The following is a 144179-nucleotide window of genomic DNA, read 5'->3' as shown; positions in this document are numbered from 1 at the left end:
ACAAGAATACTGCCCCCCCTTGGGAAAAGCCCTTCAACCATTATATCAGGTTATGACCACAACCACTTATGTTTATGTAGGGAATTATGCTGTCTGATTTCATTTTCAAGGGATGCATGTGTGATAATGAAGAGAAGAAGGAGTGAAAGAAAGCAAGCTAGAGGTGGTGCATGGAATTCAAATTAATGTCACTAGTTATGGTAAAAGCTTTTAAGTGGTTTCATGATGCCAAACTATGGGCAATGATATGGAGGTTGCTATCTATGAATGGTTTATGAACTTCCTGTTTTCATACAGCCTGTTGTGCAGCTCACTTTTCTTGCTTTGCTTCCTGAAATACTATTTCTTCAATATTTTTTTTTTATGTTCACTGGGACTAAGACCACCATTATGAGTGGCACAGAGGAGGGTACAATATGTATTGCACCTGATAATATTTTACTGCACAGGGCTCAGAATTTATTGGGTATGATAAGTAGCACCTATTAAATGTTTTTTCCTATGATGGAGAATTACATGCCAATTTGGTCTTTAACACACCCAAATCTGAATTTCCCCCTGTAAAAATCAAGCAAGATTTCCCTGCTAACAGGTTGAAGAGTTGGTGGACTTTATGGCACCAAAACAAGGATGGATATGATAAAATTTGCATAACATATAGTACTGACCCTAGTTCAAAAAGGGTTTGGTCAAGGGTCAGAAAATAGCAGGCAACCTTTCATGAGGGTCTAAGAAGAAAAGCTCAGACTCTTGTTTCTGTAAATATACCCTTTGTAAAAATGGGGTAGTCACGTATAGTGGTGCCCAGCCTGAGGCTATGGTATTTGTCATTGACTATGGTTTGTATTTGATCATCACTGCTGGGTTATGGTATATGACAGCAGGTCTGGGTAGACCAAAGTTAAATGGGATCACCAAGCTGTAGTTTCCTGCATCAAGAATTCTGATCTCACATATGTTTCGGGCCCGTCTGAATTATGCACCATGTAAGGTCCAAATTAGGCCGCATGGTTTACTAAATTATGCAGCAACAAAAGACAAATTATGTGGCTTAATGAGGCACATTTTTTTATAACATTACTTTATTATTTTGTCATTTGTACACTGGTCTTGGTAAACGTTTCACCTCATTAGTACAGGTTTAAAACCAAATATAGCAATGAGCAACTGAAAGATGATCAGTGAACCTTTGTGAAGGGCTTCCCAATGTGCAGCAACATGTGTCACTATGGGGGTGATTCTCACCCTGGCGGGCGGCGGAGGCCGCCCGCCAGAGTTCCCCCCTCCAAAATACCGCTCCGCGGTCGAAAGACCGCTGAGGGTATTTTGGGATTTGCACTGGGCTGGCGGGCGACTGCCAAAAGGCCGCCCGCCAGCCCAGTGCAAATCATCCTTCCCACGTGGACGCCGGCTCAGAATTGAGCCGGCGGAGTGGGAAGGTGCGACGGGTGCAGTGGCACCCGTCGCGTATTTCAGTGTCTGCAAGGCAGACACTGAAATACAAAGTGGGGCCCTCTTACGGGGGCCCCTGCAGTGCCCATGCCATTGGCATGGGCACTGCAGGGGCCCCCAGGGGCCCCACGACACCCCATACCGCCATCCTGTTCCTGGCGGGCGAACCGCCAGGAACAGGATGGCGGTATGGGGTGTCAGAATCCCCCATGGCGGCGCAGCAAGCTGCGCCGCCATGGGGGATTCCCAGGGCAGCGGAAAACCGGCGGGAGACCGCCGGTTTTCCCTTTCTGGCCGTGGCTGAACCGCCGCGGTCAGAATACCCTGTGGAGCACCGCCAGCCTGTTGGCGGTGCTCCCTCCAACCCTGGCCCCGGCGGTCCATGACTGCCGGGGTCAGAATGACCCCCTATGTTCTTAGTTACTTTTGATTTGTTTGAGCTATAAACAATATTTTTCTACTAAAATCTGCAGATTATGTAGCACATGATAGATTGTGTAGTAAATGCAGCAAATTCATAACTATAACTATGCGGTAAACACCACAGCTTCATAACTGCATAATTCCAGTGTCCCTGATTATATGCTCTTTGATGGCAATAATAAAATCATGCAAAAACATGTAGGCTTCTGTTCTTGAGAAGCAGATTCAGTTTGGCACAGCTGCAATATGTAGCCAAAGGCTTTCACTCAGTACAAGTAGAAAACGTGGTTGTAAGATTTGAAATTAGTGCCTCATTACAAGTACCCTAACAATTCTAATACGACTAATATTGGAAGTTGACAGTGGTTTGTCAGGGAACATAGTACCAAAATAGGCATGATGAATCCGATTTCTGCAAGTTATTCCCCAAAATATATAGGTGGGCATTACAACCCTGGCGGACGGTGTTAAAGCGGCGGTAAAACCTCCAACAGGCCAGCGGTAAAAAAATTGCAATAACGACCGTGGCGGAAACTGCCAACAAAGACAGCCACTTTAACACTCCGACCGCCACGGCGGTACAAACAAACAGCTCGGCGGTCACCGCCAACAGACAGGCGGGAGACAATGTACCGCCCACACTATTATGACAGTCCAATCCACCATCTTTTCCAGGGCGGATTCACCGCGGATAAAAACACGGCGGAAACAGGAATTTCAAAGGGAAACGCTCACCTCTACACACCCCACGAGGAACAAGGACACCATGGACCCGGAACTCCAAATTCTTCCTGCGATAGTCTTCCTGCTCCTCTACCAGGAGCACGAATGCCGGCGGCGAAGACCACGGTGAGTACTGCACCTATGACACAGGAGAGGGGGGAGGGAAAAAACAGGGACACACACACACAACACCCCACCCTCACCCACTACAACACACACAAATGCATATCAATACATCACAGTAACACCCCCTAAACCCCCCGGAAGAATGCAAAGACAATAGAAAATTAGTGTAACCATTGTAATATATTAAAAACAAGTAGGCAGAAATATATCTATACACCATGTACAAAATAAATACCAAGCATAGTAGTCCAGGTAGTGCACTAAGATAGTCCGTGGAACACTGAGACCACAAGGTATGGGCGAGTCCCACACAAGATCGCCCATCATGATGGAGAGAACACTGCAGGGGCATCAGATACCAAGAAAACAGGCACCTCAGGGGGAGGGAAAGGGGGGGGCGACTCAGCCGCTTGAGTGCACGACGCCAAATCCACGAGGGGGCCACATGCCCACTGTTCCATCCTGGGGAGTGCAAAGCCACAGTCTCTCAAGTCTCTACAGTGGGTGGTCTGCCCACTGTTCAATCCTGGGGAGTGCAAAGCCACAGTCTCTCAAGTGGATGTCAGTCTCCACTGGTTCTGGAGGGGGCATGGTGCCCAGAGTGCTTCATCCTGTTAAGGACAGAGGTAGTGGATGTCAGTCTCCACTGGTTCTGGAGGGGGCATGGTGCCCAGAGTGCTTCATCCTGTTAAGGACAGAGGTAGGGGATGACAGTCTCCACTGGTTCTGGAGGGGGCATGGTGCCCAGAGTGCATCATTCACCCCGTGACGGACTCAGTTGCGTCAGTGCCCCTGCCGCTCATGGGCTAGCGGTGCTTCAGATGGCGGTGCCCTGTTCAGCGGTGCTTCAGATGGCGGTGCCCTGTTCAGCGATGCTTGAGATGGCGGTGCCCTGTTCAACGGTGCTTTCAACGGTGCTTGAGATGGCGGTGCCCTGTTCAGCGGTGCTTCAGATGGCGGTCTCCATTGCAGGGTCTCAGCTGCTGGCGGTCCTTCATGGTCCAACGGGCCTTTTGCTGGTGGTCCTTCATGGCCCAGCGGGCCTTTTGCTGGCGGTCCTTCATGGCCTAGCTGGCCTTGTGCTAGCGGTGGCCTCCTGGGCAGCTGGGCTTGTGCTGGCCGTGGCCTCCTGGGCAGCTGGGCTTGTGCTTGCGGTGGCCTCCTGGGAAGCTGGGCTGGTGCTGGCGGTGGCCTCCTGGGCAGCTGGGCTTGTGCTGGCGGTGGCCTCCTGGGCAGCTGGGCTGGTGCTGGCGGTGGCCTCCTGGGCAGCTGGGCTGGTGCTGGCGGTGGCCTCCTGGGCAGCTGGGCTGGTGCTGGCGGTGGCCTCCTGGGCAGCTGGGCTGGTGCTGGCCTCCTGGGCAGCAGGGATGATGGCGGTCATCTCCGCCGTGCAGCTCTGCCCAGACTTTCCGGGTTTCTTGTGGCCCTTCCCCACCTTGGAAGGTGTCACAGCTGACTCCACACTCCCAACGGGACCCCTGGGAGCGGCTTTGGTAGCTGCCGTCTTCACCCTCTCCCGCCGGGCACTGGCCAACTTCTGATGCTTCACAGGTGGGGGACTGTCTGTACTGTGGCTCCGTGCCACACTGGCTGCCCTGGTGTTGTGGCTGAGGTGTTAGTTCGGGACCTATGAGACGGACGGGGTGGGGGAGGTGTGGAAAAGAGGTCAAGGTTGGACAGGAAAAGTTTTTGGGACACACTGGGACAGGTAGCTGGAGGGGGTTTGGGAGTGGAGGAAGAGGTGGTGGTTGTAGGAGGTGTACGTTTGGTGACTTTGGGTGAAGGTGCATGCGCTGGAGGCTGTCGTGAGGTGGATGACTGTTGGGTGGGTGTGTGCCTGCGTTTGTGTATCTTGGGAGGGGGTGTCACAGACACACTGGGAGAGGACACAGGGGACGTGTGAATGGTAGTGGGGGTGGTGACTGCACGTGAGCGGGGTGTGGTGGTTGGTGTGCTGGAGAGGGACGTAGTGGCTGTAGAGGTAGTGCATGCAGGTGTGAGTGTAGATGAGACTGGGAGGGAGGAGTGAGACGAGGAGGAGGGGGACACAGTGGAGGCAGTGGATGTTGGTGTGTTTTGCTGTGTGTGATGCTTTTGTGAGTGCCTGTGGGATGTGTGGTGCTTATGTTTGCCTGAGCTTCCCTTGGGTGTTGACGTGTGTGCATGTTGGTCTGTAGGTGTGCTTGGGATAGGCTGAGGTACAGGGGATTGGGTCGGGTTGAGGAAGTTGGAGGGGGGAGGCTAGAGACGGGGACAATGGCTGCCATCAGTGCTGAGGCCAGAGTCTGAAAAGCTCGCTGAAGGGCCGCCTGACCAGAATGAATGCCCTCCAGGAATGCATTGGTTTGTTGCAACTGCCTCTCTACACCCTGGATGGCATTCAAAATGGTAGACTGCCCAACAGTGAAGGACCTGAGGAGGTCAATGGCCTCCTCATTGAGGGCAGCAGGGGTGACTGGGGTAGGGGCTGAGGTGCCTGGGGCGAAGGTGATGCCCACCCTCCTGGGTGAGCGGGCAAGGAGCAAAGGCTGAGGGGCTGCTGGGAGGGCGGTGCTGGTAGGGGTTTGGCAGCTGTACCTGTAGATGCGGGGGGCACAGATGTTGCCGCCACCACAAGGGAGCTCCCATCAGAGGACGAGTCTGTGTCGCTGGTGTCTGCTCCTGTCCCCGCCGTGGAGCTCCCCTCGCCCTCCGTCCCACTGGTGAATTCAGACTCCATAGTGTCACCTTCCAGGGCCATGTGGGATGCAGCTCCCTCGTGCTCCGTTGCCACTGCTCCTCCGCCTGATGATTCTAATGCACACAAGAACAGGGAGACCACAAAAAGGGGGGGTGGGAACGACAGAAGAACGACATGTTGAGTGCATGCATTACCGCTACCGTTGGCGGACACGACAGACACAGAAGCCCCCTGCACTACGCCGCGCTCTTGGGCTCCACTGTTCAATTTATGGGAAATGGCCTACAAGGCTATGGACGACATCTGCACCCATAGATGACACAGGGGCATGACTAGCTGTACTTGGCACTCTACAGAGGTGGGCTGGGGTGCCACATGGCCTGACACACAGAGGGGCCTTGCCTACGGAACTCGCCCTGGCCTAGGGAAACCCACAGCCCTCCTCCCCCACCCAGACACCTCCACTGTACGCAAAGTCAGCAGAATGATGGTGTACTCACCCCCTTGTGGCTGCTGTGATGCCCTCATGCGCCCATCCAACTCCGGATAGGCCACCGCCAGGATCCTGAACATCAGGGGGGTCATGGTGCGACGGGCACCCCTCCCACATTGGGAGGCCATCCCCAGCTGAGCCTCCGCCGTCTTCTTGCTCCAGCGGCAAATGTCCTCCCATCTTTTCCGGCAGTGGGTGCTCTGCCTGTGGTAGACCCCCAGGGTCCGGACGTCCTTGGCGATGGCATGCCAAATATTTTTCTTCTGGTGGGCGCTGACCTACATGAAATGTACAGGGGAGAAAGAGAAGTTATTACCAACTGCACTGTCGAAGTGATTGGCCCCCATCCCTACCTTTGCCATGTGGCATATGCATTCACTGTCTTTCATGCACGCAGCACTCTCCCCCCTTCCTTCTTACATCCAGCCCTCTCCACACAGGCATAGCCCATACAGCATGCTCCCAGCGTATTTACCTGTTTGTCTGGAGGACCGTAGAGTAGCGTGTACTGGGGGAGGACCCCATCCACGAGTTTCTCCAACTCCTCCGATGTGAAGGCAGGGGCCCTTTCCCCAGACACTCAAGCCATTGTCTCTTCCAGACCGAGGTCACAGCAGCACTTGCAGTGTAGGTCCTCTCATGTCGAAGATCAGGTATCGAGTGATTGAAGTGATAGAAAATGACGGTCACGTCCACCGCGGTGCGTACCATCACCACCGGCGTACATCGCCATTGGCTCCTGGGACCCATAGGGTCCAATGTTAACCAATGCAGCATTGTGCTGCGGTCTGCGACCGCCTACCGCGACGGTGTACAATGCCAGCGCAGTTACCTCACGTCCCATTGTCCCACTTTACAGGTCAGGCAGCTGCCATTTCAGGGGCCCAAATGGCTTCATTTCCAACTGCGTCACTCATACCTAGGCCTAGACTCAACACACATACAGGCCACCTTTTGTGTATGATAGGTGTTCTGTGTAAACTGTGGGTACGTATCTCTGAGTTGTTTGACTCTGTGCTCGCTGTTGTCCTTCATAGGCACCGTCCACTGGGACACGTGAGGAGATGGCGGCATCCTCCGGTGTACCGACCGTTGGTGGACCTGTCGACAATGGAGGAGCGACATTTGATTATCACATACAGGCTTGACTGTGCCACAATCCAGGAACTGTGTACCCAGTTGGAGCCAGACCTGATGTCAGCAATCCGCCATCCCACAGGAATCCCCCCTCAAGTGCAGGTGCTGTCAGTGCTCCATTTCCTTGCAAGTGGTTCCTTTCAGACAACAGTGGCCATGGCATCAGGGATGTCCCAGCCTATGTTTTCCAACGTATTGTCCAGAGTGTTGTCTGCCCTTCTGAAACACATGCGGAGCTACATTGTTTTCCCTCAGGTGGAGGATTTGCCTACAGTGAAAGGGGATTTCTATGCCCTGGGACACATCCCCAACATCATAGGTGCCCTTGATGGGACACATGTGGCTTCGGTACCCCCCCACAGGAGTGAACAGGTGTACAGAAACCAGAAGAGTTATCATTCTATGAATGTACAGATGGTATGTTTGGCAGACCAGTACATGTCCCATGTGAATGCCAAGTTCCCTGGCTCAGTGCATGACGCCTACATCCTGCGGAATAGCAGCATCCCTTATGTGATGGGTCAACTCCAGAGGCACTGTGTGTGGCTATTAGGTGAGCACCTGGAATGCGTGTCTAACAGTTGTCCCTCACCATTTGCAGGTGACTCTGGTTACCCCAACCAGTCATGGCTACTGACCCCAGTGAGGAATCACAGTACAAGGGCAGAGGAATGCTACAATGAGGCCCATGGACGAACTAGGAGGGTGATCGAGCGGACCTTCGGCCTCCTGAAGGCCAGGTTCAGGTGCCTCCATATGACAGGTGGATCCCTATTCTACTCACCAAAGAAGGTGTGCCAGATCATCCTGGCCTGCTGTATGCTTCATAACTTGGCTTTGCGACGACAGGTGCCTTTTCTGCAGGAGGATGGTCCAGATGGCGGTGTTGTTGCAGCTGTGGAGCCTGTGGACAGTGAAGACGAGGAAACAGGGGAAGAAGACATGCACAACAGGGACTCACTGAGCCAGCAATATTTCCAGTGAGACACAGGTAGGAGTACAAACCTGCCTACTACATTACTTTAACACTAATACCTCTCTACTGTGTGTCGTTTTCACCCAGTGTTTGTTCACTGAGTTGTCACTTTCCCTTACGATTTCACAGATGTGGGTCCCACTGTGTGACATCTGCTTAGATTCCTCATGAACTAGAGCTGTGAGACATAGGTATGTTGACATTAAACTTGAAAGAGCATTTTGTCACTGTAATTGCTAATACACTATTTCGAAATCACAGACAGACTCCAGATTGTTTTGTGCTTTAAGTGTGTTTATTTAAGTGCTCAATATTGGAGGGGGTAGTGAAATGGTGAGGGGTGATGGCGGAGGAATGTCCATGGCAGAGTCCAGTCTATTAGTCTCACAGGTGCATTGCCCATATGGGCATAGGAAGTGGAGCTGGAGCAGTTTCAGTATGGACAGGGTGACAAAGTGGGACAGTAGGATGACAATCAGGGTGGTCTAATTTGTTGGTGGGGGTCTTGGCATCGTGCTCTGTCTTTGTCCTGGAACTCAGGGACCGTTTGCGGGGTGGTTCTCCCTCTGCAGGGGGTGGGGTGCTGGTGTGGTGGTCCTGTGGCGGGGCGTCCTGTCCACTAGCGCCAGCAGAGGAGGTGGGCAGTTCATCGCCCATGCTAGTGTCAGGGGCCCTTGTAGTGCCACAGTGTCCCTCCTGGTGTTCACAAGTTCCTTTAGCACCCCTACGATGGTGCCCAGGGTGGAGCTGATGGTTCTGAGTTCCTCCCTGAAGCCCATATACTGTTCCTCCTGCAGGCGCTGAGTCTCCTGAAACTTGGCCTGTACCATTGCCATCGTCTCCTGGGAGTGGTGGTATGCTCCCATGATGGAGGAGAGGGCCTCGTGGAGAGTGGGTTCCCTTGGCCTGTCCGCCCCCTGTCGCACAGCAGCCCTCCCAGTTCCCCTGTGTATCTGGGCCTCCGTCCCCTTGACCGTGTGCCCACTTCCACCGCCCCCAGGTCCCTGTTGTTGTTGGTGTGGTGGGTTATCCTGGGTTCCCTGTAGTGGTGGACACACAGCTGATTGACGTGTCCTGGGGACGGAGGTATGGGCCCGCTGGGTGGTGTTTCCAGAGGGTGGAAGGTCTGTAGTGGCCTGTGACTTGGTTATGGGAACCGACTGTCCCGAGGTCCCCGATGGGCCAGGCTGGTCATCTAGATCCAGTTGGACAGAGGTGCTGTCATCACTGTGGGCCTCTTCTGTTGGTGGTGTGGACATGTGTGGACCCTCCTGTCCGGTGACGTTGGGTAGGGGTCCTGCAGGGGTATAAAAGGATGGTTAATACATCTGTGTGTGTCATGGTGTGCAATGGGTGGGTGACCGTGTACCCCAGTGCTTGCATTCCTGTGTGAGACCTTGTGTGAGGATGGTTTAGGGGGTTGTATGGGTATGTGCAGTGGCCATTCTTTAGTGATGGGTGTCCATGCTTTGTTGTTGCATGCAGGGCTTAGTGTTGGGATGGGTGGTTTGTGATATTGGGACATATGTGAGGAGTTGGGGTGCTGGGGGTGAGAGTGAGGGTGGAGGTATGTGATAGCATGCAGGTAGGGTGGGGGTTGTAATAGTTAAGATTTGACTTACCAGAGTTCATTCCTCCACCTACTTCTGCGAGGCCCTCAGGATGCAGAATCTCCAAGACCTGCTCCTCCCATGTTGTTAGTTGTGGGGGAGGAGGGGGGTCTGCCGCCAGTCCGCTGAACCGCCAGGTGGTGTCTTGAGACCACGGAACGCACCTTCCCCCGTAGGTTGTTCCACCTCTTCCTGATGTCCTCCTGATTTCTTGGGTGCTGTCCCACTGCGTTGACCCTGTCCACTATTCTTCGCCCTAGCTCCATCTTCCTTGCAATGGAGGTATGCTGCACCTGTGATCTGAATAGCTGTGGCTCTACCCGGACGATTACCTCCACCATGACCCTGAGCTCCTCCTCCGAGAACCTGGGGTGTCTTTGACGTGCCATGGGGTGGTGTAGGTGATATGTGGGGTGGAGTGTGTGGTGATATGTGTGCTGATATGTAGTGGTGTGTTGTGTGAGGTGCGTGTAAGTTCTGTGGGTGATGGTGTTGTGTGCCTGTGGTTGCTTTTGTTCTTGCTGGTGCTCTCTCTCTGGCCTTCTTTCGGAATTTTTTGTCGTGGGGGTTTGTGGGTGTGTCTTTTATATTGTATTGGGTGTGTGGGAGTGGTGTGTGTATCAGGTGTGTGTATTTGGAATTGTCCAATGTGGTAGTGTTTTGTAAATGTGTGTGTATTTTGAGCGCAGCGGTGTGTACCGCCAATGGAATAACGCGGTTGAAAGACCACCGCGTGGATTCGTGTGTCGTGATAGTGTGGGCATATTTCTGTTGGCGTGTCAGTGGAGGTTTTGTTTTCGTCAGTTTATCACTGACCTTTGGTGTGGCGGAGTTGTGTGGGTGTCTGAATTTTGGCGGATTCCGAACTGTGGGTCATAATAGCTGTGGCGGAATTCCGCGGCCTCGGCGGTGTGTTGGCGGACTTCTGCGCGGCGGTAAGCGGCTTTTACCGCCAATGTTGTAATGACCGCCATAATCCCTTTAACTTCCAGCTCTTAGAATTACTAGAACCCTCTTTAAATGTGGATCTGTGGCAGGGAATCAAATGGGAGCAGTTATGACTCTTCAAAAGGAGTGCAAAGGCGTAAACTGTGCACCTAAGTATGACATATTGCAGACTGAGGTACAACAATGGTATGCGTTTTGGATTAATGAGCACAAATCACATTTATATGAGACCTGAGTGGAATTCCAATTATGCTGCAGTACTCAAAGTCATTTTAGTAATTCCACATTACTCTCTGGTAGCAAGAGCACATTGAAAGTGAGTGGTCACTCACACTCCCTATTTGTATTCTGCTGCTTTTACAGCATTTTTTTTCATTTTGGATGCAAAGGTCTTTTCGTGCTAAGAAAATAGTGCTAAATGCAGTGAGTAAATTGTGGGCTCATCCTACCCCAAGAGTAGATTTACTCCGTGTGAGCGGCTGCTTGTGCTCGTTATCCGTCTTCTGTTTCATTGAGTGCTATTTCTTAGAGCACATTCATTCTTGCATCCAGTTTAGCTTTAAAATGAAGAATTACTCTTCTTGCATAATTCTGCATAATCTTGCTGAATTGTTTGGCAATTTTGCGTAGTTAGGACAATTGGAAATACGCGTTACCCCTAATATAAATGCAAAATCACATTCAGATGTTAAACCTCCTTGAGGTGCAAATTAATAATTAATACAAAGTAGGCAGGATGTGGTTTAATGTTTAAGAACATTATTAAATTTGTATACAAAGTTGTTCTTGATATGATATCAGGAGAAGTATAACAAAACACTTTGAGGAGCACTAATCACAAACAAGGGAAAAATACTGATTAACCTCCTCCGCCCCAGAATAAAGGAAATGTTCCATCACACTACTTTTTTAAAGAAATTCTAACATTGACAAAAATATCATATTTTATAGTCAAAATCTCATTTTCTGTAAAATGTGATTATTGCTAACACAGCCTGAAGTCCAGGAACACAGGGATGGGGCAGGAGGATGCAAATATATAAACAGACAAAAGGCTAGAGGAACATTGACTGGGATGGAATCAGAGTGAAAGCAACAGAGCATGAGAGAGACAGAGGGACTGAGAGAGAAATACAGGGACAGAAACAGAGGGAATTGGATAAAAGGTCATTCACAGAGGAACAGAAACAGACAAAAAGTGTGAAGGAATTAGGAACAGGACCCGAAAGGCAAAGACAGAGGTGTAGGGACTGTGAAAGAGTGAATTGAATAGAGAAAGAGGGACAAATGACAGAGGACAACAGGAACAGAAAGGGACAGGCTCAGAGAGCGGGACAGAGGTAGGGGAACAGGCAGAGGGAAAGGTGGTGCAGGAGCAGAGATTTTACAGATGACATTTATGATTAATAATGTATTGATCTTGATGAACTAACAAAATGGGTGACTTTTGTAAATGACCACCATAATCCATTTGACCTTCTACTTAGGCTAACTCTAGCTAACTTTGCAGTTGCTTTTCATCGCTCATTGCTTAATCAAAGAGAGTGTGTTTAATAGTTTATAGAATTGTGAATAGCTTCCCCTAGTAGAGTTTTGTGTTATACCTTAGAAGGTCAGATTTATTAGTTCATTGCCAGAGTTTGACTGTCCTATTGTTCAGAAAATGTCACTAACATGGGGTTTCTTCCTCGAGGATGGAAGTAGATGCAACATTGTTAGACGTTTCCGCCTGAACGTGAGATTCTGAGTTGGAACAATGGAGCAACAGACGAGACGGAAGAGAAGAAGAAATTGTTCTAATTGTGTTTAGTTACTGATGTTGTTAATGATCGTTTAGTTATCTAGCAGTAGTTTTATTGGCTGAATGTGCAGCACCCCATGTCCTGACCAATCATGACCTTTGTAAAGATTAATGTAACGTTCTGTCACTTATTCTTTGGGCAGACTTTACGAGATTTTCCAGGGACTCTTCAGTGATATTTCCAGAGTTAGAATTAATGGGAAGTTTTCCAGAAATGTAGACTTTGGGGATTTATAGATTGTTCCTACTGATGGTGTCCCCTTACTGAAGTGAATCCTGTTGTTATTCATAGATCTTATAGGTAATGTATAGATTGTGAATTGTTTTATGTGTCTTTTGTTTTACAGGTACCAGCTGCAACTCGTTAATTAATTGCTGCATAATAATAATTTTATTTTGTTATAACCTGAGTTAATATGTTTTTCTAAATTTGTGTTTCTAAAATGTTTACCTGAAGCCCAACATGTTAATGCTAATTAGTGGTTAGTCACAGAGTTTATTAATACATGCTCATGATTCATATTGAAGTTCCTTGGTATATTGCTTCAATGTATATTATCTCGCTGGCACAGATTCTTGTGATATTAAGTTGTGTTATAACTCTCAAATTATTTGTTTACTTGCTTTGAATAAACTCAGATATATAAGGCGTTCTAACCAACCATTAATGATTCTTTATATGTATCATTTGTGTTTGAGAATTATTTTCGTGACCTTAGCATTGCTAATATAGGGAAATTCGTTTGAAAAATATTCTTCATAAACTGGTGTGGACATTGCAATGAAATCAGATTGCCAATTTCTTGTTTACTGATGTTTATTGTTACGATTATGACATCCTCTATAATCAATGTCGGGTCAGTCCATTGGCCTAAGGCGCGATATCCGCTATTTTGGTCTGAGATAATAGCTAGGATTTCTTGGCGCTGCAGCAGTTTTTGGTAGCAGAGTTATGGTTACATCATTATGACATGATGTCATGGTGATGTCATCGTTTTGTGAAAGAATTTTCTGGAAATAGTTTTTACTAATTTTTCTGAAATGTTTTACAGATCTGAGAAAATGAGTTGCTAGTTGCCTTAAGTGACTTTGCCCAGACCCTGGAGATGCTCTAGGTTGAAGGGTATGTTCTTAGTGGTGTTTGATTGAATCGAGTGAGGTGAGATTATTTTGCGCTTGCACGTCCTGCGCTAATTTGCAGATGATTGAGGTGCTCATGAGTCCAGAAGGAGTGGGCGTACTCCAATAGAGTTAGAAGGAGTGGGCGTACTCTAACAGGGATGTGCCGCGCTTGGATAAGTTGGTTAGTGAGAAGGGTCACGTACTGATTTATCTATCAGTCCGACACTTGTGTAGTGAGATTGGAAGGCAAGAGTGTCGAAGAGGATTTTGGGATTGTAGTCACTTTTCTGATTGGTTATTTTTGATCAGATTTTGTTGTTTTGTTTTGTTTGAAATACATTTTGTGAATCACTTGTTGATTAAATCTATTTTGAACAGATATTGTTGAAAATGAAGTTTCTCAAAGCTTTAAGGAGTGTCTTTAGAGGTGATGAGTATATTCCGGCAAGAGAAGGAGAAATTTGTCCACCAGAAAATGCTCCAGCATATACCGTTATTGAGGAGAGGGATATGGGAGCGTGCTTCTGGTTGAAACACTGGGTTAAGATCACAAAGAAACAAGGTTGTTTGGCTTTTCCAGATAATGGTACTCTTAATTTGAGAATTTTTGAGAATCTATGGCAGAAAAAGTACAGTTTAAAACCTCCTCCGAGACCAGTTCAGGATGAGGAGAGTAGAAAAGACACTAGCAGAAGCTAGATGGGATGAGGAGCAGAAAGAGTGGAGACTAGCTACCCTACAGGGAATTAGATTATTTCCTACAAGAACAAAAGATGATGAGGACGAGTCAAAGGTTGAGAAGAAAAAGAAAAAAGAGTTCTTTAGCAAATAAAGAACGAAAATTGAAAGATTTAAAAAGAGTTATGTTTAATGATGATGACGAGTTGGATGAGGATGAATTAGTTTCTGAGATTTTGCTAACTCCATCACCATGTACAGCTCAAGGAGGTCAAGGAACCAGTGAGAGTAGAACTAGTCAGAGTAGGACTAGTGGAAGTGGGATTGGTAATATGAGACATCAGGGTTGTCACAGGATATCCTGAACAGAGAACATGTTCAGATGCTGAGTAGTTTTAATGATGCATTGAACAATGGAAAGCAGTTGGAAATAAACATTCCTGAGACTTATCCAGAAGTTCTGATCGTGAGGACGATGTTAGTGTTGTCTCCAGGTCAACAAAGGCTGAGTTTAATTCAGAAAGAGCCTGTTTAAATACAGATTCCCCAAATGCAGAGCATGAAAACAATGCAGACACAGAATACTGGATCTCTTGCTATTCCAGATGCAATCTCAGTACCTATTATAATGGGTCCGCTTATGCCACTATATGTCCACAGTAATAACAGTGGAGAGAGTTCTTTGGTCCAGTTTCAGAATAGAGTTTTGGAAAAATTGACTCCAAGGTAAGAACAAAACCTGAATGAGACTAGGTCTTTAATTGATTTGTCTCCTGTTGGGAATTCTGAGATCAGATCCTGCAGCAATCAGAAAGGGAGATTGTTGTCTCCACAACAATGTGTGAGTACAGTACAGCAAGGCCCGAGTGCATATTCAATGAAATTTCTCTAAAAGGTCTATCCACACAAGAAATAACAAAATGGTTAGAAGACCTAAGTAGTCCAAAGACCATAGAGAGGCAGAATAAGGAAGAAGACTCAATAGAGAGAGTAAGATTGTCGATGGAAGGAAACAGGCGTCTTGAAGGGACAATGGGTGTGAACAGTTTTGAGTCATATACTGAAGCACAATTGATATACTTGTGTAAGATCATTACAAAAGGAGCATGAAAGGTACACCAGCAGTTACAAAAAGTAGCAGATGGGTATTACATTGATCTCACAAAATTGAAAAGCCTGAAGAGAAGGTGTAGGTTAAATCTTGAAAAAGATTTTGCACACATGAGGTCTGCAGGAATGAAAACACATCTTAGGGAATTACTTGAAAGAGTACAAGTTTGGAGAGCCTTAGACAAATGGGAAGGCAGATGGGTCAAGAAAAGAGAAAAGCCAAATAAAGGAGATGTGGCACACGAATCAGTGAAGATGTTACCAATGAGAGAAACACCGGGAGGGGATTTTGTTCATGTACCCTGGAGTAAGAGTGATATCTCACGTTTTACAAATGATTACCCAAGATTGACAGAGAAGCCAGTAGAATGGTATCAGCAGACAGATAGGTTTGTGAAGTTGCGAAATGTCTGTGGGAGGACCTGAATACACTCTTTGATATTGTTGTTCCAGCAGATTTGTGGATTGAGTGCAAAAGGAGTGTAGAATGACCGACAAGTGCGCTGCAAAGAGATTTGAGAACAGGTGCACCATCACCAGAAGTAATGAAATATTACTATAAAGTTGTTGAGTTCCTGAAAACAAATCTTTCGCCGAAAAATATTGATTTGCAACGCATAGATAGAACAGCACAGGAAGTGAAAGAATCAACTCATGCATATTATGAAAGGTTGTTGAAGGCATTTAAACATTTCAGTGGTCCAGAGAAAATCGAGAAACAGGACATATATAATTTTGTGTTTAGGTTTGTTGAAGGATTGAGACCAGAGATTAGCCAGATGATTAAGAATCATTTGATCTGTTGGCAACCCAAACCGATTAATGAGGTGTTGCAGTCTGCGAAATACTGTAGTGACAAGATTGAAATGAAGCAGAAAAAGCGAATGGAAAAAGCAATGGTGATGCAGATCAAAGCTGCACAGACAGGAATGCAGGGAAATTCTCAGCCTCAGTTACAAGGAAATGGCTTGTTTCAGAGTCAAGGCAGAGGAAGAGGCCGAGGTGGAATGATATTTCCAGTTGTCAATAGAAATTGTGATTTGAATTCAGTGGTGATGCAGGACGAGCAGCAAAGAAGAAGAGTGTTACCTTGTCATAATTGCAGGATAATTGGACATTGGAAGAGACAGTGGGGGTCATTCTGACCCTGGCGGTCTTGGACCTCCAGGGCGCAGAATGACGGAAGCACCGCCAACAGGCTGGCGGTGCTTCCAAGCCCATTCCGACCGCGGCGGTAAAGCCGCGGTCGGAAAACCGGGGCCGGCAGTTTCCCGCCGTTATTGCCCCGGCTGGGCGAATCCGCCAGGGCAGCGCTGCAAGCAGCGCTGCCCTGGGAATTCTGACCCCCTTACCGCCAGCCTGTTTCTGTCGGTTTTCACCGCCAGGAAGAGGCTGGCAGTAAGGGGTGTCCTGGGGCCCCTGGGGGCCCCTGCACTGCCTATGCCAATGGCATGGGCAGTGCAGGGGTCCCCTAACAGGGCCCCGGCCAGCTTTTCACTGTCTGCATAGCAGACAGTGAAAAGCGCGACGGGTGCAACTGCACCCGTCGCACGGCCGCAACACCGCTGGCTCCATTCGGAGCCGGCTTCTGTATTGGGGCCTCATTCCCGCTGGGCCGGCGGGCGCTAACTTGGTTAGCGCCCGCCGGCCCAGCGGGAATGTTGGAATGCCGGCAGCGGTCTTTTGGCCGCATGGCGGCCGATTGGCGGTTCCTGCCTGGCGGGCGGAGTTGGAATGAGGGCCAGTGTCTGCTGTTAAATCAAGGAGGTGTCGTGCAACAGACCACTTGTGTCAATTCTTATCAGAGCATGAAGGGACCTAGAATGAGAAGTCAAAATAAGAATTTCCAGAATAATGTAACTACTATGGAGGGTTTTCAACCTTTGCAGCCGATGCAGCAGATGCAAAATGTACAACCCCAGGTACAACAAGTACAAATGCCACAGGTGCAGATGCAGATTGTTGGACCTGGCCCTTTTTGCCGGGTCATCCCCAAACTTTTTGCCTCCTTCCTCCTATTTTTCCTGACCTGTTTTTGTTGGCTTTAGGACTCTGGGAACTTTACCACTGCTAACCAGAGCTGAAGTGCATATGCTCTCTGTGTAAATTGCACTGCTGATTGGTTTATCCATGATTTGGCATATTTATTTTACTAGTAGGTCCTTAGTAAAGTGCACTAGAGGTGCCCAGGACCTGTAAGTCAAATGCTACTTGTGGGCCTGCAGCACTGGTTGTGCCACCCACATAAGTAGCCGTGTAATCATGTCTCAGACCTGCCACTGCAGTTTCGGTGTGTGCTGTTTTAAACTGTAAATTCGACTTGGCAAGTGTACCCACTTGTCAGGCCTAACCCTTCCCTTTTCCTACATGTAAGACACCCCTAAGGTAGGCCTTAAGTAGCCCCATGGGCAGGGTGCAGTGTATGGTTAAGATAGGACATATACTAATGTGTTTTATTTGTCCTGACAGTGAAATACTGCCAAATTCTGTTTTTACTGTTGCAAGGCCTATCTCTCTCATAGGTTAACATGGGGGCTGCCTTGAATTCCCTTTGGGAGCAGATAGACATGTGGCGTTTGGGATCTCTGAACTCAGTTTAAAAATACATCTTTTAGTAAAGTTGGTTTTAAGATTGTGTGTTTGCAAATGCCACTTTTAGAAAGTGGGCTGTGACTCTGCCTGTGTATGCATTCCCTCTCTGGGTTAGTTTGACAGTTGGGCTGTTTGCACCTCTCTCTAGACAGTGACACAAAGGGGGGCTGGGGTGTAGCCTGCATATCCTGATGAGCCATCTGTGCTATGAGGGAGGGAAGGAGTGATCACTCACACCTGAAAGGGCTGTACCTGCCCTCACACAACGCAATCTCCAATCCCTTGTGTGTGTCTGAGGCCTTGCCTGGGCAAGGCAGGATTTCACAAACAAGTGAGACTTTCCTTTGAAGTAAGCCTACTTCAAAGGCCAAAATGGGTATAAGAAGAGCACCCAAAACCACAGACTTTAGACACTTCCTGGAGAAGACAACCTGAACCAGAACCTGCATCCTGCCAAGAATAACTGACTGGATGCCCAAAGGACTCACCTGACTGCTTTCTGTGAAGGACTGCTACCTTGCTGTTGCCCTGCTGCCTTGCTGCTTTCTGGCTGTGGTGAGAAGTGCTCTCCAAGGGCTTGGATAGAGCTTGCCTCCTGTTTGCTGAAGTCTCAGGACCAAAAAGACTTCATCTCTACAAGAAGGACTCCTTGTCCAGCAAGCATCAACGCACAGCCTGCCAGAAACGACACAGAGCCTGCACTGCAGTAAAAAATTCACCTCGTGGTGAACCAGAACGAAGCAGCATGACTTCCCTACGAGAAGATCGAAGCAGCACCAGTGTAGCGACCGGAAATTCGATGCACGGCCCACTGGATTGACACACAGCCAAGCCAGAACAACACAGTCCGACTTCCAGAGAGGAATCGACGCAGCACCTGCCGTGAGGTAGAAATTTCCACGCAATGCCCACCAGATCGACGCAGCCCCTGTGACTTTGTCCAGTCAGTGCAGGAAATTCACGCATCATCCCCAGGGCGTCCGAAAACCGCGCAACCCGAAGAGGATCCACGACCGAGTGCCAGAAATCAACGCATAGCCGCCTCTGTGTGAAAACTAAACGACGCATCGCCGTGTGCTGCCCGAGAAATCGACGCACACCCCTTGTTTTTCCACACATCTCCTCCTCTGCGGTTCTTTGTGGAGATTTTGAACGTGAACCAGGTACTCTGTCCTTAAAAGAGACATTTATTGCTTTTAAAAGACTAAAGACACTTTATATCACTTTTACAGTGATATCTCAACATATACTTATTGCATTTTGATTGTTTTGACCTGCATCTTATCAGATACATATTATTTATTTTTCTTAACACTGTGTGGTGTATTTTTGTGGTGCTATACTGTGTTATTGCATGATTTATTGCACAAATACTTAACACATTGCCCTCTAAGTTAAGCACGACTGCTCAGAGCCAAGCTACCAGATGGTGGGCACAGGATAATTTGGACTGTGTGTGACTTACCCTGACTAGAGTGTGGGTCCTTGCTTGGACAGGGGGTAACATGACTGCCAACCAAAAATCCCATTTCTAACACAGATAGTGCCTGCACAACAAATTCACATGCAGAGACAAATTCAAATGACACAGGGTCCAATGGCTCAACAACAGATGCTTTCGCAGGTGGTCACGAATCAGAAATCAAAGTGAAAAAACAGTTGATCAATTTCCTTTACACAGTGAGAAGAAATAAACAATGAAGGGCTGTTGGATAGTTCAGATGAGGAGGAGTGTATGATGGTAGCATCATTAGAGGTGGATCAGAAAGGTCCTTATGTAAAGGGTAAAGTACATGGTCATGAAGTTAGTTTTCTGGTTAACACAGGAGCTACTTGTTCAACAGTAAGATCTGTAGAGGTTCCAGACTTACCTTTATGAGAAAAGACAGTTGAAATCGTAGGAGTTGCGAACAAGCATTTGACTAATGCTCTTACAGAACCAGTTATTGTTAAAGTTGTTCATTTTAAAGGTTTGCACAGATTTGTTGTTTGTGCTTCCAGTCCAGTGCCACTTCTGTGAAGAGATTTGCTGTGTAAAATAAATAGTTCAATTAATTGTTCAATTCAGGGATTTGAGATTGAGACAAACAGTGACGGAGAAGATTCAGGCAGTCATTATGAACACGGCGGTAAACACCGCTGACCGCCGTGGCGACAGTGAACAGAAGACCGCCATTGGTGGTGAACAGAAACCCGCCATATAATGAACCAAAATTCTGATTCCAACAAAAATCACCAGTCCACCAGTTTCCGCCAGGACCTCAATGGCAGAAATCCTGGAACTCCCATCCCGCCACCACCGAGCACACCCACACCTGCCCTCCAAATAATGATGCACAAATCACCTTGGCGGTCAGTGGAGGCCGAACGACCATTGGCGGTGCAGCCCGCCACGGGCAGCAAGTAGACCCAACAGTAAGAAGTACACACATTGGATAAGTTAGAAACCCACACACCTGACACACATCCACAACACCATAAAACACTCACAGATGCACCCCACAATCCTTTGCAACAAAAGTAGGCCAGCGAAGACAGAGAGCACCAGAAGCAGACACCGAACGCCACAATACACAATACTCAACCACACAAGAGCACCCTCATTGAGAACCACACCATTCACGGCACTCACCATGGCACCCCCAGACACCCACCCTTCACAGAAAGGGAGCGAAGGACCATGGTGGACGAGATCCTGAAGGTCGAGCCATTCGGGGCTCGTGTGCAGCACACACCCGTCGCCAGGAAGATGGAGCTATGGCAGATCATTGTCAACAGGGTCAATGAAGTGGGACACCATGCACGCACCAGGGACGACATCCGCAAGAGATGAAATGACCTGCGGGGGAAGGTCAGGGCCATGGCATCCAGGCACCACTTTGCAGTCCAGAAGACTGGGGGAGGACCAACACCACCCGAATACACTGACTGGGAGGAAAAGGTACTGGCCATCCTGCACCCTGAGGGACTCACTGGAGGAATGGACTCTGGTAAGTCACCTACATTTACCCCATATCCATCACACCCGGAATGCATGCACCACCCCACCCCTCCAACACCCACCAGGACCACTTCCCCACCCAGGCCACAATCACTACATCCTGTCACCCTGCATGCCCACAAACCCACTAAAAGGCCCACATCCCTCCCCCTGTGCACTGCCACCCACCCCTTTAAGGAAACTCAATGTCCTATAACACCCAAAATGCACCTCCACATCCCAAGCTAAAAGCAATGCTAACTCCACCAAAGCATCCTGCATGGCCCCAAAGTGTGTAAGCTGTACAAACCCACCCAGGCGCCTGCCCCCATCTGACCATGCAAATGTAACAGACATGTCCATTTCCCCCAACAGGCATCACCACCCATGCCACCCTCATGGACAGGACAAGGAGTGCCAGTGCCCCACAGGGAAACAGAGGCACCTCACAGGACACTGGGGATAAAACCCTGGACACTGATGACCAGGCTGGCCCCTCACACAGTCCTGGACTGTCACCATCCAGCAGCCCCACCCAGGATACCACTGACACCCCTACCACCCAGCCAATAACATCAGGCCAGGGCAACCGTCCACACACCTGTGTATCCAGGCCACAGACTGGTGGAAAACAAGTACAGAGGCCACAGTCACCCGCTACCAACAGGCAGGAAGACAATGGCCCCAGTACAAGTGCCACCGCCAGAGCTGTGCAGGGGACACAGGCACAGGGGGCAAGGCCCAGTGGGAGGGCATCACTGGCCAAGGGGGAGACCACAGGATGGATGCAGCAGCCCAGGACGTGATTTCTGAGGTCCTGGGAGCCTACCACCATACCCAAGACGGATTGGCCCAAATAGTATCCACCCTGGAGCAGAGTCAGAGGATACAGCAATCAGACCACCAAGAGGCGATGGAGCAGTGGAAACTGCATAATGCCACAATGGCCAGCATAACAGGTGCGCTGCAGCAGCTTGTCCAAACACAGGCTGAGACCCACACAGAACAGGAAGCCCCCACTACAGCACAGGAGACAGACCGAACAAAAAGAGCATCAGCAGCGACTACACATGTACTTCCTTCTGAGGAAACTCAGGGGACATACATATCATCCCCTACAGGCTAACAACAGGTGCCCAAATGGACACTCAGGCCAAGATATGGGACAGGAACACCTGCCAAGAACAAGGCCCCCTCTAAGAAGTGACTTTGCAAACAATTGTCCACCAACCATCCCACACAATCAACCACTAAACAGCGCTACCAAGAATGAAAAACACATGTAAGCATGGATGGACCTACCAATACTGACAACAATGCTGTCACCATGTTGCCATGTCTGATGACCACCATTGACCCACTGCACTCACTGTAATTTGTATGATTTTATCCCTGCACCAAATAAAACACATATCACACCTGTTACAATTTCCCCTGTGATTATGTGTGAACAAAGTGAAGTATGGATGCAACTGGTTGACAACTCCTTTATTTGTACCAGAGTAGCAATGATTGCACCACGCGCCTTACAAGTTGTCCTGCCTAAATCTGTTTTGAAACAAATTCACAAAATTGTATTCTGTCCTTTGCAGACCTGGACACAGTGGCAAGCTGTATATCCCAACCCCCAGCCCCCCAGAAGACAAGGCACACTGACAGTATAATGCACAGACACCAATCACATCCAATTGTCCCACATAGTTAATGGAAGTAGAGTTGTATCAGTTAGGTCCTGGAATTGACATCTTCCCCTTCCTCACCCTCACCATCACTCTTGTCCCCTCTCTGAGGAAGTTGGTCTGGATATACAGCATCCTCCACCTTGAAGAGGGGGATAGAATGTCTCAGAGCCACATTGTGCAGCATGCAGCAGGGCACCACTATTCTACTGGCAGAGATATGTAGACAACAAAATCTAGCCTTCAGGAGACCTATTGTGTGCTCTATCACCTTTCTACTACATCCATGGGCCTCTTTGTAATTCCTCTCTGCATCTGTCCCAGGATTCCTCACTGGTGTCAGGAGCCAACGCAAGTTGGGATAGCCAGAATCACCTAGAAAAAGGTTAACAACAACTTAAAATTACAAACTTCAGAGGCAGCCAGGCTGGCTGTCTGCAAGGTGGCAATAAGTGACAGAAACACCTACCTATGATCCACCCTCTGTCCTCTTGTAGTTGTTCCATCTTCTGTGGCACACTACTGTTCCTCAGCACAAATGAATCATGGACTGAACCAGGGAACATGGCATTCACATGTGTGATGTACTGGTCTGCAGTATACACCAATTGAATGTTCATGGAGTGAAAGTTCTTCTTGTTTCTGTACACCTGTTCACTCACTCTTGGGGGGATTAGAGGTATGTGGGTGCCATCAATGGCACCTATCACATGGGGTATTTTGGAAAAGGCATAGAAGTCTGACTTGATGCCAGGGAGGTCAGTACTTTGGGGAAACTTCACATAGGACTGCAGGTGCCGTACAAATGTATTCAGGAATCTTGTCAGTATAATGCCAAACATAGGCTGTGAAACACCAGCTCCCATGCCCACTGTCACTTGAAATGAGCCCGTGGCCAGGAAATAGAGTGCAGAAAGCACCTGCACTTCATTAGGGATGGCATGCTGATTACGATTTGCCAGAGTCAGTGCAGGACCAGTAATGCAAAAAATTCAAGAATAGTTGCACGGGTGAGTTTGTAATTGATTATGATGTTACACTCCACAATGGTCTGCAAATCCACAAGTGGTCTGTACACCAATGGGGCCCTTCTTCACCACATGGGTCTGTACCTAGGAGGATTTGGAAACACGTGTGAGGAACACACATACATGGGCACACATTGCCAGTTATTGAGCACTGCTGCCTTGATTGTCACAACACAAATGCATAATGTGTATGACATAACATCAACTTGGCCACAAGGATAGATCAGAGATTGTCAGGTGAGGCAATGTTAATTGTCACATGCCTATGTGTGTTTGGGGAACAGTAGGGCCTGCATTGTGCAGATGGGACTTTTATAACTGCGTAGTTTTGGCAAAATGTCTACCCCCTGTAATCCTGAGCCGTAGTTGTGGAAGTGACCTCATACCGCTAGCCGTTGACGTAACAGCGTAAGGTGGTGTTTACCACCATCCGCAAATTCATTGGTTAACATGGATGTCAATGGGGAATCTTAGCGTATCATGGTCACCGCCGGCGGTGACAGTGCACACCGCTGCGGTGCGTACGCAAACTCGTCACCCCAACTTCACTTGACTCCCTGATCTCGTGCAAGCAGGTACTCCACTGTGTGTACTGCTGTGTACTGCCTCTGGTCATGGAAGTGGCATGTGTTGCAGGGGAAAGGGCCCCCCGCCTTCACCCAAGAAGAATTGGAGAGGCTCATGGACAGGGTCCTGCCCCTGTATGCCAAGCTCTACGGACAGCCTGAGGTACAGGTGAGTAGGAGGATTGGGGGCCATGGATGTTTGTAATGGTTGGTGTTAGCAGAATACATGTGTGCACCTCTGACCCTGGATGGGCCAAGGTTCCTGACATGCTGTGCTTGTATGTGCGGTTAGTCCATTTGTACTGTCCGTCCCATAGTGGACATGTAGCCAGCTGTGTACTTTTGGCCAGTGCCTGACCTACGTGTTACCTTTCAGTGTGCCCTTTTTAGGTAAGCGCCCACCAGTAAAGGGCACTTTGGCGTGCCATCGCCAAGGACGTGTGGACCCTGGGGGTCTACAACCGGCAAAGCACCCACTGCAGGAAGAGATGGGAGGACCTGCGGCGCTGGGCGTGAAAAATCTGCGAGGCCCAGCTGGGGAAATCTTCCCAAAGGGGAAAGGGTGCCCATCGGGCATTGACCCCCCCCCCTTATGCTACGCATCCTGGCAGTGGCGTACCCAGACCTGGATGGGCCCTTGAAGGCTGCACAGCAGTCACAAGGGGGTGAGTACATATACCATATATTTGACCGTTGAAGGCTGTCTGTGTGTGCATTCGGGTTTCTGCTGCTTAGTTGCAGGGACTCTGACTGATGTCCATCTACATTAGGGCCCTTGTGGGGAGTAGGGGATGTTTTGGTCAGGTCTCCTACACGTCAGTTTCTTACGTTGTTTGGGGAATGGCTTTAGAGCAGTGTTCTGGGCAATAGTCAGGGGCATCGCCATGGGTATAGTGGTAGGTGCTTGTGGGTCTTCTGGGTGGGTGTATGTATGAACCACTATGTTCACTCCATTCAGCTATTTACAAATGTCTCTGCTTTTTTGTCTCCCCATTCCTGTTCTCTTGTGTTGTCTGTGTACATCAGCATCACCTGGTGAGGGAGCTGAGGCACCGGCGAGTGGGGATGCAACTGCCCACGGATCCTCAGAGGCAGAGTCGTCCGACGCAAAGGGGACCAGTGGGTTGGAGAGCGAGGGCAGTATCATGGGGGAGGCAACTACCACTAGAGGTAGTGACTCCGATACCTCCTCCGATGGGGGCTCTCTGGCGGTGGTGGACCCTAGTGGGCCCACACCTACTGTGGCATTTTGTACCACCCCCATTCCATCACCGCCCTCCCATTTGCTCCCAACCGAGTTGCCCGTGCCCGCTCACCCAGAAGGGTGGGCGTCTCCTTCGGCCCAGGCACCGCTTCCCCTGCCCCAGTCAGCCCTACTGCCCTCACGGAGGAGGCTATTGACCTCCTGAGAACCATCTCTGTAGGGCAGACAACCATTGTTAATGCCATCCAGGGACTAGCATCCGAGATGCATCAGACCAATGCCTATCTGGATGGCTTTCACAGTGCCGTGTCTGGCCTACAGAGATTTTTTCAGGCTCTGGCCTCCTCTTTGACGGCAGGCAGTGTCCCTGGTCATTCTGTCCCCCCTCCATCCTCCTCTACCCCTTCCAGCACCCCACTCCCTTCACCCATCCAAAGCACACATTCTGATATGCAGGCACACACCTCAACACACAAGAAGCACACTTCCAAACACCAGCACCACACCTCCCACCACAAGCATTCACACAGCCAACAGACACATGCACACACAGCAACATCCACTTCCCCCAATGTGCTCACCTCTTCCGCCTCCCTGTCTGTCATCTCTACATACACACCCCCAGGCACTGTACCTTCATTCACTGTTGCTGACACTATTCCTGCTGGCACCACAATAGCACACAACCATACATGCACCACAGACACCACACCTGCACTCACCACAACTACTTTAGTTGACACATGCAGCACACTCACCAAACTTGCAGACACCCAAACAACATACATAAACACTGGCAGCCTCTCTTGTCCCACTGTGTCCACCAGCCCTCCTCCAAAAACACACAAATGCACCAAAACACCCACCCATCACACATCCACCACACCTCAGCATACTGTCCAGTCTCCTGCACCCACAACACGCTCATCTACACCATTTACGGCCACACCCTCTACCTCCATTCCCACCCCTTCCTCCAGGCCCAACCCAATTGCACCAAAAAAACTTTTCCTCTCCCTTGCTGACCTATTCCAACCCACTGGCCCTCCCCATCTCATCCCTAAACGTGCACACCTCCTTGCCCTATCCACTCCTTCCATGTCACAGCCCGCCCCGTCCGCCCTTCACAATCCTGTGCCCCTTCCCCAGAGAGAAAGAAGCCCTGTGCTAAGGCAATTCCATCTGTCTCCACCCAATCCAAGCTCACTCCCCCACCTTCAAAGGCCAAACCCAAACCCCCTCCACCTTCCGACAGCAAATCCAAGGCCCACCCCGTTGTAAATCCCCACCCCCACTGCCCCCCGCCCCTGTTTCCTGAGGTGCCAGGATGCCCCATTGTTGCCCCTATGAGGTGGAGTACCGTAGCACTTGTGGGAGTCAGGTTGGGGCCATTGTGGCCCATGGAACTTGTAGCACTGTGGACTGGCCATTGGCCTTATTTACAATTCGTTTGCTCAGAGAGCTGAATTAAAAGTTTATATGTGCCCTGTGTTTTGGTGCCACACTCTGGATCCCTGGTCTCTCGTTTCATTGTTTATGGGTGTGGGGCACATGTATGTACTTTGTACAGGTTGGATTTGCCTTGTGTCGGGTAAGTACCTCTTACTGTGGGGTGTATGGCTTGTGCTGCTGTGAAGGGTTGTGGGTGCATTGCTGGGTGCGTGGAGTGGATGGGTATGTAAATGTGCCCTTTCTTGCGTTGTTTCGTAGGTTGCAGTACTTACCGTTGTCGTCTTCGACGGCGGTCTCGGTCGTGGAGGTATATGGCAAGGAGAAGGGCTGGCATGATCTTCAGCTATATGTCCATGTCTGCTTCGGCATGTTGTGTGACCCTCCGCTGAGTGTTTCCTTTTTATTTGGTTTGTTTCCGCCTGGCTTTGTGTGGCAGTGGTTCCCGTCCCGGAACTGACGACAGTCTAGTGGTTCATTATTTGATTGGTGGGTTGTGCCTTTCTGTTGGCCTGTGGGCAGGCTCTGCCGTCCTTGTCGGCACTCCTCTGCTGGTGGTGGGTGGTTTTCAGGATGCCTGTGTTTCAGTTGGTTCATTATTTGGCAGTCCGGACAGCTCCTCTGTTGGCGGTGTTTACCACCGTGTTCATAATGAGGGCCTCAGTGTTTACTGCTAACTATAAACAAGTGTCCAGAGAGTTTCCTCTAATTAATTTTGATCAACCAGAAAATGAGGAGAATAATTCGGTTTATTTGATTAACTTCTTTCCAGTTTTTGAAATGAAAGATCTTCCAGTCGATTTGCAGGAAAGGATTAAGTAGAAAGTTTGGGATCTTTCAGGGAAGGACACTGGCTTGATCAAGGGAGTTGAAGGAGTCAAAGTGGCAGTAAAAGAGAATGTGGTATTTCCACAGACTGCACAATACAGGATGACAAATGAAGCAATTATAGGAACAAGACCTTTGATAGAGCAGTTTTTGGAACAAGAAGATCTGAAAGAAGTGATAAGTAGTCAGTGAAATTCACCAATAATGGCTTTGAGAAAGCCAAGTGGGAAGACTCGCCTTGTCCAGGATTTGAGGAAAATAAATTATATTGTGGTTAAATGTTGTCCAGTTGTGCCAAATCCAGCTGTGATTATGTTCCAGATTCCATGTGATGCTGAATGGTTTACTGTGGTAGATTTATGCCAAGCATTTTTCTCCATGCCTCTTCATGAGGACAATAGATATCTCTTTTGTTTCAAATTCCTGACAAGTCTATTGTTGGTGTAGAATTCCTCAGGGTTTTTCAGAGTCACCATCGATTTTTAATAAAATTTTGAAAAAGACCTTGGAGTCATTGGCAATGCCTTACCAATCAACATTGGTGCAGTACATAAATGATTTATTGATTGCATCAAAGACAAAAGAGGGATGCAAGGAGGATACAATTGCATTGTTGAATTTTCTGGGAGACAATGGTCACAAGGTGTCCCATGCAAAATTGCAATATTGTCAGAGAGAGGTGAAATATTTGGGTCATTTGATTGAGAAACGGTCCAGGAGAATCTCAGGGGAAAGAGTAGCGACAATTGTACAAATGAAAGTACCCAGTTCTCAGAAGGAGATGAGGATGTTTCTGGGAATGGTAGGATGTTGTCGTGAGTGGATTCTGAATTTTTCAGCTATTTCGAGACCTTTACAAAAGCTAACACATAAGGATGTTTCAGATAGTATATTGATGGATGAAGACTGTATGAAAGCATTTACTGAGTTGAAAGATAATTTGTGCCAAGCTCCTGCTTTAGGTATGCCTGATTACACAAAATGTTTTCTGTTGTTTTGTCATGAATGAGATGCATGTTCCTCATCTGTTTTGACGCAGACACATGGTGGTGTCAATCGACCAGTAGCATATTTTTCAGCTACTTTGGATCCAGTCACAGCAGCCTTACCAGGATCCTTGCGAGCAGTTGCAGCAGTCGAGCAGAGTATAACCCAGAGTGAGAATATTGTGATGGGTTGTCCTCTGACAGTAATGGTACCTCATTCAATAGAGATTCTGTTGACACAATCAAAGATGCAATACTTGACCAATGCAAGACTGACACGTTATGAGACAGTGATTCGAGGAGCACCCAACGTAATAATTAAGAAATATACAGTGCTTAACCCAGCAACTTTATTACCAGTTGAAAGAATTGATTCCGATAAAATGGATGACACCGAACATGACTGTTTGGAAGTTATGCACAAAACCAAGGGCAGATAGCAGAGACACCTGCCTAGAAGACATTGGCCCTCATTACAACATTGGCAGTAAATGCCGCCTACCGCCGTGCTGATGGCCACCAACATACCGTGACCGCGGTGGTATACCACTATGGGTATTATGACCCACACAGAGAAATCCACCACTATACAGACACCCACACAAGTCCGCCAGCCCAAAGGTCAGTGATAAACTGGCAGTACCAAAACCCACACGTTACACCAACAGAAATACGCCCATGAATCACTGTGGCGGTCATTTAACCGCGGTAAACCATTGGTGGTACACACCGCCGCTCTCAAAATACACACACACTTACAAAACTACACCACATTGGACAATTCAAACTACACCTGACACACATACACACACCACACCCACACACCCAATCCAATATAAAACACCAACCCACATTACCCACAGCCCTTTCAACGAAAAAAAAAGATTGCTAACAGAGAGAGAGACAAGCCAGGAGTACCCACTCAATCTGAGCCACAAAAACACCATCACCCATACACCATCCACGCACCTCACAGCACACACCCCAACACATCACCCCACACATCCTCACACATATCACTCACACCACATCCATGGTACCCCAAAGACACCCCAGGTTCTCAGAGGAGGAGCTAAGGGTCATGGTGCAGGAAATTATCCGGGTAGAGCCACAGCTATTCGGATCACAGGTGCAGCAGACGTCCATTTCAAGGAAGATGGAGCTATGGCGAGAGTCGTGGACAGGGTCAACGCCGTGGGACAGCACCCCATAACACAGGACGACATTAGGAACAGGTGGAATGACCTTTCGGGGAAGGTGCGTTCTGTGGTTGCAAGACACCAGGTAGCCGTGCAGAGGACTGGCGGTGGACCCCCACCTCCTCCCCCACAACTAAGAACATGGGAGGAACAAGTCTTGGCAATCGTGCATCCTGAGGGCCTCACAGGATTAGCAGGAGGACTGGACTCTGGTACGTCAAATCTTTACTACTATATCCCCCACCCTACCTGCATGCCATCACAATCTCCTACCCCTACCCTCACCCCCATCATTTCTCCACCTCACATATACCCCACTATCACAACCCACCCATACCAATACCAAGCCCTGCATGCAACACCAATGCATGGACACCCATCACAGACCTGCATGGACATCCATCACTAAAGCATGCCCATTAGAGAGAACCACCTAGCCCACAAAATCACCACACACAAGGCAAAGCTGACAGGGCAATGACAACCATACAGGGAAACAAACCCATGCACAAGATGGCACATGCAGATACAATAACACTGCATTTACATCCCCACAGGACCCCCACTCAACCTCACTGGAGAGGAGGTGCCACCAACATACAGTCCCCCCACAGGAGAGGCCGACAGTGATGACAGCAGCTCTGCACGCCTGGATCAGGATGACCAACTCGGCCCATCAGGGACCTCTGGACAGTCGGTTACCCTGTCACAGTCCCATACCACCTAGAGCCTCCCCCCTCAGGAAACACCACCACAGCACCCACCCAGCAGGCCCATACCACTGTCCAAAGGACACGTCAATAAGCAGTGTGTCCACCACTGCAGGGACCCCAGGCAACCCCACAAGCACAGGGCGATCAGGGACCTGGGGTCAGTGGGCACACAGTTCAGGGGACAGAGACACAGGACAACAGGGAAGCTGGGAGGACTGCTGTGCGAAAGGGGGAGGATAGGCTCAGGGAACCCACTCTCCAGGAGGCACTCACAAACATCCTGGGAGCATACCACCATTTCCAGGAGACCTTGGGCCAGATACTGGCCAAGTTGCAGGAGAACCAGCGGCTGCAGAAGGGACAGTACCTGGGGATCAGAGAGGACCTCAAACACATCTACACCATCCTGGTCACCATTGCAGGGGTGCTGGGTGACATGGCCAACACCATGAGGGAGGCAGTGGCATAACAGCGGGCCCCTGACAATAGCCACACCGAAGAATAGCCCTCCACCTCCGCCGGCACTAGTGGACAGGAGGCCCCGCCACAGGAACAACAGGCCAGCAGGACCCCACCCCCTGCAGACAGAGAATCACCCCGCAAATTGTCCCTGCGATCCAGGCAGAAGCCAGAGAACATTGCCAAGACCCCCCCCCCAGGAAATAAGACTCTCCTGATTGTCACCCTTCTGTCCCACTCAGTCAACCTGTCCACCTTGAACTGCCATTACTCCCCTTCCTATGCCCCATTGGACAATGCACCTGTGATACCAAGAGACTGGACTCTAACTGGACATTCCTCCACCATCACCCCAGCCCATTGCACATCCCCCTCTACTTATGAGCACTTAAATAAACACCCTTGGAACAAAATCAAATCTGGAGTCTGTCAAATGATTCAAACATGTATCAGTACAACATTATGAAAACATTGCAAATCAGATGTACAGTTATATTTATATTGGAATGACCTTTAGTGGGCAGCATTAAACACACCAGGAGCCAGAGTGGGCCACAGAGATCTGAAAATAGAGTTGCCAAAGGGTACAGTAAGTGGCCATAAACATAGGGAAATCAGACAGCCAGGTACAATGTCCAACAGAAAAATGAACAGTTGAGGGTAGTTACAGTGTCTTACCTGTGTGTTACTGGAAGTACTGCTGTATAATATTACTTCTGTTGTCCACATCTTCTTCCTCTGCCTCCTCTTCCTCACTGTCCACAGGCTCCACTGCTGCCACAACACCATCTCCAGGCTCATCCTCCTGCAGAAAAGGCACCTGGCGTCTCAAGGCCAGGTTGTGCAACATGCAACATGCAACGATGATCTGGCACACATTTGCGGGTGGGTAGTACAGAGATCTACCTGTCAGATGGAGGCACCGGAACCTGGCCTTCAGGAGGCCAAAGATTCATTCAATTATGCTCCTTTTTCGCCCATGTGCCTCATTGTAACGTTCCTCTGCCCTTGTCCTGGCACTCCTCACTGGGGTCAGTAGCCACGAGAGGTTGGGGTAACCAGAGTCACCTGAAATCATCGAGGGACAACTGTTAGACACACACTAACCCTTAGGGACAACCCCATACCCAGACACCAATTTATACTGGGTGGGGACCTTGGGCTCGCCTATTAGCCACACCCGGTGCCTCTGAGTTGGGCCATCACATATAGAATGCTGCTATTCCTCAAGACAAATGCATCATGCACAGAGCCAGGATACTTGGCATTCACATGGGAGATGTACTGGTCCGCCAAACACACCATCTGCACATTTATAGAGTGATAGCTTTTTCTATTCCTGAACACTTGTTCATTTCTCTGGGCTGGGAAGACAAATGCTACATGTGTACCATCAATGGCACCAATGATGTTCGGGATATGTCCCAGAGCATAAAAGTCAGCTATCACTGTAGCCAAATCCTCCGCCTGGGGGAATACGATGTAGCTGCACATGTGTTTCAGCAGGACAGACAACACTCTGGTCAACACGTTGGAGAACATTGGCTGAGACATCCCTGATGCCATGGCCACTGTTGTTTGGAAGGAACCACTTGCCAGGAAATGGGGCACTGACAGGACCTGCACTGGAGGGGGGATACCTGTGGGCTGGCGGATAGCTGACAGCAGATCTGGCTCCACAGTTCTTGGATTGTGGCCCAATCAAGTCTGTAGGTTAGGATAATGTGTCTGTCCTCGTTTGTCACAAGGTCCACCAGGGGTCTGCAAACTAGAGGATGTCTCCATCTCATATTCATCCTCAGCAGCTGAAGCCTATGGAGGAAAACGGTAAGCAGATGGTCATATTCACACATCAATTGAATTAATGATGCATCTTATCCTTTAGAGAACCAGTATGTGAATCCGAGAGTCAGTTGCTGTGCCAATGTCTGCTGTGACGCAGTTAGGTGCCATGGCCTGTGCCCCCCTGAAATGGTGGCGGTCTGACCTGTGAGGAGGGACAAGTGGAAATGAGGTAATTCCGCTGGTGTTGTGTGCCATTGCGCTAAGCGGTCGATGACCGCCGCACAACTTTGCATTGGTTATCATTGGGCCCTATGGGTTCCAGGAGCCAATGGCGATATACGCCGGAGAGGATGGTATGCACCGCCGCGGACGTGACCGTCATTTTCTATCTATTCACTCACTTGCTATCTGATCTTCAACAGGAGATGACCTACACTGCAAGTGCTGCTGTGACCTGTGTCTGGAAGCGACAATGGCTCATGTGTCTGGGGAAAGGGCCCCTGCCTTCACTGTGGAGGAGTTGGAGAGACTGGTGGATGGGGTCCTACCACAGTACACGTTACTCTACAGACCTCCAGACAAACAGGTGAGTACACTGTGAGCATGATGAGTGGGCCATAAATGTATGGAGTGCTGTGTGTGTAAGCCACATGTGGGGGGGCTGAGGTGTCCTGCCCAGAGTGCTGCATGTATGGTGGTCAATGTATGTGCGTCAGGGGATGGGAGGGATCTGGTTGGCCACGAGTGTGACGGTCCGGACGGTTACCTGATTCCCTTTTCTGCTGTCTTTTTCCTGCAGGTCAGCGCCCATCAGAAAAAGGGTATTTGCCGAACCATCACCAAGGAGGTGTGGACCCTGGGGTCTTTGACAGGCGGAGCACCCACTGCTGCAAACGGTGGGAGGAGCTGCTCCGCTGGGCAAGGAAGACAGCGGAGGCCCAGCTGGGGCTGGCCTCCCAATGAGGAAGGGGTGCCTGTCGTACCCTGACCTCCCCTGATGTTCCGCATCCTGGTGGTGCCCTATCCAGAGTTGGATGGCGCTTGAGGGCATCACAGAAGCCACAAGGGGGTGAGTACAAATTCAGATTCATTATTCTGCGCACGTTAAGGGTTAACCTGTGGGTGCCCCTTGGCCAGGGGGAACATGGCAGGGTAGGTCCCTTGTTGAGTGCTCTGAAGTACTCCAACCCCAATAGTGTTAGTGGGCATCTACTACTGGTCTGGGCCCTGTTTGTTTCAGGTGTGCAGCTGATGGCGTTAGGCACTGTACCCCATGAGCTGGTGACTAGCATTCTAACTGGTAGTGCGTGCAATAGTGCATAGGGCTGTTCCCTGTGAGTTGTGTACGCCAACAGTAGTGTTGTTGCGGGCATTGACCAAGTGTATCCTCTGTCTCTCATCCCCTTTTTGTTTTGTCACCCTGTCCTTGTGTGCATTAGCATCACCTGGCGGAGGAGCAGAGGCACCTGAGACAGAGGGAGCTGCATCCCACATGGGCCTGGAGGCCAAATCCACCGACGGTGAAGGCACCAGTGGGACGGAGGGCGAGGGGAGCTCCAGGACGGGGACAGGAGGGGACACTACAGACAGCGACTCCTCCTCCGATGGAAACTCCCTGGCGGACACCTCTGTGTCCACGCCAACAACAGGTACAGCCGCCACCCCCCATACCAGCACCGCCTTCCCATCAGCCCCTTAGGGTGTTTCCTGTACCCACTCACCCAGGAGGGTTGGCATCTCCTTTGCGCCAGGCACCTCAGGCCCTTCCCCAGTCAGCCCTGCTGCCCTATTGACCTCCTGAGATCCCTCACTGTTGGGCAGTCAACCATTCTGAATGCCATCCAGTTTGTAGAGAGGCATTTCCAACAAACAAATGCATACCTGGAGGGCACTCACTCTGGCGTGGTGGCCCTACAGAGAACATTTCAGGCACTGGCCTCCGCACTGATGGCAGCCATTGTCCCTGTCTGTAGCCTCCCCCCTCCAACTTTTTCTATCCAGACCCAATCCCCTCAACCCCAGCCTATCCCAAGCACTCCTTCAGACCAGCATTCACCCAAATCAACACACAGAAGTGGCTCAGGCAAACACAAGCACCACACTTCATCTCACAGGCACTCACACATGCACCATTTCCATGCAGACACACCAACATCCACTGCCTCCACTGTATCCCCCTCCTCCTTGACGTCCACCTCCCTCCCAGTAGTGTCTCCATTCACACCTGCATGCACTACATCCTCATCCACTATCTCCATCACCAGCACGCCCATCACTACACACCCCTCACTGGCAGTCACCACCCCCACATCCATGCACACGCCCCCTGTGTCCTCGCCCACTGTGTCTGTGACCCCTCCTCCCAAAGGACACAAACGCAAGCACCCACCCACACATCAGCCCATGCACCTGCACCCAAACTCAGCAGACAGACACCTCCTACAACCACTCCCTCTTTCTCCACTCCCAAACCTTCTCCCTCTTCCCGCACCGGTGTCCTTAAGAAGCTTTTCCTGGCAAACATTGACCTCTTTCCTACCCCTCAACCCGTCCTTCCCCTTGGGCCAGGGTGGCCAAAACCCAGCACAGCACCTCAGCCACCAAGTCCACGTCTACTGTGGTTCCTGCAGCTGTCAGAGGCTCAAAGGGGGCACCAGTCAGCCCAGGCAGTGTACCACCAACCCCTGCCAAGGCCAAAACCATTCCGCAACCTGGCAAGATGAAGAAAGGGACAGCATCCAGCAAGGGGAAGGAGCCACAACCACCCAGCAAGGCTACCTCAAAGACTCCAGCTGCCAGACCCCAGGTCACACCACCATCTGCCAAGGTGAGGAAGGGACACAAAAGTCCTGGCAAGGCACTTTAGCCGCCTGAGGCTGCAGGTGAAGGCCTTGTGGCTATTAGCACAACCGCCAGCACTGCCACCTGCACCGCAGCCAGCACTACTACTGTCAGCAGCAGCAGCCCCAGTGGGCAGCCGTCCAAGGCTGCAGGACAAGGGCTGGAGCCTCCCCCCCACCACTGGCAGCACCTGCACTGTGGCCAGCACCGCCACCTGCACTGCCGTTAGCACTGCCTCAGGCAGCGCCGCAAGCACCACCACCTTCACCACTGACAGCAGCACCATTACCAGCACCAGCAGCAGCTCCAGTGGGTTGCCCGCCTGAGGCTTCAGGAGAAGGGCTGGAGCCTCCCTCCACCACTAGCAGCACCCCCACCAGCACCGGCACTACCACAAGTTTGCAGCCGTACCCGCCGCCGAATGGAGTCTAGCCCGGCCTCCATGGACTATCATGCATCCTGGTCCCTGCAAATCTCATGCCTCAGACACCCAGGTGAGGGACTGTGAACTGCCACACCCCAAGTGTTGCATCACTGGGCACAAAGCCCCCTCCAGAACCAGTGGAGATATGCATCCACTCGCCCTATCCTTGGCAGGATGAAGCACACTGGGCACAAAGCCCCATCCAGAACCAGTGAAGATATGCATCCACTCACCCCATCTTCAGCAGGATAAAGCACACTGGGCACAAAGCCCCCTCCAAAGCCAGTGGAGAAATGCATCCACTCACCCTATCCTTAGCAGGAGGAAGCACACTGGGCACAATGCCCCCTCCAGAACCAGTGGAAGAAGGCATCCACTAGAGAGACTGTGGCTTTGCACTCCCCAGGACCAAGCAGTGGACAACCCCCCAACCTGAGACACTTGAGAGACAGTGGCTTTACACCCCCCAGGGCCAAGCAGTGGGCAACCCACCCACTTGAGAGACAGTGGCTTTGCACTCCCCACGACCAAGCAGTGGACAAACCACCCACTTGAGAGACTTGAGAGACTGTGGCCTTGCACTCCCTAGGACATCGCTGTGGGCATGAAGCCCCCTCGAGGAGGAGTGGCGTTGTCCCATCTTCCGGCTGAGCTGCCCCACCTTCCCCGCCCCCCTGAGGTGCCTTTGTGTTTTCGACCTGATGCCCCTGCAGTGTTCTCTCTGTATCCAGGCAGGAGTCAAGTGTGGGCTTAGCCTATGAGTTTTGGCCCAGTGGCCCACGGACATTTTGAGTAGACAATGTACAGCCTTATGTACATATTGTATATTTTTGTAAATACTGTTTTTCAAATTATAACGTATATCTGACTATTTCTAATATATCACTAATTTGACAAACGCAAGCACCCACCCAACCAACAGCCATCCACCTCAGAACAGCATCCAGCTCATGCACCTGCACCCAAACACAGCAGACTGACACCTCCTACAACCATTCCCTCTTCCTCCACTCCCAAACCTTCACCCTCTTCCCACCCCAGTGTCCAGAAGAAGCTTTTCCTCGCCACCCTTGACCTATTCCCAACCCCCCCCCCCACGTCATTCACCTCGGGTTAGGGTGGCCAGAACCGAGCCCAGCACTTCAGCCACCAAGTCCACGTCCACTGTGGTTTCTGGAGCTCTGAGAGGCTCTAAGGAGACACCCGTCAACCCAGCCAGTGTGTCACCAACACCTGCCATGGACAAGAAGGTTCCGCCACCAGGAAAGGGCAAAAAGGGGAGAGCATCCAGCAAGGAGAAGGAGGCACAATCAGCCAGCAAGGCCAAGGCAAAGACTCCAGCTAGCAGAAGCAAGGAGGCACCACCATCTGCCAAGGGCAGGAAGGGGCACAAAACACCAGCCAGGGCACTTCAGCCGTCCGAGTCAGCAGGCGAAGGGCTGGAGCCTCCCCCCACCACTGGCAGCACCTCTACCTGCACTGCGGCCGAAACTGCCACCTGCACCACGGCCACCACCGCCAGCTGCCCCGCAGCCAGCACTGCCACCTGCACCGCCACAAGCAGCACCGCCACCAGCAGCAGCCCCAGTGGGCAGCCGTCCGAGGCTGCAGGGGAAGGGCTGGAGCCTCCCCCTCTAATGGCAGCAATGCCAGCTGCACTGTGGGCACCACCACCAGCTGCACCACGGACAGCACCGCCACCTGCATCATCGCAAGCACCGCCACAAGCAGCACCACCACCAGCAGCCCCAGTGGGCTCCCGTCCGAGGTTGCAGAGGAAGGGCTGGAGCCTCCCCCCACCACTGGCAGCACCAACACCTGCACCGGCACTGCTACCACTGTACAGCCTTCCCCGTCAGCGGATGGACTGTAGTCATGCATCCATGGCATGTCATGCATCCTGCCCACAGAAAATCATGTGGATCTGACACCTAGGTGAGTGACTGTGACCTTGCACACCCCATGTGCTGCATCACGGGGCTCCCTCCAGAACAAGTGGAAGAAGGCATCCACTCACCCTATCCTTGGCAGGATGAAGCACACTGGGCACCAAGCCCCCTCCAGAACCAGTGGAAGAAGGCATCCACTCACCCTATCCTTGGCAGGATGAAGCACACTGGGCACCAAGCCCCCTCCAGAACCAGTGGAAAACCGGCATCCACTTGAGAGACTGTGGCCTTGCACTCCCCAGGACCAAGCAGTGGGCACACCACCCACTTGAGAGACTGTGGCCTTGCACTCCCTAGGACGCAAGCAGTGGGCAAATCACCCACTTGAAAGACTGTGGCTTTGCACTCCCCAGGACCAAGCAGTGGGCAACCCACCCACTTGAGAGACTGTGGCTTTGCACTCCCCAGGAGATCGCTGTGGGCATGTAGCCACCTCCAGGAGCAGTGGTGTTGTACCATCTTCCGGCTGAGGTGCCCCCCTCTGCCCCGTCCCTCTGAGGTGCCTGTGTGTTTTCGACCTGATGCCCCTGCAGTGTTCTCTCCGTATTGAGGCAGGAGTCAGCTGTAGGTTTGGCCTATGTGTTTTAGCCCAGTGGGCATTGTCCCGCCTTTTGTACATATTGTATATTCTGTAAATACTGTTTTTGCATTATTAATGCATTTCTGACTATTTCTAATATAACACTCATTTGACTCAATTACTTTTGTCCTTGTGTTATTCCAGAGGGTTACGGGGTGTATATGTAATGTTGGTGCATGTGTTTGTGTATATGGTGTTGGTGTTGAGGGTGGTGGTCGGGTGGGGTGGGGGAGTTGCGTGTGTGTGTCACTCTCTTTTTCCTTCCCCCCTCCCCTATGTGCTAGGTGCAGTACTCACTGTGGTCCTCATCAAATTTCAGATCAGATGAAAGTAACAATCTACACAGATAGTCAGTATGGATTCGGCATTGTGCATAATTTTGGACAAATTTAGTCACAGAGAGGTTTTATAACTTCGTCTGGTTCACCTGTAGGAAATGGTGAGAGAATACATGAATTGTTACAAGCTGTTCAGAAACCTGGGAAAAGTGCTGTGGTTAAATGCAGTGCACATCAAAGAGGACAGGATTATGTGACTTTGGGAAATGCTTATGCAGATCAGGTTGCAAAATGATGTGCCTTAAATGTTATCTCTTTCAAGGGAAAGTGGGAATTTTATGATGCAAATTGTTGAGACTCTGGAAGAGTTGAAAGCCTTACAAAACAATATTCCAGAAGAAGAGCGCATAGATTGGGTGAAACAAAATTGTATACAAAGAGAAGATGACATTAGGGTGACAGTGGAAGGAAAGGTAGTTCTGCCAAACAGTTTGCTGACTCAGATGGCCAGATACTATCATGGTCAAGCACACATAGGGAGAGATGCAATGATAAGGAGATTTAAACAGTTTTGGTTCAATCCAAAATGTAGATAAACTCTGAGGTAGTTTCACATAGATGCATTGTCTGCCAGCAGATGAATGTTGGTAAAGGAACAGTGGTCAACATGGGACACATAGGCATGGCAGAAGGTCCATTCAGCAGGAAGCAAATGGATTTTATCGAGATGCCTGTGTGTGCTGGTTTGAGATATGTGTTGGTGATTGTGCGTATTTTTAGTCACTGGATTGAGGCTTACCCTACAAGGAGAAATGGTAGCCTTACAGTAGCTTAATTACTTCTTAGAGAATTGATTTCACGTTTTGGTTTCCCGGTCTCTTTAGAATCGGATAGATGAAGTCACTTCAACAATGAGGTTATAAAGCTATTATTTTAAGCTTTAAACATTCAGGAGAAGCTACATTGTAGTTACCGCCCAGAAGCTTCAGGACTTGTAGAGCAGATGAATGGAACTCTAAAGTCCCGCCTGGCAAAGGTGTGTGCATCAACAAATTTGAAATGGTCAGATGCTTTGCCTTTGGTTCTAATGTCAATGAGAAGTACTCCTGACAAGAAGACTGGCTTGTCTCCTCATGAGATCCTGATGGGGAGAGCAGAGAAATTGCCAGCAATACCTGCAAATGCACTTGTAAATATTACAGAGGACATGGTGTTAGATTATTGCAAAGGCTTGGCTGATGTGGTCCGATCTTTTTCTCATCAGGTGGAAGCCTCAACAGTTCTACAATCTCAAGGTCACGGTCACAACCTGAGAGCTAGTAATTGGGTCATCATACGAAAGCACGTGAGGAAGGTGTGTTTGGAACCACGGTGGAAGGGGCCCTATCAAATTATCCTCGTAACAACAACAGCTGTTAAGTGTGCAGGTTTACCGAACTTGGTGCATACCATCCATACGAGGAAGGTGAATAATCCAACAGAACAAGAAGAAGAGCTATTGAGATTACCAACAGCTAACAGCATTCCAGGTCAAGAACAAGAAAGAGAGGAACTGGAGAAGATTCCTGACAATGTTTGAGATGTACCTACTCCTATGACAGATGAAAAAGAGAGAAGCTTGGAGTAAAGTGAATCCTCTACAAGTGGAGTAGTCAGGAAATTGATACAAGAGCAAAGAGAAATACCGGTTGAGAGAAGTTCCGATCAGAGGGGGGTGTCCTCAGAAGAGAGTAATCGGAGACAACCGGATGAGACAAAATCTGCTCAGAGGAGGGTGTCCTCAGAAGCAGGTGGTTTGATATACCAAACTGAACAGGTGACTGACCCCATTGGGAAAAGGAATCAAGACAGATCCCGCCCAAGTGGATTTGACTCTTCCAGAACCAGTTGCGGGAATGTCAGAAGAAAAGGGTTCAAGTTCGAGTTTGAATCCAATTTGGAAAAAGTTGCTGAAAAGAAAGCCACTGAAAGGTGATAATTGGCCAGAGAAAAGTTCAAAAGGAGAGAAGATAAGTGTAGTTCCACCAATTCAGGAGGAGAAAGAATTGAATAAAAAAGAAAATACTCGTACAGAAGAAGGTGAAATTAGTAAAAGACCATAAAGAAGGGGGTTGCAAGCAGAAGATGTTCTGGTTCAGAATGGGCATGTGTAACTACCAACGAATGTCAAGAAGAATTTTTTAGTTATTGCTTTGATAGAGACATAGCAAATTTTCATTTTGGCACGTGAAGAACAAGAGTGCATGGTTGGAAGAGCTGAAATAAAAAGAAGACTTGAAAAGTCGTGCCTAAAAGAGACATTGATAGCTGATTTTTTATATTGATACTGATTTTGACAAGTTGCTCTACCGGATTTGACAAGGAAGCTGTCCTGTATGAATGAACATTTGAACAAAAAAAATGATTAGGAGGGATTTGCTGTTTGCTAATAATTTTTTAAATTTTTGAATTTTTTTGTTTTTTTGTTTTATTTTTCCTGATTCTTCAAAGACCATGAGAAACTTCAGTAATCAAAACAATAGAATGAGTCGTTGCAAGTGTGTAGGTATTGGTTTGGCAGTAGCAAGTGTGTTAATATGTTTATTGTTATTTGTAGGTGTGATTATTTATGAGATGCGTGGAGCCAACAATATTGTGGAGATTGACAATTCTTTAGAGACTACTGCTACTACTACATCATTAACAAAAGATAGATTCAGAATAGATGTAAAATACTTACATGAAGAGAAGGAGCTTTCTTCTAATGTTTTCTATCGCTTATGGTGTTGAAGTGATGGATGCGAAAGATTTTTATGTCTGTACGCAGATTCCAACTTTGGTGGAAGAAGGAACTGCTTATCATAGTTTACCTGTAACTTATGCTATAAATTGCAGTCTTTTACTAACGTGTTTCTATAACCAAGAGTAAATCCAATATTTATTTTCCAACTTTGATGTGGTGTTTTCGTCTGTGCTTGTCATTGGTTATTTTGAATAAAATAGCCAAGGATAATAACATAGTTTTTATGAGTGAGTTCTTTGAGCCTACATTAACCTTTGGTACTACTTTTGCACATAGGAACAATCTAACCTGTTTATTAACACCAGTAGAAAAGATTTTTTCAGATAACATAGAAGATAGGAGGAGAGAAATAAAGGCTAAGATAAATAAGGGAATGATTAGTCGTAGACCTGGGATTGATTATGCTTATACTGACATTACTAAACAAGGAAAATTAACACTGGATGTTGAGCATGTTGGAAAGCTTTGTATATATATAGGCCAGAGAGTAGTAGTGATAGAGTGTTTGTGGGTACAAGTGAATGTAGACGTGTTTATGTTTCAGAGTAAATGGGATTTTATGATGAATGAACAGGACCCACCAGTGCCTGGTGTTTACTATATTTGTGGGAGAAATGCTTGTTACTGTCTTCCTAGAAGATGGTATGCCACGTGTTATTTGGGGATAGTCTTTCCAAAAATATACCAACTGGAAGACTTGGATACATTTCCTAAATTGACAAAAATTCAAACAAGACACAAGTGAGAATCAGTTTCTAGCATTGTGGGAGACATTTTTGAAGCTATAATTCCCTCAGTGGGAGTAGTTCTGAAATCAATCAAGATACAGAAGTTGTCTATAATAGTGGATAACATGTTGACGAGTTATTCTTGAGCTATCATACTCCTAGATACTGAATTAGCTGTTGCAAGAGCTATGGCTCTTCAGAACTGCCTTGCGTTAGACATTCTTTTGGTGAGAGAGGGGAGAGTTTGCAAATTACTTGGTTTGAGTGATTGTTGCACATATATACCGGATAACTCTAAAGAAATTAGAGGTTTGATTAATAATGTAACAAATAACAAAGACAATTTAAAGGAACTAACTGAAACTACTATCTGGGAGAAAGCTGGCAAGGGAATTGCAACTGTGGGAAATTGGTTTGGCAACTTGGGAAAAGGGATTATATTAAAACTACTAAAATGGTTTTCAATAATTGTGTTTTGTCTAGTTGGAATTTGGAGATCATATAAAATATTCAAATGGATGAAAAAGAAAAGGTTTGAAAAAAAGCATTAGAAGAGGTTTTATGTTCAAATTGATAGATTTTATGGGAAAAATACAAGGAAAAAGAAAATTCATGAAAAGGTGAAAGAAACAAGATTTAAAAAAACAATTGAAAATAAAATAAATACATTTATTTGGGATTTGTGTGATGACATAATTAGTCATCAGAGGAGGGATTGTCGGAGCAGAGATTTTACTGATGAAATTTATGATTAATAATTTATTGATCTTGATGAACTAATGTGTAGTTTATCTAATCATTGCTAACAAAATGGGTGACTTTTGTAAACGGCTACCGTAAACCATTTTGTTTTCTACTGAGGCTAACTTTAGCTAACTTTGCAGTTGCTTTTCATTGCTCAATGCTTACTCAAAAAGAATGTGTTTAATAGTTTATAGACGTGTGAATAGCTTCCCCTAGTGGAGTTTTGTGTTATGCCTTACAAGGTCGGATTTATTAGGTCATTGCCAGAGTTTGACTGTCCTATTGTTATGAAAATGTCACTAATTTGTGGTTTCTTCATTGAGGATGGAAGTAGATTCAACATTGTGAGACGTTTCCTCCTGAACCTGAGATTCTGATGAGTTGGAACAATGGAGCCACAGACGAGACAGAAAAGAAGAAGAAATTATTATAATTGTGTTTAGTTACTGACGTTGTGAATGAACTTTTAGTTATCTAGCAGTAGTTTTATTGGCTGAATGTGCAACACCCCATGTCCTGACCAATTGTGAGCTTTGTAAAGATGAATATAAAGTTCTGTCACTTATTCTTTTGGCAGACTTTTTTTTTCAGAGACTTTCCAGTGACATTTCCAGAGTTAGAATTAACGGGGAGTTTTCCAGTCAAGGAGACTTAGGGGATTTATAGATCATTCCTACTGATGGTGTCCCCTTACTGAAGTGAATCATGTTGTTATTCTTAGATCTTATGGGTAATGTCTAGATTGTGAATTGTTATATGTGTCATTTGTTTTACAAGTACCAGCAGCAACTCGTGAATTAATTGCTGCATAATAATAATATTATTTTGTTATAACCCGAGTTAGTATGTTTTTCTAAATTTGTGTTTCTAAAACTTTTACCTGAAGCCCAACATGTTAATGCTAACTAGTGGTTAGTGAGGGAGTTTATCATTACATGCTCATGATTCATATTCACGTTCCTTGATCTATTGCTTCAATGTATATCATCTCGCTTGTGCAGATTCTGGTACTATTAAGTTGTGTTATAATTCTCTAATTAATTTGTTTACTTGCTTTGATTAAACTCAGATATGTAAGGCATTTTAACCAACCATTAATGATTCTTTATATATTTCATTTGTCTTTGAGAATTATTTCGTGACCTTAGCATTGTTAAAATAGATTGCCAATTTTTCATGTACTGATGTTTATTGTGATGATTTTGACATGCACTATTGACATCCTCAATAATCAATGTCCGTCGGCCTAAGGCGCGTGATCCACTATTTTGGTCTGCGATAATACCTAGGATATCTTGGCACTGCCGCAGTGGACAGTGATCAAAATACAAAGAAACAACCATAAGTAACTATAGGAGGGACAGTAACATAGGGACAGGGGACATAGAGAGAGAGAAAGCAGCACACAGAGAAGGGCAGGGAGAGAGGCAAAGGAGAGAGGCAAGGACAGGGGAACAAAAGGGTAGCAAATGAATAACACTCACAAAGTCATCCTAATATGCCTACACACCTACTTTCTTACATCAATAGAGCCACCATCATATTCCGACACGTCCGCCATAATATGGCCTCCCACCCACCATCAAACACCCACACAACCACTGTTACGTAATAGGTACAGGGAAGACGCAAAAGGGATATAGACAGAGGGGTAGGGCAAAATGACAGGAAGAAAGGGATGAGTAGACTAAAAGAAATGAAGACAGAGGGACAGGTACAGAGAGCCAGATGGTCAAAGAAAGACAAGAACAGAGACAGAAATAGCAATAGGGAAACAGATTTGGGGACATATGGTCTGGGCCTTAGAGATACAGACAAAGACATTGGTACAGGGGAATAGTGACAGGAATTAAGGATCAGGGGACACAGAGAGGGACAACAGAACAGAGAGAGGGCTAGAGAGAGGAACAAGAACAGGGGAACACAAATAAAAACAGTGAAAGAAGGACACTCACAATGTCACCGCCATATGCCTGCACTGAGGCAAAGCTATCATCTGTGCAGCAGGTTTTGTGGCACAAGGCCTAGAGTCCTGAAAGGCCCATTGAAGCCTGATAATTGCTGTAATTTACTATCCCGACAGCAGTCAAAGGGCCCATTTTCTTGACTGCACAAAGGCCCATGACACCCATGCTACACTTGTGTTCTGACACACAGGGCCCGTGCACCGATCAGTCTGTGAACCAGAGGCAGTATTAGAAGAAATTGATGGAAGGTAGTTGGAGAATGGAGACATGTTTTCAACCTATTTTTAAGGTAAAAGGTATCTCTTTCGCCTTCTGTGCTCCCACGTACAAGATCACACTGAAGGGACAATGGGAACTGGCAGCACAGAATGCTCTCTTTTCGGGCCTGTTGCAATAGCTATAGCTCACAAAAGAGCACTATGATTGACCATATTGACCATATAGCTCGCCGTGTCACATCCAGTGTGCTAATACAGGAGCATTTACATGTGCAGTGTGAAATCATGGAGCAACACCCCCCACCACCTCCCAACCCCCAACCACATAATTATTTGTACTTTCTCTCTTGAGTTACTAAGTAGTCGATTACCGCCACTAAACGTTGAATCAAGCATAGCATTCACATGAATTTTACCTTTGGGACATACAGAGAGTCAGGGGGCTAATTGGTAATCCCTGATGTATACTAAATATATATATAAGGATTGAACAGTTCCTTGGTTTGACTGTTAATTTAAACATTGTTTAATGTTCATTGTTAAGGAAATGAATGCTTATTTTAGCCTGTGGCCATTGATGTTCTTTGCTACTGTGTGAGGTTGTAACCCACAAAGTGTGCTGGGAGTTATCACAGGACAACTTGCCATATCTGTAAATAATTGACCCAATCCTTTTCTTCTGTAGGTTCAGGTACTACTTCTTTTTGATCGTCACAGAAGTTCAGGTAGCATGATTCAAACCCTAAGATATACCTGGAGGTGACTTTCTTGCTCCAGCTTTCTTTTTTTGACCTACTCGTCACGAAGTGTCGCCCAAGGTGTCACACACGAGGAAAGACATTTCACACATACACATAATAAAACTTGTCAGACATACAGGAGTTTCAATCAAGAATTTAAATGAGAAAAAAACAGTAAATAGAAGTGTAATTTTAATGAGAATACACTAAATACCAAATTCTTTCCGGAAAAATTGATGAGCAGAACTGCAAGCAGAACATTAATGAAAAGCACGGAGCAGGGCAGGGCTACTTACATCTGATTAAATTGCAGTTGGATTTAAAGCAAAACTTGTCCTAAATTCCCATCTAGGTTTCGACACTACTGACCGTCACCAAATCCAGATATCCAAATCAATGCTGCAAAGAAAGACAGAAATCTTAGGTGGAAACCGACCAAGCAGCAATGCTGACTTTTGTTGTTTATATAGCTTTAATTATTCAATGACTTACTTCACAGGAGCACCCACAATCAATAAACAAAACACATAAACAGCTAGTGCAAATATGAAGAGCACTCATTGTGAAACATTGGGTTGTTAGTTGAGAGGAGTGAGACCTCTCAAGCAACAGCCACAATCCTTGTCAGAATGAACCACAAAAAGTCACTACATTTACCTGTGCTTTACACTGTGGTAGCTTGGCACAAAAGCAGCCAGGCTTATTTTAGAGGCCATGTGTAAAGTATTTATGCAGCACTTAAAAAATAATAAAACTATAATCCCACTGATTTAGAAAAAGAGAGTAAAATGTAATACATTATTTGACACCCCAACAACAAAAATAATATCAGCAAGACCTGAGATGTGCAATTTTAAAGACTTTAGTTAAGTATAGTGTCTGAAAGCATAATTCGCCCCTCCCTGTTATATGGTCGTGCCAGATTGAGGGAAAGTCACTAGTTCAGGCTGACACTCTAGAGTGCAGGCCAGATACAGGGACCAGACTAGTCCCTCTGAAAGAGTTACCTCTTCAAAGTCTGGGTAGTGTTCGCAGTGGAGGAGGTCACGATGAGCAGGGAGAGAATCACAATAAGAAGAAGAACAGGTCGGTCATCATGGAAATATGTACTAATCCAAATTAAAAACTGTGCAAATAGCTGGGTCAATCAGAGTCTTAGACCAGTGTATTATGACTGCTCATTTAAACTTAATAAACAGAACAATGATTTGCACTCACTTTAACAATAGACAGCATTTCATTGTTTACTTTCAGCGCACTGTGAACATTTTCTTCAGTGATATCTTTCCCTGTCTTACATAGGGAATTTCAAGAATTGATGTTATAAAACAGGCAAAACCTACGCAAGATATATTCCAAAGTGTATCATAGCAAAGTGTGAATAGATGTCTGTGAAATATGTGTGCATAGACGTTGAAGGGTTCAAGTCAATTTAGGCTTAGTTGAACTTGACACAGTGAGAACCTCATTTCTCGTTCATGCCACATAGTACCAATTAATAAACTGAAAAGGGAGGGCTCTTTATGTTCTCAGCTCGAATCAAGAGTAAAGTGTCACTTTGTGATATAGGGACAATGCTGTGGCACTAGTACTTTCCAACACCTCATGTTAGTGACAACATAAGGATTTGAGAGAAAATAAACCTGTTCCTTAATCCCTTTTTCGTCATTTAAGACCTATTCGATTGAGGTACTCATATGAGAAAGGATGAAAAGTAGGTGAAAACCTTTGCACTAGTTTGGATGCTTTTGTATATGCTGTTGCACGAAGTGCATCAAATTTGTAGATTGACATATTTAAAAAAATGTACTATTTATCAAAAATCCTTCAAAAGTAGAAAAAGTTACCTTCAACATGGAAGTAACGTGTCGTCATGTGCATTAAATGCATTACCTGAGCATTTTAGCATTGCGTCCTTTGTGTATACGGGTGGGTGAGTCATGGAAATCCCAAGTCAGGATCGAGCCTGATGTCAAGCTCTCACTCAACTTAGGTCATCTTGGACCCTAGAGCCCAAAGCAATCCAAACTTTCATCTGGCTTCTGTGTGCCACCTACGATCTACTCTCATGCACCAAGAGTTAGACGCAAAGGAGTAATCATGGATGTGAAAGCAGCAAGAGAAAGAAATACTCTTTAAGGCCCATATTTATAGGCATTATAGGACATTTCTTCCTTCCTCTGTGTATTCTTAACTCTTTGCCTTTTTTTTAAATTGTAGCTTTAAAACATCCAAGTGCACAAATTATACATACTGTCACAATCAACAAAGGTTTCAGGATCATTTTCACACAAGCGTTTCCCAAGTTTCCAAACCAAGATCCTACTTTCAAGAATCCTTCACCTATTGTCCCCCAAACATTTGTCTCCTTCAGGTCATTTTTCAGACTTGTCAAATTAGATAAGTATCTCCTTATCTCCCTGCTGTTATTGGGTATATAAGTACAGCAGTGCTGTGACTTTAAAACTTGGCAGACTCTGCTTTTCTGTACTAAAAGGAGGTCTAATGCAAGGTGATTCTCAGAATCATAGACCTTGCAGCAACCATTTCTGTGTGCATTAGGAGCATTGCACCTGAAAAATCAGTAGACATCTTGTCTACAATCGTTGATAATCTCCTTATCTTTATGTCATTCAAGATCACACCCACTGATGAAATAAAACCTCAAAAAATATCTCCTGTAATCACTGGACTACTGGCTCCTCCTTTAAATCTCATTTTAAAGCCTTTCAATCTCCTCTGGATTGTCAACGTTGTCCACTTGGTAGATATTCAGAAAAACTCTTCTAAATAGCATGTACCATACCAGCCTTTGAGCAACTTGCAATAAGCATTCTTACCACTGATGTAATAGAAACCAGGTACAGCGAGGTCTTGTCCATTTAGCATAATATCCCACAAAACATGTCTGCATTCACTTGTTCCTACAAATGTATTATCAGCTTTTGATTGTGGCCATACAAAGCTTCCCTAAATGTTGCCAATCTAAAACTAAGACCCATATTTATACTAATTGCTGCAAAACTGCGCATATGCTAAGGGTGGGCTAGCATCAGGAAAAAATGACGGCAGCTGGGTAGGGTGGCAGTATGGGGGAAGGGGTTTGTACCTTTAAAAATTATGCTAGGCTGGTTAGAGGACAAAAAAATGCCTTTAACCAGCCTAGCATCATTTCCTGATGCAAAGCCATCCATACCACATGACTCCTGTCTTGTAAAAGACAGGGGTCATGCCCACCACCCCAATGGCCAGCACAGGGGACCAATGTCCCCTGGGCATGGCCATTGCACCCAGTGCCATGCAGGGGGGCCCATTTCAGGGCCCCCAATGGCACTTAAATAATTTTAAAGAAATACTTACCAATACTTACCCTACTTACCTGGGATGTTGTCCCCATCCTCTGGTGTCCCTCTGGTGTGGGTGTGGGCACCTGTGGGCCATTTCCATGGTGTTTGACCATGGAAATGGGTCTACAGGTCCCCTAACGACTCCTCTGAGTCAGGAGTTAAATAATGGTGCTAAGCAGGCTTAGCACAATTATTTAGGTCCGCCTCCCACCCATGAACCTTTTTTGCATGGGAGGATAAATAAGGCGCTAGGGGCTTTGAGCCATTTTTTGGATGGGAACATCTACCTTGCATCTCATTGACTCAAGGTGGGTTCATATATCCAAAAAGTGACGTTAACGCCAATATTTTGACGCTAGGCTGGTCTAGCATCAAAATAAGGAGTTACGTTTCGCTGAATTGACATAAAAAAAATGACACAAATTCAGGGCAAAGAGTATAAATATGCCCCTAAGCGTCCTTGTGCATCTGGTGTGTTGTGAACTGATTTCTTTCTAGGGACCATGACCCTATCTATCTTTTCTTTCATTGCTTTTCTTCTGTCATCTACTTGATTGATGAACTCCTTTTGTACTTGTGTAAGTAGATATGTTAAGTTATTCCGGTGTGCATATGTTGTGCCAAAAGTCAGTGTAGGCACAAAGAATCCACCTACTATATCTATGTTACTAGCCTTTGTAATGCTGCTCAAATGCTGATTAATGGGAACAAAAGAAAGAACTAAATATTGTTAGAATAGAAGTACCGAATGTACTCATGATTGTACAAGCATGTTCATAATAAACTGCAACTAATCCCATGAGCTAGTGGTAAACTATGATAAGTGATCCCTTCTTTTACTGATGAAGGAATTTGTGTGCACACATAACAATCATGCAAATCCACTGTGTCCACATGCTCATACAGCAAACTATAACAAATATTGGAAGATAAATCTCTGTTTGTGTCATCTGAATGAAGCAATCACTCAGCCTTATAAAACTTATCCTGCTTGGATTTTGTCATTCTATACACTGGAGTTGCTGTGCATTGCCACTCTCCTTTCATCCAAACACTCATTCCCGCAATCAATAAAATGCATGCTATTAATAAACCAATCCAACGTATTTAAATCTACTGTGTTTGCCCTGTCTAGGGTTCCTGGCTTCTATACAATCAGACGAGAAAAATAAAAATAAAAATATAAAAATAGTGAAAAAAAACAAAAAACAACACAGCCTCTCAAAGTCTTTTCACTATTTATAGGAGTTCTCGATCTTCAAGAACGTTTTTCAAGATTCAACTAGAAGCTCTCAAAATAGTTCAAATGTTCATTTCAAAAGAACACAGTATGATGATTGTTTATGGTCACTTCCAGAGTATAATGCCTTTGTGGATCAATTGGCAGGGTTATTTTAAAGCTCAGATCAAAAGTGATTTCAAGTTCCAGAATGTTCAACTGAATTCTCACAGTCATTTGTGACAAGAAGATCCATTCAGGTGAAGAATATCTGTGACTAGCCACTCATTTCCTTTTAGTTCTCCGTACAGCATCATCTTCATCTTCACTCTGATTTGACTCTTTCCGCTGCCTCTGTTATTGATGGGAGTTTATCAGCAACCAGTTCATGTGCAGCTGCAGGCCATTTATCTCCTTTCACAATTCTCTTTTTGGGTGCAACTGCATTCACCATGCTTGCTGTGCTGCCAGGAATCAGTTGACTTTGCTCTCCTGCACGTTTGTCTCCATTTATGCACCACTTTGCACACTTTCTGCTTCAGCCACTGGTTCAGTCCTCATAGCTTGGTCAAGTCGAACCCCTTCTTCATCAGCATTCACTCTTGTGGGATCAAATTCTGTGTTTGCAAGAGGACCCGGAACTTTGCATGTATGGCTGTTGTCGTCACAAAGATAACTTGAAACAGTACTTTCCAGGTTGGCTCTAGGCAAGTCTCCCTAACATGCTTCTTGACTAGTATCCAGTCACCAGCCTTCAGACTGTGACACTGTTCTTGAGCTGTTTGAACTGTTGCTGCTTCAAACTGATGAGACAAAAAGCAAACCAAATCAGCCAGACCTTTGCAATAATCCAGCACTAGGTCATCTGTTATGTTCACTTGTGCATTTGAAGGTACTACTAGTAATCTCATTGCACAACCCATCAGAATCCCATGCGGAGACAATCCTGTCTTCCTGTCAGGGGTGCAATCCATCAGGCCATTTCAACACTGTAGAGGCACAAACCTTTACCAATAAAGCTTTCAGTGTTCCATTCATTTGTTCCACCAATCCAGATGCCTCTGGTCTGTCACTGCAGTGCAATTTTTGCTCAATGTTCAGTGCTGGGCGCAAGTTTATGATCTCTTTATTAAAATTAGGCCCATATTTATACTTTTTGACGCTAAACTGCGCTAACGCAGTTTAGCGTCAAAATATTTTGCGCCGTCTAACGCCATTCTGAAGCGCCATGCGGGCGCCGTATTTATGGAATGGCGTTAGCCGGCGCAAGCAGACCGGCGCTGCCTGGTTTGCGTGGAAAAAAGCCACGTACACCAGACAGCGCCGGCGTAGGGGGAAAATGGCGTATGGGCGTCTTAAAATGGGGCAAGTCAGGTTACGTCGAAAAAATCGTCGTAACCCGACTTGCGCCATTTTTTAACGACGCCCATCCCCCATCAACATGACTCCTATCATTGTAAAGATAGGAGTCATGCCCCCTTGCCCAATGGCCATGCCCAGGGGACTTATGTCAGGCCCCCCTATGCCAAAAAAAATTATTAAAAAAAAAAAAAAAAATTACTTACCTGAACTTACCTGAATGTCCCTGGGGTGGGTCCCTCCGTCCTTGGGTGTCCTCCTGGGGTGGGCAAGGGTGGCAGGGGGGGTCCCTGGGGGCAGGGGAGGGCACTCTGGGCTCATTTTGAGCCCACTTGTCCCTTAACGCCATGCCTGACCCAGGCGTTAAAAAGCGGCGCAAATGCGCCGTTTTTGGCCACGCCCACTCCCGGGCGTCATTTTTGCCCGGGAGTATAAATACCACGTAAAGGCCTGGGAGTCATTTTTTAAGACGGGAACGCCTCCCTTGCATATCATTAACGCAAGGAAGGGGTTCACGCTAAAAAATGACGCCCACTCCGGGCACTTTGGCGCCCGAAGCGTCTAACGCCATAGTATAAATATGGCGTTAGTTGGCGTTAGTTTAGCGTCGAATTTGCGTCGAAAAAAACGACGCAAATTCGGCGCAACCAGAGTATAAATACGGCCCTTAGTTCCTTGATCTGATTCAAAAGAAGTCAGGAACCCATACCTGGGTAACAGTTCCCTAAGCAACAGCTTTGCTACAGTGAGATTATTATTCCTATGTTTTGGATAACCCTCAATGTAACGGGTGAACACACATACAATGACCAATACATACGTCAATCCATTACATGCAGGCATTTCAGTAAAATCAAGTTGCTTTCTGTGAAATAGACCTCCCAATTTGTCTGTGACTCAGATTAACCACTGTGTGTTCCCTACATTAATTTGTTGGCATGTAACACATCTGTGACAAACTGCTTCCACAACCAATTTAAATCTGGGGTTGTACCATGTCTCCTTTAATGTGCGGATCATTGTGTTTCTGCTGCGATTAACCTGACAATGATAATATCTAGCAATCAAGTTCAGCAATCTGGCAACACAGTTTTCCCTTCATTTGAAACCCAGAAATCATCTCCCACTCTTTGAACACAACCTGCATTTCTCCAACCTCAATATGCTTCCTCTGTTGCTTCTTCTTGCAGTCTCTTAATTTCATGCCAGATACCCACTACTGACATCAAGAAATTTTGATTTGTCTCACTGGTGTCACTTCCACTACTCCACTCTTCATAGAGGGTGATGCAATGGAGCGCACATAATCTGACTATTTGGTCAGAAGAGGCATTGCAATACAACAATACATAATCGTTCAACCTTTGGTGGGCTATGCACTTAACAACTGCCATCTTCTCAGGTAACTGTAAAGCATTCAACAAATTATGAATTTTCTCACCATTTTCAATAGGTGATCCTGACGTGGTCAAAAAACCTCACTAGTGCCATAACTGCCTGTTATCATGGACAACACAAATTTGTGTTGACTATGGAAATATTGTCACGTTGAGCCTCTCTGATACACAGCATGCTCTTGTAAGAGCAACTTATTCGGCAACTTGGGCAAAAACGACTCCTTGAAGCCATGAGGCTTTGACCACTCCGGAGATGAAGCAAACTGCACATCCAGCTCTCAGAGTACCTTCACTGTCTCTTAAACAGGAGCCATCAACAAAGACAACTTGGTCATTCTCCTCTAAAGGAACATCCTGAATATCAGGTCCGGGTTTGGTCCACAGTTCAGTGACATTGAGGAAGCCATGTTCCATTGCACTAACATCATTTGAATCATCAACATTTATAGGCAATAATGTGGCTGGGTTTAAGACCGCACACCTCTTGACAAATACAGTGGCTCATCCAAGGATCAATAACTCCTAATGGGTAAGTCGGGCATTGGTCAAATATTGGGTTTTAGATGGTCAAAAGTACTTCAACTGAATGTGGGACATAAAAAATTAAAAGGTGTCCCATCACAAATCCTTTGCATTGGCCCCTGCTTAGACCAACGCTGGCCACAGCTTTTAAACAGGCGGGGAATGTAGCAGTGACAGGATCGAATGTGGCAGAAAAATATGCTACTGGCGTGTTTGTTCCTCCATCGTAGTACATACAAGTCGAAACAGAAGGAGCACAACCATCACGTTCATGGCAAAACAGTGCATAGACTTTCGTTTAATCAAGCATTCCCAAGCTGGAGCTCTGCACAAACTCTCTCTCAACTCAGTCATAGCTTTCATGCACTCTTCATTCAAAGGGACTGGTTGTGTGACTTCCTTGTGTGTGGACTTCTGCAATGGTCTAGAAATTACTGAAAAATTAAGGATCATTTGGCGACAATAATTCACCATTCCCTAAAACATTCTGACATCTCTCTGCGTAACTGGGGGATTTATTTGCATAATTGGTGCAACTCTTTCTCGGGACACTCTGCTTGCACCTTTCTCAATATGGTGATACAAATATTTTATTATTTCTGACATTATTGTAACTTAGCATGGGAAACCTTGTGTCCGTTTCCACCCAAATGATTCAATAATGCTATGGTATCTTGTCTGCAAGCTTCACGCGTATTAGAAAAAACCATCAGGTCATCAAAGTACTGCACTGAAGCAGACTGAAATGGCACGTTCAAGGGCTCTAAGTTCTTCTTCAGGATGTGATTAAAAATGGACGGTGATTCTGAAAACCCCCATGGAGTGTGGCACCACGAATACACACAGTTGCCTGATCGGAATGAAAAGAGGAATGACTATCCTCATGCAAAGGCACTGAGAAAAATGTGTGAGACCAATAGAACTCTGAAAACCATTCTGCTTCACAAGGAATCTGAAATTAAATCAGTGCTGGATTTGGCACCATGAGGCAAGAGGATACTACAATTTCATTCACTTTTCTCAGATCCTGAACTATGCATTATTTCCCACTTGGCTTTTGCAGACCCATAATTGGTGAACTACATGGGCTGCCCATCACTTCATTTAACACTCTCTTTCCATCAAATTGTGTGATTACTGGGGTAATACCTTCAATACCTTCAGTCATATTATAGTGTGGCATTCTGGGGACCCTTTAACTGGTTAAACACCTCAAATAAGTCCAATATCTTTTCCAGAGAGATCTCAAACTCTCAGCATTACCGTCTCCTGTAATTCATCAGGAACGTTTTTAATTGTCATGTCAGAAAACAATGTAATGAGAGGATACACCTTATCAGTTTGACTGGAAGTCTCATCACTGCTATTAGTTTGAATTGCTATCTCGTCATGTGTACTAACAGACTTACAGGACATGAATCGCACACTACGAATCCGCCAGACCCTCAAAGGTTCCTATCTTAAGTGGAATGGGCTCTGTAATGTGGTTTACCAAATGCTGGTTTGCTTCTCCTACTACATGAACTGTTCTCCCTGAAAGGGGCACATTAGGAACTTCTGCAGATACGACAGTGGAACAAATTGCTCCAATGTCAACCAGGAATGAAACAGCATGACCCATAACACTTATATTCACATAAGGACCACTCTGATCTACCTCCAATAAGGTACATTCATACATGTAAGGCACCTCTAAGGTGGGCCCTAGGTAGACAGTGCAGTGCATGTTTAAGGTAGGACATACACTAATGTGTTTTATATGCCCCAACAGTGAAATACTGGCAAATTCGGTTTTCACTGTGCAAGGCCTTTCTCTCTCATAGGTTGACATGGGGGCTGCCTTTGAATATCATTAAAGTGCAGATTCCCTTTGGGACCAGATAGAAATATGGAGTTTAGGGTCTCTGAACTGACAATTTAAAAATACATCTTTTGGTAAGGATTGTTTTTGGATTGTGTGTTTGAAAATGCCACTTTTACAAAGTATGCATTCCCTTGCTTAAACCATTCTATGATTCTGCCTGTTTGTGGATTCCTTGTCTGGGTCAGTTTGACAGTTGTGCTGTTTTCACCCCTCCTCTAGACAGTGACACAGAGGGAGCTGGGGTGTAGCCTGCATATCCTGATGAGCCATCTGTGCTGGGAGGGATGGGAGGAGTGGTCACTCACACCTGAAAGGGCTGTTCCTGCCCTCACACAATACAGACTCCAGCCCCCTGCTGTGTGTCTGGGGCCTGGCCTGGGCAAGACAGGATCTTACAAACAAGAGAGACTTTCCTTTGAAGTTTGCTTCAAAGGCAGAAAGGGGTAGAAGTAGTAGACCCAAAACCCCTACAAATTAGATTGCTTCTGGAACCAAAAGGACCTTCTGCCAAGGAGAAGAGCTGGAGAGCTGGAGGAGGAGTAATGCCCCTTTGCCTGTGACTGTTCTTTGGTGGGTTGGTCTGCAGTAGCTGCTTCTGCCTGAGAGAGTACAAAGACTGACTTTTGTGTGACTTCCCACTGGTGAAGAATCTCCAAGGGCTTGAACTGAGCTTGTCTCCTGTTGTTGAAGGCTCAGGGACATCAAAGACTTCCCTCTGCCAGCACCTGGACTCTCTGCTGAGACTCCTACTCTGCCAAGTGGTGCCCTAACCTGTCTCTGGGCTCTTGAAAGGTGAAGCTGGTGGAAAAGGACAGAAGTCCACACAAAGTCCGCCGTGCGGGGACAATTTCAACGCACCATCCGCAACGTGGCTGATAAACGACACGCTGCCGGCCTTGTGGCTAAAATTGATGCCCGACCTGCAACGCAGCTGGGAGATCGATGCATTGTGGCTGGAGAAACAATGCACAACACCCACTAGCGGCTGCTGATAACGACACAAGCACCATGCAACGCAGTTTCCTGACACCATGTGACCGGATTTCGAACGTAACATCGCTGGGTGTGAAAAAATCAATGCAAAGCCTGGCCGGACCTGAGGTGCCCAGCTTGGAATCGACGCATAACTCTCTTGCGGGAGAGAAGAAATTACACCAACCCAACCGGAGAAGAAACGATGCACGTCTCGCTTACGAGTGAGAAATTGATGCATCGCTCTCCCATGCAGCTTTATTTTTTACGCTAAACAGGTACTTTGTGTAACAAGAGCATCCTCACTGTTTTCTAAGGATGAAGACTCGTATTATTTCTATAATTTATATCTTGACTTGTGTCTTTAGATTTTTGTCATTCTGGTCTTGTTTGATTTAGGTAAAGATCACCTTTTTTTCTAAACTGGTGTCCATTTTGTGGTGTTTTCACTGTATTACTGTGTGTGTTGGTACAAATACTTTATACATTGCGTCTGAAGTTATGCCAGCCTGCTTGTGCCAAGCTACCAAGGGAGTGAGTGGGCTTAACTGAGGGTGATTCTCCTTTACCCTGACTAGAAGGAGGGTCCTTGCTTGGACAGGGGGTAACCTGACTGCCAACCAAAGACCCCATTTCTAACAAGGGGAAATTCTAGTTTTCAGAAACTCAATCACCTTATAATAGTTGCTCATCATCTCTTCAGACAGCGCACCTGTTACTGCATCCCTTAGTGGCTTACCCTTTGGCCAATCAACATTCCGCTTACACTCAGTCCACAAATCAGCTGCAACCACAATCTCAAATAAAGTGTTCAAATCTTCCCATAAATACTTTACAAGCTTGATAAACCTCTCTGTTTACTGGTACCATTTAAACTGGTTTCTCTCTTAACTTTTGGTAATCATTTGTAAATTTCAGTATCTCAATACTGCTCCAAGGAACATGAACAAAATTCCCTCTTACAATTTCTCTCATTGGCATCATTTTTACAGACCCCTCAGCCTGTTGTACATCATTTGAAGTTGTAGTCAGCTTCTTTTTCTGATCTCGTTTCTTCACCCATCTGCCTTCACAATTGTTTTAATGCTCCCCATGTTTGAATGCTTTGAATCAGCTCTTAAAATAAATTTTCATTCCTGGTGATCTCATGTTTGCACTGTCTCAAATCAAATTCTAATCTGCAACTCTTCTTCAACTGTTTGGATTGATTGATCTTGATTTCATATTTCTCAGCCAAATTAGTTAATTTCTCATAACCCTGTCCTGCTCGAAGAGTAACATCCTTGCACATTAAGCACAATTCATTTTCATTGTAAGAATCTAATCTGTCTAATTCAAGTGTTCCCTCAGTCATTTAATTTAATTCCAATTTCAGTATAGCCTTGTAAATTTCTTTTCTCCCTCAAACATCTTTCCTGGAACTAGTGCTCCACTCAAATTGCCTATCGATTCAGTCAATTGTTAAGCTGTCAATCCTTGTAAACTAATGCTATTGCCTCGGGTTAAGGGCTGTGGCTGAATACAGGATGTTGTCATAACTGGCTCCAGAGTTAACATAGATGGACCTGTAATGCATTGGGGACATATCACTTTAATCAGTGGACCCACTCTATCATATGTCTGATTTGAGTCAATTGAATTCATAGGGGTCATGGCTGGCACAGTTGTGTTCAGTCTCTTTTCCGCACAAGTACCAAAAGGTAAATTCATTGCCAATATTGAATTTGGAATCTGGGAACCATTCTCATTAATACCTTGGACATACAACGGGACCACTTGGCCTATGGTTACCGGACATGTTAATGCTTCTGATCCTGACAAATTTGACTGATTTGATGGGAACGTTAATCTTTTACTTTGGCCGGTTAATATTGTAGCAACAGCTTGATTTGACTGATTTGCAGCAACATTCTGTGGTGTCGTTACTGGGGAATACATAGGCATTGTCTGTCTCTAGTTCGTGAGTTTTGCAAGTGTCTTTACATTAGGTGTGGTCTCAAACTGAGGCATTCCTGTATTCTGAATTGGTTGTGGCATAACTGGAACAGGGACATCCTGGAACTGTCGAATAAACTGCTGGCACCTGTGCAACATTATCAGTAGGCACATTTGGTATTATCTGAACTTTGCTTTGTGCAACTGGAGCTGTGGCAACACCTGGGACTACCTTCTGGCTTACTGACTGATGCAACAGCATGATATGGTGGGGGATGATTCTGCAACAACTGAGTTATAAATTCATCATCTGAATCACTCTTTACATCTGCTAGCCTTTTATATTCACACAATTCCTGTTCTGTATCTTCTGCGGATTTCTTTTTGGCTTTAGGCTTAATATTTCCATCACCCTCCTGTGTAATTGCTGGACATAACTTCACTAGATGTAATGTATCTGCTTTCCACAGTCTCTGCTCCACATCACATCTAGCTTCCACTAAAGTATTTTCTGCTTTCCTAATTCTCCTTTCAAATTTCTGAGCCTCATTTTGTCTCACAACTAATTCCCAAATATGAAGTGTTTCAAATTGTGCAGGTCCAGGAAGGGGTTTTAATTCATCCAACACCCTCCTCAAATTCTCCAATATTCTCAAATCAAAGGACCCATAACAGGGAAATGCTAAAGTACCTTCCTCAGTTATTTTGCACGATTGATTTACACACAGACATGCTAAAACTCCCCTCTCCTCCATTACCTCAAATGCTGGTGTACCCTCAGGTGGAGTATGCTCACCCCACCTAACTGGAATAAAAACATCGCCTCTCAACACGCTCCTCAAAGTTGTGAAAAATTTAATTTTTACACAAATCTAATTCACAAACACAAATTCTTTGAAAGGAAGTAATTTTCAATCCCACAATCCTTTTCACAAACTGTTTTCAACCTATAGCAGTACAGCCTTGTCCATCAATCCGTGTGCAGCTTTTCTCACCAACCCACCTATCCCAGCACGGAACAAATGATGTCACATTCACTTCGCTCAAAAGCGATTTCAAAGCAAATGATGGTGACATCAGTAAATCATCATAATACAGTTTCCCCAATCGATTTCAAATTTCAGGTTTTAGAACTGGGCCATTCCTATCACTAACACAAATTTTGATTTGCATGTGTGGTAACAGACTAAACATGTGGGCAAAACCAAAAATTAAAAGAAAGACAAAAATAATTTAGGAAATCATCTAACCAGGGCATCTCACTGTAAAAATATGCTGGTGTAATTCTCTAACTGAAAAGGGGAAACAAGAAACCATATATAATTATACCTCTTCTCATGGGACTTCATTAGGCACTTTCTTCCTGCATCAGTTGGCAGCAGCATCAGGACAATGCAGAACACAGGCTGCACTTAGGACAAATCAGCAGTTCAGAATTAGTTGGGCATATTAGTACTGAATTGCATAACAGAGTGGGTCAGTAAAAACTAAGACGTTCTACATCAGAAGACAGCGAGGGTTAAAAGAATTCAGAAGAAGCAAAGAGAGAAGCTGGACATCTTCAGCACATCAGGACCGACTCAAACTCACACCAACACGAACTAAGGGGCAGATATATGGAAAGTGGCGCAGCACCGAGTGCAGCTCCACTTTCCCTGTGACCCTTAGCACCCCCTTACCGAAACCATGTGTGCACCGTATTTAAAATATGGCACACCTTGGTGTAGGGTAGGGGGCAAAAGCGTCATTTCTCATGATGCTATTGATGTACCCTGCAGGAGAAGCTCCAAAATATTGGTGCTACTCCTGCAGAGTACATAGGGCCCCATTCTAAAGAATGGAAGCCCCCTTTTAACACCTGCTCTTGAGCAGGCATTAATAGTGCCATAAAAAATGGTGCAAGGAAATCTCATAGATTTCCTTACGCCATTTTTACGGCTCCCCTAATGGGGGAACGCCCTCTTTGCATACATTAAGCCTGGTGCAGGCATAATGTAGGGCAAAGGGTTACAGGGTGGGTGGCGCAATGCATGCATAGCGCCACCCTGTAAATACGGCGCGGGGATTTCGGCCTTGTTGGGCCACAATAACATAAAAAATAATTACGTTATATTGGCACAAGGTGGTGCTAGGGCATTATAAATATGCCCCTAACACTCAGTTCCAAACCTCCTCACTAATTTGAAATATGCACAATCCATTCACAGGTCCTTCAGGTGCTCTCACTTCAGACGTCAGATTCAGTTTCCAATGGTTGTTGGTGGCACCACAAAATGTGCAACTATTCCAGATCTTCTCACCTAAAGTGCATTTTATTTCAATGATTTCATGCAGTTCTGACAAAGTATTATGTTCTCTCTATGTTCTCTGTTAATTTGCAACGTCAGGTTCTTCTCTCACAGTATACTAAATAAACGCTTGGACAAATAATGCATCATTGTTAACAACAAACATGTTCCTTGCCTTCAATAAAATAGTACATTCAACATCACACTAGCAGCCTAAGAAAATAATTCAGGGCAGAGGGGACAGCATACACAAGTGGTTTTTCATTGCTTCTGCAGATGAATCTTTCAGATCTAGTCGAACTAAGAAGCCTTAGTACATATTAATACAAAGAATACATTAATAAAACCTATTGGGCACCTTACAATTCAATATTATTTAATTGCAACCATTATTTATGACATGTTAGAGCTATTTTAAATGTACATTTATTTTTCTACACACATGTTACTCACAATAATAAAATCCATTTGATTCAGTATAAGTATGTTTAATTCATATTAATTTAATACTTTCAATTCTTAATCTACATCATAATAAAAATACTCTTAACATTAACATATTTTAGTACTTCGTTTAATATGAATACAAATATCTCATGTTAAAACATTGTGGGGCAGATTTAAGGAACCTTTACCTTGCGACCCTTACCGCCCCCCCCTACTGCCACCATGTGTGTACCATATTTAAAATACGGCGCACTACAGTGCAGGGTAGGGGGCAATAGCGCAATTTTTTTCTTATGCCAATGAAGTGCACTGCAAGAGTAGTGCCAAAATGTTGGCGCTAGTCCTGCAGAGTACATATGGGCACATTATAGATAATGGAAGCCCCCCTTTTAACACCTGATCTGAGCAGGCATTACAAGTGGAGAACACAATGGGGCAAGGAAATCTCTTAAATTTCCTTGCACCATTTTTTTGGCCCCCCAATAGGGGAATGCCCCGTTGCACACATAACGCCTTGCACAGGCATAATGTGGCGCAAGGATTTACAAAGTGACATGATGCATGCATTGCGCCACTTTGTAAATATGGAGTGGACAAAATGCCACTTTACCGTCGCATTAGCATCAAAAAAATTACGCTATGGTGGCGCTAAGGTGGCGCCAGGGTCTGTTAAATCTGCCTGTGTCCAATACGAATGGCGGCCACAAGGTCCACCATATTTCAAATGTGCACAATTTACAACTTGTGTTTTTTTCTACATTAGGCTTTAAATGTAGGTCAATTAATCACCATTTGCTAACTTCCATGCCACTAATATGTTAATAAAATTTGATCTATAGGGCAACCTTATGTTATCCTATAGAAGAGATAGGCCTCACAGTAGTGAAAGACAAATTTAGGAATTTTTCACTACAAGGACATGTAAAACTTAAAAGTACATGTCCAAACTTTTAATTACAGTGCACCCTACCCTATGGGATACCTAAGGCCGACCTTAGGCGTGACTGAAAGAAAGGGGAGTTTAAGGATCGTCAAGTTGAACTGGCAGTTCAGAACTGCATTCACACTGCAATGGAAGACCTGCAACATGTTTAAAGGTGGCATAATGAGTGCTGCAGGCACATTAGTAGCATTGAATTTAAAGCCCTGGGTATATCGAATATCACTTTACTAGGGACATATAAGTAATTTAAATATGCCAATCAGGTCGAAGCCAAATTTACTATGTTTAAAGGAGAGAACACAAGTACTTTAGCACTGGTTATCAGTCCTAGAACCAACAAAAATGAACTTAGCAAAAATAGGATGGATGAGGGCAAAAGGTTTGGGAGTGACCTTGCAGAAAGGGCCAAGACCAGCACCATTCAAAAATGCAAGTTTATTATGTATGCTGTACAGAAACTTGTGTTTCATTTAATAGATAATAATGTTGCTCAGTCTAAGTATCTAGGCTACATATTATGGCGTATACATGACAAATAACTTGCCCTTTAGTTAACCAATGGCATTGTTAACAGACGGGACCACTGTTTCCTCACGGTCACCATGTACTACCGCTTTGAATTAAAAAAGAAATGCTTTTAGGATCATACACACTTTCTAGGTGCCTATTCCACAGAATTGTTACCATTGTTCAGAAATTAGGCTGCCATGTGAAGCGTATGTGCATACCCAGAACGAACCTGCATTGATAAAAGACAGCCAAACTTTTTCTGTTACAAACCAGAACAGAATTGCTTTTTGTAAATAAGTAAGTCCTAACCACATTGAGAGACAATGTTATACATTGCATTCTGGCAGTAAGTGTGAAAGGGATTGTTCCCTGTTCTCAGAAAGAAGATGCTACTGTGAGCTCACTGAATGCCACTAACCTTCGATTTAGACTTTGACAGTCAAAAGGTAGAGAAAGCGGCCTATACAGGCTTAATCTTGAAGGCAGTGTTATAACTGATACAAATTTGATCACCCTTGTTCATGTTAAAGACGTAGGCCCTCATTATGACATTGGCGGTGACTGTTATAGTGGAGGTAAAACCACCAACAGTGTGGCGGTAATTGTTGCCAAATTATGACCTCGGCGGTGATACCTCCCATAGACAGCCAATGTAGCAATCCAACCACCAGGGCGTGATCACCACTGACTACCGGCAGTAGCCATCAACAGCCAGTCGGAGGTCAAGGTACCGCTCACCATATAATAACATAGCAAACCGCCAGGATTTTCGTTGCAGACCTAACGCCATCAAAAGCCTGGCGGAAACACTGCACACAAGACGAAAGACTCACCTTCAGGGACACAGAAGAACACTGCCGCCATGGAACTGGAACTTCAAGTGTTCCTGATGGCTCTTCTACACCATGGCCCTCCTGGAACACCAACCCCGATGACGACAGTGAGTACCGCCACCTAACACACAACGGTGTGTGGGAGGAAAAGGAGAGTGACACACACACGTACAATACGCACCATTCACACACACACCATACACAGAACCAGCTGCAGAGTAAAACCAATGTCACAGGACCCACATATAATTAAAACAAGGATCACATTGGGAATTTACGAACACTGTAATTTGATGCCAACAACCACCATATTGTCCATTCGAAAGCAAATGCAGGCGTCATTGTCCAGAAACGGCCAATGGCCAGTCCAAAGTAGAAAAGGCCCACGTGGCCACATAGCACAGTACAAGCACCATCTTGACTCCTGACGCAATCCTGAATCCATTGTGCAGGGGCATCATGTTGGAAATGGGCAGGCCCCCAGGGGAAATGGAAGGTGGGGAGACACCTCAGCTGAAGTAGGGAACATGCCCATTGGTTCTAAAGGGGGCTCCTTGCCCAATTGTCTCTGGTGGTAAGTGTAAGGCCATAGTCTCTGAAGTGGGGAACATGCCCACTGGTTCTGGAGGGGGCTCCTTGCCCAATTCTCTCTGGTGGAAAGTGTAAGGCCACAGTCTCTGAAGTGGGGAAAATGCTCACTGGTTCTGGAGGGGGCTCTTGCACAACAGTCCCTGGTGGGTGGCCTACATGCCCTCTGCTGGAGGTGAGGGCTGGTGTGCCTCTGCTGTAGGTGAGGGTTGGTGTGCCTCTGCTGGAGGTGAGGGCTCCTTGCCCACTGCTGGTGGAGGTGTAACCCTGGCTGCCTCTGCTGGAGGTGGGGGCTCCTTGCCCTCTACTGGTGGAGGGGGCCTCTTGCCTCTCTTTGGTGGTGGAGTGGGAACCTTCGCTTTCTTTGGTGTTGGAGTGGGAACTTTCCCTTTCTTTGGTGGTGGAGGGGGATCCATGTATCCCCACTTGTGACGGGTCCCCTTGACCTTGGACACGTCACATGTGTCCTTGCCTCCAGGACTAGGAGGTACCTCCACTGTCCCCGTCCCATGTCCCTTGGTTTTCACCACCCTAGTTCTCCCTTTCTGAGACAGAGGTGTGATGACACAGTAGGAGTGGCAGCCGTCACACTCTGGGGCCCCTTTGTGCCAGTGGCTGATGATTTGATGGGACAGAAGCAGACTGTTTGGCTGAGGTGCCATGCTGGGTCGTTGGGACCCTGCACGTACGGTCAGGATGGGGGGTGGAGGGGAAAGGAAAGGAAGAGGTCAAGATGTGTAAGGAAAAGCTTCTTAGGGATGTTGGGGCAGAATGTGGGAGGAGGGATGGGAGTGGAGGTTGAGGGAGTGGTTGTCGGAGGTGTACATCTGCTGGACTTGGGTTTAGGTGCAATGGCAGTATGCGTGTGAGAGGTGGATGGCTATTGGGAGACTGAGTGCTTGCATTTGTATCTCTAGGGAGGGGGCAGACAGGGTGGGAGGGGACAAAAGGGACGCGTGGATGGATGTTGTGAAGGGATCTGCAAGTGAGATGTGTGTGCTGCTTGATGTGGTGATTTTGGTGGTGGCCGTTGATGCAGTGCATGCAGGAGTGAGTGTGGATGTGACTGTGAGGGAGGAGGAGGATGGGGAGACAGTGGAGGCAGTGGATGTTGTTGTGTGTGCAATTGTCTGTTGTTTGTGTGAGTGCTTGTGGCCTGAAGTTTGCTGCCTGTGTTTGACTGTGCTACTCTTGTGTGATGTTTTGTGTGCTTGCTTGTCTGTATGTGTGCATGGGATGGGTTGGGGTTGAGGAGACTGGGAGAGGGTAGTTGTAGGGGAGATAGTAGGAACAGGGACACTGGCTGCCAGCAGAGAGGAGGCCAGAGCCTGAATCTACGTAGGGCCGCCAACCCACCATGGATGCCCTCCAGGTTTTCATTGCATTGCTGCACCTGGGATGCCAGCCCCTGGATGGCATTCACTATGGTTGCCTGACCTACAGAGATGGATCTCAGGAGGTCAATAGCCTCCTCACTGAGGTCAGCAGGGCTCAGGGCCTGAGGTGGCTGGGGCAAAGGAGATGCCCACTCTCCTGGGTGAGCGGGCACAGCCAACTCAGTGGGGGCTACTCGAAGAGTAGTGCTAGTACGGTGGTGGTGGCTGTACCTGTAGGTGGGATGGTTCCAGAGGTGTCTGCCACCACCATGGAGCTCCCATGAGAGGAGGAATCAGAGTCAGTGTTGTCACCACCTGTCTCCGCTGTGGTGCTACCCTCGCCCTCTGTCCCACTGGTCCCCTCGGCGTCAGTGGACTTTGCCTCCTGGATCCTGTCAGATGCAGCTCCCTCTGTCGCCGGTGCCCCTGCTCCTCCACCAGATTATGCTAATGCACACATAGACAGGTTGACAGAAGAAAATAGGAGGGGAGGGAGAAAGGGAGCACTGGGTCAATGCAGCAATGTCTGAATTGGCATTAAGGGGCACCCACTATCTGAAACCCATCACCAGGATCCCATGCCAGCCAACAAAAATGGTTGTCACGCTCACTGTACTCACCCCCTTGTGGCTGCTGTGCTGCCCTCAAGCGCCCATCCAGCTCTGGGTAGGCCACTGCCATTATGCAGTCCATCAGGGGGGTCAGCTTCCGACAGGCTCCCTGCCCTCGTTGGGAGGCCATCCCAAGCTGGGCCTCCGCCGTCTTCTGGGCCCAGGGTCTCAGGTCCTCCCACCTTTTCCTGCAGTGGGTGCTCCGCCTGCTATAGGCCCCCAGGGTCCGCACCTCCTTGGCGATGGCACGCCACAATCCCTTCTTCTGATGAGCGCTGACCTGCAGAGGTAATACAGACAGCCCATTAACCATATAATCCAGCCTGCCACACTTATGGCCCACAAATTACATTTCCATCTCCATTGGCACACACATCACACGGAGCCCTGCATGTATACTACCCCCAGACATATCCACCACTCAAATGACACACTGCCAGCACACAAATCTCCATCCAACGTTGTTGCATGCATAGTCCCCATGGTGTACTCACCTGTTGGTCTAGAGGCCTATACAACTGTCCATACAGGGGTAGGGCCCCATCCACCAGTCGCTCTAACTCCTCGGAAGGGAAGACAGGGGCCCTTTCCCCTGTCACACGGGTCATGGCAGGATCCAGACACAGGTCGCATCAGCACACGCAGTGTAGGTGCTGTCCTGTGGAAATTCAGGAATCAAGTGAAGTTATAGATAGAAAATTGTAGTCACGTCCTCGGCTGTGTATACCGTCACCGCTGCCGGTGATCCCCATTGGACACTGTACTCCATAGAGCCCCATTTTAGCCGATGAGGAATAGCATGGAGGTGCAAGACTGCCTTCTGCCATGACGCCCAATGCCGATGGAGTCACATCACTTCCACCTGTTCATACTTACAGGACAGGGGGTCGCTATTTTATAGTTGGGGACAACATACATTTCCATTCACATTGTCCAATTACATACATGCACAATTGCACTGGAGTGGTGGTTCCATTGTTCAGTTTGTGACACCCATCTCACTCTTGTGTCCCTTCGATACCTACCACTGTGGAGGAATAGGAGGAGGAGGCAAGACCCCGTGTACAAACCCCTTGTGGACTTGGCTACACTGGAGGACAGGCATATAATACTGACCCATAGACTGGACAGGGCCACAATCACAGAGCTGTGTACTCAATTGGAGCCTGATCTGATATCAGCTATCCGTCATCCCACTGGGATCTCCCCTCTTGTGCAAGTTCTGTCAGTGCTCCATTTGCTGGCAACTGGTTCTTTCCAAGTGACAGTGGGCTTGGCAGCAGGAATGTCACCGCCGATGTTCTCAAAAGTGCTGGCAAGGGTTTTGTCTGCCTTGCTCAAACACATGTGCAGCTACATATCTTTCCCCCATGTGAAAGATTTGGTCACTGTGAAGGCTGGATACTATGCAATGGGACATATTCCTAATATTATTGGGACGAATGATGGAACACATATTGCCATTATGAACAGGTGTTCGTGAATTGGAAGAGTTTCCACTCACTCAATGTGTAAATGGTGTGCCTGGCGGACCAGTACATCTCTGACATTGCCACCAAGTATCCTTGGTCGGTGCATTACAATTTCGCCCTGAGGAATAGCAGGATTCCAAATGTGATGGCACAACTACAGAGGCACAGGGTGTGGCTAATAGATGGGCCACCCAATAGAAGTCAGTGTATGCCTTCTGGAGTTATCCCCCATACCACGGTGTAGGGCTAATGTTTGTCCCTCAATTTGTGCAAGTGACTCTGGATACCCAAACCTGTTGTGGCTTCTGACCCCTGTGAGGAATGCCAGGACAGGGGTTGAGAACGAACCAGGCGGATCATAGAATATACCTTCGGCCTCCTGAAGGCCAGGTTCAGATGCCTCCATCTGACAGGTGGATCCCTGTGCTACTGAGAAGGTCTGCCAAATAGTTGAAGTATGCTACATGTTGAACAACCTGGCCTTCAAACGACATGTGCCTTATCTGCAGGAGAAGGTGAATGGAAATGCCCATGTGGCGGCAGTGGACACTGAGGACAGTGAGGATGAGGAGGCAGAGGATGAGGATGTGGACAACAGAACATCAGTAATACGGCAGTCCTTCCAATGACACACAGGTAAGACAGTGGAACTGGCCATTCCTCTAATTATATATGTTTTAAGTGTGGCTGTAGCAGGATGGCAGTCACTTCCTTTGCATCTCAACTGACTGTCACCTATGCCTTCTCAATTTGCAGATGTTGGTGTTATTACAACTGTGTACTGATGTGAGGACTACAGACAGCTACAGCTAACTATTTGTATACTATACCAAAGTTCATGTCAAGTGCACAATATGCAACTGTTAACATAATTGCACATTTTCATTACATAAAGCACTATCCCTCAAGTTGTGTTCAAGGGTGTTTATTGTAGTGACATTTATAGAAGGAATAGTGCAATGGAATGGGGTTATGGTAGAGGTAAGTCCAGGGTATTGTTCCAGTCTCTTTGTAGCACAGGTCCAGTGTCCAAGGGGCCATAGGAATGGGAGCAATGGCAGTTCAAAGTGGACAAGGTGAGACAGTGGAACAAAAGGGGTACATTCAGGAGGGTCTAATTTCCTGACCGTGGTCTTGGTCTTGGCAAGTGTCTCTAGCATCTGTCTGGGTCACAGGGAACATTTGTGGGGTGGTTCACATTCTGCAGGGGGAGGGGTGCTGGTGGCCTGTGGCAGGGCCTCCTGTCCACTAGCTGCACAAGATGTGGTGGGCTGCTCAGTTGACTGGCTAGTGAAAGGGGCCCGTTGGTGTGCTGTAAATTCCCTCATGATGTTGGCCACATTAGCCAGCACCCCTGCTATGGAGATCATTGTAGTGTTGCGGGCCTGCATATCTTTCCTGATCTCCTCATGGTGTACCTCCTGCAGCCACTGGTTCTCCTGCATGTTATTAAGAATCTGGCCCATCTTGTCCCGGGATTGTTGGTAAGGCACCAGGACATTAACGAGTGCCTCCTGGTCAGTCAGTTCCCTGGGTCTGTCCTCCCCTGGTGCACAGCTGTCCTGCCCTGGTGCACAGCTGTCCTCCCCTGGTGCACAGCTGTCCTCCCCTGGTGCACAGCTGTCCTCCAAGTGTCCCTTTCCCCCTGTGCCTCTGTCCCATGAACTGTGTGCCCACTGCCAGTGACCCCAGAACCCTAATTGTCTTGGCTGTGAGGTGTGGACTGGGGTCCCTGTACAGGTGGGCATACTGCTGATTGATGTATCCTGGAGACAGAGGAGTGGGGAGACATTGGGTGGGTACTGTTGATGAAAAAAACAGAGGTTATGTTTTTTGGGCTACTAAAAGCCCTCCTATCAATCCAAGCACATCAATAGGAGTTCTAACTCTCCCGCCCCCTAAATGTCTCATTAAAAGTCTTGGGGTGTGGTTGGATCCTCAACTTTCAATGTCCCAACACGCCAACAGAATATCTGGAACCTCCTTTGCTCTGCTTAGAACTTTGAGGAAGGTCTTAACAATACTGCCTTTACTTGCCAGGAGACTGGTTATTCAGGCACTGATAGGCTCCCGTCTTGATTATGGCAATGCATTGTTTGTAGGAGGACCAAGATATGTGATTCAAAGGCTGCAGAGGGTGCAAAATGCAGCTGCACGTTTACTTCTAAACACTCCTAAACATCATTCCATACGGGCCGGAATTTCAACCTTACATTGGCTCCCAGTGGATAAAAGGATTCAGTTCAAGGCTTTATGCCACATTCATAGAGCTATATTCGATTATGGCCCTGAAATGCTCAAAATCCTGGCATCTGTCTTACATTCCGACTAGACCGCTTAGATACTCCTCAGCTATGCTGGCCACAGTTCTAACAGTGAAGAAAGCAAGATGGGGAGGAAGATCTTTGTCGTATCAGGGGGCTATACTCTGGAATAGCCTTCCTCTTAATATTAGATCTAAATCACAAGAGATTCCTTTCAGAAAGGCCCTGAAAACCTGGTTATTTAAAGCTTAATCTCTATACGATTATAGACGGTGATATTGTTCCGTGTTGCAGCATAAGCGCTACGAGGCCTCTGGGCAGTTTTAAGCGCTATATAAGCAGTTATAACATAACATAACATACTGTGGTGTTGGATACTGAGGGGGGAGGCTCTGTGGTGGATTGGGAGTGGGCTGGGGTGGCCGACTGACTAGTGGTCCCTGATGGGCCAGGTAGTTCATCCAGATCCAGAAGTCCAGAGTTACTGCCATCACTGGGGGCATCTTCTGTTAGGGGACTGGATAGTTGTGGCACCTCCTCACCGCTGGGATTGGCTGGGCTACCTGTGGGGATGTAAGTGATGTATTATGCTTCACGTCTGAGACATATTCTACATCCCTAGCTTCCCCTATATCGTTGCTGTTGCCCTGCCGCCTTTGTTTGTGTATGGTGGTTTATTGTGGGATTGTTTGTTCTCCATGCCTTGCATGCATTGGTGGTGAGTGTACATGCAGGGCTGGGAGGGCTGTACATGCATTGGTATGGCATGCAGGGCTTGGCATTGCGGTTAGTCAAATGTGTAGGTGCACTGTGTGGGATGGAGTGGAGTGATGGGAGTCAGGGTGAGGGGTGAGATGGCATGGAGGTATGGGGAGTAATAGGTTGTAAATATTGACTCACCAGTGTCCAGTCCTCCGGCTACTCCAGTGAGTCCCTCAGGATGCAGTATTGCCAAGAATTGCTTCTCCCATGCTGTCAGCTGTGGGGGAGTAATTGGGAGTCCACCACCAGTCCTCTGGATGGCAAGCTGGTTCCTTGCTGCCATGGAATGAACCTTCCCCCCGTAGGTCATTCCACCTCTTCCTGATGTCGTCCCTTGTACTTGGATGCTGTCCCACGGTGTTTACCCTTTCCATGATTCTCCACCATAGCTCCATCTTCCTGGAAATGGAGATTTGCTGTACTTGTGCTCCAAACAGCTGTGGCTCTACCCTGACTATTTCCTCCACCAAGACCCGCAACTCCTCATCTGTGAAACGGGGGTGCCTTTGTGGGGACATGGGTGATGTGTGGTGTGTGTTGTGCAGTGGGTGTTGAATAATGTGGTGGGGTGCATGACAGCTGGATGGGTGTTTGTGGTGTGTGTAGTTGTTGCTATGATTTGCGTGGCACTCTCTTGGCTAATTTTTGTTTTCATAAAGTGTTGTGGGTAATCTGGGTGTGTGTTTTATAGTGCTATGGGTCTGTGGTGTGGTGTGTGTATCAGTGACAGGTGTGTGGTTTTAGTTCTGACCAATGTTGTGTTGTTTTGTATTTGGGTGGTCATTCTGACCGCGCCGGTGTGTACCACCAATTGTTTACCGCCGTTGAATGTCCGCTGTGGTGATTCGTGGGTCACAATGTAGTGGGCGTTGTTTTATTGGCATAATGGTATGGGTGTTTGTACCAACAGTTTACCACTAACCTTTGGTCTGGCAGATATGTGTTTGTGGCAGTATTCTGTCGGTTTAGTATGTGTGTCATTAAATGGCGAACAGATGTTCGCCTCCGTGACGGTATGTTGGCGGCTGTAACCACAGCGGTAAGAGGCATTTGCCGCCAATGTCACAATGAGGGCCGTAATGTCTTAGCTAAATGATAACTATTGTGGCTTACAGTCAGTTATATTGAGTGTGGCCTTTCAATATATGCAGATCATTCTGCGTTGACAGTCTGTTGGGGGACCCATCACAAAGGGAATGAAAGTGCAGTAAAGGTGCAAATATTGACCTGCCTATTTAATATGCATTAGGTCATTCTGAGACACCTTTGAATGGATCTTTTATCACACAACCTATTACGCAGATTATATAAATATCGAAATGAAATATCGAAATGAAAGCCACATTACAAAAACAATGTTATGCAATTTGCATTTAGTCTTTGCAAGATGCCCGTTCAGACATTAGGCGCTACATCATTAAGTTAAAATAAAACTAAAGTTGAAGTGTAGTAAATAACCCCTTTTGTATTTTCATAGTCTCAGTAAAGACAGTTTTAGCTGTTTGGCAAGACCCCACGCTACTACAATCAATAAACAACATAACACACAAACAAGCACAAACATACATATATACAGAAAAGGACACTATTTCAGATGTCAACAACCATTATCGTGCTTGTGCGAGCTCACTTTTAGCAGTGGCTTGTTGTGTTCCTCAATACGTTTTGGGACCAGTTCATGGCATTTCACAGATGTTTCTATGTTGCCATGGTAAACAAAACGTCCACTCTGTGTCACCCTGTCCACCACAGAAACTTCAACTAGCAGCAGCAAGCCTCCTCACCCACTATTGCAGTCAGTCCTTTCCCTTATTGACAGAGAACGATCTTCATAAAAGCCAAATGGTGAAGCTCTGCAGTTCATGCTAAATTCAAACTGGCTCACCTTTTGTGTAGTTTGACAATTCAAAATACACATGGTGGTATCCCTCCTCCTCCCACATCTCCACAATCCTGTGCATAGGGGTCTGCTCCAACATCAAAAGCCTCCCACAGGGGACTGCCTGCACTGGCGGAATGTGGAGTTGCCAGCTCTGTGCCAAAGAATGTGCCTGTACGTCCTACTGCTAGTCTCTGATAGCTATATACATTGAACATGCCCTTGTTTGACACTGTGTGCTTTAGTCAAATTTAATTCTTTTGTGAACAATATACTCCAGGACATGTTGAAAGAGGAAGAATTTTGCATGGTCCTCGAAAGGAGGACAATGGCTGATGGGATACTGAGTACTAAATGAGCGTGACAGATTCCTGCTTATATTGGGCTGGATTCACAAAGGTAAACTTAGATGTTTGGTCTAAGTTTACGACTTTGGGATTTCACAAAAGGCATTTACTAGTACTATCTTTATGTCTACACAAGGGACAGACCTCCAAGAGTGGATACAAAAATAGTACTTGCAAATGCCCGTTGTGAACTCCCAAAGTCACAAACTTAGATTTTTGGTCTAAGTTTAGACCAAACATCAAGGTTTACCTTTGTGAATCGGGCCGTAGTATTTAGGAACCAATATGCCCCTTCTCCTTCCTCTTGAGCAGGACCTGTAAGTTAGTCAATTCATGCCCGGTGTCCCACTTTACCCAGAGATGACATTAGCTTACAAGACTCTCATTTGCCACCCGTCAGTTCCCATGACATGTATCAGCTAAAATTGCTGTAGCTTTCAAGTGGTAGCTCAGAAGTGACTACTTCACAGTGGGTCCTGGGCTACAAGTCTCTTCATTGGCACTTGCAAGAAGTGTTTAATGTCCCAGATTTCCTGATACAGTAATGTTTTTTTACCATCCCATCCAGGATATGCATGTAAAGTTAATGCCTGACATGTCCTGGTTTTTAGAGAGGGCTGACTGATCACAGAAGAGGGCGCGTTTTTATGTGGTCCGCTATAGAATTAGTTAGCAATCTAGAGCAAAAAGCAATTTAACAAAAACGATAATGTATCTAAAATGTGTATTTAATTACCCATTAGTGTTTAATTGTGTGCGTTTTCTACATTGTCAATGAAGTCATTCTGTACTGATGCAATCTTGTTGTCATACTTCTTTGTGAAATGTCATAGTTTTTGATTTTCCAAATCTGGTCTCACTATTAATGCTTCTGTTTAGTTTGCTGCTGCTGCTGCTGAAAGATGTGGCAGGTACTTATGAGTTCATGTTTCATGTGTGTATGCTTTAATAAAAAAAATTTGCTCAAGTGGGGCAAGCAGAAGTAAAAACAGCAGTAGAACAAATAGTACTGGTGACGGTTTGTCACTATTTAAACTCTGCACACCAGTGACATTCGTCTACAATGCAGATGCACGTACATGAGTGTGATTTCCATGTTAAAGTTGACCGTAGCTAGTGTAAGCCTCCATTTAAAAATGTTTAATGTCAAGTGAAATGTTTCCCTGCCTGCTGTGATTCTTTTTCTTTCTCTTGCTTCGGGAGCCCAGCTGCAGGAGTACATGTTAATTAACTTATATCATAATGTTAATTAACTTGTATCAGTATGTGTGTGAATGTTTATCTGTATATGTTTCTTGGAGAGCTGATTAATGGACCTCTGTTAGTATTTAAGAACATAGAAGGGAGAGAGAAGCAGTCAGAAAAGGTACCACCCTCAGCTTCCCTATAGTATTACCATCCTTTACTCAAGAGAGGGGAGCTTCGCAGCTAGCAAACTCCAGTGTTATAAAAGTTTCCAAATCACTGCTTTCAACATATACCAACGTAGAAAGGGATCTGCAACCAGGTAAAACAGTGTGACCCTTGCATCACATGCATATATAAGTGGGATCCTCACTCACTAGTACCAACAGTGGCATGCTTCATCATTGGATCCTCACCCACTGCACCTAGTCTCAGTGGGTGGGCTCAATGCAGTGTTGTAAGCGGACATCTTACTAAAACCTAAGTTCAAGTTAGAAAAACCTTCAGGATCCTACTTATTGTTAATTAATAAGGTTCTTTAGCTGGGCTAAGAGCAGTGTGATGCATGAAGGGTGCAATGACCCCTAACATCTATAATTCAATAAGGTCAACATGTTTCAGCTTATCTCAGGTGCCACTCAGGGTTAGCAGGCTTTCTTCAGGTCTGACTACATTCATAGACATTCTACAGATTACCAGTTCCTAATGCTGGTCTACACAGTGTGCTAAACGGAAAGCATGCAATCATATAGCCCATAGAGGATCCTTTCCAATGAATGGTTTCTGAAACAGAAAAACAGCGTTGAGCCCACCCACTCATACTAGGTGCAAATCCAATGATGAAGCATGCCACTGGTGGTACTAGTGGGTGAGGATCCTACTAATATATCCATGTGATGCAAGGGTCGCACTGTTTTACCTGGGTGCAGATCCCTTTACTTGTTGGTATATATTGAGACCAGTGATTTGGAAACTCTTATAACATTTAGAGTTTTGTAGCTGTGAGGCTGTCCTCTCTTGTGTAAATAATGAACCTTTCCACCTGCAAGAAGAACACACTGGCCAAACTGTATCAACCCACTACAAGTTATCAGTGAAAAATACTGGAACAAAGACTTCCATTGTGGGATGGCAGGGAAGAAATCTGAAACTACTTTGTATTCCAAAGCACCCTTTTTCTTAGCATGGTTACCCCCTTTTTCTGCCTTAGGGCAGTGTGCTTGACTGTGTTCACTGGGATCCTGCTAATCAGGACCCCAGTGATTATGGTCCCTCTCCCAAAACTCTGTATTTCACCCACATTTGGCACACTGGTGTCCTATTATAAGTCCCTAGTATATGGTACCTAGGTACCAAGGGCATAGGGGTCCCTGAGGATCCCTATGGGCTGCAGCATATATATTTCCCCCATAGGGAGCCCATTTCAGCCTGTGTGAAAAGGTGCAAGCACCCTTCCACTGCCATTCTTCACTACACCAGGCCGATGGCAGGCCTTCTAGCCCAGAGGGCAGGTTGCAAAGTACTTGTGTGTGAGGGCATCCCTGCGCTAGCAGAGATGCCCCCACAAACTCCAGGCCCATTTTCCTAGACTTTGTGAGCGCAAGGATGCCATTTTACACGTGTACTGGACATGCCCAGCTACACAATGGTAACTCCGAACATAGGCATGTTTCGTATCAAACATGTTGAACTCATACCCAAGGCTTTTGCAAGCATTGGTTGTATGATTCCATGCACTCTGGGGGTTCCTTAGAGGACCCCCAGTATTGCCATTAGAGCCTTCTAAGCCCAAGCTGCTGCCACCTCCCAGACAGGTTTCTGCCCTCCTGTTGCTTGAGAAGCTTGAGCCAAGGAAGGCAGAACAAAAGATTTCATTTGGGAGAGAGGTGTTACACCCTCTCCCTTTGGGAGTAGATGTTACAGGCTTTGGAAGGGTAGCCTGCCTAAACAACTGGAAATGCTTTGAAAGGCACATTTGGTGCCCTCCGTGCATAAACCAGTCTACACCAGTTCAGGGACCCCCAGTCCCTGCTCTGGCACAAAACTGGACAAAGGAAAGAGGAGTGACCACTCCCATGTCCATCACCACCCCAGGGGTGATGCTCAGAGCTCCTCCAGAAGGTCCCTGGGTTTTGCCATCTTGGATTCAAGGTTGGTAGGGAACTCTGGGAGCATCTGAGTGGCCAGTGCCAGCAGGTGACATCAGAGCCCCTCCTGGTAGGTGGTCACCCAGCTAGGTGACCAATCTCACTTTCAGGGCTATTTAGGGTCTCTCCTTTGGGTGGTTCCTCAGATTTGGAGTGCAAAACTCCAGCAGGAATCCTATGCACCCTCCACTTTGACTTCTGACCAAAAGAACTGCATCTGGACTCTTCAGGACCCGACAAGCTGCGACATAGAAGTAAGATGCCTTCTGCAACATTGTATCTCTGGCTCCTTCCATCAACTGCAACATTGTCCCGGTCGTGCATCTTCTGAGGACAGTCCATCTTCAGCCTGCATCAGAAGAAAGAAGGAATCTCCCTTGGGGTGAAGGAGTCACTCCCCTGCTTCTGCAGGCACGAACTGCAATGACGACTGGCTGCGTAGATCCCCTCTCCTTCCAACTATCCAACCTGGGTGAAGGTAAGCCCTTGCCTGCCCACACAGGACAGTACCCCTGTGCACCGCGTCCTTTGCAGCTGCCAAGGCTTGTTGGCATCCTTCCTCCAGGATCTTCAGGGATCTTGAAGCTCCAGCCCCCAGCACTCCTTCCTGCGATGCACAGCTCCCTGAGTGTTTCTCCGGCGGCGTGGGAGCCTTTTTCATAGTGCTGCATGAGCCTCTTCTGTGACTCTCCTGTCCCCATCCTGTGGGACTCCTGTGGGTGCTGCCTGGTCTTCAGTGGGCTCTCTGTGTTGCTGAGGGTCCCCTCCTGGGTACAGTCCACCTGGTCCTTTCTGGTCCCCGGCAGTGCCATTTTTCGGCTAACTGTGAGCTTTGCGTGTGCGAAGGCCTGTTGGTGGACTCCAACGACAAAAACCCGACTGCAATCCTCCATCCAGCGTGTGACACCACCTGCACCCTCGAGGAACCCGACTTTGTCTTCTTTGGTGCAGTGCTGACTCTTCTTCTTCACCAGTGGTTCGCTTCTTGCGCCTTCATCCTGGTGGGTAGGGGCCCCTGCCCTTCCTGGACTCTTCTGTGCTTCTTGGACTTGGTCCCTTTTTTCCACAGGTACTCTGGTCCAGGAATCCACTGTTGGTGTCTTGCAGACTCTTCTGAGTTTTGCAATATTCTTCTTTACTTGTCTGTTATGTGTTCGGGGAAACTTACTGTGATTTACTGCTGTTTTACTGGTTGCTGAGGTGGGTTGTGGTACTGAACTTTGGGCTTTTCTAATCCTTCCAGCTCCCTTCTGCACACTACACTTACTTAGGTGGGGGACCAACTTTAGCATTCCACTTTCTTAGTAAGTGGTTTGTGCTCCCCCAGGCCCATTTCTTCCTATTGTGATTTTCACTAATTGCACTGTTTTCTAACTGTTTTATGCCTATTTCTGCATACAAGTGTATATAAGTTGTGTATTACTTGCCTGCTAAGGGAGTATAGGGGGTCATTACAACCCTGGTGGACGGTGTTAAAGGAGCGGTAATACCGCAAACAGGCCGGCGGACAAAAAAAGGGAATCATGACCCTGGCGGAAACCACCAACAAAGACAGCCACTTTAACACTCCGACCGCCACGGCGGTACAGACAAGCAGCGCGGCGGTTACCACCAACAGACAGACGGGAGACAATGTACCGCCCACACTATTACAACCCGCCAATCCGCCACCTTTTCCAGGGCGGATGCACCGCGGATAAAAACACGGCAGAAACAGCTTTTGCTATGGGAAAACGCGCACCTCAACACATCCCACGAGGAAGGAGGACACCATGGAGCCCGAATTACAAATCCTACCTGCCCTTGTTTTTGGCGGTCCATTAATTCCTAGACGGTGCATGCCCTGTTCAGCGGTGCTTTGCCATGGCGGTCTTTGCCCTGTTCAGCGGTGCTTTGCCATGGCGGTCTTTGCCCTGTTCAGCGGTGCTTTGCCATGGCATTTCAGGACTGTTTAGTGGTGCTTTGCCATGGCGTTTCAGGACTGTTCAGCGGTGCTTTGCCATGGCGGTCTTTGCCCTGTTCAGCGGTGCTTTGCCATGGCGGTCTTTGCCCTGTTCAGCGGTGCTTTGCCATGGCGGTCTTTGCCCTGATCAGCGGTGCTTTGCCACGGCGGTTCTGATACGGACATTGGCGTGTGGCATGATGCTCCATCATTGACCAGCGGGGCTGTGGCATCCTGGCCCCTCATGGGCTGTGACTCCGGCGGTGGTCTCCTGACCAGTGACGATACTTGGGCCCTCCTGGCCTGTGACTCTGGCGGTGGTCTCCTGACCAGTGACGATACTTGGGCCCTCCTGGCCTGTGACTCTGGCGGTGGTCTCCTGACCAGTGACGATACTTGGGCCCTCCTGGCCTGTGACTCTGGCGGTGGTCTCCGGACCAGTGACGATACTTGGGCCCTCCTGGCCTGTGACTCTGGCGGTGGTCTCCGGACCAGTGACGATACTTGGGCCCTCCTGGCCTGTGACTCTGGCGGTGGTCTCCGGACCAGTGATGATACTTGGGCCCCCCTGGCCTGTGACTCTGGCGGTGGTCTCCGGACCAGTGACGATACCTGGGCCCTCTTGGCCTGTGACTCTGGCAGTGGTCTCTAGACCAGTGACGACAGTGCTGGCGGTTGTTTCTGGACCGCCGGATATGATGGCGCACTTCTCTGCCGTGACACTCACAACAGGCTGGGCAGACTTCCTCTGGACCTTCCCCACCTTTGTTGGAGTTACAGCTGACTCACCAATCGCCTTCGATCCCATGTCACTTGTTGTCCCACCAGGAGTCTTAGGACGGTCCCGTCGTCCACCCTTCATTTTCTGAGCCTTTACAGGAGGTGGGCTGCCACTGCCTTGGCTCCGGGTCCTACTGCCTGCCCTGGTGGCTGGTGCACTCCAAAAACCTGGAACACACACCACTGGTACTGGAGGCTTTTTGGCTGAGGCGCTACGACGGGACTGATGAATTGGAGGGGGGGGGCAAAAAGGTCAATTTGACAGAGGGACAGTTTCTGACGAACACTGGGATGGGTAGCTGGAGGGGGTCTGGGAGTGGAGGAAGAGGAGGTGGTTGTAGGAGGTGTCACTTTAGCTGTTTTGGGTGCAGGTGCAGGTACTGGAGGTGGATGGATGTTGGGTGAGTGATTGGCGGCGTTTGGGTACTTTGGGAGGGGGCGTCACAGACACATTGGGAGAGGACACAAGGGACGTGTAAATGGCAGTGGAGGTGGTGAGTGCAGGTGAGCGGCTTGTGGTGCTGGGTGTCCTGGTGCGAGTCCTAGTGCCTGTAGATGTGGTGCATGCAGGTGTGTGTGTGTAGACGAGACTGGGAGGGAGGAGGGAGAAGAGGAGGAGGGGGACACAGTGGAGACAGTGGATGTTGCTGTGTCTGTAAGTGGGTGAGGCTTGCGTGAGTGCCTGTGGTGTGTGTGGTGCCTATGTTTGCTTGAGCTACTTGTGTGTGTTGACTTGTCTGCATGCTGGTCTGTAGGTGTGCTTGGGATGGGCTGGGGTACAGGAGATTGGGTCTGGGTAGAGGAAGTTGGAGGGGGGAGGCTAGACACAGGGACAATGGCTGCCATCAGTGCTGAGGCCAGAGATTGCAGGGTTCGCTGAAGGACAGCCTGACCAGAATGAATGCCCTCCAGGAATGCATTACCGTGTTGCAACTCCCTCTCTACACCCTGGATGGCATTCACAATGGTAGACTGCCCAACAGTGATCGACCTGAGGAGGTCAATGGCCTCCTCACTGAGGGCAGCAGGGGTGACAGGGGCAGGGCCTGAGGTGCCTGGGGCGAAGGTGATGCCCACCCTCCAGGGTGAGCGGGCACGGGGCGAAGGCTGAGGGGCTGCTGGGAGGGCGGTGCTGGTAGGGGGGGTGGCGGCTGTACCTGTAGAAGTGGGGCGCACAGGTGGTGCCGCCACCACAGGGGAGCGCCCATCGGCGGACGAGTCCGTGTCGCTGGTTGGTGATCCGGTGGCCGACGTGAAGCTCCCCTCGCCCTCCGTCCCACTGGTGCATTCAGAGTCTGTGGTGTGGGCCTCCATGGCCTTGTGGGATGCAGCTCCCTCGTGCTCCGGTGCCACTGTACCTCCGCCTGATGATGCTGATGTACAAAAGGCCAGGGAGAGCAGGAAAAGGGGGGGAGACAGAACAAAGGCGGTCATTCTGACCCTGGCGGTCAAAGACCGCCAGGGCGGAGGACCGCGGGAGCACCGCCGACAGGCCGGCGGTGCTCCAATGGGGATTCCGACCGCGGCGGTAAAGCCGCGGTCGGACCGGCACCACTGGCGGGCTCCCGCAAGTGTACCGCCGCCCCATTGAATCCTCCACGGCGGCGCAGCTTGCTGCACCGCCGCGGGGATTCCGACCCCCCCTACCGCCATCCAGATCCCGGCGGTCCGACCGCCGGGATCCGGATGGCGGTAGGGGGGGTCGCGGGGCCCCCGTAAGAGGGCCCCTACATGTATTTCACTGTCTGCTGCGCAGACAGTGAAATACGTGACGGGTGCAACTGCACCCGTCGCACAGCTTCCACTCCGCCGGCTCGATTCCGAGCCGGCTTCATCGTGGAAGCCTCTTTCCCGCGGGGCTGGCGGGCGGTCTGAAGGCGACCGCCCGCCAGCCCAGCGGGAAAGTCAGAATTACCGCCGCGGTCTTTCGACCGCGGAACGGTAACCTGACGGCGGGACTTTGGCGGGCGGCCTCCGCCGCCCGCCAAGGTCAGAATGACCGCCAAAGAGTTTTAGTGCATGGCACCGGGTATGGCTATTGGGGGACTCTGGTTACCCCAACCTTTCGTGGCTATTGACCCCAGTGAGGAATCCCAGGACCAGGGCAGAGGAACGGTACAATGATGCCCATGGGCGGACTAGGAGGGTAATCGAACGCACCTTCGGCCTTCTTAAGGCCAGGTTCAGGTGCCTCCATATGACAGGTGGATCCCTATACTACTCACCAAAGAAGGTGTGCGACATCATCATCGCCTGCTCCATGCTCCATAATTTGGCATTGCGACGCCAGGTGCCTTTTCTGCAGGAGGATGATCCAGATGGCGGTGTTGTGGCAGCTGTGGAGCCTGTGGATCCAGTGGACAGTGATGAGGACGAAGCTGAGGATGAAGGAAATGACAACAGGGAGTCAGTCATACAGCAATATTTCCAGTGACACACAGGTGAGAACATTTTCTGGTTTAACATTACATTAACTTTCACACGTCTACCTCTATCCTGTACCTACATTTCACTCACTATTTGTTAATTGAGTTGTACCCTTCCATTTCAGTTTCACAAGTGTGGTAACCTACGTGTCAATTGCTTGCATCCATCAAGGGCTTTGGATGTGTGACATTGGTATGTTAGCCTTACAATGGGTAACCCATTATGACACTGTAATTGATAATACAAAGTTCCAAATCATAGAATGACTCAAGTTTTTTTGGCTTTCAAGGGTGTTTATTTAAGTGCAAAAAAAATCTAGGAAGGTTGTAAAATGGTGATGGGTGATGGTGGAGGAATGTCCATGGCAGAGTCCAGTCTATTCGTCTCACAGGTGCACTGCCCATCTGGGCATTGGAAGTGGAGCTGGGGCAGTTCCTATCTGGACAGGGTGACAAAGTGGGACAGTGGGGGGACAATCAGGGTGGTCTTATTTCCTGGCGGGGGTCTTGCCATCTTGCTCTGTCCTGTTCCTGGATCTCAGGGACCGCTTGCGTGGTGGTTGTCCTTCTGCAGGGGATGGGGTGCTGGTGTGTTGGTCCTGTGGCGGGGCGTCCTGTACACTAGCGCCAGCGGAGGTGGTGGGCAGTTCGTCGTCCTGGCTAGTGTCAGGGGCCCCTTGGAATGCCACGGTGTCCCTCAAGGTCTTTTCAATGTCCGTCAGCACCCCTACGATGGTGCCCAGGGCGGAGCTGATGGTCCTGAGCTCCTCCCTGAACCCCAAATACAGTTCGTCCTGCAGACGCAGGGTCTCCTGCAACTTGTCCAGGACCGTGGCCATCGTCTCCTGGGAGTGGTGGTATGCTCCCATGATGGGGGATAGGGCCTCGTGGAGAGTTGGTTCCCTTGGCCTTTCCTCCCTCTGTCGCACAGCAGCCCTCCCAGTTCCCCGGTGTTCCTGTGCCTCCGTCCCCTGGTCCGTGTGCCCACTACCACTGCCCCCAGGTCCCTGTTGTTGTTGGGGTGGTGGGTTACCCTGGGTGCCCTGTAGTGGTGGACACACCGCTGATTGACCTGTCCTGGGTAGGGAGGTTTGGGCCCGCTGGGTGGGTGCTGTGCTGGTGTTACCAGAGGGTGGCAGCTCGGTGTTGGGCTGTGGCTGGGCAAGGGGAACCGACTGTCCTGAGGCCCACGATGGTCCGGGCTGGTCATCAGGATCCAGTGGGGCAGAGCTGCTGTCGTCACTGTGGGCCTCTTCTGGGGGTGGAGTGGTGTTGTCTGGACCCTCTGGTGTGGTGACGTTCCTTCGGGTTCCTGCAGGGGTATAGGCACATGATTATTGCATCTGTGTGTGTAATGGTGTGCAATGGTTGGGTGTGCGTGATCCCCAGTGCAGGCATTCCTGTGTGGGGGCTTTTGTGGTGATGGTTGGGGGGGTGTTCTGGGTATGTGCAGTGAGCATGCTTTAGTGAGGGGTGCCCATGCTTAGTTGTGTCATGCAGGGCTTGGTGTTGGGATGGGTGCTTGGTGTCATGGGTAGATTGGTGAGGATTTGGGGTGATAGGGGAGGGTGTGAGGGTGGGGGTGTGTGATAGCATGCAGGTAGGGTGGGGGATGTGATGGTTAAGATTTGACTTACCAGTGTCCCATCCTCCACCGACTCCTCTGAGGCCCTCAGGATGCAAGATGGTCAGGACTTGCTCCTCCCATGTTGTTAGTTGTGGGGGAGGAGTTGGGGGTCTGCCGCCAGTCCGCTGCACCGCAATGTTGTGCCTGGAGACCGTTGAACGCACCTTCCCCCATAGGTCGTTCCACCTCTTCCTGATGTCCTCCCTATTTCTTGGGTGCTGTCCCACTGCGTTGACCCTGTCCACTATTCTGCGCCATAGCTCCGTCTTCCTGGCTATTGATGTGTGCTGTACCTGTGAGCCAAATAGCTGTGGCTCTACCCGTAGGATTTCCTCCACCATGACCCTGAGCTCCTCCTCAGAGAAGCGGGGGTGTCTTTGGCCTGACATGGGGTGTTATGTGTGATGTGTGGGGTGGTGTATGTGTTGATGAGTGTGGATGAGTGTAGTGGTATATGGTGTTTTGTGCGTGGATGTTGTGTGGGTGATGGTGTTGTGTGCCTCTGTGTGTTGGGGTTGTCAATAGCTGTGCTGTCTCTCTGGCCTTCTCTCAGAATTTCTGGTTGTAGGGGTTTGTGGGTGATGTGGGTGTGTGTTTTATATAGAATTGGGTGTGTGGGAGTGGTGTGTGTATGTGTATCAGGTGTTTGTATTTCGAATTGTCCAATGTGGTGGTGTTTTGGAGATGTGTGTGTATTTTGAGCGCGGCGGTGTGTACCGCCAATGGAATACCGCGGTTGAAAGACCGCCGCGTGGATTCGTGTGTCGTAATAGCATGGGCGTGTTTCTGTTGGCGTAGAGGTGGAGGATTTGTTACCGCCAGTTTATCGCTGACCTTTGGTGTGGCGGTGTTGTGTGGGTGTCTGAATTTCAGCGGATTCCGTGATGTGTGTCATAATAGCTGTGGTGGTCTACCGCGGTCGCGGCGGTGTATTGGCGGTCTTCTGCACGGCGGTAAGCGCCTTATACCGCCAATGTTGTAATGAGCACCATAGTCTCTATATGGTATTTTTGGTATTTGTGTCACCAAAATAAAGTACCTTTATTTTTGTAACACTGAGGCCCTCATTATGACATTGGTGGTAAATGCCGCTTACCGCCGCAGTGACGGGCGCCAACATACCGCCGCAGTGGTGAATATCCGTTCCCCATTTTAAGACACACACACACACCAAACCAACAGAATACTGCCACATACACAAATCCGCCAGCCCAAAGGTCAGTGGTAAAGTGGCGGTACGAACACCCATACCGTTACGCCAACAAAACAACACCCACCACATTATGACCCACGAATCACCACAGCGGACATTCAATGGCGGTAAACCATTGGCGGGACACAACGCTGCGCACAGAATGGCCACCCAAATACTAAACAACACAACATTGGCCAGTACCAGAAACACATACCTGACACTCCTACACACACCACACCCACACATCAACAGCACTATAAAACACATACCCCACATTACACACCACCGTTTACGAATACCAAAAAGCACCACAACACTAATACAAAGACCACTGAGACAACTACACACACACCACAAACACCCATACATCCGCCATGCACCCCTACATCCCACACCCTACAACATCACTTAACATCCTCTGCACAACACACACCACACAACACCCATGTCCCCACTAAGGCACCCCCGTTTCACTGATGAGGAGTTGCGGGTCATGGTGGAGGAAATAGTCAGGGTAGAGCCACAGCTGTTTGGAGCACATGTACAGCAAATATCCATTACTAGGAAGATGGAGCTATGGTGGAGAATCGTGGACAGGGTGTACACCATGGGACAACATCCAAGAACAAGGGACGACATCAGGAAGAGGTGGAATGGCCTACAGGGGAAGGTACATTCCGTGGCAACAAGGAACCAGTTCGCCATCCAGAGGACTGGTGGTGGACCCCAGCTCCTCCCCCACAGCTCACAGCATGGGAGGAGGAATTCTTGGTAATACTGCATCCTTAGGGACTCATTGGAGTTGCCGGATGACTGGACACTGGTGAGTCAATATTTACTACTTATCACCCCCCATACCTGCATGCCATCACACCCCCTCACCCTTACTCCCATCAGTCCACTGCATCCCACACACTACACCTACACATTTGACTAACCTCAATGCCAAGCTCTGCATGCTATACCAACACATGTGTAGCCCTCCCAGCCCTGCAGGGACACCCATCACCAAAGCATGCACAGCATGAGAACTAACAAGAACACAATCCATCCCCATACACAAATAAAGGTGGCAGGGCAACAGCAACAATAGAGGGGAAGCAAGGGATTTACAATATGTCACAGACATGAAGTATAATACATCACTTACATCCCCATAGGTGTCCCAGCCAATCTCGGTGGTGAGGAGGTGCCACAACTAACCAGTCCCCGAACAGAAGATGCCCCCAGTGATGACAGTAACTGGCCTTCAGTGTCTGGATGAACTACCTGGTTGATCAGGGACCATTGGTGAGTCGGCCACCCCACCCACTCACAGTACACCACAGAGCCTCCCCATCAGTCGCCAACACTACAGCACCCACTCAACGTCCCCAAACCTCTGTCCCTAAGACACGTCAATCAGCATCACATCCAAGACAGTCAGGGACCTGGGGTCAGTGGCAGTCGGCACACAGTTCAGGGGACAGAGGCACAGGGGAACAGGGACACTGGGAAGACCGCTGTGCGCCAGGGGGAGGACAGGCCCAGGGAACTGACTCTCCAGGAGACACTCACTAATGTCCTGGAGGGCTTACCAACAATCCCAGGACAAGATGGGCCAGATCCTTAGTAACAAGCAGGAGAACAAGCGACTGCAGGAGGTACAGCAGCAGGAGATCAGGGAGGATTTGCAGGCCCTCAAAACCACCATGGTCTCCATAGCAGGGGTGCTGGCAGATATGGCCAACATCATTAGGGAATGGACACCACACCAGTGGGCCCCTACCACTAGCCAGTCTACTGACCAGCCCACCATTTCTGCTGCAGCTAGTTTGCAGGAGGCCCTGCCACAGGACCCACAGGCCACCAGCACCCCTCCTCCTGCATAAGGTGAACCACCATGCAAACTTTCCCTGCGACCAATTCAGAATCCGGAGACACCTGCCAAGACCAAGACCACCCCCAGGAAATGAGACCCTCCTGAATGTCCCCCTTGTGTCCCACCTTTTCACCTTGTCCACTTTGAACTGATTCGGGCACTGGAACTGTGCTACAAACAGACTGGAAAAATACCCTGGACTATCCTCAACCACCACCCCTTTCCATTGCACGGTTCGATCAATAATTTGCACTACAATAAACACCCTTGAACACAACCTAAGTGATAGTGTTTTATGTGATGAAAATGTGAATATATGGAAACAGTCACATCATGTGCAAATGATCTGAACACTGTGAGAGCATACATTTTTTGGCCTGTATCTGTCCGTAGTCATCACATCAGTACACTGTTGTCATATCACCAACATCTGCAAAATGAGAAGCCATAGGTGACAATAAGTACAGATGCAAAGGAAGTGAATGCAATCCGGCTACAGACACACACAAAACATCAATAATCAGAGGAATGGTCAGTTCCACTGTCTCACCTGTGTGTCATAGGAAGTATTGACGTATAACTGATGTTCTGTTAACCACATCCTCATCCTCAGCATCCTCACTGTTCTCAGGGTCCACTGCTGCCACAGGGGCATTTCCAATCTCCTCCTCCCGCAGATAAGGCACATGTCGTCTGAGGGCCAAGTTGTGCAACATGCAGCATGCCAATACTATCTGACAGACCTTTTAGGGAGAATAGCACAGGGATCCACCTGTCAGGTGGAGGCATCTGAACCTGGCCTTCAGGAGGCCGAAGGTCTTTTCAATCATTCTCCTGGTTCACCCATGTGCATCATTATAACGATTCTCAGCCCCTGTCCTGCATTTCTCACAGGGGTCATGAGCCATGATAGGTTTGGCTAGCCAGAGTCACCTGCAAGTATTGAGGGACAAACATTAGCCTTACACAATGGTATAGGGTCAACACCAGAAGGCATACACTGACATACATTGGGTGGGGAGTCAGGCTCACCAATTAGCCACACCCTGTGCCTCTGCAGTTGTGCCATTACATTTGGCATGCTGCTATTCCTCAGGACGAAGGCGTCATGCACCGACGCAGGATACTTGGTAGTGACGTGGGAGATGTACTGGTCAGCCAGGCACACCATTTGCACATTGAGTGAGTGGGAACTCTTCCGATTCCTGAACACTTGTTCCTTCTGGCGGGGGGACAAATGCAACATATGTACCGTCAATCACCCCATTAATGTTGGGTATATGTCCCATTGCATAGAATCCAGCCTTCACAGTGTCGAAATCTTCCACTTGGGGGAAAGCAATATAGCTGCACATGTGTTTCACTAGGGTAGACAAAACCCTTGCCAGCATGATTAAGAACACTGGCTGTGACATTCCTGCTGCCAAGCCCACTGTCACTTGGAAAGAGCCAGTTGCCAGGAAATGGAGCACAGATAGAACCTGCACAAGAAGGGGGATCCCAGTGGGATGACGGATATCAGATATCAGATCAGGCTCCAATTGAGCACACAGTTCTGTGACTGTGGCCCAGTCCAGTCAACAGGTGAGTATTATGTGGCTGTCTTCCAGTGCAGCCAAGTCCACAAGGGGTCTGTACACAGGATCTTGCCTCCTCCTCCAATTCCTCCACAGTGGTAGGTAACAAAGAGACACAAGAGTGAGTTGGCTGTCACAATTTGAACAATGTAACCACCACCTCACTGTACATAGATCAGTAACGTGATGGGACATTGGTAATGGCAATGTATGTGCAAATTATAGATATGACACAATTCTCTATTAACTAAATATTGTCCACAACCATAAAATGGTGACTGCCTGTCCTGTATGTAGGGACAGGTGGAGGTGAGCTAACTCCGCCAGCATTGCGCGTCATGGTGGAAGGTGGTCTTGCACCGCCGTGGTAATCCTCATTGGATAAGATGGGGCTCTATGGAGTACAGTGGCACATGGGGATCACCAGTGGCGGTGACGGTGTACACAGTCGCGTACGTGACCGCCATTTTCTGCCCATAACATCACTTGTTTCCTGACTTTCCACAGAACAACACCTACATTGTGTGTGCTGCTGTGACCTGTGTCTGGATCCTGCCATGCCCTGTGTGACCGGGGAAAGGGCCTCTGCCTTCACTTTGGAGGAGTTAAAGCAGTTGGTGGATGGGGTCCTACCCAAGTAAGGGCTGCTGTATGGGCCTCCAGACCAACAGGTGAGTACACCTTGGGCACGAGGCATGTGACAAGGTTGCATGGAGATGTAGGTGCAAGCATCGTGTCATTTGGGGGGTCATCTGTCTGGTGGTGGTGTACATGGTGGGCACTGGGTGATGTGTGTGCCAATTGGGATGGAAGGGGATTAGTGGGCCATATGTGTAACAGGCTGGATTGTCTGATTAATGGTGTCCTCCTGTCTGTGTTTCTTCTGCAGGTCAGCGCCCATCAGAAGAAGGGATTGTGGCGTACCATCTCCAAGGACGTGCGGACCCTGGGGGTGTACAGCAGGTGGAGCACCCACTGTAGGAAGAGATGGGAGGACCTGAGACGCTGGGCGCGGAAGACCGCAGAGACCCAGCTGGGGATGACCTCCCAGCAAGGGTGGGGTGCCAGTCGGAACCTGATCCACCCTGATGGCCCAAATACTGGCGGTGGCCTACCCAGAGCTGGATGAGTGCTTCAGGGCATCACAGCAGCCACAAAGGGGTGAGTACAGTGTTTGTCACAACTATTATTGGTAGGTAGCATGGGAACCTGGTGGTGGGTTTCAGTTAGTGAGTGCCCCTTAATGTCAATCAGAGGATGCAGCGTTATCCAGCTCAAGTGTAATAGTTGTATTGCTAAATCTGGCAACCTGGCTAGGTTGCATTCCATGTCAGACAGGGCTTAGTGACTCTGAGGAGTTTTGCTCTCATCTTGCTGTGGTACCTAGCAAATGTAATGCCAGTGCGATGCATGGTGCTCAATCCTGATCCCTGTGTCTGTGGTAATGTTTATGCCATCTGTGGTGTTGGTGCTGTAATTAACCCAGTGCTCCCTTTCTCTCTCTGTCCCCTTTTTCTTGTCATCGTGTCCATGTGTGCATTATCATCATCTGGTGGAGGAGCAGGGGCAATGGCAAACAGAGGGATCTGCATCCGACAGGACCCAGGAGGCAGAGTCCACCGACGCCAAGGGGACCAATGGGACGGAGGGCGAGGGAAGCACCACAGCGGAGACAGGAGGTGAAAACACTGACTGAGATACCTTGTCCGATGGAAGCTCCCTGGTGGTGGCGGACACCTCTGGGACCACCCCAGCTACAGGTTCAGCTTCCACCCCGTCACAGCACCGCCCTCCCAGTAGCCCCTCATCGAGTTGCCCGTGCCCACTAACCCAGGAGGGTGGGCATCTCCTTCACTCCAGGCACCTCAGGCCCTGCCCCAGTGAGCCCTGCTGCCCTGATTGAGGAGGCTATTGACCTCCTGGGATCTATATCTATTTCTGTAGGGCAGTCAGCCATAGTGAATGCCATCCAGGGGCTGGCATCCCAGATGAATCAATGCAATGCATTCCTCAAGGGCATTCACAGTGTATTGGCGGCCCAACAGAGATTGTTCCAGGCTCTGGCCTCCTCTCTGATGGCAGCCATTTGCCCTGTTTGTAAGGTCCCCCCTCCAACTACCTCTTCCTAGTCCAAATCTCCTCAACCCCAACCCATCCCATGCACACAAAACATCACACAAGAATGGCACAGATAAACACAGGCAGCACACTTCGGGCCACAAGCACTCAAACAAACAACAGACAGTTGCACACACAGCAACATCCCCTGCCTCCATTGTCTCCACCTCCTCCTCCTTCATCACTGTCACATCTTCACTCATTCCTGCATGAACTGCATCACCAGCCTCCACCACCACCACCATCACCACACCAAGCAGCACACACACCTCACTTGCTGACACCTCCATAACATCCATCCATGCAACCCTGTGTCCTCTCCCACCCTGTCTGCCCCCTCCTAAGAGACACAAACGCACGCACTCAGACACCCAACAGCCACCCACTTCATATTTACACACTGCCCATGCACCTACACCTTAAGTCAGCGGACATACACCTCCAACAAACACTCCCTCTACCTCCACTTCCATCCCTCCTCCCTCATCCCGCCACACCATCCCTGAGAAGGTTTTCCTTGCCCAACTTGACCTCTTCCCTCCCCAATCAATTTAAGATATCATGTTTCAGAAATGGGCCATTCCTATCACTAACACAAATTTAGATTTGCATGTGTGGTAACAGACTAAACATGTGGGCAAAACCAAAAATTAAAAGAAAGACAAAAATAATTTAGGAAATCATCTAACTAGGGCATCTCACTGTAAAAATATGCTGGTGCAATTATCTAACTGAAAAGAGGAAACAAGAAACCACATATAATTATACCTCTTCTCATGGGACTTCATTAGGCACTCTCTTCCGGCATCAGTTGGCAGCAGCATCAGGACAATGCAGAACACAGGCTCCACTTAGGACAAATCAGCAGTTCAGAATTAGTTGGGCATATTAGTACTGAATCGCATAACAGAGTGGGGCAGTTAAAACTAAGGCCCATATTTATACTTTTTGACGCTAAACTGCGCTAACGCAGTTTAGCGTCAAAAAATTTTGCGCCGTCTAACGCCATTCTGAAGCGCCATGCGGGCGCCGTATTTATGGAATGGCGTTAGACGGCGCAATCAGACCGGCGCTGCCTGGTGTGCGTGGAAAAAAACCACGTAGACCAGGCAGCGCCGGCGTTGGGAAAAAATGACGTAGGGCGTCTTAAAATGGCACAAGTCAGGTTGACGCTAAAAAATCGTCTTAACCCGATTTGCGCCATTTTTTCGACGCCCAGACGCCATTTCATGACTCCTGTCTTAGTAAAGACAGGAGTCATGCCCCCTTGCCCAATGGCCATGCCCAGGGGACTTGTGTCCCCTGGGCATGGTCATTGGGCATAGTGGCATGTAGGGGGGCACAAATAAGGCCCCCCTATGCCACAAAAAAAATAAAAAAATATAAAAAATTATACTTACCTGAACTTACCTGTACTTCACTGGGATGGGTCCCTCCATCCTTGGGTGTCCTCCTGGGGTGGGCAGGGGTGGCAGGGGATGTCCCTGGGGGCAGGGGAGGGCACCTGTGGGCTCATTCTGAGCCCACAGATCCCTTAACGCCTACCCTGACCCAGGCGTTAAATTCAGGCGCAAATGCAGGTTTTTTTGACCCGCCACCTCCCGGGCGTGATTTTTGCCCGGGAGTATAAATACGACGCATTTGCGTCGCCGTCATTTTTTTAGACGGGAACGCCTTCCTTGCATCTCATTAACGCAAGGAAGGCGTTCACGCAAAAAAATGACGCTCTTTCTTCATACTTTGGCGCTAGACGCGTCTAACGCCAAAGTATAAATATGGCGTTAGTTTTGCGCCGAATTTGCGTCGAAAAAAACGACGCAAATTCGGCGCAAACGGAGTATAAATACGGGCCTAAGACTTTCTACATCAGAAGACAGCTAAGGGTTAACAGAATTCAGAAGAAGCAAAGAGAGCAGCTGGACATCTTCAGCACATCAGGACCGACCCAAACTCACACAAACACAAACTAATGGGCAAATGTATGGAAAGTGGTCCTGCACCGAGTGCAGCTCCACTTTCCCTGCGACCCTTAGCACCCTTTACCGAAACCATGTGTGCACAGTATTTAAAATATGGCACACCTTGGTGTAAGGTAGGGGGCAATAGCGTCATTTCTCATGACGCTATTGATGTACCCTGCAGGTGTAGCTCCAAAATATTGGTGCTACTCCTGCAGAGTACATAGGGTCCCATTCTAAAGAATGGAAGCCCCCTTTTAACGCCTGCTCTTGAGCAGGTATTAGTAGTGCCATAAAAAATGGTGCAAGGAAATCTCATAGATTTCCCCTCATAGATTTCCTTACGCCATTTTTACGGCTCCCCTAATGGGGGAATGCCCTCTTTGCATACATTAAGCCTGGTGCAGGCATAATGTAGCGCAAAGGGATACAGGGTGGGTGGCGCAATGCATGCATTGCGCCACCCTGTAAATACGGCGCAGGGATTTCGGCCTTGTTGGGCTACATTAACATAAAAAATATTGACGTTATTTTGGCACAAGGTGGCGCTAGGCATTATAAATATGCCCATAACACTCAGGCCCATATTTATACTTTTTGACGCTAAACTGCGCTAACGCAGTTTAGCGTCAAAAAATTTAGCGCCGTCTAACGCCATTCTGAAGCGCCATGCTGGCGCCGTATTTATGGAATGGCGTTAGCCGGCGCAAGCAGACCGGCGCTGCCTGGTTTGCGTGGAAAAAAAACACGTACACCAGACAGCGCCGGCGTAGGGGGAAAATGGCGTATGGGCGTCTTAAAATGGGGCAAGTCAGGTTACGTCGAAAAAATCGTCGTAACCCGACTTGCGCCATTTTTTTTCGATGCCCATCCCCCATCAACATGACTCCTATCATTGTAAAGATAGGAGTCATGCCCCCTTGCCCAATGGCCATGCCCAGGGGACTTATGTCCCCTGGGCATGGTCATTGGGCATAGTGGCATGTAGGGGGGCACAAATCAGGCCCCCCTATGCCACAAAAAATAAAAAAAAAAATACTTACCTGAACTTACCTTAATGTCCATGGGATGGGTCCCTCCGTCCTTGGGTGTCCTCCTGGGGTGGGCAAGGGTGGCAGGGGGGGTCCCTGGGGGCAGGGGAGGGCACTCTGGGCTCATTTTGAGCCCACTTGTCCCTTAACGCCATCCCTGACCCAGGCGTTAAAAAGCGGCGCAAATGCGCCGTTTTTGGCCACGCCCACTCCCGGGCGTCTCTTTTGCCCGGGAGTATAAATACCACGTAAAGGCCTGGGAGTCATTTTTTAAGACGGGAACGCCTCCCTTGCATATCATTAACGCAAGGAAGGGGTTCACGCTAAAAAATGACGCACACTCCGGGCACTTTGGCGCCCGAAGCGTCTAACGCCAGAGTATAAATATGGCGTTAGTTGGCGTTAGTTCTGCGTCGAATTTGCGTCGAAAAAAACGACGCAAATTCGGCGCAACCAGAGTATAAATATGGCCCTCAGTTCCAAACCTCCTCACTAATTAGAAATATGCACAATCCATTCACAGATCCTTCAAGTGCTCTCACTTCAGACGTCAGATTCAGTTTCCAATGGTTGTTGTTGGCACCACGAAATTTGCAACTATTCCAGATTTTCTCACCTAAAGTGCATTTCCATTTCATTGATTTCATACAGTTCTGACAAAGTATTATGTTCTCTCTATGTTCTCTGTTAATTTGCAACATCAGGTTTTTCTCTCACAGTATACTAAATAAACACTAGAACAAATAATGCATCATTGTTAACAACAAACATGTTCCTTGCCTTCAATAAAATAGTACATTCAACATCACACTAGTAGCCTACAAAAAGAATTCAGGGCAGAGGGGCCAGCATACACAAGTGATTTTCCATTACTGCTGCAAATTAATCTTTCAGATCTGGTCAAACTAAGATGCCTTAGTACATATTAATACAATTAATACATTAATAAAACCTATTTAGCACCTTACAATTCAATATTATTTAATTGCAACCATTATTTATGACATGTTAGAGCTATTTTAAATGTGCGTTTATTTTTCTGCACACATGTAACCCACAATAATAAAATCCATTTTATTCAGTATAAGTGTGTTTAATTCATATTCATTTAATACTTTCAATTCTTTATCTACATCATAATAAAAATACTCTTAACATTAACACGTTAGTACTTTGTTTAATATAAATGCAAATATCTCATGTTAAAACATTGTGGGGCAGATTTAAGGAAAGTGGTGCTGCACCCAGTGCAGCGCCACTTTCCTTGCTCCCCTTAGTGCCCCCCTACTGCCACCATGTGTGTACCATATTTAAAATACGGCGCACCACAGTGCAGGGTAGGGGGCAGTAGTGCAATTCTTTTTATGCCAATGATGTACTCTGCAAGAGTAGTGCCAAAATGTTGGCGCTAGTCCTGCAGAGTACATAGGGGCACATTATGGATAAGGGAAGCCCCCCTTTTAACACCTGGTCTGAGCAGGCATTAAAAGTGGTGAACAATATGGTGCAAGGAAATCTCTTGGATTTCCTTGCACCATTTTTTTGCCCCCCCTAATGGGGGAATGCCCCATTGCACATATAGGCCCTCATTACAACCCTGACGGTCGGTGTTAAAGCGGCAGTAAAACCGCCAACAGGCCGGCGGTAAACAAAATGGAATTATGACCGTGGCGGAAACCGCCAACATAGACAGCCACTTTAACACTCCGAACGCCACGGCGGTAGAAACAAACAGCATGGCAGTCACCGCTAACAGACAGGCGGAAGGCAATGTACCGCCCACACTATTTTAACAGACCAATCCGCCACATTTTCCGGGGCGGATTCAACGTGAACAAAAACACGCCGGAAACAGGACTTGGAAGGGGAAACACTCACCTCTACACAACCAACGAGGAACCAGGAAGCCATTGGTCCTGAACTCCAAATACTCACTGCAATTGTTTTCCTGCTCCTCTACCAGGAGCACGACCGACGACGGCGACGACCACGGTGAGCACTGGACCTACGACACAGGGGAGGGGGGAGGGAAAAGAGAGTGACACACACACGCAACACGCAACACCCCCAGCCCCACCCTCACCCACAACAACACACATACCAATACATGCTGAAACATTACATTTACAACCCCCTTGGAAAAACGCAAAGACAAAACAAAATTATTGTAACCACTGTTATCAATAAACATCCATTAGTCAAAAATATATATACACTATGAACAAATATGTACACCAAGAATCAAAGTCCAGGTCCTGCACCAATATAGTCTATGGACCACTGGGCCCAAAATGCATGGGCGAGGCCCACACAAGATACCCGATCGAAACAGAGAGAACACTGCAGGGGCATCAGATTGAAATAAAACAGGCACCTCAGGGGGAAGGAAAGAGGGGGTACCTCAGCCGGATGAGTGCACAACGCCAGCTCCACGCGGGGGCTCCATGCCCATTCATGTATCCTGGGGAGTGCAAAGCCACAGTCTCTCAAGTCTTTCCAGTGGGTGGTTTGCCCACTGCTTTATCCTGAGGAGTGCAAAGCCACAGTCTCACAAGTCTTTCCAGTGGTTGGTTTGCCCACTGCTTTATCCTGGGGAGTGCAAAGCCACAGTCTCTCAAGTGGATGCCTTTCTCCACTGGTTCTGGAGGGGGTTTTGTGTCCAGAGTGCTTCATCCTGCCAAGGACTGAGGTAGTGGATGTGATACTCCACTGGTTCTGGAGGGGGCTTTGTGCCCAGAGTGCTTCATCCTGCTAAGGACAGAGGTAGTGGATGTGATACTCCACTGGTTCTGGAGGGGGCTTTGTGCCCAGAGTGCTTCATCCTGCCAAGGACTGAGGTAGTGGATGTATCTCTCCACTGGTTCTAGAGGGCGCTTTGTGCCCAGAGTGCTTCATCCTGCCAAGGACTGAGGTAGTGGATGTATCTCTCCACTTTTTCTGGAGGGGGCTTTGTGCCCAGAGTGCTTCATACTGCCAAGGACTGAGGTAGTGGATGTGATACTCCACTTGTTCTGGAGGGGGCTTCGTGCCCAGAGTGCTTCATCCTGCCAAGAACTGAGGTAGTGGATGTATCTCTCCACAGGTTCTGGAGGGGGATTTGTGCCCAGAGTGCTCCATCCTGCTAAGGCCAGAGGTAGTGGATGTGATACTCCACTGGTTCTGGAGGGGGCTTTGTGCCCAGAGTGCTTTATCCTGCCAAGGACTGAGGTAGTGGATGTATCTCTCCACTGGTTCTGGAGGGGGCTTTGTGCCCAAAGTGCTTCATCCTGCCAAGGACTGAGGTAGTGGATGTGATACTCCACTGGTTCTGGAGGGGGCTTTGTGCCCAGAGTGCTTCATCCTGCCAAGACCTGAGGTAGTGGATGCCTTCTCCACTGGTTCTGGAGGGGCTTTGTGCCCAGAGTGCTTCATCCTGCCAAGAAGTGAGGTAGTGGCTGTATCTCTCCACTGGTTCTGGAGGGGGTTTTGTGCCCAGAGTGCTTCATCCTGCCAAGGACTAAGGTAGTGGTTGTGATACTCCACTGGTTCTGGAGGGGGCTTTGTGCCCAGAGTGCTTCATCCTGCCAAGGACTGAGGTAGTGGATGTGATACTCCACTGGTTCTGGAGGGGGCTTTGTGCCCAGAGTGCTTTATCCTGCCAAGGACTGAGGTAGTGGATGTATCTCTCCACTGGTTCTGGAGGGGGCTTTGTGCCCAAAGTGCTTCATCCTGCCAAGGACTGAGGTAGTGGATGTGATACTCCACTGGTTCTGGAGGGGGCTTTGTGCCCAGAGTGCTTCATCCTGCCAAGACCTGAGGTAGTGGATGCCTTCTCCACTGGTTCTGGAGGGGCTTTGTGCCCAGAGTGCTTCATCCTGCCAAGAAGTGAGGTAGTGGCTGTATCTCTCCACTGGTTCTGGAGGGGGTTTTGTGCCCAGAGTGCTTCATCCTGCCAAGGACTAAGGTAGTGGTTGTGATACTCCACTGGTTCTGGAGGGGGCTTTGTGCCCAGAGTGCTTCATCCTGCCAAGGACTGAGGTAGTGGATGTGATACTCCACTGGTTCTGGAGGGGGCTTTGTGTCCAGAGTGCTTCATCCTGCCAAGGACAGAGGTAGTGGATGTGAAACTCCACTGGTTCTGGAGGGGGCTTTGTGCCCAGAGTGCTTCATCCTGCCAAGGACTGAGGTAGTGGATGTGATACTCCACTGGTTCTGGAGGGGAATTTGTGCCCAGAGTGCTTCATCCTGCCAAGAACTGAGGTAGTGGATGTATCTCTCCACTGGTTCTGGAGGGGGCTTTGTGCCCAGAGTGCTTCATCCTGCCAAGGACTGAGGTAGTGGATGTATCTCTCCACTGGTTCTGGAGGGGGCTTTGTGCCCAGAGTGCTTCATCCTGCCAAGGACTGAGGTAGTGGATGTGATACTCCATTGGTTCTGGAGGGTTCTTTGTGCCCAGAGTGCTTCATCCTGCCAAGGACTGAGGTAGTGGATGTGATACTCCACTGGTTCTGGAGGGGGCTTTGTGTCCAGAGTGCTTCATCCTGCCAAGGACAGAGGTAGTGGATGTGATACTCCACTGGTTCTGGAGGGGGCTTTGTGCCCAGAGTGCTTCATCCTGCCAAGGACTGAGGTAGTGGATGTGATACTCCACTGGTTCTGGAGGGGGCTTTGTGCCCAGAGTGCTTCATCCTGCCAAGAACTGAGGTAGTGGATGTATCTCTCCACTGGTTGTGGAGGGGGCTTTGTGCCCAGAGTGCTTCATCCTGCCAAGGACTGAGGTAGTGGATGTGATACTCCACTGGTTCTGGAGGGGGCTTTGTGCCCAGAGTGCTTCATCCTGCCATGGACTGAAGTAGTGGATGTATCTCTCCCCTGACGGTGGTGCTACATGCAAGCTGGCCAGGCCCCTGGAACTGACCACCAGCCTCGTACGAATGACCACAGGGGATGGGAGCCATGTCTGCGGTGGTGCCACTGGCTCAGGATGTGGCGTGGCCGCTGGCGGTCTGGCGGTCTGGCGGTGCTGGCGGTGGGCTCAGTAGCAGCCATTCTTACGGCACTCATTGGTCAGCGGTGCTGGTGGGGAGCTCACTGACCTCGGTGCTGGCGACTGGGTCCTTAGCGGCGGTGCTGGTTGCAGGCTCACTGAGCTTGCTGCTGGCGGTGGTGTCCTGAGAGGCGGTGCTGGTGGGGGGGCTCACTGACCTCGGTGCTGGCGACTGTGTCCTGAGCGGCAGTGCTGGTGGGGGGCTCACTGAGCTTGCTGCTGGCGGCGGTGTCCTGAGTGGCGGTGCTGGTGGCAGGCTAACTGAGCTTGCTGCTGGCGGCGGTGTCCTGAGCGGCGGTGCTGGTGGGGGGCTCACTGAGCTTGCTGCTGGTGGCGGTGGCCTGAGCGGCGGTGCCGGTGGCGGTCTTGTCTGCCGTGCAGGTTGGCGGCGACGTTGACTTGCCTTTCTGTTTCAGGCCCTTCCCCACATTGGATGGTGGCGCAGCTGTCTTGCCACTCCCAACTGTTGTCCTGGCTGAGCCCTTAGTGGCAGGTGTTTTGGCCTTCTCCCTCCAGCATGTTGGCAACTTCTTCTGTTTAGGAGGTGGGGAATGTCCTTGGCCTCGCTCCTTGGGACACTGGCAGCCCTGCTGTTTTGCGCACTCCAGAATCCAGTCACTACTGGCACCACTGTGCCCAGTGATGTGGTGGCTGAGGTGCTGGGTTAGGACCTGGAAAGGCGGGCCCTAGGGGACAGAAGTGGTGGGGGAAGGTGAAGGGAAGAGGTCAAGGTTTGACAGGAAAAGTTTTTTAGACACACTGGGACAGGTAGATGGTGGGGGTTTGGCAGTGGAGGAAGAGGTAGTGGTTGGAGGAGGTGTTCGTTTGCTGACTTTGGGTGAAGGTGCATGGGCTGGAGGCTGTCGTGAGATGGATTGCTGTTGGGTGGGTGTGTGACTGCTTTTGTGTAGTTTGGGAGGAGGGCTCACAGACACACTGGGAGAGGCCACAGGGGATGTGTGAATGGTAGTGGGGTGGTGAGTGGACGCGAGTGGTGTGTGGTGTTGAGCGTGCTGGTGATGGAGGTAGTGGCTGAGGATGTAGTGCATGCAGGTGTGAATGGAGACGTGACAGGGAGGGAGGAGGGAGGTGTGGAGGAGGGGGACTCAGTGGAGGCAGTGGATGTTGGTATGTGTGCATGGGTATGATGCTTGTGTGAGTGCCTGTGGGATGTGTGGTGCTTATGTTTGCCAGAGCTACCCTTGTGTGTTGAGGTGTGTGCATGCTGGTCTGATGGTGTTCTTGGGATAGGCTGAGGTACTGGGGATTGGGTCTGGGTGGAGGAAGTTGGAGGAGGGAGGTTGGACACAGGGACAATGTCTGCTATCAGTGCTGAGGCCAGAGTGTGAAATGCTCTCTGTTGGGCTGCCTGGCCAGAATGAATGCCCTCCAGGTATGCATTTGTCTGTTGCAACTGCCTCTCTACACCCTGGATGGCATTCAGAATGGTAGACTGCCCAACAGTGAGGGATCTCAGGAGGTCAATGGCCTCCTCACCGAGGGCAGCAGGGCTGACTGGGGCAGGGCATGAGGTGCCTGGGGCAAAGGAGATGCCCACCCTCCTGGGTGAGCAGCCACGGAGCACACGCTGAGGGGCTGCTGGGAGGGCGGTGCTGGTAGGGGGGTGGCAGCTGTATGTGTAGATGCGGGGGGCACAGAGGGGGCTACCACCGCAAGGGAGCTCCCATCAGAGGAGGAGTCGGTGTTGCTGGTTTCTGCTCCAGTCCCCGCCGTGGAGCTCCCCTCACCCTCCGTCCCACTGGTGAATTCTGACTCTGTAGTGTCGCCCTCCAGGGCCATGTGGGATGCAGCTCCCTCCTGCTCCGGTGGCACAGCTCCTCCGCCTGATCATGCTAATGCACACTTCTGGTGGGCGCTGACTTAGAGGTATAGTACAGGGGAAAAGGAAAAACTTTAACTGTCCGGACTGTCACAGTCATTGGCCCACGTTCACACCCTTGCCCTGACGCACATACACTCACCATCGGATCATGCAGGCCTCACCCCCCCATTTCACATCCACACCACTCCAAACAGGCATTGCCCATACAGCATGCTCACAGTGTGCTCACCTTTTTGTCTAGAGGACCGTAGAGTAGCGTTTACTGGGGGAGGACCCCATCCACTAGTTTCTCTAACTCCTCCCAAGTGAAGGCAGGGGCCCTTTCCCCAGACGCATGAGCCATCGTCGCTTCCAGACACAGGTCACAGCAGCACTTGAAGTGTAGGTCCTCTCCTGTCGAAGATCAGGTATCAAGTGAGTGAACAGAGAGAAAATGGCGGTCACGTCCGCGGCGGTGCGTACCGTCACCGCCGGCGTACATCGTCATTGGCTCCTGGGACCCAGAGTGTTCAAAGTTAACCAATGCAGGATTATGCTGCGGTCTTTGACCGCCTACCGCAATGCTGTAGAACGCCAGCGCAGTTACCTCATATCCCCTTGTCCCACATTACAGGTCAGGCAGCCGCCATTTCAGGGGGCCACATGGCATTAATTTTAAATGCGTCACACATATCTAGGCCTTGCATACTCACTAAGACAGGCACATAGTGGATTGACAAATGGGTGCAATAAAGATGTTATTTTTAGTACCACAGTGTTGACTGACCCTCTGATTGCTGTTTTCATCCATAGAGCACGTCCGCTGTAGCAGGTGAGGAGATGGCGGCATCCTCCGGTGTACAGACCGCTGGTGGACCTGTCGACAATGGAAGAGCGATATGTAATAGTCACCTACGGACTTGATTGTGCCACAATCCAGGAACTGTGTGCCCAGTTAGAGCCAGACCTGATGTCAGCTATCCGCCATCCTACAGGGATACCCCCTCTAGTGCAGGTCCTGTCAGTACTCCATTTCCTGGCAAGTGGGTTTTTTCAAACAACAGTGGCCATAGCATCAGGGATGTCCCAGCCTATGTTCTCAAACGTGTTTTCCAGAGTGTTGTCTGCCCTGCTGAAACACATGCGCAGCTACATCGCTTTCCCTCAGGGGGAGGACTTGCCAACAGTGAAAGGTGACTACTATGCCCTGGGACATATCCCCAACATCATAGGTTCCATTGATGGGACACATATGGCCTTGGTACCCCCCACAGGAGTGAACAGGTGTACAGAAACCGGACGAGTTACCATTCTATAAATGTGCAGATGGTGTGTTTGGCCGACCAGTAAATCTCCCATGTGAACGCCAAGTTTCCTGGCTCAGTGCATGACACTTACATTCTGAGGAATAGCAGCATCCCTTATGTGATGGGGAAACTCCAGAGGCACCGTGTGTGGCTAATAGGTGAGGACAAGGACCTTATACCCTGTGAATAGTTGTGTGGGTCTGGGGTTGTCCCTAAGGGTTAGTGTGTGTCTAACAGTTGTCCCTCAACATTTGCAGGTGACTTTGGGTACACCAACTTATCATGGCTACTGATTCCAGTGAGGAATCCCAGGACAAGGGCAGAGGAATGCTACAATGAGGCACATGGACGAACTAGGAGGGTTATAGAGAGGACCTTCGGCCTCCTGAAGGCCAGGTTCCGGTGCCTCCATATGACAGGTGGATCCCTATACTACTCACCAAAGAAGGTGTGCCAGATCATCGTGGCCTGCTGTATGCTGCACAACTTGGCTTTGGGACGACAGGTGCCTTTTCTGCAGGAGGATGGTCCAGAAGGAGGTCTTGTGGCAGCTGTGGAGCCTGTGTACAGTGAAGAAGAGGAGGCAGAAGAAGAGGACATAGACAACAGAAACACCGTGATCCAGCAATACTTCCAGTGAGACACAGGTAAGAAGACATCACTGCCTCCTACATCTGATAGAATTGTTCTACCTCTCATATGTCTGTCACTTTCAACCAGTGTATGGACCCCGATTTGTCACTTTCCCTTTCGATTTCACAGATGTGGGTCCCACTGTGTGACCTCTGCTATGTGACATCGGTATGTTGACAATAAAATGGAAATTGCTATTTTTCTCAGTTATTGCAAATACACATTAGTGAAAGCACAGACTGACTCCAGATTGATTTGTGATTCAAGGGTGTTTATTTAAGTGCAAAATAGTGGATGGGGTTGTAAAATGGTCAGGGGTGATGGTGGAGGAATGTCCATGGCAGAGTCCAGTCTACTTGTCTCACAGGTGCATTGTCCAAAGGGGCATAGGAAGTGGAGCTAGGGCAGTTTAAGGATGGACAGGGTGACAAAGTGGGACAGAAGGATGACATTAAAGGTGTCTTGGCATTGTTCTCTGTCTTTGTCCTGGATCTCAGGGACCGCTTGCAGGGTGGTTCTCCATCTACAGGGGGTGGGGTGCTGGTGTCGTGGTCCTGTGGCGGTGCCTCCTGTCCACTAGCGCCGGCGGAGGTGGTGAGCAGTTCATCATCGAGGCTAGTGTCAGGGGCCCCTTGTTGTGCCACAGTGTCCCTCCTGGTGTTCATGAGGTCCTTCAGCACCCCCAAAATGGTGCCCAGGGTGGTGGTGATGGATTTGAGTTCCTCCCTGAACCCCAAATACTGTTCCTCCTGCAGCCGCTGGGTCTCCTGAAACTTGGCCACTACCTTTGCCATCGTCTCCTGGGAATGATGGTACGCTTCCATGATGTTGGAGAGGGCCTTGTGGAGAGTGGGTTCCCTGGGCCTGTCCTCCCTCTGTCGCACAGCAGACCTCCCAGGTCCCCGGTTTTCCTGTGCCTCTGTCCCCTGAACCGTGTGCCCACTGCCTCCAGGTCCCTGCTGTTCTTGGGGTGGTGGGTTAGCCTGGGTTCCCTGTAGTGGTGGACACACTGTTGACTGACGTGTCCTGGGGACAGAGGTATTGGCCCGCTGGGTGGGTGCTGTGCTGGTGTTTCCTGAGGGGGGAGGCTCTGTGGTGGCCTGTGACTGTGTGAGGGGAACCGACTGTCCTGAGGTCCCAGTGGGCGGAGCTGGTCATCTATATCCAATTGGACAGAGTTGCTGTCATCACTGTGGGCCTCTTCTGTGGGGGAGTGAACATGTCTGGAACCTCCTGTCCGGTGACGTTGGATAGGGGTCCTGCAGGGGTGTAAAGGCATGATTATTGCTTCTGTGTGTGCCATGGTGTGCAATGGGTGGGTGACCCTGTACCCCAGTGCTTACATTCCTGTGTAGGACCTTGTGTGGTAATTTTTAAGGGGTCTGTGTGGGTATCTGTAGTAGACATGCTTTGGTGATGGGTGAACATGCTTTGTTGTTGCATGCAGGGCTTGGTGTTGGGATGTGTGGTTTGTGATAGTGGGACATATGTGAGGAGTTGGAGTGATGGGGGTGAGTGCGAGGGGTGGGGGTATGTGATAGCATGCAGGTAGGGTGTGGGAAAGTAGTTAAAACTTTGACTTACCAGAGTCCATTCCTCCAGCTACTCCTGCGAGGCCCTCAGGATGCAGTATAGCCAAGACCTGCTTCTCCCATGTTGTTAGTTGTTGGGGAAGAGGTGGGGGTCCGCCGCCAGTCCTCTGAACAGCAATGTGGTGTCACTTTCCCCTGTAGGTCGTTCCACCTCTTCCTGATGTCATCCCGTGTTCTTGGGTGCTCTCCCACTGCGTTGACCCTGCCCACGATTCTGCACCATAGCTCCATCTTCCTAGCTATGGAGGTGTGCTGCACCTGTGATCCGACTAGCTGTGGCTCTACCCGGATAATTTCCTCCACCATGACCCTGAGCTCCTCCTCAGAAAACCTGGGTGTCTTTGCGGTGCCATGGTGTGGTGTGGGTGATGTGTGAGGTGGTGTGTGTTGTGCTGTGTGGGGTGATATTTAGGGGTGTGTGGTGTTTTGTGCGTGGAAGGTGTATGAGTGATGGTGTTATGTGCGTCTCTCTGCTTATCAAAAAAATTGGGTTGTAAGGGTTTGTGGGTAATGTGGGTGTGTGTTATATATTGGTTTGTGTGTGTGGGAGTGGTGTGTGTATGTGTATCAGGTGTGTGTATTTCAAACTGTCCAATTTGGTTGTGTTTTGTATATGTGTGTGTATTTTGAGCGCGGCGATGTGTACCGCCAATGGAATACTGCGGTTGAAAGACCGCCACGTGGATTCGTGGGTCGTGATAGTGTGGGCGTATTCCTGTTGGCGAGACGGTGGAGGGTTTGTTATCGCCAGTTTATCACTGACCTTTGGTGTGGCGGACTTGTGTGGGTGTCTAGATTTTGGAAGATTCTGAGCTGTGGGTCGTAATAGCTGTGGCGGAATTCCGCGGCGGTCTTCTGCACTGCGGTAAGCGGGATTTACCACCAATGTTGTAATTAGGGCCATAATGTCTGGCGCAGGCATAATGTGGCGCAAGGATTTACAAAGTGACATGATGCATGCATTGCGCCACTTTGTAAATATGGAGTGGACAAAATGCCACTTTACAGCCGCCTTAGCATCAAAAAAATTACGCTATGGCGGTGCTAAGGTGGCGCCAGGGGCTCCTAAATCTGCCCGTGTTCAATGTGAATGGCGGCCACAAGGTCCACCATATTTCAAATGTGCACAATTTACAATTTATGTTTTTTTCTACATTATACTTTAGATGTAGGTCAATTAATCACCATATGCTAACTTCCATGCCACTAATATGTTGATAAAATTTGATCTATAGGGTAACCTCATGTTATCCTTTTGGAAAAGATAGGCCTCACAGTAGTGAAAGACAAATTTAGTAAATTTTCACTACAAGGAGGTGTAAAGCTTAAAAGTACATGTCCTAACTTTTCATTACAATGCACACTACCCCGTGGGCCGACCTTAGGCGTGACTGAATGAAAGGGGAGTTTAAGGCTCTCCAAGTTGAACTGGCAGTTCAGAACTGCATTCACACTGCAATGGAAGACCTGCAACATGTTTAAAGGTGGCATAATAAGTGCTGCAGGCACATTAGTAGCATTGAATTTACAGCCCTGGGTATCTCAAATATCACTTTACTAAGGACGTATAAGTAATTTAAATATGCCAATCAGGTCGAAGCCAATTTTACTATGTTTAAAGGAAAGAACACAAGTACTTTAGTACTGGTTCTCAGTCCTAGAACCAACAAAAATAAACTTAGCAAAAATAGGACAGATGAAGGCAAAAAGTTTGGGAGTGACCTTGCAGAAAGGGCCAAGACCAGCAACCTCCAAAAATGCAAGTTTATGATGTGTGCTGTACAGAAACTTGTGTTTCATTTAATAGATAATAATGTTGCTCATTCTAAGTATCTAGGCTACATATCATGGCGTATACATGACAAATAACTTGCCCTTTAGGTAACCAGTGGTATTGTTAACAAACGGGAACCCTGTTTCCTCATGGTCACCATGTACTACCGCTTTGAATTAAAAAACAAATGCTTTTAGGATCATACACCCTTTCTAGGTGCCTATTCCACAGAATTGTTACCATTGTACAGAAATTAGGCTGCCATGCGAAACGTAGGTGCATACCAAGAACGAACCTGCACTGGTGAAACAGAGCCAAACATTTTCTGTTACAAACCAGAACAGAATTGCTTTATGTAAATAAGTAAGTCCTAACCACATTGAGAGACAATTTTATACATTGCATTCTGGCAGTAAGTGTGAAAGGGATTGTTCCTTGTTCTCAGGAAGAAGATGCTACTGTGAGCTCAGTAAATGCCACTATCCTTCGATTTAGACTTTGACAGTCAAAAGGTAGAGAAGGCGGCCCATACAGGCTTAATCTTGAAGGCAGTGTTATAACTGATAAAAATTCAATCATCTTTGTTCATGTTAAAGATGTCGGCCTTCATTATGACATTGGTGGTGACTGTTATAGTGGTGGTAATACTGCCAACAGCGTGGCGGTAATTGCCGCCAAATTATGACCATGGCGGTGATACCTCCCATAGACAACCAATGTACCACTCCAACCACCAGGGTGTGATCACCACTGACCACGGCAATAGCCATCAACAGCTAGGCAGAGGTCAAAGTACCGCCCACCATATTATGACATAGCAAACCACCAGGATTTCCGTGGCAGTACCAACGCCATCAAAAGCCTAGCAGAAACACTGCACACAAGACGAAAGACCTCACCTTGAGGGACACAGATGAGACCACCACCGCCATGGAACCGGAACTTCAAGTCTTCCTGATGCTCTTCTACGCCATGGCCCTCCTGGAACACCAACCCCGACGAAGACGACGACGGTGAGTACAGCCACCTAGCACACAACGGAGTGTGGGAGGAAAAGGAGAGTGACACACACGTACAACACGCACCATTCACATACACACCATACACAGAACCAGCTGCAGAGTAAAACCAAGCACCAACTTGACTCCTGACACAATCCGGAATCCACTGTGCAGGGGCATCATGTTGGAAATGGGCAGGCCCCTCAGGGGGAAAGGGAGGTGGGGGGTACCTCAGCTGAAATAGGGAACATGCCCACTGGTTCTGGAGGGGGCTCCTTGCCCAATTGTCTCTGATGGGAAGTGTAAGGCCACAGTCTCTGAAGTGGGGAACATGCCCACTGGTTCTGGAGGGGGCTCCTTGCCCAATTCTCTCTGGTGGAGAGTGTAAGGCCACAGTCTCTGAAGTGGGGGAAATGCTCACTGGTTCTGGAGGGGGCTCTTGCACAACAGTCCTTGGTAGGTGGCCTACGTGCCCTCTGCTGGAGGTGAGAGCTTCTATGCCTCTGCTGGAGGTGAGGGCTGGTGTGCCTCTGCTGTAGGTGAGGGTTGGTGTGCCTCTGCTGGAGGTGAGGGCTCCTTGCCGACTGCTGGTGGAGGTGTAACCCTGGCTGCCAATAATGGAGGTGGGGGCTCCTTGCCCTCTGCTGGTGGAGGGGGCCTCTTGCCTATCTTTGGTGGTGGAGTGGGATCCTTCCCTTTCTTTGGTGGTGGAGTGGGAACTTTCCCTTTTTTGGTAGTGGAGGGGGATCCATGTGTCCCCACTTGTGACGGGTCCCCTTGACCTTGGACATGTCACTTGTTTCCTTGCCTCCAGGACTAGGAGGTACCTCCACTGTCCCCGTCCCATGTCCCTTGGTTTTCACCACCCTAGTTCTCCCTTTCTGAGACAGAGGTGTGCTCACAGTAGGAGTGGCAGCTGTCACACTCTGGGGCCCCTTTGTGCCAGTAGCTGATGATTTGATGGGAGAGTAGCAGACTGTTTGGCTGAGGTGCCATGCTGGGTCGTTGGGACCCTGCACGTACGGTCAGGGCGAGGGGTGGAGGGGAAAGTAAAGGAAGAGGTCAAGATGTGCAAGGAAAAGCTTCTTAGAGATGTTGGGGCGGAATGTCGGAGGAGGGATGGGAGTGGAGGTTGAGGGAGTGGTTGTCGGAGGTGTGCGGCTGCTGGACTTGGGTGCAGGTGCATGGGCAGTATGCATGTGTGAGGTGGATGGCTATTGGGAGACTGAGAGCTTGCATTTGTGACTCTAGGTACGGGGCAGACAGGGTGGGAGGGGACAAAAAGGACGCGTGGATGATTGTTGTGAAGGGATCTGCAAGTGAGATGTGTGTGCTGCTTGATGTGGGGATTGTGGTGGTGGCCGTTGATGCAGTGCATGCAGGAGTGAGTGCGGATGTGACTGTGAGGGAGGAGGAGGATGGGGAGACAGTGGAGGTTGTTGTGTGTGCAATTGTCTGTTGTTTGTGTGAGTGCTTGTGGCCTGAAGTTTACTGTCTGTGTTTGACTGTGCTACTCTTGTGTGATGTTTTGTGTGCATGCTTGTCTGTATGTGTGCATGGGATGGGTTGGGGTTGAGGAGACTGGGAGAGGGTAGTTGTAGGGGGGATAGTAGGAACAGGGACACTGGCTGCCAGCAGAGAGGAGGCCAGAGCCTGAATCTATGTAGGGCCGCCAACCCACCGTGGATGCCCTCCAGGTTTTCATTGCATTGCTGCATCTGGGATGCCAGCCCCTGGATGGCATTCACTATGGTTGGCTGACCTACAGAGATGGATCTCAGGAGGTCAATAGCCTCCTCACTGAGGGCAGCAGGGCTCAGGGCCTGAGGTGCCTGGGGCAAAGGAGATGCCCACCCTCCTGGGTGAGCGGGCACAGCCAACTCAGTGGGGTGCTACTGGAAGAGTGGTGGTGGTACGGGGTGGTGGCTGTACCTGTAGGTAGGGTGGTTCCAGAGGTGTCTGCCACCACCATGGAGCTCCCATGAGAGGAGGAATCATAGTCAGTGTTGTCACCTCCTGTCTCCGCTGTGGTGCTACCCTCGCCCTCTGTCCCACTGGTCCCCTCGGCGTCGGTGGACTCTGCCTCCTGGGTCCTGTGCGATGCAGTTCTCTCAGTCGCCGGTGCCCCTGCTCCTCCACCAGATTATGCTAATGCACACATGGACAGGATGACAGAAGAAAACAGTGGGGGAGGGAGAAAGGGAGCACTGGGTCAATTACAGCACCAAAACCACAGATGGCATACACATTACCATTGCACACGGATCAAGATTCAGCACTAAGCGTCACAGTGGCATTCCATTGACTAGGTTCCACAGCAAGATGTGAGCCAGCCTCTGCCAACTGCACCCCTCCTGGGACCCACTAAGCTCTGTCTGACATGAAATGCCACCTAGCCAGGTTACAAGATATTGCTATACACCCATTTACCTTGAGCTGGACAATTCAGCAATGTCTGAACTGGCATTAAGGGGCACCCACTAACTGAAACCCCAAACCAGCATCCCATGCCAGCCAACAAAAATGGTTGTCACGCTCACTGCATTCACCCCCTTGTGGCTGCTGTGCTGCCCTCAAGCGCCCATCCAGCTCTGGGTAGGCCACCACCATTATTCGGGCCATCAGGGGGGTCAGCTTCCGACAAGCTCCCTGCCTCTCATTGGGAGGCCATCCCAAGCTGGGCCTCCGCGGTCTTCTGGGCCCAGGGTCTCAGGTCCTCCTACCTTTTCCTGCAGTGCATATAATACTGACCTATGGACTGGACAGGGCCACTACCACATAGCTGTGTACTCAATTGGAGGCTGATCTGATATCAGCCATCCGTCATCCCACTGGGATCTCCCATCTTGTGCAAGTTCTGTCAGTGCTCCATTTTCTGGCAACTGGTTCTTTCCAAGTGACAGTGGGCTTGGCAGCAGGAATGTCACCGCCGATGTTCTCAATAGTGCTGGCAAGGGTTTTGTCTGCCTTGCTCAAACACATGTGCAGCTACATCGCTTTCCCCCATGTGAAAGATATGGTCACTGTGAAGGCTAGATTCTATGCAATGGGACATATTCCTAATATTATTGGGACGATTGATGGAACACATATTGCCATAATGAACAGGTGTTCAGGAATCGGAAGAGTTTCTAATCACTCAATGTGTAAATGGTGTGACTGACGGACCAGTACATCTCTGACATTGCCCCCAAGTATCCTGGGTTGGTACGTGACACCTTCGCCCTGAGGAATAGCAGGATTCCAAATGTGATGGCACAACTACAGAGGCACAGGGTGTGGCTAATAGATGGGCCACCCAATATAAGTCAGTGTATGCCTTCTGGAGTTATCCCCCATACCATTAATTCTTGCAAGTGACTCTGGATACCCAAACCTGTTGTGGCTTCTGACCCCTATGAGGAATGCCAGGACATGGGTTGAGAATCGGTCTAATGATGCACATGGGCAAACCAGACGGATCATAGAATGTACCTTCGGCCTCCTGAAGGCCAGGTTCAGATGCCTCCATCTGACAGTTGGATTCCTGTGCTACTCTCCTGAGAAGGTCTGCCAGATAGTTGTGGTATTCTGCATGTTGCACAACCTGGCCTTCAAACGACATGTGCCTTATCTGCAGGAGAAGGAGATTGGAAATGCCCATGGGGCGGCAGTGGACACTGGGGATAGTGAGGATGAGGAGGCAAAGGATGAGGATGCGGACAACAGAACATCAGTAATACGGCAGTACTTCCAATGACACACAGGTAAGACAGTGGAACTGACCATTCCTCTAATTATTCATGTTTTAAGTTTGGCTGTAGCAGGATGGCAGTCACTTCCTTTGCATCTCAACTGACTGTCACCTATGCCTTCTCAATTTGCAGATGTTGGTGTTATTACAACTGTGTACTGATGTGATGACTACAGACAGCTACAGCTAACTATTTGTATACTATACCAAAGTTCATGTCAAGTGCTCAATATGTAACTGTTAACATAATTGCACATTTTCATAACATAAAGCACTATCACTCAAGTTGTGTTCAAGGGTGTTTATTGTAGTGACATTTATAGAAGGAATAGTGCAATGGAATGGGGTTATGGTAGAGGTACGCCCAGGGTATTGTTCCAGTCTCTTTGTCGCACAGGTCCAGTGTCCAAGGGGCCATAGGAATGGGAGCAATGGCAGTTCAAAGTGGACAAGGTGAGACAGTGGAACACAAGGGGGACATTCAGAGGGTCTCATTTCCTGGCCGTAGTCTTGGCAAGTGTCTCTAGCATCTGTCTAGGTCGCAGGGAATATTTGCGGGGTGGTACACATTCTGCATGGGGAGGGGTACTGGTGGCCTATGGTCCTGTGGCAGGGCCTCCTGTCCACTAGCTGCACAAGATGTCGTGGGCTGCTCAGTTGACTGGCTAGTGGAAGGGGCCCACTGGTGTGCTGTAAATTCCCTCATGATGTTGGCCATATTAGCCAGCACCTCTGCTATGGAGATGATTGTGATGTTGCAGGCCTGCAAATCTTTCCTGATCTCCTGATGGTGTACCTCCTGCAGCCACTGGTTCTCCTGCATGTTGTTAAGAATCTGGCCCATCTTGTCCTGAGATTGTTGGTAAGGCCCCAGGACATTAACGAGTGCGTGCCTCCTGGTCAGTCGGTTCACTGGGCCTGTCCTCCCCTGGTGCACAGCTGTCCTCCAAGTGTCCCTGTCCCCCTGTGCCTCTGTCCCCTGAACTGTGTGCCCACTGCCAGTGACCCAAAAACCCTGATTGTCTTGGCTGTGAGGTGTGAACTGGGGTCCCTTTACAGGTGGGCATACTGCTGATTGATGTGTCCTGGGGACAGAGGTATGGGGGGACGTTGGGTGGGTACTGTGGTTTGGGATACTGAGGGGGGAGGTTCTGTGGTGTATTGGGAGTGGGCTGGGGTGGCAGACTGACCAGTGGTCCCTGATGGGCCAGGTAGTTCATCCAGATCCAGAAGTCCAGAGTTACTGCCACAACTGGGGGCATCTTCTGTTGGGAGACTGGATAGTTGTTGCACCTCCTCGCCGCTGGGATTGGCTGGGCCACCTGTGGGGATGTAAGTGATGTATTGTGCTTTACGTCTGAGACATATTCTAACTCCCTAGCTTCCCCTATATCGTTGCTGTTTCCCTGCCGCCTTTGTTTGTGTATGGTGGTTTATTGTGGGATTGTTTGTTCTCCATGCTGTGCATGCATTGGTGTTGAGTGTACATGCAGGGCTGGGAGGGCTGTACATACAATGATATGGCATGCAGGGCTTGGCAATGCGGTTAATCAAATGTGGAGGTGCACTGTGTGGGATGGAGTGGAGTGATGGGAGTTGCGGTGATCAGGTGGGATGGCGTGGACGTAAGGGGGTGATAGGTTGTAAATATTGACTCACCAGTGTCCATTCCTCCGGCTACTCCAGTGAGTCCCTCAGGATGCAGTATTGCCAAGAATTGCTTCTCCCATGCTGTCAGCTGTGGGGGAGGGGTTGGGGGTCCACCACCAGTCCTCTGTATGGCAAGCTGGTTCCTCGCTGCCATGGAACATACCTTCCCCCCGTCGGTCATTCCACCTCTTCCTGATGTCGTCCCTTGTTCTTGGATGCTGTCCCACGGTGTTTACCCTATCCATGATTCTCCACCATAGCTCCATCTTCCTGGAAATGGAGATTTGCTGTACCTGTGCTCCAAACAGCTGTGGCTCTACCCTGACTATTTCCTCCACCACGACCCGCAACTCCTCACCTGTAAAACGGGGGTGCCTTTGTGGGGACATGGGTGTTGTGTGGTGTGTGTTGTGCAGTGGGTGTTGAATAATGTGGTGGGGTGCATGACAGCTGGATGGGTGTTTGTGGTGTGTGTAGTTGTTGCTGTGATTTGCGTGGCACTCTCTTGGCTAATTTTTGTTTTCGTAAAGGGTTGTGGGTAAGGGTGTGTGTGCTTTATAGTGCTGTGGGTCTGTGGGTGTGGTGTGTGTATCAGTGTTAGGTGTGTGATTTTAGTTTTGACCAATGTTGTGTTGGTTTGTATTTGGGTGGCCATTCTGACCACGCCGGTGTGTACCACCAATGGTTTACCGCCGTTGAATGTCCGCTGTGGTGATTTGTGGGTCATAATGTAGTGGGCGTTGTCTTGTTGGCATAATGGTATGGCTTTTCGTACCAACAGTTTACCACTAACCTTTGGTCTGGCAGATATGTGTTTGTGGCAGTATTCTAGTTTAGTGTGTGTGTCATAATATGGCGAACAGATGTTCGCCTCCGTGACTGTATGTTGGTGGCCGTCACCACGGCGGTAAGAGGCATTTACTGCCAATGTCATAAGGAGGGCCGTAATGTCTCAGCTAAATGGTAACTATTGTGGCTTATAGTCAGTTATATTGAGTGTGACCTTTCAATATATGCAGATCATTATGCGTTGACAGTCTGTTGGGGGACCCATCACATAGGGAATGAAAGTGCAGTAAAGGTGCAAATATTGACCTGCCTATTTAACATGCATTAGGTCATTCTGAGACACCTTTGATTGGATCTTTTATCACACACCCTATTACGTAGATTGCAAGCCACATTACAAAAACAATGTTATGCAATTTGCATTTGGTCTTTGCAAGATGCCCATTCAGGCATTAGGTGCTACATCATTAACTTAAAATAAAACAAAGTTTAAGTGTAGTAAATAACACCTTTTGTATTTTCATAGTCTCAATATTGTCAGTTTTAGCTGTTTGGCAAGACCCCACGCTACTACAATCAATAAACAACATAACACACAAACAAGCACAAACATACATATATACAGAAAAGGACACTGTTTCAGATGCCAACAACCATTATCGTGCTTGTGCAAGCTCTCTTTTGGCAGTGGCTTGTTGTGTTCCTCTATACTTTTTGGGACCAGTTCATGACATTACACAGATGTTTCTATGTTGCCATGGTAAACAAAAAGTCCACTCTGTGTCGCCCTGTCCACCACAGAAACTTCAACTAACAGCAGCAAGCCTCCTCCCCCACTACTGCAGTCAGTCACCTTTCCTTTATTGACAGAGAACAATCTTCATAAAAGACAAATGATGAAGCTCTGCAATGCATGCTAAATTCAAACTGCCTCACCTTTTGTGCAAAATGACAACTCAAAATACACATGGTGGTATCCCTCCTCCTACCACATCTCCACACTCCTGTGCATAGAGATCTGCTCCAACATCAAAAGCCTCCCACACTGGTTGAATGTGGAGTTGCAAGCTCTGTGCCAAAGAATGTGCCTGAACGTCCTACTGCTAGTCTCTGATAGCTATATTGAACATGCCCTTGTTTGACACTGTGTGCTTTAGTCAGATTTCATTCTTTTGTGAACAATATACTCCAGGACATGTTGAAATAGGAAGAGTTTTGCTTGGTCCTCGAAAGGAGGACAATGGCTGATGGGATACTGAGTACTAAATGAGCGTGACAGATTCCTGCTTATATTGGGCTGGATTCACAAAGGTAAACTTAGACGTTTGGTCTAAGTTTACGACTTTGGGATTTCACAAAAGGCATTTACTAGTACTATCTTTATGTCCACACTGGACACAGACCTCCAAGTGTGGATACAAAAATAGTACTTGCAAATGCCCTTTGTTAACTCCCAATGTCACAAACTTAGATTTTTGGTCTAAGTTTAGACCAAACATTAATGTTTAACTTTGTGAATCGGGACGTAGTATTTAGGAACCAATCAGCCCCTTCTCCTTCCTCTTGAGCAGGACCTGTAAGTTAGTCAATTCATGTCCCACTTTACCCAGAGAGGACACTAGCTTACAAGACTTTCATTTGCCGCCTGTCAGTTCCCATGACATGTATCAGCTAAAATTGCTGTAGCTTTCAAGTGTTAGCTGAGAAGTGACTACTTCAGAGTGGGTCCTGGGCTACAAGTCTCTTCATTGACAGTTGCGTGAAGTGTTTAATGTCCCAGATTTCCTGAGACAGTAATGTTTTTTCACCATCCCATCCAGCAGATACATGTAAAGTTAATGCGTGACATGTCCTGGTTTTTAGAGAGGGATGACTGATCACAGAAGAGGGTGCGTTTTTAAGTGGTCCGCTATAGAATTAGTTAGCAATCTAGAGCAAAAAAGCAATTTAACAAAAACGATAATGTATCTAAAATGTGTATTTAATTACCCATTAGTGTTTCATTGTGTGCGTTTTCTACATTGTCAATGAAGTCATTCTGTACTGATGCAATCTTGTTGTCATACTTCTTTGTGAAATGTAATAGTGTCACAGTCACCAGATCCTCGGGGTCTGCACACGTTCCCAACATGTCCACCACAAGACAGCTCCAATACTCTGATTAGAATGTCACAGAGTCTAAGAGAGTCCAATTGGGGAAAAGGGGATTAGGTAGGGAACAGCTGGGAAGGAGACCTCTGGGAAGCAAAAGGTTAAAACACACAATATCAAGATTATGTCATATTATTCTTTACTAGACTATGATTCTAAGCATTGTCATACCGTAACCATGGATAGCTTAAGCATGGACTAAATAACTAGGCCTCGAGACATCTGGGTCCCTTGGAAGGAATTAAGAATGATTAATACAACTTCTCAATGAATCTCTTAATAAAATGTTACACATTGACTAGAAACATAAGAACCCTCTAGAATTATGTTTTCAAAATCAAACATAGGGGGTCATTACAACATTGGCGGTAAAAGCCGCTTACCGCCATGCAGAAGACCGCCAACACACCGCCGCGGCCGCGGATTTCCGCCACAGCTATTATGACCCACATCTCGAAATCCGACAAAATTCAGACACCCACACAAGTCAGCTACACCAAAGGTCAGTGATAAACTGGTGAAAAAAAAACCTCCACCGTCACGCCAACAGAAATACGCCCACGCTATCACGACCCACGAATCCACGCGGCGGTCTTTCAACCGCGGTATTCCATTGGCGGTACACACCGCCGCGCTCAAAATACACACACTTCTACAAAACACCGCCACATTGGACGATTCGAAATACACACACCTGATACACATACACACACTACTCCCACACACCCATTACAATATAAAACACACACCCACATCACCCACAAACCCCTAAGACCATTATTACAGAGAGAAGGCCAGAGAGAGACACCACCATCCACAAACTAGCATCCACAGGCACTCAACACCATCACCCACACAACTTCCACGCACAAAACACCACACACCACTACATATCACCACACTTATCACCACACACACCACCCCACACATCACCTACACCACCCCATGGCACAGCAAAAACACCCCAGGTTCACGGAGGAGGAGCTCAGGGTCATGGTTGAGGAAATCGTCCAGGTAGAGCCACAGCTATTTGGAGCACAGGTGCAGCACACCTCCATTGCAAGGAAGATGGAGCTATGGGGAAAAATAGTCGACAGGGTCAACGCAGTGGGACAACACCCAAGAAATCGGGACAACATCAGGAAGAGGTGGAACGACCTACGGGGGAAGGTGCGTTCCGTGGTCTCCAGACACCACCTGACGGTTCAGCGGACTGGCGGCAGACCCCCACCTCCTCACCCACAACTAACAACATGGGAGGAGCAGGTCTTGGCGATTCTGCATCCTGAGGGCCTCGCAGGAGTCGGTGAAGGAATGGACTCTGGTAAGTCAAACCTTTAACTACCATATCCCCCACCCTACCTGCATGCTATCACATACCCCCACCTTCGCCCCCTCCCCTATCACTCCAACTCCTCACAAATGTACCAATATCACAAACCACACATCCCAACACCAGGCCCTGCATGCAACACCAACACATCGACACCCGTCACTAAAGCATGCCCACTGCACATACCCATACACCCCCCTAAACCATCATCACACAAGCCCCCACATAGGAATGCAAGCACTGGGGTACACGGTCACCCACCCATTGCACACCATAACACACACAGATGCAATAATCATGCTTTTCCACCCCTGCAGGACCACAACCCAACGTCACCAGACAGGAGGGTCCAGACATCTCCACCCCACCCACAGAAGAGGCCCACAGTGATGACAACAGCTCTGTCCAACTGGATCTAGATGACCAGCCCGGACCATCATGGGCCTCGGGACAGTTGGTTCCCCTCACACAGGCACAGGCCACCACAGACCTTCTCCCCTCTGGTAACACCAGCACAGCATCCACCCAGCGGGCCCTTACCTCCGTCCCCAGGACACGTCAATCAGCTGTGTGTCCACCACTACAGGGAACCCAGGATAACCCACCACCCCAACAACAACAGGGACTTGGGGGCAGTGGTAGTGGGCACACAGTCCAGGGGACGGAGGCCCAGGAACACAGGGAACTGGGAGGGCTGCTGTGCGACAGGGGGCGGACAGGCCAAGGGAACCCACTCTCCATGAGGCCCTCTCCTCCATCATGGGAGCATACCACCACTCCCAGGAGACGATGGCAACGGTCCTGGCCAAGTTTCAGGAGACCCAGCGCATGCAGGAGGAACAGTATTTGGGGTTCAGGGAGGAACTCAGAACCATCAGCTCCGCCCTGGGCACCATCGTAGGGGTGCTGAAGGAAATACTCAACACCAGGAGGGACACTGTGGCACTCCAAGGGGCCCCTGACACTAGCATGGACGATGAGCTGCCCACCACCTCTGCCGGCGCTAGTGGACAGGAAGCACCGCCACAGGACCACCACACCAGCACCCCACCCCCTGCAGATGGAGAACCACCCCACAAGCGGTCCCTGAGATCCAGGAACAAGACAGAGCACGATGCCAAGACCCCCGCCATGAAATTAGACCACCCTGATTGTCAACCCACTGTCCCACTTTGTCACCCTGTCCATTTTGGAACTGCCCCAGCTCCACTTCCTATGCCCCTATGGGCAATGCACCTATGAGACAAATAAACTGGACTCTGCCATGGACACTCCTCCGCCATCACCCCTCACCATTTAACTTCCCCGTCCAATATTTTGTATGTAAATAAACACGCCTAAAGCACCAAAAGATCTGGAGTCTGTCTGTGATTTTGAAATAGTTTATTTGCAATTACAGTGACAAAATTTCCGGGAAATAGTAATGTCAACATACCTATGTCACACAGCTCTAGTCCATGAGGAATCTAAGCAGATGACACTCGTTGGGACCCACACCTGTGAAACCGTAAGGGAAAGTGACAACTCAGTGACCATACACTGGGTGAAATCGACAGACTGGATAGAGGTAGAAGTGTAAAAGTACTTGTAGTAGGCAGGAATGTATTCTCACCTGTGTTTCACTGGAAATATTGCTGGATGACTGAGTCCCAGCTGTCAATGTCTTCTTCCTCTGCTTCTTCCTCATCACTGTCCACAGGCTCCACAGCTGCCACAACACTGCCATCTGGACCATCCTCCTGCAGAAAAGGCACCTGTCGTCGCAAAGCCAAATTATGAAGCATACAGCAGGCCAAGATGATCTGGCACACCTTCTTTGGTGAGTAAAATAGGGATCCACCTGTCATATGGAGGCACCTAAACATGGCCTTCAGGAGGCCGAAGGTGCGATCGATCACCCTCCTAGTCCGCCCATAGGCCTCATTGTAGCGTTCCTCTGCCCTGGTCCTGGGATTCCTCACTAGGGTCAGTAGCCATGACAGGTTGGGGTATCCAGAGTCACCTAATAGCCACACCCGGTGCCTCTGTAGTTGACCCATCACATAAGGGATGCTGCTATTCCGCATGATGTAGGCGTCATGCACTGAGCCAGGGAACATGGCATTCACATGGGAGATGTACTGGTCTGCCAAACATACCATCTGTACATTCATCGAATGATAACTCTTCCGGTTCCTGTACACCTGTTCACTCCTGTGGGGGGGGGACCAAAGCCACATGGGTCCCATCAATGGCACCTATGATGTTGGGGATATGTCCAAGGGAATAGAAGTCACCTTTCACTGTAGGCAAGTCCTCCACCTGAGGGAAAATGATGTAGCTCTGCATGTGTTTCAGCAGGGCAGACAACACTCTGGACAACACGTTGGAAAACATAGGCTGGGACATCCCTGATGCCAAGGCCAGAGTTGTTTGAAAAGACCCACTTGTAAGGAAATGGAGCACTGATAAAACCCGGACTTGAGGGGGGATTCCTGTGGGATGGCGGATTGCTGACATCAGGTCTGGTTCCAACTGGGTACACAGTTCCTGGATTGTGGCACGGTCAAACCTGTAGGTGATGATCAAATTTCTTTCCTCCATTGTCGACAGCTCCACCAGCGGTCGGTACACCGGAGGATTCCGCCATCTCCTCACATGTCCCAGCGGACGGTGCCTATGAAGGACAACAGCGAGCACAGAGTCAAACAACTCAGAGGTATGTACCCACAGTCTACACAGAACACGATTCATACACAAAATCTGGCCTGTATGTGTGTTGAGAGTAGGCCTAGGTATGTGTGACGCAGTTGGTAATTAGGCCATGTGGGCCCCTGAAATGGCGGCTGCCTGACGTGTAAAGCGGGACAATGGGATGTGAGGTAACTGCGCTGGCGTTGTACACTGTCGCAGTAGGCAGTCGGAGACCGAGGCGCATTGCTGCATTGGTTAACATTGGACCCTTTGGGTCCCAGGAGCCAATGACGATGTACGCCGGCGGTGATGGTACACACCGCCGCGGACGTGACCACCGTGGACGTGACCGCCATTTTCTAGCTGTTGAATCACTCAATACCTGATCTTCGACAGGAGAGGACCTACACTGCAAGTGCTGCTGTGACCTCGGTCTGGAAGAGACAATGGCTCGTGCGTCCGGGGAAAGGGACCCTACCTTCACATCAGAGGAGTTGGAGAAGCTCGTGGATGGGGTCCTCCCCCAGTACACGCTACTCTATGGTCCTCCAGACCAACAGGTAAGTACACAGGGAGCATGTTGTATGGGCTATGTCTGTGTGGAGAGGGCTGGTTGTAAGAAGGAAGGGGGCAGAGTTCTGCGTGCATGAAAGACGGTGGGGGCATGTGCCACATGGCAAGGGTAGGGATGGGGGCCACTCACTTTGACGGTGCAGTTGTTAATGACTTCTCTTCTTCCCCTGTACATTTCATGTAGGTCAGCGCCCACCAGAAGAAGGATATTTAGCGTGCCATCGCCAAGGACGTCTGGACCCTGGGGGTCCACCACAGACGGAGCACCCACTGCCGGAAGAGATGGGAGGACATTTGCCGCTGGAACAAGAAGACGGCGGAGGGTCAGCTGGGGATGGCCTCCCAACATGGGAGGGGTGCCCGTAAAACCATGACCCCCCTGATGTTCCGGATCCTGGCGGTGGCCTACCCTGAGTTGGATGGGCGCTTGAGGGCATCACAGCAGACACAAGGGGGTGAGTACACTCTCATTCAGCTGACTTTGCGCGCAGTCTAGGGGTCTGGGTGGGGGAGGAGGGGCTGTGGGTTTCCCTAGGCCAGGGCGAGTTCCGTAGGCTGGGCCCCTTCGTAAGGCATGGCCCTGTGGGCCCCCACCCCACCTCTGTAGAGTGCCAAGTACAGGTATTCATGCCCCTGTGTCATCTATGTGTGCAGATGTCGTCCATAGCCTTGTAGGCCATTTTCCAGGAATTGCACTGTAGAGCCCAACAGCGCGACGTAGTGCAGGGGGCTGCTGTGTCTGTCTTGTCCGCCAACGGTAGCGGTAAGCCATGCACTCAACCTGTCTTTCTTCTGTTCCCCCCCCCATTTTTTTGCGGTCTCCCTGTTCTTGTGTGCATTAGCATCATCAGGCGGAGGTGCAGTGGCACCGGAGCACAAGGTAGCTGCATCCCACATGGGCATGGAGGCCCACACTACGGACTCTGAATACACTAGTGGGACGGAGGGCGAGAGGAGCACCACGGCGGTCACAGGATCTGCAACCAGCGACACGTACTCGTCCTCCGATGGGAGCTCCCTTGTGGTGGCGGCAACATCTGTGCCCCTCACTTCAACTGGTAAAGCTGCCACCCCCCTACCAGCACCGCCCTCCCAGCAGCCCCTCAGCCTTCGCCCCATGCCCGCTCACCCAGGAGGGTGGGCATCACCTTCGCCCCAGGCACCTCAGCCCCTGCCCCTGTCACCTCTGCTGCCCTCAGTGAGGAGGCCATTGACCTCCTCAGGTCCCTCACTGTTGGGCAGTCTACCATTTTGAATGCCATCCAGGGTGTAGAAAGGGAGTTGCAACACACAAATGCATTCCTGGAGGGCATTCATTCTGGTCAGGCTGCCCTTCATCGAACTGTTCAAACTCTGGCCTCAGCACTGATGGCAGCCATTGTCCCTGTGTCTAGCCTCTCCCTCCAACTTTCTCCACCCAGACCCAATCCCCTGTACCCCTGCCTATCCCAAGCACACCATCAGACCAGCCTGCACACACTTCACCACACAAGCAAAGCTCAGGCAAACATAAGCACCACACATCCCACAGGCACTCACGCAAGCATCACACACATACAGACACAACAACATCCACTGCCTCCACAGAGTCCCCCTCCTCGTCATCTCCCTCCTCCCTCCCAGTCTCATCTACACTCACACCTGCATGCACTACCACTACAGCCACTACGTCCCGCACCAGCACACCCACCACCACACCCCGCTCACGTGCACTCACCACCCCCACTACCATTTACATGTCCCCTGTGTCCTCTCTCAGTGTGTCTGTGACGCCCCCACCGAAGATACACAAACGCAGGCACACACCCACCCAACATACATCCACCTCACAACAGCCTCCAGCCCATGCACCTGCACCCAAAGCCACAAAACGTACACCTCCTACAACCACCACCTCTTCCTCCACTCCCAAACCCCCTCCAGCTACCCGTCTCAGTGTCTCCAAACAACTTTTCCTGTCCACCCTTAACCTATTTCACACCACCCCCGTCCAACTCATAGGTCCCGTACTAGCACCTCAGCCACAAAATCTCCGGGACCAGTGGTGCCTGTTGTCACAGGTATGTGGAGTGCACCGGCCACCAGGCCAGCCAGTCTGTCACGGAGCCACAGCACAGCCAGTCCCCCCCCTGTGAAGCACCAGAAGTTGGCCAGTGCCCAGTGGGAGAGGGGGAAGACTCCAGCCAGCCAAGCCGCTCACAGGGGTCCCGGGGGGAGTGTGGACTCAGCTGTGACTCCTGCCAAGGTGGGGAAGGGGCAGAAGAAACCTGCAAAGTCTGGGAGGAGCAGCACAGCGGAGAAGACCGCCATCATCCCCGCTGGCCAGGAGGGCCCAGCCAGCCCCATCGTCGCTGCCCAGGAGGCCCCCGCCAGCCCCATCATCGCTGGCCAAGAGGGCCCCGCCAGCCCCATCGTCGCTGCCCAGGAGGACCCCCAAGCCCCATCATCGCTGCCCAGGAGAGCTCCGCAAGCCACAGCCCAGCTGCCCAGGAGGGCCCGCAAGCCCCATCGTCGCTGCACAGGAGGCCACTGCCAGCCCCATCATCGCTGCCCAGGAGGGCCCCGCAAGCCACAGCCCAGCTGCCCAGGAGGGCCCCGCAAGCCCCATCGTCGCTGCCCAGGAGGCCACGCCAGCCCCATCGTCGCTGCCAAGGAGGCCCCCGCCAGCCTCATTGTCGCTGCCCAGGATGGCCCCGCAAGCCACAGCCCATCTGACCAATGAAAGACCGCCAGCCACAGCCCAGCTGGGCAATGACGGACCGACATGGCAAGCACCGCTGAACAGGGCGGACACCGCCATGGCAAGCACCGCTGAACAGGGCAAGCACTGCTGAACAGGGCAAGCACCGCTGAACAGGGCAAAGACCCCCATGGCAAGCACCGCTGAACAGGGCAGAGACCACCAACTCAAGCACCGCTGAACAGGGCAAGCACCGCTGAACAGGCCAAAGACCGCCATGGCAAGCACCGCTGAACAGGGCAAGCACCGCTGAACAGGGAAAAGACCACCATGGCAAGCACCACTAAACAGGGCAAGCACCGCTAAACAGGGTAAGGACTGCTGAACAAGGCAAAGACTGACATGGCAAGCACCGCTGAACAGGGCAAGCACCGCTGAACGGGGCAAAGACCGCCATGGCAAGCACCGCTGAACAGGCCAAAGACCGCCATTTGCAAGCACCGCTGAACAGGGCAAAGACCGCCAAGGCGAGCACCGCTAGCCCATAAGCGGCAGGGGCATTGACGCAACTGGGACCGTCACGGGGTGAGTGATGCACTCTGGGCACCAGTCACCCTCCAGAACCAGTGGGGAACAGCATCCACTACCTCTGTCCTGCACAGAATGAAGCACTCTGGGCACCAGTCCCCCTCCAGAACCAGTGGAGACATGCATCCACTTGAGAGACTGTGGCTTTGCACTACCCAGGATGGTACAGTGGGCAATCCACCCACTGTAGGAACTTGAGACTGTGACTTTGCACTCCCCAGGATACAGCAGTGGGCAAACCACCCACTGTAGGAAATTGAGAGACTGTGGCTTTGCACTCCCCAGGATTGAACAGTGGGCAACCCACCCACTGAAGAGACTTGAGAGACTGTGGCTTTGCACTCCCCAGGATGCAGCAGTGGGCAAACCACCCTCTGAAGAGACTTGAGAGACTGGGCTTTGCACTCCCCAGGATGCAGCAGTGGGCAAACCACCCGCTGTAGGAACTTCAGAGACTGTGGCTTTGCACTCCCCAGGATTGAACAGTGGACAACCCACCCACTGTAGAGACTTGAGAGACTGTGGCTTTGCACTCCCCAGGATGCAGCAGTGGGCAAACCACCCACTGTAGGAACTTCAGAGACTGTGGCTTTGCACTCCCCAGGATTGAACAGTGGGCAACCCACCCACTGAAGAGACTTGAGAGACTGTGGCTTTGCACTCCCCAGGATGCAGCAGTGGGCAAACCACCCACTGTAGAGACTTGAGAGACTGTGGCTTTGCACTCCCCAGGATGCAGCAGTGGGCAAACCACCCACTGTAGAGACTTGAGAGACTGTGGCTTTGCACTCCCCAGGATACATCATTGGGCATGGTGCCCCCTCGTGGATCTGGCGTTGTGCACTCATCCGGCTGAGGTGCCCCCCTTTCCCTTCCCCCTGAGGTGCCTGTTGTATTTCTATCTGATGCCCCTGCAGTGTTCTCTCCGTAATGTTCGGGTATCTTGTGTGGGCCTCGCCCATGCATTTTGGGCCCAGTGGTCCACGGACTATGAATGGTGCAATACCTGGACTACTAATCGTGGTGTATATTTTGTTTATAGTGTATATATATATATATATATATATATATATATTTGCTTACTGATTATTGATATATTACAATAGTTACACTCATTTCCTTTTGTCTTTGCATTCTTCCGGGGGGGTTGGGGGTGTTACTGTAATGTATAGATATGCATTGGTGTGTGTGTTGTAGTGGGTGAGGGTCGGGGTGGGGGTTGGGGTGTTGCGTGTGTGTGTCCCTGTTTTTTGCCTTCCCCCTCCCCTATGTCGTAGGTGCAGTACTCACCGTGGTCTTCGCCGCCGGCGTTGGTGCTCCTCGTAGAGGAGCAGGAAGACTAGTGCAGGGAGAATATGAAGTTCTAGCTCCATGCTGTCCTCCTTCCTCGTGGAGTGTGTAGAGGTGAGCGTTTTTCCTTCGAAATGCCTGTTTCCGCCGTGTTTTTATCCGCGGTGAATCCGCCCCGGAAAAGGTGGCGGATTGGCCTGTCATAATAGTGTGGGCGGTACGTTGTCTCCCGGCTGTCTGTTGGCGGTGACCGCCGTGCTGTTTGTCTGTACCGCCGTGGCGGTCGGAGTGTTAAAGTGGCTGTCTTTGTTGGCGGTTTCCGCCACGGTCGTAATTCCAAAATTTTTACCGCCGGCTTGTTGGCGGTCTTACCGCCGCTTTAACACTGTCCGCCAGGGTTGTAATGACCACCATAGTCTTTTTGCATGAGGACAAAGGAATAATCTGAACTTTTTTTGGAACACCACAGGAGTTGTATTAAGGGACTTATTATGCACATATAATGTAACATCTAGAATTCTAACACTTAGGGGGTCATTACAACCCTGGCGGTCGGTGTTAAAGCGGTGGTAAAAAAAAATGGAATTACGACCGTGGCGGAAACCGCCAACATAGACAGCCACTTTAACACTCCGACCGCCATGGCGGTACAAACAAACACAGCAGCGGTAACCGCCAACAGACAGGCGGAAGACAATGTACCACCCACACTATTACAACCCACCAATCCGCCACCTTTTCCGGGGTGGATTCACCGCGAACAAAAGCACGTCGGAAACAGGACTTCGAAGGGAAAACGCTCACCTCTACACACCCCACGAGGACTCAGGACACGTGGAACCGGAGCTCCAGATTCTGCCAGCCTTTATCTTCCTGCTCCTCTACAAGGAGCACGAACGCCGGCGGCGAAGACAACGGTGAGTACTGCACCTACGACACAGGGGAGGGAAAAAACAGTGACACACACACACACACACGCAACACCCCCACCCTCACCCACTACAACACACACGCTAATACATATTGATACATAACAGTTACAGCCCCCAACCCCCCTTGGAAGAATTCAAGGACAAAAGGAAATGAGTCGAATAATTGTGATATATTCAATTACCTACATCAAAAATATGTACAAATATATACATTTATACTATATACAATTATATACACCAAGAACACAAGTCCAAGGGATTCCACCATCATAGTCCGTGGATCACTTGGCCCAAAAGGCATGGGCGAGGCCCACACTCAATACCCGAACAAGACGGAGAGAACACTGCAGGGGCATCAGTTGGAAATAAAACAGGCACCTCAGGGGGAAGGGAAGGGGGGGCACCTCAGCCGGATGAGTGCACGACGCCAGATCCACAAGGGGGCTCCATGCCAACTGCTGCAACCTGGGGAGTGCAAAGCCACAGTCTCACAAGTCTCTACAGTGGGTGGTTTGCCCACTGTTCAATCCTGTGGAGTGCAAAGCCACAGTCTCACAAGTCTCTACAGTGGGTGGTTTGCCCACTGTTCAATCCTGGGGAGTGCAAAGCCACAGTCTCACAAGTCTCTACAGTGGGTGGTTTGCCCACTGTTCAATCCTGGGGAGTGCAAAGCCACAGTCTCTCAAGTGGATAACATTCTCCACTGGTTCTGGAGGGGGCTTTGTGCCCAGAGTGCTTCATCCTGCCAAGGACTGAGGTAGTGGATGCTCTTCTCCACTGGTTCTGGAGGGGGCTTGGTGCCGAGAGTGCGTCATCCTGCCAAGGACTGAGGTAGTGGATGTGAATCTCCCCCGATTCTGGAGGGGGCATTGTCCCCAGAGTGCTTCATCCTGCCAAGGACTGAGGTAGTGGATGTGAATCTCCACTGGTTCTGGAGGGGGCTTTGTGCCCAGAGTGCTTCATCCTGCCAAGGACTGAGGTAGTGGATGTGAATCTCCACTTGTTCTGGAGGGAGCTTTGTGCCCAGAGTGCTTCATCCTTCCAAGGACTGAGGTAGTGGATGTAAATCTCCACTGGTTCTGGAGGGGGCTTGGTGCCCAGAGTGCTTCATCCTGCCAAGTGCTGAGGTAGTGGATGCTCTTCTCCACTGGTTCTGGAGGGGGTTTTGTGCCCAGAGTGCTTCATCCTGCCAAGGACTGAGGTAGTGGATGCTCGTCTCCGCTGGTTCTGGAGGGGGCTTGGTGCCCGGAGTGCTTCATCCTGCTCGTGGCGGTCTCAGTAGCGTCAGAGCTTTTGGCGCTCACTGGCCTGCGGTGCTTGTGGCGGCGGTGTCCTTGGCAGTGGTTCAGCTGGTGGCGGTCTTGTCCTGGCCTGCGGTGCTTGTGGCGGCGGTGTCCTTGGCAGCAGTTCTGCTGGTGGCGGTCTTGTCCTGGCCTGCGGGGCTGCTGGCGGTCACCTCCTGGGCAGCAGAGCTGCTGCTGGCAGTCTTCTCCTGGGCAGTGTGGCTGCTGGCGGTCTCCTCCTGGGCAGCGGGGCTGCTGCTGGCGGTCCTGTCTGTGGCAGCCGGGCTGCTGGCGGTCACCTCCTGCGCAGCGGGGCTGCTGCTAGCGGTCTTCTCCTGGGAAGTGTGGCTGCTGGCGGGTGCCTCCTGGGCAGCGGGGCTACTGCTGGCGGTCCTGTCTGTGGCAGCGGGGCTGCTGGCAGTCTTGTCCGCTGTGCTGATCTTCCCAGACTTGCCGGTTTTACTGTGCCCCTTCCCCTCCTTGGATGGTGTCGCAGCTGTCTCCACACTCCCAACTGGACCCCTGGGAGTGGCTTTGGTGGCTGATTTCTTTCCCCTCTCCCGCCGGGCACTGGCCAACTTTTGATGCTTGACAGGTGGGGGACTGTCCGTGCTGTGGCTCCTTGCCACACTGCCTGCCCTGCTGCCTGGTGCACTCCATAATCCAGTGACTACTGGCACCATTGGTCCCGCCAATGCTGTGGCTGAGGTGCTAGGTTGGGACCTGGAGAGTCGGCCCTAGGAAACTGAAGGGGTGCGGGCGGTGAGGGAAAGAGGTCAGGGTTGGACAGAAAAAGTTTCTTAGGAACACTGGGATGGGTAGATGGAGGGGGTTTGGGAGTGGAGGAAGAGGTAGTGGTTGTAGGATGTGTACGTTTGCTGACTTTGGGTGAAGGTGCATGGGCTGGAGGCTGTCGTGAGGTGGATAGCTGTTGGGTGGGTTTGTGGCTGCGTTTGTGTACCTTGGGAGGTGGCCTCACAAACACACTGGTAGTGGACACAGGGGATGTGTGAATGGTAGTGGGGGTGGTGACTGCACGTGAGCGGGGTGTGGTGGTGTGTGTGCTGGTGATGGATGTAGTGGCTGAGGATGTAGTACATGCAGGTGTGAGTGGAGACAAGACAGGGAGGGAGGAGGGAGACGAGGAGGAGGGGGACACAGTGGAGGCAGTGGATGTTGGTGTGTCTGCATGTGTGTGATGCTTGCGTGAGCGCCTGTGGGATGTGTGGTGCTTATGTTTGCCAGAGCTTCCCTTGTGTGTTGAGGTGTGTGCATGCTGGTCTGATGGTGTGCTTGGGATAGGCTGAGGTATAGGGGTGTGGGTCTGGGTGGAGGAAGTTGGAGGGGGGAGGCTAGAGACAGGGACAATGGCTGCCATCAGTGCTGAGGCCAGAGTCTTATAAGCTCGCTGAAGGGTAGCCTGACCAGAGTGAATGCCCTCCAGGAATGCATTGGTTTGTTGCAACTGCCTCTCTACACCCTGGATGTCATTCAAAACGGTAGACTACCCAACAGTGAGGGACCTGAGGAGGTCAATGGCCTCCTCACTGAGGGCAGCAGGGGTGACTGGGGCAGGGCCTGAGGTGCCTGGGGCGAAGGTGATGCCCACTCTCCTGGGTGAGCAGGCACGGGGCAAAAGCTGAGGGGCTGCTGGGAGGGCGGTGCTGGTAGGCGGGGTGGCGGCTGTACCTGTAGATGCAGGGGGCACAGATGGTGCCGCCACCGCAAGGGAGCTCCCATCAGAGGAGGAGTCCATCTCGCTGGTGTCAGCTCCTGTCCCTGCCGTGGAGCTCCCCTCGCCCTCCTTCCCACTGGTGAATTCAGAGTCCATAGTCTCTCCCTCCAGGGCCATGTGGGATGCAGCTCCCTCCTGCTCCGGTGCCACTGCTCTTCCACCTGATGATGCTAATGCACACAAGAACAGGGATACCACAAAAAGCGGGGGGAGACAGAAGAAAGACATGTTCAGTGCATGCAATACCGCTACCGTTGGCAGACACGACAGACACAGAAACCCCCTGCACTACGCCGCGCACTTAGGGTCCACTACACAATCCCTGGGAGATGGCTTACAAGGCTCGGGCCGATTTCTGCACACATGGATGTCACAGGAGCCTGACTAGGTGTAGTTGGCACTGTACACAGGTGGGGTGGGTGCAAAAGGGCCTGCCTGAAGAAGGGAACTTAACTACCAAACTCGCCCTGGCCTAAGGGAACCCACAGCCCACCTCCCCCACTCAGACACCCACATTGCGCGCTGAATCATCAGAATGAGAGTGTACTCACCCCTTGTGGCTGCTGTGATGCCCTCAAGTGCCCATCCAACTCCGGGTACGCCACCGCCAGGATACTCAACATCAGGGGGGTCATGGTGCGACGGGCACCCCTCCCACGTTGGGAGGCCATCCGCAGCTGGGCCTCCGCCGTCTTCTTGCTCCAGCGGCGAAGGTCCTCCCATCTTTTCCGGCAGTGGGTGCTCCGTCTGTGGTAGACCCCCAGGGTCTGGACTTCCTTGGCGATGGCACGCCAGATGTCCTTCTTCTGGTGGGCGCTGACCTACAGGAATTGTACAGGGGAAAAAGAGTAGTAATTACCAACTGCACCGTCACAGTCATTGGACCGCATTCCTACCCTTGCCATGACGCACATGCACTCACCGTCGTTTCATGCACGCCTCATCCTCACCCCCTCCTATCTTTCATCCACCCCACTCCACACAGGCATTGCCCATACAGCATGCTCACAGTGTACTTACCTGTTTGTCTGGAGGACCGTAGAGTAGCGTGTACTGGGGGTGGACCCCATCCACGAGTTTCTCCAACTCCTCTGTGCTGAAGGCAGGAACCCTTTCCCCAGACACACGAACCATTGTCTCTTCCAGACTGAGGTCACAGCAGCACTTGTAGTGTAGGTCCTCTCCTGTCGAAGATCAGGTATCGAGTGATTGAACAGAGAGAAAATGACGGTCATGTCCGCGGCGGTGCGTACCGTCACCGCCAGCATACATGGTCATTGGCTCCTGGGACCCATAGGGTCCAATGTTAACCAATGCAGAATTGTGCCGCGGTCTTCCACCGCCTACCGCGAAGGAGTACAACACCATATACCATATACCTCATATCCCCTTGTCCCACCTCACAGGTCAGGCAGCCGCCATTTCAGGGGCCCACATGGCTTTATTTTTGACTGCATCACACATACCTAGGCTTTGCTGCAACACTATTACAGGCAAAATTCGATTTATGAATATTTTCAGAGTGAACTTTGTTTACGTACCTCAGAGTTGGTTGACTCTCTGCTTGCTGTTCTCCTCCATAGGCACCGTCCGCTGGGGCATGTGAGGAGATGGCGGCATCCTCTGGTGTACAGACCACTGGTGGACCTGTCGACAATGGAGGAAAGACATGTGATCATCACCTACAGGCTTGATCGTGCCACAATCCAGGAACTGTGTGCCCAGTTGGAGCCAGACCTGATGTCAGCTATCCGCCATCCCACAGGAATCCCCCCTCAAGTGCAGGTGCTGTCAGTACTCCATTTCCTAGCAAGTGGGTCTTTTCAAACTACAGTGGCCATATCATCAGGATGTCCCAGCCTATGTTTTCCAACGTGTTGTCAAGAGTGTTGTCTACCCGGCTGAAACACATGCGGAGCTACATCGTTTTCCCCCAGGTGGAGGATTTGCCTACAGTGAAAGGTGATTTGTATGCCCTGGGAGATATCACCAACATCATAGGTGCCATTGATGGGACACATGTGGCCTTGGTCCCCCCCGCAGGAGTGAACAGGTGTACAGAAACCGGAAGAGTTACCATTCCATGAATGTGCAGATGGTGTGTTTGGCAGACCAGTACATCTCCCATGTTAATGGAAAATTTCCTGGCTCAGTGCATGACGCTTACATCCTGCGGAATAGTAGCATCCCTTATGTGATGGGGCAACTACAGAGGCATCGGGTGTGGCTATTAGGTGACTACATGGGCACAAATCAGTGGGAATAGTTGTCTGGGTCTGTGGATGTCCCTATGAGTTAGTGCGTGTCTAACAGTTGTCCCTTGACATTTGCAGGTGACTCTGGTTACCCCAACCTATCATGGCTACTGACCCCAGTGAGGAATCCCAGGACAAGGGCAGAGGAATGCTACAATCAGGCCCATGGTCGAACTAGGAGGATTATAGAGCGGACCTTCGGCCTCCTGAAGGCCAGGTTCCGGTGCCTCCATATGACAGGTGGTTCCCTATTCTACTCACCAAAGAATGTATGCTAGATCATCGTGGCCTGCTGTATGCTTCACAACTTGGCTTTGCGATGACAGGTGCCTTTTCTGCATGAGGATGGTCCAGATGGAGGTGTTGTGGCAGCTGTGGAGCCTGTGTACAGTGAAGACGAGGAAGCAGAAGAAGAGGACATCGACAACAGGAACACAGTGATCCTGCAATACTTCCAGTGAGACACAGGTAAGAAGGCAAACCTGCCTGCTACATCTAATTTACATCTACTACCTCTCTACTGTCTGTCATTTTCACCCTGTGTATGGTCACTGAGTTGTCACTTTCCCTTACGATTTCACAGATGTGGTTCCCACTGTGTGACATCTGCTTTGTTTCCTCATGGACTAGAGCTGTGTGACATAGGTATGTTGACATTACATTTGAAAGAGCATTTTGGCACTGTAATTGCTAATACACTATTTCGAAGTCACAGACACACACCAGATTGTTTTGTGTCGTAAGGGTGTTTATTTAAGTGCTCAATATTGGAGGGGGTTGTAAAATGGTAAGGGGTGATGGTGGAGAAATGTCCATGGCAGAGTCCAGTCTATTAGTCTCACAGGTGCATTGTCCAAGGGGGCATAGGAAGTGGAGCTGGGGCAGTTTAAGTATGGACAGGGTGACAAAGTGGGACAAATGGACAACAATCAGGGTGGTCTCATTTCTTGGCGGGGGTCTTGGCATCGTTCTCTGTCTTTGTCCTGGATCTCAGGGACCGTTTGCGGGGTGGTTCTCCCTCTGCAGGGGGTGGGGTGCTGGTGTGGTGGTCCTATGGCGGTGCCTCCTGTCCACTAGCGCCGGCAGAGGTGGTGGGCAGTTCATCGTCCAGGCTAGTGTCAGGGGCCCCTTGTTGTGCCACAGTGTCCCTCCTGGTGTTGATGAGTTCCTTCAGCACCCCTACAATGGTGCCCAGGGTGGAATTGATCGATTTGAGTTCCTCCCTGAAGCCCAAATACTGTTCCTCCTGCAGCTGCTGGGTCTCCTGAAACTTGGCCAGTACCGTTGCCATCGTCTCCTGGGAATGGTGGTAGGCTCCCATGATGTTGGAGAGGCCCTCGTGGAGAGTGGGTTCCCTGGGCCTGTCCTCCCCCTGTCGCACAGCAGCCCTCCCAGTTCCCGTGTGTTCCTGTGCCTCTGTCCCCTTAACCGTGTACCCACTGCCCCCAGGTCCCTGTTGTTGTTGGGGTGGTGGGTTATCCTGGGTACCCTGTAGTGGTGGACACACTGTTGATTGACGTGTCCTGGGGACAGAGGTATGGGCCCGCTGGGTGGGTGCTGTGCTGGTGTTTCCAGAGGGGGGAAGCCCTGTAGTGGCTTGTGCTAGTGTGAGGGGAACCGACTGTCCCGAGGTCCCAGATGGGCTGGGCTGGTCGTCTAGATCCAGCTGGACAAAGCTGCTGTCATCACTGTGTGCCTCTTCTGTGGGTGGAGTGGACATGTCTGGACCCTCCTGTCCGATGAGGTTGGGTAGGTGTCCTGCAGGGGGTTAAAAGCATGATTATTACATCTGTGTGTGCCATGGTGTGCAATGGGTGGGTGACCGTGTACCCCAGTGCTTGCATTCTTGTGTGGGACCTTGTGTGATGATGGTTTAGGGGCGTGTATGGGTATGTGCAGTGGCCATGCTTTGGTGATGGGTGTCCATGCTTTGGTGTTGCATGCAGGGCTTGGGTTTGGGATGGGTGGGTTGTGATATTGGGACATGTGTGAGGATTAGGAGTGATGGGGATGAGGGCGAGGGTGGGGGTATGTGATGGCATGCAGGTAAGGTGGGGTATATAGTAGTAAAGATTTGACTTACCAGAGTCCATTCCTCCAGCTACTCCTGCGAGGCCCTCAGGATGCAGAATAGCCAAGACCTGCTCCTCCCATGTTGTTAGTTGTGGGGAAGGAGGTGGGGGACCGCCGCCAGTCCTCTGTACCGCGATGTGGCGTCTTGAGACCACCGAACGCACCGTAGGTCGTTCCACCTCTTCCTGATGTCATCCCTATTTCTTGGGTGCTGTCCCACTGCGTTGACCCTGTCCACGATTCTTCGTCATAGCTCCATCTTCCTAGCTATGGAGGTGTGCTTCACCTGTGATCTGAATAGCTGTGGCTCTACCCAGATGATTTCCTCCACCATGACCCTGAGCTCCTCCTCAGAGAACCTGGGGTGTCTTTGCGGTGCCATGGGGTGGTGTGGGTGATGTGTGAGGTGGTGTGTGTTGTGATGTGTGGGGTGATATTTAGTGTTGTGTTGTGTGAGGTGCGTGGAGGTTATGTGGGTGATGGTGTTGAGTGCCTGTGGATGCTCGTTTGTAGATGGTGGTGTCTCTCTCTGGCCTTCTGTCGCAAATGTTGTCGTAGGGGTTTATGGGTAATGTGGGTGAGTGTTTTAGATTGTATTGGGTGTGTGGGAGTGGTGTGTGTATGTGCATCAGGTGTGTGTATTTCGAATTGTCCAATGTGGTTGTGTTTTGTAAATGTGTGTGTATTTTGAGCTCGGCGGTGTGTACCGCCAATGGAATACCATGGTTGAAAGACCGCCGCGTGGATTCGTGGGTCGTCATAGTGTGGGCGCATTCCTGTTGGTGTGACGGTGGAGGATTTCTTATCACCAGTTTATCACTGACCTTTGGTGTGGCGGACTTGTGTGGGTGTCTATATTTTGGCAGATTGCGGCCTTTGGGTCATAATGGCAGTGGCGGAATTCCGCTGCTGCAGCGGTGTGTTTGCGGTCTTCTGCACGCCGGTAAGCGGCTTTTACCGCCAATGTTGTAATGACCACCTTAGTTTTTAAATGCAGAAACATGAAAAGCGCACATTGCTGATTTCAACAAGAATTTGCAAATGCCATGAAATGATCGCGCACACTGTAAACGATCAGAAACATCAAGTTCAATCGCGGGAAATGAATTGCGCGTCTTGCCGATTCAAATGTCGCCTTGTAAGTGCCAAAAATGGTTGCGCACAATGAGCATCAAGAGTTACACACAAGAAATGAATTGCGCGTCTTGCCGATTCGAATGCCACAATGTAAATGCCATGAAATGGTCGCGCACAATGAATATCATGAGTTAAGCACAAGAAATGAATCGCGCGTCTTGCCGATTCGAAAGCCACCATGTAAATGCCATGAAACGGTAGCGCACGATGAATATCATGAGTTAAGCACAAGAAATGAATTGCACGTCTTGCCGATTTGAAAACCACCATGTAAATGCCATGAAATGGTAGCACACACTGAATATCACGAGTTCAACACAAGAAATGAATTGCGCGTCTTGCCGATTCGAATGCCACGATGTGAATGTCAAGAAATGGTAGCACACAATGAATATCACGAGTTAAGCACAAGAAATGAACCGCGTGTCTTGCCAATTCGAATGCCACCATGTGAATGCCAAGGAATGGTAGCGCACAATGAATATCACGAGTTAAGCACAAGAAACGAATCGCGCGTCTTGCCGATTCGAATGTCAGCATGCAAATGCCAGAAAAAGCCAAGCGCACATTCACACGCACAAGGTAAAATATTTTATCATGAAAATTAGGCCCAAGAACTCGAAAGCCTTCGAGAACGGGATCGGGGGCCCAGCCTGACCTCCGTCTTACCGCCCTGATCAAGAATCACCGACAAAGTGAAGGGCAAGGCCTGTAAGATCAAAGTAGGCCTCCGTAACAGGAGCTCAGGAAGTTGCTGCTGCTCTGCACCGGGACCTCTGAATAGTGAGCACGTGGAGCTGGGCTGGCTCCCTTATATAGAGTCTAGGCCCAGCCCACAAACCACACCCAGTCATGCTGCAGAGGAAGCTTCTTAAAGGCCCTGGAAAGGGACCACACCCTGACACACTCTGAAAGCCTGCAGCAATACATTGCAAATGAACAGTATTTATAAGCACCTTGAATATAAATCTTCAGGATTAAACTCTTCACTGCAAAAGGTTAAACAACAACACATCAGCATAATGCATGAATTAAGTTATCTTGGAAGTGCTGGGTTTTTGCATTCCAGTCGACCGTAGAGCGCACACTGTCATGATGTTGACACATCGTTTTTGATTTTCCAAATCTGGTCCCACTATTGGTGCTTCTGTTTAGTTTGCTGATGCTGAAAGATATGGCAGGTACCTATGAGTTCATGTCTCATGTGTGTATGCTTATATAATAAACTGTGCACAGGTGGGGTAATCAGAAGTAAAAACAGCAGTAGAACAAATAGTACAGGTGACGTTTTGTCACTATTTAAGCTCTGCACACCAGTGACATTCGTCTACAATGCAGATGCATGTACATGAATGTGATTTCCATGTTAAAGTTGACCGTAGCTAGTGTAAGCCTCCATTTATAAATGGTTAATGTCATGTGAACTGTTTCCCTGCCTGCTGTGATTCTTTTTCTTTCTCTTGGTTCAGGAGCCAAGCTGCAGGAGTACATGTTAATTAACTTATATCATAATGTTATTTAACTTGTATCAGTATGTGTGTGAATGTTTATCTGTATGTGTTTCTTGGAGAGCTGAATAATGGACCTCTGTTAGTATATAAGAATATAGAAGGGAGAGAGAAGCAGTCAGAAAAGGTACCACCCTCAGCTTCCCTATAGTGTTACCATCCTTTACTCAAGAGAGGGGAGCTTTGCAGCTAGCAAACTCCAGTGTTATAAAAGTTTCCAAATCACTGCTCTCAACATATACCAACGTAGAAAGGGATCTACACCCAGGTAAAACAGTGTGACCCTTGCATCACATGCATATATTAGTGGGATCCTCACTCACTAGTACCAGCAGTGGCATGCTTCATCATTGGATCCCCACCCACTGCACCTAGTCTAAGTGGGTGGGCTCAATGCAGTGTTGTAAGCAGAGCTCTTACTAAAACCTAAGTTCAAGTTAGAAAAACCTTCAGGATCCTACTTATTGTTAATTAATAAGGTTCTGTAGCTGGCTAAAAGCAGTGTGATGCATAAAGGGTGCAATGACCCCTAACATCTATAATTCAATAAAGTCAACATGTTTCAGCCTATCTCAAGTGCCACTCAGGGTTAGCAGGCTTTCTTCAGGTCTGACTACATTCATAGACATTCTACAGATTACCAGTTCCTAATGCTGGTCTACACAGTGCACTAAATGGAAACCATGCAATCATGTAGCCCATAGAGGATCTTTTCCAATTAATGGTTTCTGAAACAGAAAAACAGTGTTGAGCCCACCCACTCAATCTAGGTGCAGTAGGTGAGAATCCAATGATGAAGCATGCCACTGGTGGTACTTCTGGGTGAGGATCCTACTAATATATCCATGTGATGCAAGGGTCACACTGTTTACCTGGGTGCAGATCCCTTTACACATTGGTACATATTGAGACCAGTGATTTGGAAACTCTTATAACATTTAAAGTTTTCTAGCTGTGAGGCTGCCCTCTCTTGTGTAAATAATGAACCTTTGCACCTGCAAGAAAAACACGCTGACCAAACTGTATCAACCCACTACAAGATATCGGTGAAAAATACTGGAACAAAGACTTCCATTGTGGGATGGCAGGGAAGAAATCTGAAACTAGTTTGTGTAGGAAACTTTTTCTTGCCATGGTTACCCCCTTTTTCTGCCTTATGTCAGTGTGCTTGACTGTGTTCACTGGGATCCTGCTAATCAGGAACCCAGTGATTTTGCTCCCTCTCCCAAAACTCTGTATTTCACCCACATTTGGCACACTGGTGCCCCATTATAAGCCCCTAGTATATGGTACCTAGGCACCCAGGGCATAGGGGTCCCAGAGGATCCCTATGGGCTGCATCATATATTTTCCCCCCCATAGGGAGCCCATTGCAGCCTGTGTGAAAAGGTGCAAGTACCCTTCCACTGCCATTCTTCACTACACCAGGTCACTTATAAGTCACCCCGATGGCAGGCCTTCTAGCCCAGAGGGCAAGGTGCAAAGTACTTGTGTGTGTGAGCATCCCTGCACTAGCAGAGATGCCCCCACAAACTCCAGGCCCATTTTCCTAGACTTTGTAAGTGCGGGGATGCCATTTTATGCGTGTACTGGACATGCCCAGCTACACAATGGTAACTCCGAACATAGGCATGTTTCGTATGAAAACATGTTGAAATCATACCCCAAGGCTTTTGCAAGCATAGGCTGTATGATTCTATGCACTCTGGGGGTTCCTTAGAGGACCCCCAGTATTGCCATGACAGGCTTCTAAGGGTTTCCAGGCAGCCCAAGCTGCTGCCACCTCCCAGACAGGTTTCTGCCCTCCTGTTGCTTCAGAAGCTTAAGCCAAGGAAGGCAGAACAAAAGATTTCATTTGGGAGAGAGGTGTTACACCCTCTCCCTTCGGAAGTAGGGGTTACAGGCTTTGGAGGGGTAGCCTACCTAAGCAACTGAAAATGCTTTGAAGGGCACATTTGGTGCCCTCCTTGCATAAACCAGTCTACACCGGTTCAGGAACCCCCAGTCCCTGCTCTGGCACGAAACTGGACAAAGGAAAGGGGAGTCACCACTCCCATGTCCATCACCACCCCAGGGGTGGTGCTCAGACCTCCTCCAGAAGGTCCTTGGGTTTTGCCATCTTGGATTCAAGGTTGGTAGGGAACTCTGGGAGCATCTGAGTGGCCAGTGCCAGCAGGTGACATCAGAGCCCCTCCTGGTAGGTGGTCACCCAAATAGGTGACCAATCCCCCTTTCAGGGCTAAATAGGGTCTCTCCATTGGGTGGTTCCTCAGATTTGGATTGCAAAACTCCAGCAGGAATCCTCTGCACCCTCCACTTTGACTTCTGACCGAAAGAACTGCATCTGGACTCTTCAGGACCTGACAAGCTGCAACATAGAAGTAAGATGCCTTCTACAACATTGTATCTCCGGCTCCTTCCATCAACTGCAACATTGTCCCGGTCATGCATCTTCTGAGGACAGTCCATCTTCAGCCTGCATTGAAGAAAAAAGGAATCTCCCTTGGGGTGAAGGAGTCACTCCCCTGCTTCTGCAGGCACCAACTGTGATGACGACTGTCTGCGTAGATCCCCTCTCCTTCCAACTATACAACCTGGGTGAAGGTAAGCCCTTGCCTGCCCACACATGACAGTACCCCTGTGTACCACATCCTTTGCAGTTGTCAAGGCTTGTTGGTATCCTTCCTCCAGGATCTTCAGGGATCTTGAAGCTCCAGCCCCCAGCACTCCTTCCTGCGATGCACAGCTCCCTGAGTGTTTCTCCGGTGGCATGTGAGCCTTTTTCACAGTGCTGCATGAGCATCTTCTGCGACTCTCCTGTCCCCATCCTGTGGGACTCCTGTGGGTGCTGCCTGGTCTTCTGTGGGCTCTCTGTGTTGCTGAGGGCCCCCTATGACTCCCCCTCCTGGGTACAGTCCACATGGTCCTTCCTGGTCCCCAGCAGTGCCATTTTTCTGCTAACTGTGAGCTTTGCTTGTGCGAAGGCCTGTTGGCGGACTCCGACGACACAAACCCGACTGCAATCCTCCATCCAGCGTGTGACATCACCTGCACCCTCCAGGAACCCGACTATGTCTTCTTCGGTGCAGTGCTGACTCTTCTTCTTCACCGGTGGTTCGTTTCTTGCACCTTTATCCTGGTGGGTAGTGGCTCCTGCCCTTCCTGGACTCTTCTGTGCTTCTTGGCTTGGTCCCTTTTTTCCACAGGTTCTCTGGTCCAGGAATCCACTGTTGGTATCCTCTTTTGAGTTTTGCAATATTCTTCTTTACTTCTTTGTGTGTGTTCTGGGAAACTTACTGTGATTTACTGCAGTTTTACTGGTTGCTGGGGTGGGTTGTGGTACTTACCTTTGGGCTTTTCTAATCCGTCCAGCTCCCTTCTACACACTACACTTACTTAGGTGAGCGACCAACTTTAGCATTCCACTTTCTTAGTAAGTGGTTTGTGCTCCCCCAGGCCCATTTCTTCCTATTGTGATTTTCACTAATTGCACTGTTTTCTAACTGTTTTATGCCTATTTCTGCATACAAGTGTATATAAGTTGTGTATTACTTACCTGCTAAGGGAGTATAGTCTCTATATGGTATTTGTGGTATTTGTGTCACCAAAATAAAGTACCTTTATTTTTGTAACACTGAGGCCCTCATTCTGACATTGGTAGTAAATGCCGCTTACCGCCCCAGTGACGGGCGCCAATATACCGCCGCAGTGGTGAATATCCGTTCCCCATTTTAAGACACACACACACCAAACCGACAGAATACTGACACATACACAAATCCGCCAGCCCAAAGGTCAATGGTAAAGTGTTGGTACGAACACCCATACCATTACGCCAACAAAACAACACCCACCACATTATGACCCACGAATCACCACAGCGGACATTCAATGGCGGTAAACCATTGGCGGGACACACCGGCATGCTCAAAATGACCACCCAAATACTAAACAACACAAAATTGGCCAGTACCAGAAACACATACCTGACACTCCTACACACACTACACCCACACATCAACAGCACTTTAAAACACATACCCACATTACACACCACCCTTTACGAATACCAAAAAGCACCACAAGACTAACACAAAGACCACTGAGACAACTACACACACACCACAAACACCCATACATTCGTCATGCACCCCTACATTCCACACCCCACAACATCACTTAACACCCTCTGCACAACACACACCACACAACACCCATGTCCCCACTAAGGCACCCCCGTTTCACTGATGAGGAGTTGCGGGTCATGGTCTAGCAAATAGTCAGGTTAGAGCCTCAGCTGTTTGGAGCACAAGTACAGCAAATATCCATTGCCAGGAAGATGGAGCTATGGTGGAGTTTCATGAACAGGGTGAACGCCATGGGACAACATCCAAGAACAAGGGACGACATCAGGAAAAGGTGGAATGGCCTATAGGGAAAAGCACATTCTGTGGCCGCAAGGAACTAGCTCGCCATCCAGAGGACTGGTAGTGGACCCCCAGCTCCTCCCCCACAGCTCACAGCATGGGAGGAGGAAGTCTTGGCAATACTGCATCCTTAGGGACTCATTGGTGTTGCCGGGGGACTGGACACTGGTGAGTCAATATTTACTACTTATCACCCCCCCATACCTGCATGCCATCACACCCCCTCAACCTCACTCCCATCACTCCACTGCATCTCACACACTGCACCTATACATCTGACTAACCTCAATGCCAAGCCCTGCATGCTGTACCAATGCATGGACAGCCCTCCCAGCCTTGCATGGACACCCATCACCAAAGCATGCACAGCATTAGAACTAACAAGAACACAATCCATCACCATACACAAACAAAGGTGGCAGGGCAACAGCAACAATAGAGGGGAAGCAAGGGATTTACAATATGTCACAGACATGAAGTATAATATATCACTTACATCCCCACAGCTGCCCCAGTCAATCTTGGTGGTGAGGAGGTGCCACAACTAACCAGTCCCCCAACAGAAGATGCCCCCAGTGATGACAGTAACTGGCCTTCAGTGTCTGGATGAACTATCTGGTTCATCAGGGACCATTGGTGAGTCGGCCACCCCAGCCCACTCACAGTCCACCACAGAGCCTCCCCCATCAGTAGCCAACACTACAGCACCCACTCAACGTCCCCAAACCTCTGTCCCCAGGACACATCAATCAGCAGTGTGCCCACCTGCACAGGGACCCAAGTCCACACCTCACATCCAAGACAATCAGGGACCTGGGGTCAGTGGCAGTGAGCACACAGTTCAGGGGACAGAGGCACAGGGGAAGAGGGACACTGGGAAGACCTCTGTGTGCCAGGGGGAGGACAGGTCCAGGGAACTGACTCTCCAGGAGGCACTCACTAATGTCCTGGGGGCTTACCAACAATCCCAGGACAAGATGGGCCAGATCCTTAGCAAAAAGCAGGAGAACAAGCAACTGCAGGAGATACACCATCAGGAGATCAGGGAGGATTTGCAGGCCCTCAACACCACCATTGTCCCCATAGCAGGGGTGCTGGCAGATATGGCCAACATCATGAGGGAATGGAAACCACAACAGCGGGCCCCTACCACTAGCCAGTCTACAGACCAGCCAACCATTTCTGCTGCAGCTAGTTTGCAGGAGGCCCTGCCACAGGACCCACAGGCCACCAGCACCCCTCCTCCTGCATAAGGTGTGCCACTCCACAAACTTTCACTGCGCCCAATTCAGAAGCCGGAGACACCTGCCAAGACCAAGACCACCCCCAGGAAATTAGACCCTCATGAATGTCCCCCTTGTGTCTCACCTTGTCCAATTTGAACTGATTTTACTCCCTTCCAATGGCCCCTCGGACACTGGATGTGTGCTACAAACAGACTAGAACAATACCCTGGACTATCCTCAACCATCACCCCATTCCATTGAACTTTCCCATCATTAATTTGCACTACAATAAAAACCCTTGAACACAACCTAAGTGATTGGTTGCGTCACACCTCAGTCCATGACGAAAGGTCTATCTGCTCAAGTGTAGCTTTTACTCGAGTTTGCACCAAAGATCTGCACGGTACAAGTCTTGCTGCATCAGTTCCAAGCTTCAGCAATCTGTGGAGTATCTCAGAAGCCCCCGTGCTTTACTCCTGAGCAGGACTCCAAGCATAGCTAGCTGTGAGGCCCAGTGTGAAAACAGACATGCTTTTGTGCCCACGTGACATGGCAATCATAAAGTAAGATGCTCCTTGTGCCCCCCCACAACAGCAGAAATGATGCTAACTTGTGGTGGGTTCAATATTTAGCTTGATTTTTATCATATGCTGAGGATAAGAAAGACAATAGAAAATGGGGCAGAAAGAGAAAGACACTCACATGTGGCCAAGAAGGTAATCCATCTTCTAGTGTGCGGCCAGAAAGTCAGTGAAAACAACCCAGCAAAAAATGACACTATGAGCAAAATGAAAACCAGAAAAGAAAAGCCTTAAACTCGAAAAAAGTGGCAAAAGCCAGACACACACAAAATCAATTAACCGAAATGGACACTGAATCAAAAGACTCTGATGTGTTATGTACTCAATAGATTGGGACTCAATTGAATCCAAACACAGCAACAAACCTTCCACAAATAAAGGAAAGGCACAGGAAGAAAATGGCAGCACAAGAAAGAATATACATAACTGGCTCTTGGTAGGAAGCTTTGTTAAACATTACAGACATGAACCTCCCAGAAACCAACCCTCAAACACTCTTGCAAAAAGCAAAATCTGAGATTCTGGGTTTCATACCCTAGCTTAAGGCCCTGAACAAAACAAATCACAGCTCCCTCATTGTGAGCTACCCTGAGCATTTACAAGTTTTTGAGGTCTCGAGGCCCAGAATTATCCACTTCATAAACAACCGATCCAATAATTCTGAGCGTGAAGACACGAAAAAACATATAGTTGCTCTGGGCAGCATTCTCTATAGAAAAGCTAACTGTTTTTTCCTTGAACAAACACACTTGAGTCCACCCAAAAAGTCAGGAAGATGTTCATTCGTATTATTCAGAAATAGCACCAAACAGGTCCTCCCGGTCCCTTAGCCACCTTCAACTGCTGTTCCCCCCCACCAACATTTTAACCAGAACCCAGTGACATAGTAGCTTACTTTGATCTCATTGCAAGGGTTTCGGGCAATCAACAAATAACACATTCCCCTCCTTAACACAAAGAAATATTTAACAATTTTAAAAAAATAACTGTATAACATAAATACTCTAAGAGAAACAATTAATTAAGTACTCTCCACTTCCCGGAAAGATGTCATGATAATAATTTGTAAGCAATATGTAAGATAAATATCTGTTATATAATACACGTGAAACACTTATTTTTTGCTGTTATCTTTCATCCAAACTAGAGCTCTCATACTTCTTTGTGGACAACTGTTTCTTTCAGAATGTGTGTTGCAACCCATAACCTATTTGTGAATCTCCCTCAGACTTCCTTGACCTTCCTCTTCTCCTGCTTCCTTACCATTTTTTCTTCTTTCCTAACCAGCCTCTACATGCTCCACTATTCTCCAGTATCTATCTGCACAACATTGAGTTTCACCTCAATAATTCGGAACGGTCCCATAAATCCACTCTTCCCTTTAACATAGAATCATGGTCTTTTGACCCACACTTCATCTCCCACAACCCACACTACCTTCTTTACTCCATGTTTTTGGTAAAATCTTTCTTTTTACTTCTTTTGGTTTTTAGCAATTTAATTCACTAACTTTACATTCCACAGTCTATCTATCATTTCTCCTCCTTTCAACCATTTGGGATTAATTTTTGTGGCTGCCCTTCTTCCTCTTAATATACTAAATCGACTAAAATTAGTGATGGCATTAGGTGTAGTTCTGTGTGCCCACATCTTTTCTCTTACTATATCCTTAAGTGAAATGCCACTCTTTACTGCCTGTTGACTACATGCCTTTATCAATCGGCTTATACTTTCTACAAGTCCATTGGCCTGAGGTGAGTAAAGCACCGTCCTATAATGCTAAACTCCCATGTCTCCCAAGAATGCCATCATCTGAGCAGGGACAAATTGCACTGCATTATCAGTGATTATACATTCTGGCACTCCCTTCTTCACAAATTTGTTCTTCAAAAATGCAATCACAGTTTGAAACTTGAGTTAGTGCATTGAAAGGCCTCACAATATCCATGTCACTTTACTCCACGGTTTCTCAGGCACCATCACTGATATTAGAGGGACAGTTCTGGTCACTTTGCTCTTGTTGCAGTATGCACACTGAGCACACAACCACTTTTTCCACCATACGCAGCCACAAATAACATTCATTCATACAGGCTTTGGTCTTATTCCTGCACAGATGACCCTTATGTGCCAAATTCACAATTTTGTCTCTCAATCGATTTGGTGGCACCAATCTTTCACCTATATACAGGATGTCCTCCACAATCGTCAATTCATTCTGCACCATCCAATAATCTTCTGTATTGGCACTCAACTGCTTCCTCTCTGGCCACCCTCTCACAACACAAGTCATCTTTCTTGCCCTCCTCACTCCACTTTGACTTCAATAAGGCTTTCTCTTGTACCCATGATACACTGACTTCTTCATAACCCTCGCTTCTTGCCACAGGTAATCTCAACAGGCAATCAGCAATCTTTTTTATAGACCCATAGAAATATTGCACTTGAAAATGATAACCTCTCACTTCTTCAATCCATCTATTGATATGAGATGTAACTCTTTCACTACCTTTACACTTGAACAACATCACTAGCGGTTTTTGATCCGACCTCAAAACAAATAGAGAACCCCACAAATAGAATTTAAAATGCAAAATTCCCCATTTACAAGCTAGAGCTTTCCACTCAATAGCAGAATAGTTCATTTCTGCACCTATCAAAGCCCTAAAGGTAAACACCACCACCATCTCCTCACCATCAACCATCTGAGACAGAACAATGCCCAAACCTTTTAAACTGGCATCTGTGGTCAGAGTAGGAATAGTTTTCTTAAGTACCCCAAAATGCCCCAAGGTGAGCAGGTCACCAATGCTTTTTTGACAATACTGAATGACCGCTGCAATCATCTGACCACACACATTTCTCTCCCTTTTTTAAAAGTAACCTTATAGGTTATACTACACTTGCAAATTTCTGAATGAATTTGTGGTACTTTTCTGCTAATCCCAGAAATTAATATACCTCATTCTTTCTGGTGGGTTCAGAAGCATCAACCACTGACGTGTCCAAATCCAGTTTAGGACTGATCACATATCTAGAGATAGCATGTCCCAGGTAAGATACTGATGTCAATCTGAACGTGCAATTCTCTTTTTTACTGTTAGTCCCCGCTCATGCAACCTATTTAGTACTTCGAGCAATTTGCTATCATGATCCTCTACCTCTTTACCATACACCAAATGTCATCCTGAAAAACTTTGATCTGAGAAACTCCCTCCAATACTTTCATCATTACTCTCTGGAAACATGCTGCTGCAGACACAATGACAAACAGCATACAAACAAAATGGTAAGCTCCCAGGGGTTTAACAAAGGAGGTTCAATGTCTGGATTCGTCACTCAAAACCACCTAGTGATAGGCAGCAGAAAAGGCAATTACGCTAAACAGACTGCTCCTTTTAACACAGACAATTCTTGTCCTATATTTGATAAAGGCTGTCTATCCATCCAAATGTTTTTTTTAGGTCCCTCAAATCTACACACATCCTCCAACCTTTGCCATGATCTTCCAGTGCAGTACAATCAGGGCCAACCATTCTTAATACAATGATCAAAACCTTCCAGTTTGCTCAATCATTCTTCAAATACCTCAGGAAACTTATCTGCAATATCCTCATTACCTTGTAC

This window comes from Pleurodeles waltl, chromosome 2_1, assembly GCF_031143425.1.
Source record: "Pleurodeles waltl isolate 20211129_DDA chromosome 2_1, aPleWal1.hap1.20221129, whole genome shotgun sequence".
Taxonomy (NCBI): Eukaryota; Metazoa; Chordata; class Amphibia; order Caudata; family Salamandridae; genus Pleurodeles; species Pleurodeles waltl.
This window is presented reverse-complemented; position numbering follows the sequence as displayed.